The sequence below is a fragment of the Marmota monax genome, unplaced genomic scaffold (genome assembly GCF_021218885.2).
Source record: "Marmota monax isolate L192 unplaced genomic scaffold, Marmota_monax_Labrador192_F-V1.1 WCK01_AAM20220418_F8-fsc00112, whole genome shotgun sequence".
NCBI classification, from domain to species: Eukaryota; Metazoa; Chordata; class Mammalia; order Rodentia; family Sciuridae; genus Marmota; species Marmota monax.
The window spans coordinates 1,070,940-1,189,319 of NW_026692073.1; the positions used below are offsets into that span (position 1 = coordinate 1,070,940).

The 118,380-nt window shown below is 35.1% G+C and overlaps 4 protein-coding genes and 1 non-coding gene across 6 annotated transcripts; 2 read left to right on the forward strand and 3 right to left on the reverse strand.

The window, feature by feature from the left end:
- Positions 1-2,202: 2,202 nt before the first annotated feature.
- On the reverse strand, positions 2,203-18,801 carry Rchy1 (ring finger and CHY zinc finger domain containing 1). The gene is made up of 9 exons (XM_046458663.2): positions 18,362-18,801; positions 13,363-13,482; positions 12,517-12,632; positions 7,902-7,980; positions 5,766-5,810; positions 5,601-5,659; positions 5,485-5,511; positions 4,436-4,556; positions 2,203-2,845 (listed from the first exon to the last, which is right to left on the reverse strand). The coding sequence occupies exons 1-9, from the start codon at positions 18,449-18,451 to the stop codon at positions 2,717-2,719; spliced, it is 786 nt and encodes a 261-aa protein (XP_046314619.1). The 5' UTR covers positions 18,452-18,801; the 3' UTR covers positions 2,203-2,716.
- Positions 18,571-34,260, forward strand: Thap6 (THAP domain containing 6). Its single transcript, XM_046458673.2, has 5 exons — positions 18,571-18,683; positions 19,584-19,686; positions 21,027-21,234; positions 24,784-24,909; positions 31,042-34,260. Exons 2-5 carry the CDS (start codon positions 19,607-19,609, stop codon positions 31,279-31,281), a joined length of 654 nt encoding a protein of 217 aa, XP_046314629.1. The 5' UTR covers positions 18,571-18,683; positions 19,584-19,606; the 3' UTR covers positions 31,282-34,260.
- Positions 34,261-48,823: 14,563 nt separating this feature from the next.
- On the forward strand, positions 48,824-57,255 carry Odaph (odontogenesis associated phosphoprotein). The gene is made up of 3 exons (XM_046458421.2): positions 48,824-48,890; positions 55,840-55,972; positions 56,114-57,255. Exons 1-3 carry the CDS (start codon positions 48,824-48,826, stop codon positions 56,193-56,195), a joined length of 282 nt encoding a protein of 93 aa, XP_046314377.1. The 3' UTR covers positions 56,196-57,255.
- Positions 57,256-71,664: 14,409 nt separating this feature from the next.
- Positions 71,665-108,899, reverse strand: Cdkl2 (cyclin dependent kinase like 2). Of its 2 annotated transcripts, none has more exons than XM_046458700.2 (14): positions 108,281-108,899; positions 105,483-105,681; positions 94,022-94,216; positions 89,378-89,556; positions 88,068-88,180; positions 86,650-86,789; positions 84,701-84,789; positions 82,522-82,657; positions 81,052-81,350; positions 80,387-80,477; positions 77,032-77,155; positions 76,690-76,751; positions 75,441-75,529; positions 71,665-73,682 (listed from the first exon to the last, which is right to left on the reverse strand). In XM_046458700.2, the coding sequence occupies exons 2-13, from the start codon at positions 105,648-105,650 to the stop codon at positions 75,464-75,466; spliced, it is 1,662 nt and encodes a 553-aa protein (XP_046314656.1). In that variant the 5' UTR covers positions 105,651-105,681; positions 108,281-108,899; the 3' UTR covers positions 71,665-73,682; positions 75,441-75,463. The 2 variants fall into 2 exon arrangements, with proteins under 2 accessions (XP_046314656.1, XP_046314641.1); XM_046458685.2 differs by having other exon boundaries at positions 76,690-76,796; positions 108,281-108,887.
- On the reverse strand, positions 78,664-78,765 carry LOC124102906 (small nucleolar RNA U13). The gene has a single exon (XR_006855030.1). It is a non-coding gene; the product is annotated as a small nucleolar RNA U13 (small nucleolar RNA).
- Positions 108,900-118,380: the final 9,481 nt, after the last annotated feature.

The window sequence follows — 118,380 nt, forward strand, 5'->3', positions numbered from 1 at the left end:
AATTAAAGAATATCATACAAAGCTCCATGTACTGGTTAAGAAGTAACCAGAAACTAAAAGATTAAAAATGAGTATCTTGATACATATTTCTTTAATGACAAAAGAAGTTGATAATTAGCTATGCACCAAGAAACTCATAAACATTGAGCTACTGATTCTTAAAATAAGTAAACCATAGCTAACAAATTATCTTATTTTAGGGACACACAATTCTACTAAACCTTATTTCACAAACTATTATTCTACTAAAGATCAAGCTAAGTGTTTAACATTCCTGTAAGTTTTTAAAGTCTTCATGTACAGTAAAAGAAGTTTCTGTTAAAATACTAAAAGTATTTATTCCTGAGAGTGTTTTACCTTTGCTTCTTTCCTACAGCAAAAATATTTTTTAAATTAAAAAAGTAAAAGAAAATTAAGTATTAGATTGCATATAATTATATATTATTATATGCTAAGGGACTGCTTTTATTCTGATTGTGAATGAGAATTGAAGCATTTTAAGCGCTGGGTTGACATATCATGGACATATCCTTGAAGGAACCCTGAGTACCACAGCCTGGACACTCTGAGGGCAATTGAAAACTGTTCCAAGTATATGATTGGATAGAATTAATAAGTGATTGCACATTATCTTGCATTATCTTTCACAAACTTGGATCCTGAATTGCAGATAAAATCAGATTTGAAATAAGACATTTCTAAAAACTATAGTCACTGAAAAATAGGTCAATCAAATAAATCATGACATGAGTTCTTCAAAAACAGATAATTAGCTATCAGGGGTATTTTAGCACAATGGAAGTTAGGGTCAAAGACAATGTGGTATAGTGAGTTTGAAGTCACAGACCTGGATCTGATTCCTAATTCGGACACTCAGAAACTGTTATTTACTCAAGTATGTTAAATTCTAAAATTAGTTTAGCAGGATGAGGTAACAGAAACAAAAAGCATTACATCTGGAAAACTAGTCTCTCCTTCTCTGTACACTGGCCAGTAATACCTGGCAACAGATCATACACCTTCTCCAAATCAAGACAGCACTGCTACCCTATTCAGGCCAAGGAAACACATAAAGGGAGAAAACACAAAGAGTATAACACAGAAGATATAAACATTGGTGCAACAGTTTGGATATGAAACAACAAAAGTCTGTTAAAAAGGGTTGCTCCCTAGCCTGTAGTGCTACTTAGAGATGGTGGAACCTTTAAACGGTGGGGCCTACTTGGAGGAAGTTAGGTCAATCGGGGCATGAACTTGAAGGAGGTATAAGAACACTGGCTCTTTCATCTCCCAACCATAATGTTCTGCATTACCATAAGCCCAAAAACAATTGAGCTAAGTGACCTTGGACTGATCTCTGGAACTGTGAGCTGAAATAAACCTTTTCTCTTAATAAGTTTATTATCTCATGTATTTTATCACAGCAATAGAAAGCTGGATAAAACAATGGATAACATAAAAATCTGAGCCCCAATATTGCTACCTTTATCCAGGTAAAGAGATTTTAACCAAAGAAAAAATAAATGTACCCAAACTGTTAGGATTTCTAGTTATTAGACTATCTTCTTATACACTGGAGATTCAACTGGTGCTTATTAAGTACTCATCAGTGAACATACATTTTACTTCCTAACCTAATGCTATCTACTGAATACTGACACTACTGCAAAAGTTGACTAGATTATCAAGAATGTTAACTTTGTTCTTGAATTAAGAAGTATATTTAATTCCATTACACAAGCCCCCCAAAAGTATTACAAAAACAGATCTTGCCAGGCATATCCAATACAAGCCTTTAGGGAAGAAATAAACCATTCATTAACAACAAGGACAAATAAGGAATGTGCTAATCAAATATGTGCAACACTAGAATGTACCGCTATGAGGGCAGGGACTTCTGTCTTTACTGTTCACTGCTGTCTGCAACATTTAGATCCATTTCTGGTACACAACAGTTATCCAATAAATACCTGCTGAAGGATGACTAATTCTTTGAAAAATAATTTTGGGCCACCTACATAAATTATTTTCAATATTGCTATTTAAGCAAGGCTCTGAGAAAGTCAGAGTATTTTACATAACATTTTTCTAACTGCTCTCATAGAAGAATACCTCAAAAGAAAGGAGGTTTTAGCTTATGAAACATCATATTGCCGTTATGAGTCAAAAATACACAATCTTGAGAAAAAACTTCTATAAAAATCTTTTGATATAATTTTATTAGCATTTATTACATCAAAATTCACTTAGAGGATCCTAAGGACTGTCTTAAAAAAATTGAAAGCATAGATAATTAGGTTTAAACAATTAGGTAGAACTTATTCTCATTATAGCACAGCCCTTAAAGTCAAGAACACTACTGAGAATTAAGTGCAGTTCTATCAATTCTGTGCACACAGTGTCACCTAGTTCCATGAAAATATAACATACTTCTATGAATATGTATATCAATGGCAAACATCATTGGCTTCCAAACAACTGACACTAAAGGAATTTCCAATCAAAACACAAGCACAGAGGCTTTCATCCAATAAAGAGCTATGATAATTCTATAAAGAGACCCTGAATCCATAAGTACTTGTAATATGATTTTATGCTGTGACACTAGTACAAAACACATCAACTCCAATGCACAGATTATGACACAGTATAACATCAGCCATTGAGCTTTTTTCTGTATCACAAAAGCTGAGTTTTCCAGTGAAGTATAGGCTGTTTATTGCTGATCTAGTGAAATTCTACGTCCTCCAGCTTGAGCAGTATTGTAGGATTCACAGATCTTACATTTCATGCCTAAAATATGGAACTGGACTGTAGATCGTCCATTGCAGTCATTGCAGAGAATCTGAAAAGTGAAGAGATGAATTCAAGGTAAGTACTTTAAATGTGATTGACATAAGTGGCATTGTCTGCTTATAACAATCTCTTGACAAGCATATTAAAGATGCAAAGATACACATACTTAAACATTTCCACAAGTAGAAATCTTTTTTTTCACTGAAAACTCTAAAAAAGTATTAAAAACTTCAAACTTAGAAAATGAAAATACAGTGCTGGGCATAGTGGCACAGGGCTATAACCCAGCTGCATTGGAGGATGAGGCAGAAGGATCACAAGTTTTAGGCCAATCTCAGCAACCTATCAAGACCCTATCTCAAAATAAAAAAATAAAATAAAAAATAAAAAATTTTTAAAAGGAGTCATTTCTAAAATTGAGCAGAGACAGGAGACTCTTGTCTCATCCCCAAAATGACAATAAAACACCCTTTAATAAAATTCATCTCTTTTGGTGCTAAGTGACCTCATGAAAAATTAGGCATTAACCTAAAAACATTAAAAGCACTCATTTCAGTCATACCATCATAAACAGAAAATTTCCAAATTTGCTTTAAATTATAATTTGGAAAACTATTCTTTTAAAAACACTGTCTAAATGTGGAAAGATTAGTGGTTTTCTAGGCCTGAGGAGCCCAGTGACTACTACTGGAAACAGGATTTCTTTGGGGGGTAATAAAAATGTTCTAAAATTATGGTGATCTTTGTACAATTCCATGAATATACTAACAAAGGAATGAGGATGTACATGAATTATAACCTAACAAAGCTATTATTTAAAAAAAATATATATCTACATGAAATAGCACACTTCAGCCTCTAGTAAAACATCACATGATTCTCACTAGTCTAAAAATGATCATCTTTCACTGTCTTAACAATTCAATTTCCCACATGAATTAAAAAACTTTCCAGAGTGAATAAAATTTTTAAAAATTGGTTTTATTCTTGTGTGAGGAAGTATTTTATATGTGCCAAAATTATTAAAGCATCAGAAAGCAATTTAGCTTTCTCATTCTGATCTTTAACTCAATACTATGCTAAGAACAGACTAGTAGAGCTGCACATCTCAATTAGTAGAATAAAGATGGTCATTTTCTGTAAAGCAAAAGGCATAGAAATACTTCTTATACTTTAGGTTATAAGCTAATTAGTTAAGACCAAATAAAATAAGACTAAGATAGAATAAAAAGGGTACTAAACATCAAAAAACAAAATTTAAACTTCAAAAATCAGAGAACATGTTCTCCTTCAATAAACATTTGAAATAAATACAAATAAAAATGAAAATAAAACATCAATGATCCACCTCTATCCAGTTTCATTATTGACTGGGGGGTAATGTGCAAATAATTCAGAATAAAGTTTTTGCCTGCCATCTAGTGTTGGGAAAAACCACACAAAGGTATTCTTAGGACTTTTTTCTTGGGTTTGAGCTCAACACAACTAAAATTTAAAAATCATTTTGTCCTTCCCATTAATCATCACAATGCAATTTATATCAAAGTAGTATTTTCCAGACAAATCTAAGTAAAAGGATAAAAATTTTTAAGAGTATCAATAAGAAACCTGAAAAGTTTTAAGAACTGATTCTACTCACATCCACAGTCATGTTCTGATATTCTGATGGCATAGGAGTCTGTGCTACCTCATCATCCAGCTGCCTCCAGTACCGAGTCATATCTAAAGCAGAGTGCATACATAAGGGACATCTGTAACCTCTGGAAGAGACAGAAAAGTTATTTTCTGAATATTTAATGGAGGGTATTTCAACTTGAACATATAAGAAGATGCAAGCTAACTGGCACATAAGCCATCCAAGATAAGGCATTATTCTATAAAATTTATTCTATTTCAAGAAAAATCTCTTTAGGAACCCTTACGTTATAAAAGCTTTAAATTAAATCCAGTATCTTACAGTATTTTTAAACGCTAAGCCTTTTTCCTCAGTTTGCTAAAATGGAGAGAAATCAGCTCACAGTCTTTGTAAAATATATTTCATATATTTAAAAACATCAGTCAAGCTATTCCTTAGTTAAGCAACCTCAGGTTCTTAATACAGTCATGCAAGGAAAAGACTGTATTCTCTAAAAGATATTCAGATCATATTATTTCCTTTCTAAAAATTTGAAAAAATGTTTCCTTCTGTTTGGCTATTAAATCACAATTTCTGATCATCAATTCATAGAACCAAAATACATTATACAGTCTCTTTTTTCCTAACTACTTCTCATATCATTTTAGTTCCAGTTTTAGATAATTTCTTTACCAATTTTCTTTGCAGTTTATTACTAGACCAATACAATAACCAAACAAAAATTTCAGCAACATTCCTCAGTGTCTTTCAAACACCATGAACAGACTGTGTTTCCTGATAAGTATACCTACATAACAAGAGATATTTATCTCAAGTTGTGGAAGAAGATAAAGCATAATAGAGACGATAGAGACATGGGGACAAATGTGTAGCTCTATATCCTCCAAGATGCCTTACCTGGTTTAACACTATTCACCTACTTACTCATGTCAATTTAAGTATATGCCATGCCTAATACAGTGTGAATAGCAGTCATGTTTGCCTACCTCCCTACCCCCAAAAGCACACACAAAAAAGACATCTCACAATTACTTAAAATCTCAAATACGCACTCTTTCAGCATTTCTTCATAGCATGTTCTGAAAGAAAAAGTAATATTGTTTCAGTAAAAACAAAAACTCTCTTCACTATTTTCAAATATCTTTGAGAGAAAAGAAAGTTATTTTACCTATGTAAAAGATGTCCGCATGGCAACACATGAGCAACAACACGGGATGTGTGAATGTCCTATAAAGAAAAAAAATGTTAGTGCTTGTTTGATGACAATATAAACATCAAAGTATTCTAAATTCAAGAAGGAAGATTTCCAAAGTGAAAAATATTTTAAGCTTACCTCCAAACATATTGGACAATTCTGCCGGGAAACATTTTCAATACACTGTTTTAAAAGAGAAACATTAACAAAAGCTTAAATAGATAAAAATGCCAGATATAATAGTAGTAGTAATAATAAAAATGATAGAATCAACTTGCTAAAAACAATAAGTAACCCTAATACACATTTCTTGTATGTCAGATAAAATTAATAATTCCTTGATTTTCACAACTATTTCAGGGCAGACACAATACCTAAAACAAGGAAAATGTTCAATAAATCTGCACTATTCAGAGTACCTTCATTAAAAAGATAAGGAAACTGAATCAGGGAATCAAGTATTACTTACGCCCAAGCTCCAAAGATAGTAATGTTTGGAAATTTTCTATTTTATATGTGTTTTACTACAAAGTAACTGCCCTAAATTGGTATGCTAAGCCAATAAATAAGAATATTTATAGTACAAATAATAGCTCATGCTGAGATTTACTATATGCTATTTGTTAAGTAAAGTACCGCATAAACTCAATTAACTCTCAACCCTAGATGATACAGGTAAAATTATAACTTCATTTTATAGATTAGAAAGGCCTAGAGAAGCTAAGTAACTGACAAAGTTGCACACTTAGGAGGCGGAATTAAATGTGAGTCCCAGGGAGACTGACTTCAGAGCTTGAGTTCTTAGTTTGGTAAGGCTTAATGTCTGATTACATGAAGAAAGAGAAGGGAAAGCATCACACCATCCCTTGCTTTTAATAGAAGCACCTGAAAAGAACTTACTAACATACAGGCAATACAAGATAACTTACCAAAAAAAGAACAAAAAAATCATAAAAGAAAATATGTATAGCTTTTTAAAGACAATGGAGTATAATGCAGAGTAAAGTCCTCAAAATAATAAATTTTAAATCAGGAGACTGTAATCTCTGCTCTAACATTTATGAGCCCCTAAAATTTTAGACAAGCCACCACTTCTTTAGTCTTATTTTCCTTATATATATAAAATAACACTAATAGATATTTCATTTTGTTCTAAAGTGTACTTCACAGACATTTTAAGATCTCTGCAATCATAATGTATCTGACAGCTTTGAGTTGATGAAATGTAAAAGATGCTGTAAGCATGCAATGAATCGGTTGTGTGCACTTACACAAACTCTACACAGGCTTTGGAGCACAGAACAGTACCACAAGAACACAATCTATAAGAGGCTATCAACTTCAAATTCTCTCCATTACCTTATCTAGCTCTCACTCTAAAATTAAGTTTATAAAGCCAAGTTCAATCTTTAACAAATTCACTATCTACTAATCATGTACCTTAAACCAGGACTGAAAATCTTGGAATTCTTCTTTAAAAGCCCCAGTTCTTTTCCCCCAATTCCCTGTTACCATCTCCTACATGTTCATTACTCATCTTTATTATTGAGGCCAGGTACTATCTAAGATTATATTTCTACAAGAACTTCTTTTCCTTGTCTTCTACTGAACCTAGTTGAGTGCTAAGCGAATTACTTCAAATACTTTCTTTCCAATCTCTAACACACGCACACAATGTTGATACTCACTGTTCTCCCTTATCTGGAATTTCCTATACCTGTAAAATATCATTTATACTTCACTCCACACCAATTCCCCATTCTCCAAATTCATTTAGTAGGTAGAATCAGTACTATAAATTTAAGCCTTTATTAGATAGTTTTTAAATAATAAGGGAGAGCCTGGGATTATAATAAAATACCTGTATCCAGATTTAAAATATTTGTCTTAATTATGGAAATATAAAAAACTTTCTAAATTTTCATAGAATGTTCAGTGAATAGGTTACACTACTCAGTATTTTTCCTGTAAATCACAAAAGCAGCACCAATGATCAGAATCTATAAACCAACTTAGAATTTATCAACATTATGCTAATAACTGGCCTCAGCAGTTATTATTATTATTTCTTACACTACAGAAAAGAAATTGTACAACATCATATGTTCAGGTGTATATTTTAGAATACCTACTTAATACTGCTTTTTTAAAACGTAACATATAGAGTTGTACTTGCTAATATCTGAAAATTATACTTCCAAAATATATTAGAATTTAAGCTGATTTTTAAAAACATTGCAATATTTTAAAAATTATGCAAATTGAATTATATACCTTATGTTTTCCTTGAAGATTCATAGCTAGGCATAAGTTACATTTCAAACAGTGGAAAAAATCTTCCTTTGGACCAATCCTAACAAAACATATGAAAGCCAAAAGATTAGATTACTTTTTACTACAGTGACAACCTGAGGAATACAGGGTAAACCCCCATCTTGCCAATGTCCCTCTCCAAAATTTAGCACTGTAAACAGAATGGTATCTACCCTTCAAGGCTTTCTCTTTTCCCCATAAAATGAACTTATAGGGAGAAAAAGAGGTGTGAAAGATACACACAATTTGCATTACACTCCTTACATAAGTAGATTCTTTCCATATATGCTGTTCTACAACTTTTTTACTTAACAATTTATCCTGAGGATTATTTTACTGTCTGTATAAAACTACTTCATTCTTAATAGCTACAAAGTATTAACATGGTATGGATATATGCTAAATTTTAAGAATGTTCTCTTATTCATATAATTCACAATCTTTCGCTACAGTGATACCATAAACACTCTTGTCCAGATAACACTTAGCCTACATTTTGATTATTTTTTACAAGATTCCTAAAAATGAAACTATTGATTCAGAGGGTATTAGATCATTAATTGTGATGCAGTCAAACTGCTCCAAAACGGCAGTACTAATTTACATTTCCACCAACTGTGCATGATAGCATCCTTGGATCCCATAAACTCACCAGAACTAGTTACATATATAACAGCCTTTATAAAATATGCAATTTTAATTTATGAGAAAGAATACACTTTAATGTTTATGAACCATTGGATTTTTTCTATAGATTATCTGTTGATACACTCTGCCTATTTTTTTTTATTTTACTGGAGTATTTGTCTTTTACCAATTCAAAGAAGGTCTTTACACAGCCCAGATATTAATCTTTTTCATTTGCATTCGTTATGTTTACTTTTCTGGTCTCATCTCTTTGTCATACAGCCGTTTCTCCCACCAAACCCCAGACAGGGTCTCACTATGTTGCCCAAGCTAGCCTCAAATTCTTGATCCTCCTGCCTTTTTCAGAAAACTCACTTCAATTGCCTTAGCCTCCCAGCTAGCTGGGACTACAGGTGTGTGTCACCATGACCAACTACAGTCAGTTTTAATTCCCACGTACTAAAAATGGCATCAAAAGTTTCCCTTTTACATCTTGTGCTTTCTGCCTATTATTTAGGAAAGACTTCTGTAAACTACAAATTATAAACACATCCTCCTTTGCCTACTAATACCTACAGCTTTTCATTCATTTATTTTTCCTCAGTCCATTTGAGATTTGTTACATATGGTCCAGATGACATTGCTAGTTGTTCCTACATTTCTATTCTCTGCTCTTTCATGATAATAGAACATTTAGCTAGGCACTGAGCTTTTCGGAGTCATCCTAAATAAAGGCTATTTTCTAACCTTTCTGGAGGTTGCAAACAGAAGAGAAAAACAAAATTTTGTGTGGTACCCTTAAGAAGAAAGGGTTTGCCTTCCCCTCACCTACCCACTTTCCACTGGTCAGAATATAAACCATTAGACTATACAGGCAAGAAAATGTCCTAGGGACACAAGAACAAGAACATGTTAAAAAAAAAAAAAAAAATACTGGGCTCCTGTTAACTACATAATTTAGACATTTCCATGAGAAATAAACCTTGCTTAAGCCACTACTGTATGTTTCTTTCACAAGATGCTAAAACTACAATCTAATGAAAATACAGACTTTTAAGAGTCAATTTTTTGTTTCCAAGAGCGGTGAAGAGTTTTGCCGAATGATATTTCAACCACAAACAAAGCAGAGTGTTCTCCTTGAGAACACAGTGAATTCATGCAGGTTGAAGCTGCTAGCACAAACTGCTTCTGTTAGGCATTTGCAAGCTCTTCTGGGCCAGCTCATTCAAAGCCCAGTTCAGCCCTTTCACAACACAGTGCAGGCACAATATTTAACGTGAATTAGCAAGAGAACCTTTGTTAGTAGGTCACCAAATTTGGGGGGGAACAAGGAAATGTTAAGGGGATTCCTTCAACAAAGTTTTATTGAAATCCTTTTGTTAAACTTTTTCAGAAAATTAACTTCAATTGCATTTGCCCACTCCCAAAGAACAGGCAATTAGCAATGGCACAGATAATCAATTATCCTAATACTCTTTCCTCTGATTTAAAATGTCAGTTATTCATAAGCATAAATGTGTATCAGATCTTTAAATAAAAACGTAAGAATTCATACACTAATGAGATTATTTTTTTAAGTTATGAGAGGGTTTCCAACAATGCTGCAATTGCACAAGTATCTTTTACTTGTCTTTTAATCGTTTTTATTTAAAAAACAATAGTAATATTTTGATGGTCTCCTCACTTCTGAAAAAAAGAGTATTTAACAGTCAATTTTATTTAATTTTGCTCAGAGTATCTTTTAGCAAATTTTTAAAAAATCAAAACAAGAATTCTACAGCTCTTGGTGAATTTTCATTGTGCGATCAGCACTCACAAAAAACAACTGCAGAATAGACATTTCAAAGATTTTTGAACGATGACAACAGATATAATACCACCTAAAATACCCACTTGAAGTGACTAAAACTTGAGTCACACAATTTTATAATAGTATAAAATATGAAACATTTTTATTTGAAAATTTCTTAGGTACTCTACACTTTAACTAGACATTACTAATTATGTTCCAGTGAATGTAAAAAGGACTTTATAACCAACTATTAAAACCCTAAAAACTCTTTGAGAAAGGATGTAAATTAAATTCAGCCTTTATCAAATCTTTATAATTGCAAAAGCTTTTATCATACAACATCCAGTTTATTGTCATACCACCCCAAATGTGCCCAATCTCATCAACTATACAACATCCATTCTGTACTCTGGGACAGTTGTTTTTATAATCAATTCTATTTTAAAGATTAATAATTTATGACATTATTGAGATCTTCTGAAGAACAAGGAGAAAATGTACTTTCTTGAATAAGCTAAATTCATTCCATTTTGCAACTACCATATAGGTTGCTGAACCCTTTTATAAATTTGATTTACGGGATCTTAATGATCTTATTTTTCCTATACCTTGAAACATTCTGATATTTCAGTATCCAAGTAATTTTTTCACACTACTTATCAACTTTTCTCACTATCCCAACCAAAAGACTAAACTGGGAAGTATGGTTGGAACATCCAAAAGAATGATATACTATTAAATTAATCACTACTGCAAGATCAGTTTGTTTTTGTTTTTTTCATGCTGTGCTGTATCACTATCAAGAAGGTATTAAGAGTCTGGACACAGTTGAAAGATCAGAATTTTTCCTTTTTCACCCATAACGGCAAGTAGAAAAAAAACCAACAGAAGAAATTTTAGACACAGAAAATAAATGCAAAGAGGCAGATACCAACATTCTAATCTGGGGTTTCTCTCCACTGCTAATATTTTGGGCCTGATAATTTTCTTAGTTGGGGGTGGGGGGGCAGGGGGATAGTCTAACTTGCCAAGGTTGGCCTCAAACTTGCAATCTTTCTGATTCATCTCCCAAGTCACTGGGATTATAGGACTGTACCACCATGCCTGGCTAGAACAGAAAAATGTTGTGGTAGGAAACTGTCTCATCTTTAGCAGCATCTTTGGCCTCTATTCAATAAATGCCATGGTATCGCCCCATTCCTAGATGTGACAACCAAACAATGTCTCCAAACATTGCCAAATATCCTCTGAGGGAAAAATCATTCCCAGTTGCAACCATTGCTCAGGACTCTAATAATGATGATAAAACTGATGCTCTAATCAATAAATCAGATTATGGTTTTCAGATGATGATATCCTAGATGAATAGTCTCAGGAAAGGAGAGGGGCTAGAGATACAGCTCAGTGAGAGAGCACTTGTGTTCCATGTGCAAGGCTCTGGGTTTAATCCCCAGCACTCTCCCTCGCCCCCTAAAAAAAAAGAAATAGAAAAAGAAAAGAGAAAGAAAAGAAATGAACCACGTATTTCTAAGAACAAAAGAATATATTATGGCATCCTCATCTAGTCACATTATTTATTAGGAAGGACTTCAAATCACAATTTAATAGGAAGAAATTCAAATCACAAATATTTTGAGCCAATAATACCATTTCATTTTGCTAAAACTACATGATAGTATTTTCCTATCTTTTATGTTTTTACCCAAAATTTACTTAATATGGTTTATAAGTGGTCGAACGCTGAAGACAGATATGTATGCAAAAGTATTTAGAAGGAAACAAATAATGTTAAAATGAAAAAAATTCATAAAAAAATTTCTGCAATTAGGGAATAAAGAACACATTTTATGTCTCAATGTTAACTATATTTAATATTCCAAAGTTAAAATTTAATATAGCTACACAGTAGTTGATGGGAAAATTAAATGATCATTACAAGAAGAGGCATGATAAAACTTTTTAGAATAATGTAACAGATATATAAATATAGGTAAATACAGAGATAGATATCAACAGAAAAAGATATCAAAACTCACTGGACACTTCAAATAAATGAATTTTATCAGATGTAAATGATATCACAGCAATGTTGATTCTAAAACATCCATTGCCCAGGTATATTAGAAGTATTAGAAAATAATATTTTACACACAGTACCTACAAATTCCACAGTTTTCACAATGATACTGCTTCTTATCTTTGTCAAACAGATGGCAAATACTGCAATAATATTCTCCAAACAATGTGCTACACTCTTCACAAGTCTGTTGGGCCTAAAAAAGACATAAGTAATTTAAAATTAGAGTAAATTTCAGAAAGTCAAGGGTCATGTTTTCTCTCATGTGTGAAAACTAGAGAGGAAAAAGGAAAGAAAAAAAAAGTAGGGGCAGGGGATCTCATGAAAATCAAAGGGAATGGAGGCAGGAACAATGGTGGAATGAGATGAAAATCGTTACCCTAGGTACATGTATGACTGCACTTGTGGTATGACTCTACATTGTGTACAACCAGAGAAATGAAAAGTTGTGCTCCATACATTCTGCTATCATGTATAGCTAATTAGAATAAATATTAAAAAAAATAGAGAAAATTCAAATTGCTGATGATCCGATCACCTGGAAAATCACTGTTAACTTTTCAATGTGTTTCTTTATCATACACTGCACAAAAAAAAAAAGAGAGACCAGTAGAATAGAAGAAAGGGATGGGGGGGGGGAATAATAGGGAATGATATATTGTTATACCATAAGCATTAACGAATATGTAACAATTTCACCAGTATGTATAATTATAATGGACAATAAAAAAATACAAAAAAAATTCACTAAAGTATTTTGAACTACTATTTGAATATCTAGAATTTGTTGAAGATTAGCTTCTTTTAAATTTTTAAATATATAACATATTGCTTACTCCAAGAATTATGTCTAAAGTCTTATTTGCAATTTTAGTAATATTTTTCAAATCTTTAAAAAAAAACAGAAATATGACATAAAATCTTACATGTTGAATTTTTTCACAGTTTATACACTGCACTTCCTTTACTTTAAAGCGGTCTAGCTGATGATCTTCATTGTTATCATGACACAAGCGGCAAGTATAAAGCTTGTCACAGCAAGGCGCCTAATACCCAGGGGAGAGAAAGAGACATAAAAAGCAAGAGAAGACATGTTTACTATGAAAAATAGAAAATTTCTTCCTCCTCCTGGAACAATGTCAAAGAGTACAATCAATGGATCAGTTGCTTGGTTTCATTGTTTCTTGGACTATTTTATTTTAATGATTCCCTTCAATATCTGTATGTTTGTATAAAGTTAAAAACACTCTTACAACACAAGAATTAAGAAGGATGAAAATACCTAGATTGACAATCTACTAAAAACAGTAGTCAGGCTACCCATCTTGGACATGCATTTACATACTTCAACCCCTACACATAGAATATTATACTTTTGTTTCACTAATATTCATTAATCATCAACTATCTACCTAATACTGCAGATGCAACAAATAAAAGAGCTCTTATTTTCAAGAGTGGCAAAGACTGCCAGTTGTCCACAAAAAGCTACTCTTTCCATCCGGGACACATGAAAACCCAGCTAGACTACAGCTGGATCACGCAGACATAATACACCCTAAAACATGGAATGGTGACATTCAACAAAGCTTCATCACTAATTGGGACCACTCATCTTGAAATTGCTAAGCAGAAATAAACAAACTTTTTTTATTCTTTAAACATTATTGTTGGGTTTTTTCATTAACTTCACCCTAACTAGTATATAAAGAGATTTTCAGGGGCTGGAGTTGTGGCTCAGTGATATTGCACTTGCCTGTCATGTGTGAGGCACTAGTTCGATTCTCAGCACCACATATACATAAATAAAATAAGGTCTGTTGACAACTAAAAAATATTTTAAAAGAGAGAGAGAGAGAGAGAGAGAAATTTCCAGATCAAAACTATATGTAATCTTGCTGGCTAACCAGTACAGGCTAACCCGGTACTATACTATAATCTTGCAGATCCTCTCACTTCTGAAGACTTCCTATGCCATGATATAACCACAACATAATTCATTCTTTAAAGATTTTAATACTTGACTTCCTTTTTTTTCCAACACTGTTCTTGTCCTCAATCTTAGTGATCTACATCCTTGCAAAGAGAATCATTCCAATAGCCTGAACTCTCAATTCTTTGCCTTCCTTACTTTCAATGGCCTAGTCCTCCAACCCTCCTCACAGAGAGTTATACCTCAGAACATTGTTCTACAGGGTCTCAGGATGCCTTTATCCTCTTAAAAATTATTAAGGATCCTAACATGCTTTTCATGTTAGGATTATGTCTTTGATATATTCAATCGACAGGCTTTAAATTTTTTTTTTTTTTTTTTTTTTTGGTACCAGGGATTGAACTCAGGGCACTCAACCACTGAGCCACACATCCCCAACCCTATTTTACATTTTATTTAGAGAGAGGGTCTTACTGAGTTGCTTAGTGCCTCACTTTTGCTGAGGCTGGCTTTGAACTCAAGATCCTTCTGTTTCAGCCTCCCAAGCCACTGGGATTACAGGCATGAGCCACCACACCCGACTAAAATATTATTTTTGAAAAAAATAAAAGTAACAAGTCCATTACATGTGAGACAAATAACAGGCTATAATGAAAAATAACTATTCTTTCCCCCTAAATAGCTGGATTCACATATCTGTTTCTGCATTCAATCAGCTATAGTTGAAGCACATGAAGAAATTCTGGTCTCATACAAATATGTAAGTTGAAAAGTTTTTTAATAGCCTTTTCAGAGAACTGTGGATATTCTGATACTACACCAAAACTTAATAGCTCTTAAAGGTTGGCAGTAACATAGAATCTGAAATAATACCAATAAAATTTTCCTTCTTTTCATTAAAATTCATTATCTATCTTGCACTTGGAATTAATATTTTACCCATGCACTGGTCATCTGGAACACACCAGTTCACTTAGTTATGTAGATCTTCCAAATTTCACATTTCACATGCAATCAAAAAGTTACATTTATGCTGGCAATATGGCTCAGTTGTACAGAGCTTGCCTAAGATGTATGAGCCTCCAGGTTCAATCCCCAATATTGCAACAACAACAACACACAAAAAAAAATCATTAAAAATCTTTAGGTATTGGGAAGCTTTCAAGCTCACAAAAGCTAATAAGAGTTTTCTAAAATTCTAGTTTTTGCAAAAAGCTTAAATTTTATCACTGGCAACAAATATTGTCAATTGTTTTTCTTGTATTGAGTCTTGACTCTTTTGAGACTGTCTACCAAATGCCAAAGTCTAAATAATCAGGTTTTTTTTTTCCAAGTTTAAAAACAAAAAAGTTGTTTCATGAAAAAAGCAACTAGCTCACTTCACAATCCAATTGCACAAGAGCTTCTTCCTCAAGACAACCAAAGCACTTGATAAAAACCTTCCTTTTTGTCAAAAGGGCATTTTTTTAAAATGTGTAGTATTAGTTCAGTACCAGTCTGATTGATGCACAGGTGCTAACAATTTTAATCACTGCCTTTCCACCATAAGTGCAAATGTCAACACACTGAAATGAACAATATTCTAGTGTTCCTTAGAAAGTAGTTTTGTCCTCACAGTCTCAAGGTGGTCCATTCCGTCCATTCATTACACTCTGAAAACCACTGCTTCAGAACAAGGACTATATCTTCTTTACATTCAATTTCAAGCATGAAAATCTCTAACCACTACCTTCTCTTTCAAAGTAACTCCAAGTCTCCCCTTTTGTATTCCCTAGCTCTTTCCTCGCTCTTCCTCTACATGTCTGCCAAAATCAACCCGAGTTAAATTCAACTCTTTCCTACTCAACCTATATCAGAAGCAGCTGACCATGGTTAGAGAAAAACCACCAACCACCACACTGTCTGGTCTCCCTTTTAAGTCAAAACCACTCAAAAAGTAGAATCTTACTACCAGTTCCTTAGTTAATCCCCTCATTCTTCTAGAGTCAAAGATCTAGGATCTAGATGATCATTTCATATCTTCTCTCTCTTTAAAACTCTAACACCTCTTCCTCCCTCTTAACCCTCTGATGATGACCTTGTTCCTTCACTATTAAACAGAAGTAATCAAAGGAAAACATCCTTCCAGAACTCTTATCAACCAACTTAATATACTTCATCCTCAGCCTTCCCTTCCTTTACAAAGAATCTTTAGTCAATTCATTCTTCAATCTAAAGTCAACCTCTCCACTTATGCAATTTGGCTACTCAAAGACTTATGGTTTTCCCTCTTCCTCCTGGATTATATTGTTCTCTACTAAATTATTTTAAAGAATATACAACATGCTGTATCATCTCCTATCTTGAAGTGGAAAAAACTCTGATCCCTCAGCTTTCTTCAATATAGAAAAATTTGAAGAATGGTCTGTGTTATTTTCAGTTTCACTTCCATTCTCTCTTATACCCACTCCAGTCAGGCTTTATCCTGATCTCTCCATTACAATTCTCTTGGCAAGATCACCAGTGCTGACCTCTTTGCCAAATTCAAACATTAATTCTCAGTTCTTATCTTACTCAAACAGCTCCACTTAATCGAGTTGATCATTTCCTCCTTGAAACTCTTCATTTGGCCTCTGCTATTTAAGGAAGAGGAGGGGGAGAAACAACAAAGTTCATGACACTTGCTCAGAGCCAAGAATTTTAGTGATTCAGTTATGTTGTTTCTTTGGAAAGGTTCAGGGCAAGATATTAAACATTAGGTTTTAAACAACAAGTATGAAAGAAGACTAGAACATCTTAATAAAAATGTAATCAGAAGGATAGCATTCAATTTCCTTACACATCTGATGAATGACCAACTTTGAAAAAGCTTCAACCAGTGCAGTACAACAATGATCACCAAAGTATAGCCTACATGGGTTTAGGCTGTCCTCACAAGCCTGAGATTGCCACTTGCTTCTAATTACTGTGATCGGTGATAAGCAGAGTTGATTGGTAAAGTGAGAATGATGTGGATATTCATGATGGTGGTAATTAACACGTACTACTCACTCCAGGAAGGCACCTACTATACACTACACACACACACACTTTAATAGGTAATACTCATACTTTTTCTAAGATCCCTACTTTACATGCTAACTAGCTCAAACATCACAGAAATATTAAGGGGCAGAGATAAGACTTGGGGATAAGGCTGCAGGACTCAAGCTTGCTTTCTTTTGGAGGATGGGGTTGCTGGGAGCTGAGCCCAGGGCCTCCTTGGCCTCACGCATGCTAAGCACATGCTCTAGTAATAAGCTACACTACCAGCCCAAAAGCTCAGGCTTTCTTGGTAAAATCTTTATACTGCTTCTTCCAAGAAAAATCATGAAACTTTAGTTGGATGGGTGCCAATTTAAAAAGCTCTAGATTGACTAAGACGTCTTCTCAAAGTAAATAGCAAAAATAACAATACATTCTAGGCACTTTTCTATACCGAATTTCCAATTTAATGGTAACCACATGATTTGTCTTCCATCTCACACATACTGTTTCTCATTGACAGGTTTGGGCATAGGCACTGACTCTAAAATGAAGCTGGCAGGCTGTAAAGTTTTTTTACTCCAGGAATTTAAATTGTATTCCGATTCTCCACTTGCTTATCCTCATTTCATCATACACTTGAAGGGTGGTTCTGGAGACAAGCCTGGTTCAGGCCTGACGCTGCCTCAGTCTACTTCCAACAGCAAGACTCACAAACCCATTGGTAAAGTAATTTCGTGTAAGCCCAAGGGCTTGCCAAACAATAATGGCTTTGCTTGCAAAGTACAAAAATAGAAAAGAACAGTGGGGCTTATGGTCGCCCTGACAAAAACGTTCTCTACTAGTGGAACCTAGTTCCAGATGAAGGCGCAGGTATCCTGACAAACAGCTCAACCTCAAACAAATCTTAAGCCTAACTGCTTTGCCCATCGCTTCCCCAGCCTGACCCAGCGGAAGCTCGTCGGAGAAAAGCCCACTGAAGTCGTCACCTTCAGGAGACATCCTCTGTCATAGTGCTCGCAGCCCCGCTGCCCTCGCTCTTGGCTGCGGACGCCATCTTCCTGCGCAGTTGCCGCCATCTCCTCCACCTCCCCTCACACTCCGCAGACCCTTCCCCCGGGTAGAAAACCACGCCCAGAGAAGAAGCGTCGCTAGGATCCCCCTCCCAGCCGCAGCTGACACCAGAATAGATATGGCGGTCGATCACGTGACCAGGGGCAGCCGGATTTCCGGTTCCCGGGGCTATGGGGCGGAAGCGAAGGGAGACGCAATCTCCGTCTTCTACATTAGTCGTCGTCTTCGCTGCTAACGGTAATAACTCTTAGATTAGCTCTTTTCCCTTGGCATCGCCGCCCGCCCAGATCCCGGGGCGTAGTTCGGAGCGAGGAGGACCGCAGCGGCGCAGAGACGCCTGGTGGCCCCTGAGGAAGGGACGGTCTCCGGCCGCATCGGCACCTGTGACTTGATGGCCCCTCCCTCTCACCCTCGGGCGGCGGAGCGCCTCGAGAAAGGGGCGGAGCTCGGCCCGTGGCGGGGCCCAGAGCTCGCTGCTGATGAACTAGAGCTGCTGCTGCCCCACGTTCCAGTCCCGTTTTCTTGCTGTTTCATTCTTTCAAAATATGCATTAGCATTTATCATGTGCAGGTCATCAGCCAAGACGTGAGGACAAAAAGTGAAAAACAATAGGCATGCCTGCTGTTCCTTGATGGAACTGACAGCGAGTGGGGTTAAAAGACAATCAGAAAATCCCTGCAGTAATGTAAGATTTTTTATTTGGAGAAGTAATGTAAGGAAAAGTGTGTATTCTGAGAGATCTGATGTTAGAGGGGATCTGCCTTAATCCAAGTGTCAGGGAAGATTTCCCTGGTGAGGCAGACAGGAGCTGAAAGATGAGTAGCAGATAGTATGCCAGGAGTTAGCAAAGGCTTAGGGCAGACAGACTCTGGGGCCTGTAAGGAGATAGAAGGAAAATGTATATGTCTACAAAGATGAAATCATACTCTCAGGGGATACAGATAAATATGTTCTATTAATAAAATGCCAAGCCCTTAGAAAATTTTATGAGCAAAGTTGCAGGCAGGTGTTGGATAAAAATACTTGCCTTTGGCTTTCTTATATGATTTCTTGTTTCCTGGAATGTATTGGGAAAGGTAAATATGTTCCCCTTTATCTTTAAAGTTACTAACTCTTACTATTTTAATTTTCTTTCAGTTCTGTTATGAGTTGCTAAAATCATGGTGAAATGTTGCTCAGCCATTGGATGTGCTTCTCGCTGTTTGCCAAATTCCAAGTTAAAAGGACTGACATTTCATGTGTAAGACTGCTGTAGTTAAGCCAAGTTCTTTTGACTGTATTAAAATAGACTGTTCTACTTAAGGCTTCAGTTTAGAACTTTAGTTCCCAAGTTCTTTTCTTTTTCTTTTTTTTTTTAATATTTCTTTAGTTGTTGATAGACCTTTATTTATTTATACTTGGTGCTGAGAATCCAGTGCCTCACACATGCCAGGCAAGTGCTCTACGGCTGAGCCACAGCCACAGCCCCCAAGTTCTTTTTAAATAACCTTCTAGTTAAATTTGACACCTGTACACTTAAAAGTGTAAATTATAAGTAATTTAGTGTAAAAGTTTTAAGATAACCACCAAGGTATCAGAGACTTCAATATCATCAAACTCATTTTTACTAATGTAATTATTCTGTTTAACATTGTATTTTCTTTAAAGAAGTTTGATGTTTACATGTAGTTTACAATCTGAATGAAGAATCTTAGCTTAAATATATTCTTTTCTATTTAGAAATAGATCAGGCATAGGTTGTAAAATATAAATATGAGTTCAGAGTGAGTGTTCTTAAATGCATTCCAGAATAAACCAAGATGAGCCATATTTAGTATTTTAGCCATTCCTCTGACAGCCATAGGAGAGAAATATAGAATTTAATAATTGTTCAGTTCCTAAAGGTTTATTTTGCTGCTTTTGTGCCAAGCACCATACTGTTTTTCTAGAGAAAGAACTGCTAGCTACTTTGTTAGGTATATAGAAATAATAAATAAGTATGTATACCCTGCTTTATTCCAAAAAGATTTCAACCAGCTTAGAAAATTGGGAAAGACAAAATTATTGGCCTCCAATTCTCTCAAAATATTTCTGATCTACAGAACTTAGTCCTGCAGCTAGCTGTTCTCTGGATGCATTCGCTAAGCATTTATGGACCTGCTCTATATTAAATTCTATACTAAGCAATTTTCTAATGCTGACAGAAGAGTGAATGTAAAAGGGCCCTATTCATGGGAAATAAATTCTGGATATTACTTCAGATAGGAAAAGACCCAAGTGATATTCCTTATCATCTATAGATGAAGAAAATTCTTCAGTTGCAGATCTTACTATAAGGTGCTAAATATCCATTGGAACTTTTCTTCCATATAATCTCAGAAAAATTAAAATGAAGTCCATTTGGCTACAGAATGGTTGGCAGAAAAATCTGGATATTAAAACTTAAGTTACGCAGCACGAATCATAGTTTCCTGAATATTGCAATTCTCAAGAGTAATAACAACCTAAGGAATCAGTTTAGCCACATACATAGAAGACAGATTTAATTCGGGCACATATCAATAGTGTTTGTTTTTAAAATATTTTTGTATTTTTTCCTAGATTCCCCACAGATGAAAATGTCAAAAGAAAATGGGTTTTAGCAATGAAAAGACTTGATGTGAATGCTGCAGGCATTTGGGAGCCTAAAAAAGGAGATGTATTATGTTCAAGACACTTTAAGAAGACAGATTTTGACAGAAGTGCTCCAAATATTAAACTAAAACCTGGAGTCATCCCTTCTATCTTTGATTCCCCATATCACTTACAGGTTTGTTTACAAGATGCTGCTTGTCATCAGTACTCACTTTCCATGGTACCTTGAAGAATTTGCACCACTCTTTGCCTACGTTTTTATTGTTTGCTTATTCATTTGAAGCACATTTTGGGGGGTTTTTAAATTTACAGAGAGCAGCTTTAGCTTTCACGATATATGGTAAGAATATTTTATCAGTAGCCACTCATAAATATTGGTTCATTCCTATAATGTGGTAAAGTGAACTAACTTTAGCAATTGGCATAACTCTTTGTGTCTAAAAAGCAGGGGGTTAACTTAAGAAGGTTGAACAGAAATTCCAAATTAGCAGTCCTCAAGAAATCAAGAGCTAAATTACTTACAGGTCCAAAGTATACTTCCATGAGCAGCCACTACACAGAAATTTAAAGCCTGGATAGGACAAAAGAAAGAAAAAACAGGAGAGAAGGATAAGAACAGAGAAATAAAGGAGAAAAGAGGTCAAGAAAAGAAAGTAGAAGAACATTTTTGTCTCCGTGATTGTGCCATGGGTTAGCTGCCTCCTCCCCTCAGTATCTCTCTTTACATAGATACCTGAGAATGTACTTACTTCCAAAAAGTATGGACTGACTGATGGATTCAAATATGGAAAACTCAAAGAAGTATGAAAGGTATTTCCTTCCTGACAGCTAAAAATATTATCCAGACATGCACCTGCTCCCATGCAGTCTTGGTCACTCTCTAAAGCTGGTTACATTCATCCTGAGTGATTAAGTACAGACTGCCTCACTTTCTTCCATGTTAGTAAATGTACAAAATCTTATGCAATTTGCTTTAAAGATTTTTCCTACCAGCAAAGTGTCAGCTAGCTATTAAGTAAGATAATAAATAAGCCATAAGATGCTAACTTTCAAAGATTATTTCTTATAATAGATTTTTCATAATAGGAATTTACATAAAGAAGCAAAAGGTTAAATAAAAAGAATAATCAGATAGTTCAGAAATAATAATGTAAACATTTGGATGTGTAGCTTTCCAGTCATTTGGATGTATGTTTTGTATAAACTCATCTATATTTATTTAGATAATGTTATAGAATTTCAGTGTCCTTTATTTGCTTATTTTATTTTGTGTTTTTTACATTTATATAGTGTTTGCTGTTTCAGGGCACCATTCTAACCATTTTACATATATATTAACTCAGTTAGTCCTCAACAGCCACATGAGGTAAGTGCTGTTGTTATTCTCATTTTATCACTTTAGGAACCTAAGACCCAGAGAGCTGGAATGCCTCCTGTAGAGTTACACAGCTATAAAACAGCAGAGACTAGATTTGAAAATATACATTTGAGTTCTGGAATTCATTCTTTAACTACTGTTCTCCATGATATTAAATACTTTCCCAAACAATGGCTTTCAAACTTTAGTCTACATAAGAGTAATCCAAGGAATTTTTTTAAAATACAGACTCCTATGGCCCACTCCCAGAGAACTTAATTCAGTTTCTTTGGGTTGAAGTCCAGGCAACTGTACTTTTTAACAAGCATCCCACGTGATTGTACTGCAGATTATGATCCCATTTTAAGAGAAATCTATGTAGAATATCATTCTTTTTAATTTAAGTTACATATGTGTATGTGTATGTGTATGTGTATGGAAAAATGAACACACTCTAAATGTGTAAATCACCAAGTTTTCACAGAGTAAATATACTCATCAAGCTCCCCTCAGACAAAATACAACACAGAAGCTTCCCTTATGGTCTTCCTGAATCACTATCCTCTCAGAGGTAACTACTATCCTGACTTCTATCATTATTGGTTATATAAATGGAGTCCTACCTACAGGTTGTACTCTGGCTTCTTGAGCTCAATCTTTTATGTGATTCATCTATGTTGCATGTGATATTTGTCCGTTAATTTTTGTTGTTATATAGTATTCCATTATATTAATAAACAAATTTCTCCATTCTGTTGGTAAACATTTGAATTCTTTTTTTCATTTTGATGCTATTGTAAATGCAACCGTGAACATTTTTGTTCAGGTCTTTTGGTGGATTTATGTACACATTTTTTATAGAATACATGTGTAGATACGTCTGTTAAAAATGAGACTTGCTGTATCCTGGGATGTGTATGTTTAATTTAAATAGATATTGCCATAGTTTTCCAAAGTAGTTTCACAAATTTACAGTATCATCATATAAAAGTTCCTTGGATTCCTCTTGCCAATATTTGGTAGTGTCAGCTTTATAGCTCATATTTAATGACCATAGAGCAGTTAATCCTGCATATAGGCACAATAGTTTATATAATCAAGCCTCACTATTGCATATAGGCTATCATGTAACAGCAGGGAAATGAATATTATTGAAGTGAAATTTTTATTCTTATCCTTATTTTATTGAACTAAATTCCTGGAAATGAAGTTAAGTCAGGATTACGTAGGTTTTTAAAGCTTTGCTCTTGATACATATCTACAAAGACTCACTATAAAACTTACACCAGCCTACTGGCTATGCCAGTGTGTCTACCCCCCTCAATTCTTAGTATAACTTATTTTATTAACCTTTGTGAAAATTTGATAGGGAAAAAAATGAAATCTTAATGTTTTAATTTATCTTTGAATGTTGGTGATTTCTACATTTTTTTTCATGTGTTTATTAGACATTTATATTTCTTATATGAGTTACTTATCCAGGTCCCCTTGTATCTTTATCTTTTTCTAAGCTATTCTTTGAAAACATTGAGAATATTAATCCTTTAGCTGATATCTATGTTGCAGCTACCTTTGTTTATCATTAGTTCTGATTATGGCATGTGTTTATTTTGTTTTGATTTTTCAATTCAAACTTTTTTATATAGTCAGTTGAATATAATTTCTTGTGTTTTATGATTTTAGCCTCTATCTTAAGATGATATAAATATTCCCTACATTTTGCGGGGGGCACCATATTGTTTAACCTTCAAACAACGTAAGAGGTGACAATTTCTGATACCAAACCATGCAAGTAAGAAGAACATATTCCCTACATTTTTATAGTTCCTCATGGTTTTCCTTTTTACATAAATTTTCAGTACATAGAATTTCATTGTGGTTTGTTGTATATAAAAGATATAACTGCTTTTCTTCAGTCTAACACTCTCCCAACTAAGTGATTTCAGCACCCTTTTTGCTTTTCTTAACTGCTTGATTTTTACAATGTGATTTATAACCTTTTTGTACTTATTTAGAATGCCACTTTCATCCTAAAGGCATTTATGAACTTGATCTACTTCTAGATTTTTCTGTCTAGTTCTAAGAAAGCACACTATTTTAGCTATTATCACTGTGTATTGTGTTTTTATTGGCTGGTAGAGCTCATTCCTTCTCATCACTCTTCATTTTTTACAACAGTTCGTTTCAAGATGAACTATCGCATTGTTTTCAGGAAGTCCTTTTAAAGTAATCTGAGTGGAATTTATTGACTTCTAAAAGCAATTTTCCATGAAAATAAATGTATTTTTTTCACTACACAAAGTTAAGAAATAAGAAATTGAGAAAACATAGACTGTCTCAGTGATTGTTACTAACTATTCTTAACAGGAGAAAAGAGAAAAGATTCATTGTAGAAAAAACTTCACCCTCAAAACCCTTCCAGTCACAAACCACAGTCACCAGCTTGTTGGTGCTTCCTCATGTATTGAAGAATTCCAATCCCAGTTCATTTTTGTAAGTAAAATTGCTTACTGAACTAATGTTAATACTTTCAAGATGAACGTGTCCTATCCATTAAAATCAGACTTTTTCAGAATCTTGGCAAAAACTGGGGATTTAAGTGTTTCCGTATTTTTTAAATACGTAATATCTCCAAATAATATTGCTTCCCAGGGCCATTGTAATTTATATGTAGACAGAGCAATGTAGAAGTAGTTAATCCTTTGGTTACATAAATATGTAACCAATTCAAAGAATGCTCTCACAGGGATATTTCTACCAAGAAAATAATTCTTAAATATATGTTTTCTGTACGAAAATATCTAATAAAAATAGCTATGTCATTAGATTTCCTTGGCGGGGGGGCGGGGGGGGGGGAAGCCATACACATATAAAGATTCAATCTTACATTGATTTATTTGTTGCCTTTTTATGTTACAGTCAGATCTAGAATATAAATTTGTCTTACTATATAGCTTTATAGTAATTCTTAAAACCAGGCAGTATTAGTTTTTACACTTTATTCTTTTTCAAAAGTTATTGTAGCTATCATGTATTCTTTTTAGGCATTTTTATGTGAGTTATAGAATTACTTTGTAAATTTCTACAAAAAAAAAACTGCTAGAATTTTTACTAGTTTTGTGTTGATTTTATAGATCCATTTGGGAAGAATTGATAATAATAGTCTTTCAACACGTGATCTCAGAATATCTCCATTTATTTAGGTCTCTCAGAGTTGTATTATATTTTTCAGTACATAGGTATTCCACTTTGTCAGATGTATCCCTTAGTATTTCTTTTGGATGCTGTTATAAGTGGCATTTTGTTTTTTGCTGCTGGAATGTGGAAATATAATTGATTTTCCTGTATTGATCTTGTATCTAGCAAACTTGCTGAACTCATTAATTATAACAGGTTTTTTGTAAAAGTTATCAGATTTTATAGAGATTAACACAGATCATCATATCTTCTGTGATTAAAGAGCATTGTAATTCTTCCTTTCTAGGATGCCTTTAATTTCTTTTTCTTGCTTTATTGTACCACCTCGAACCTCTTGGGCTATGATGGATATAATTATTAAGACCTGATCTCAATGCCTTGTTCTTGATTTTAGGAAGAAGGCACTTATTAGTCTTTCACTGTTAAATGTGATCTAGCTATGTTTTTTATAAATGCTTTTTATTGGGTCCAGTGCCCTTTCGTTCCTAGTTTGCTAAGCAGTTTTATCAGAAATGGTTTTCAAATGTGAAACCAACCTTTTATTCATGGAATAAACCAAGTGGTGATGCATTATCCCTTTTATATATTGTTCAAGTTCAACTCAATATGTTAAATTTTTAATTTTTTTTTTTTTTTTTTTTGGTACATACAGGAGAGAGATATAACCTGTAGTCTTTTTTTTTTCTTCTTCTTGTAATATATTTGTCTGGTTTCAATATTAGAATATACCTCAAAAAATGAGTTGGAAATATTGCCAACTTTTTCAATTTGCTGGAAAATTTTGTGTACAGTGATACTATTTCTTCTGGAAATATTTGATATACTCTTCCATTGAATCTGTCTAGACTAGTGGTTATTCTTTATAAGGAAAGAAAACTTCTTTAGTAGCTGTGATTTCCAATGAATTTATCTATTCATCACAGTTATTCATAACATTTACTTATTACTCCTTTTAATACCTATAAAATCTTTAGTGATGTCATATCTCTCATTTCTGATCACTTTTGGTAATTTATTTCTGTTCTTTTGTGTTATTGATCAGTCTGCCTAGAGATGTAACAATTTCATTGACCTTGTCAAAGAACTAGCTTTCATTTTCTTTCTTCCTCACTGATTTCTATTCATCTCTGTTACTTCCTTTTTTGTACTTATTTTAGTAAAATTCACATCTTTCTAGTTGAAGTAGAAGCCAAGTTCATTGTTGAGTCTTTTTTTCTTTCTAGCGTAGGTATTTCATATGATAATTTCCTGCAGTATTGCTTTAGTGGTATTGATTACTCCAAAGCTATGGTGTTCCACAAATTTCTTTGTTTTTCATTGTCATTTTCAAATTATATTTTAACTTGTTATTTGAACCATGGGTTATTTAGAAATGTATTATGTAGTTTTCATTATTGAGAAATTTACCAGATATCATTAATTTCTAATTTAATTCTATTATGGTCAGAAGATGTACATTGTATAGGTTGAACATTTCTAAACTTATTGAGATGTATTTTATAGCCCAGAATATGGTCTGGCTTGATAAATGTTCTGTGTCCATTTGCAATGGATGCTCATTCTGCTGGTGTTACCTGGAATGTGCTATAAGTTTCAATTAGGTCAAGGTGATGGATGGTGTTGTTCAAATCTTCCTAATTCTTACTGAATTTCTGTCTGTTTTATCTGTTTTTGAGATAGGGATGTTAAAATCTTCTCAGATAATTGTGGATTTGTGTAATTTTCCTTAGAAGTTGTCAGTGGTTTTGTATGTTATACTTTGCAGTACTGTTATCAGGTATATAAACATTTAAGATTGCTATGTTTTGATAAAATAAGCCCTTTATATTTAAGAAATGACTTTCATTATATCTGGTAGAAGACCAGGTCTGAAATTTACCTAGATAATTTAATACCCACTGTAGCTTGCCTTATTATTGTTGTTCTTGTTATTTTTGAAGTGCAATATTTTTAGGCAGGATACACTTTTGAATCTTGCTCTTTTTATAAAATCCAATCTGATCTTCTCTGCCTTTTTATTTGGGTTATTTAGACTATTTTTACTAAATGTGATGGTTGATATAGTAAAGATTAAATCTGTCGTTTTCTTATTTCCCATTTGTTCCTATTCCTTTTTTCTCCCGTTTTCTTCTTTTCTATCCTCTTTTGGATTAATTCAGTAATTCTTATGGTTTTATTTCATCTTCTTTTTTCACTCACAATCTGTAATTCTTTGTTTTATTTTAGTAGTTGTTTGTAGGTTTGTAACAATACATCTTTACCTTATCACAGGCTACATTCAAGTAATAGTGCATTTACATGTAAATATACATATGTGTGGATATGTATATGCATATATATATGAATATTATTATAGTATACTTGCAGTTCTCTCACAGTCCTTTTGCTGTTGTTGTTTTTACCTATGCTATAAACTATGCACTGTATTGTTACTATTTTTGTTTGAACAATAAGATATTTTTTAAAGATATTTTTTAAAAAATAAGAAAAAAATCTTATATGTTCATGTAGTTCCCATTTTCACTGCTTTTCAATCCATTATATAAGTCCATATTTCCATCTGGTATCATTTTGCCTGAGGGACTTATTTTAACATTATTTATGATACATGTATGCTGGTAACATTACCTCAGCATTTCTGTGTCTGAAAACATCATTTTTAATCTTCATTCTTGAAAATTACTTTCACTATATATTTAATTCTGGGTTGATAGTTTGGGGTTTTTTGTTTTTAGAGCTTTTAAAAATGTTATTGCATTGTATCCTCATGTGCATTTTTTCTTTTTTAATTTTTTTTAAGTTTTTGCTGAACCTTTACTTTTTAATTATTTATATGCAGTTCTGAGAATCAAATTCAGTGCCACACACATGCTAGGCAAGTGCTGTACCACTGAGCCCCAACCCCAGCTCCTCACATGCATTATTTCTAATAAAAAAAAAAAGCTCCTATTATATTTTTTCCTTCCTTTTTTTTTTTCTTCCTCCTTTTTGCCTTTTTGCTCTTCTTGGTTTAGCTTTGTCTTGGTTTGTTTCTTGCGCTTGGGTTTGTACTTATTTCTTGAGTTGTTGAAGGGTTTTTGTTTTTATTTTTAATCTGAGCTCATATTTTCTATCAAATAGGAAAAATTTTGGCCACAAATATTTCTTCTTATCCCAACTTTCCTTCTCCTTTGGGGGAAATATATATATATATATTTGTTTTTATATATTTATGTATTTATATATTTATTTATTTGTATATATTTTTATTTATTTATTTATTTATTGGGCTATCTGGAATTGTACTACTAGCTGTTCTTTTTTGTTTTGTTTTTTTACTATTACCTCTTTCTCTCTCTCATCCATTCTCAGTAGTTCCTTTTGTTGGATCTTCACATTCACTAATCTTTTCTTCTGAAATATCTAATCTGTCACTTTCTCCAATGTATTTTTCACCCCATACATTGTAACCTTTAACCAAGGATGTTCTATTTGAATCTTTTATACATCTTTCACATCTTTACTTTTTTAATATATGTAATACAGTTTTTAAAATAACCTTAATTCCCTCCTGTGCTAATAATTAACATTTATATCAATTCTGAGGTTGATTTTCATCAATCAGTTTATCTATTAATGTGGCTAATTTTTTTTTTTTTTTGCTTGTTTATATACTTGGTAAATTTTGTGTGCTGCGTGGTGTGGATTTTAATTTTCTGAATGCCAGATATTTTTGTATTCTCTCTTCTTGAGCATTATTTTTGAATACAGTTATTTAGAAACAGTTTGGTCCTTTCAGATTTTTTTTCTTGGCAGGATTAGAACAGTGTTAGTCTAGGACTATTCATTATCCATTACAGAGGCAAGATCCTTTCATGTACATTACTCAGTGTTCCGTAAATCTTACAGTTTCGCATCTGGCTGCTGGTGAATAGTATCCATACCCTATGAGCTCCTTGCACTGTAATATTTTCTGATTGTTCGTTCCTCACCCTTGAGTAGTGTTCTCACATGCATGTACTTATCTTACTCAGCACAGTATTCATGGTGAAGCCTCTGAAGATCTCCAGAGTTTTCTCTCTGGGAAGCGTTCTCCTTTCTAGTACTTTCTTCTTAAATTTTAACCACCTTGGTATCCCTGGATATTTGACACTCTCTCCTCAACTCTGTCTGCCAATCTCTGCATGGGTTTCCCCTCCTTATACCGAGACCTACAAACTCAAAAAGCAATAAGCTGGAGCAATCATGAGACTCACCTCTTTGTTTTTCTTCTGTCCACGATAGTAGGATAACTTCCTTGCCCAACATCAATTAATCTTCAGAACTGTCTTTCAAGTCTTTTGGCTATGCATTGTTGTTTTGGGGTAGGAATCAATCAACTCTTTTACTTCATCTCGGCTAGAAGCAAAGAACTGTTCACTAATTTTAATATTAAACATCACCTTTTCAAAATTATAGTAACTGTATAAAATATGTGTTTTTCTCCCATTTTCAAATGAAAATGGGAAAAAAATGTATACCCAGCACACTTAAGCATAACCATAATAAATATTGAAAGGAGTTAAATTATCTCTTTAAAATACTAAGACCAGAGTCCTTTCTAAATACCTAACACACAACTTTAGGACCTGCTCCAGTACTCTTTTCATCTTTTATAAAGTGAAAATTCATCAAAAGTAACTCAGGGCTGGGATAGCTCAGTGGTAGAGCACCTGCCTAGCGTGTGTGAGGCACTTGATTCAATCCTCAGCACCACATAAAAATAAGATATTGTGTCCATCTATAACTAAAAAAAATTTTTTTAAGAAAAATAAAGAGGATTAAATTATTTTAAAATAGTAACTCAGTTAAAATTTAACAATTTAAATGCATATGATAGATAAAAATTAAGCTTATCATTGCCAAACTTAATGAATGAAAGCTATATAGTTGTAGTGTCATGAAGTTCATAGCAGATATGAACCCCCAGATAAGAAATGCTTCCCATCCAAATGTTCTGTACTCATGTATATCTAACCTTAGGAAAAAAAGAAATCTAGGCACTCTGATTTTTGTTACTACCCCCATCCTCTTCCTGTATTCTTTAAGCCTTCAAGTATCACCAACTTAAAGACCTCTACACTTCATAAATGAAGAAACAACTGAAGCCTAGTAATAAGCTTTTTTTTGGGGGGGTGGGAGGGTACTGATGATTGAACGCAGGGGTGTTCAACCACTGAGCCACATCCCCAGCCATTTTTTTATGTTTTATTTAGAGACAGGGTCTTGTTGAGTTGCTAAGTGCCTCACTAAGTTGCTGAGGCTGGTTTTGAACTTGCAGTCCTCCTGCCTCAGCCTCCCAAGCCACTGAGATTACAGGCATGTGCCACCATGCCCAGCACGTTAGTAATAAGCTTTTATCTTACTACTTGTGTGTATGACTTAATAACTTGGTGTTTATGTTTTTAGGAACATAGCTACAGTGTAATGGACAGTCCAAAGAAACTTAAGCATAAATTAGATCATGTGATCAGCGAGCTTGAGGATACCAAGGAAAGTCTACGGAATGTTTTAGACCGAGAAAAACATTTTCAAAAATCATTGAGGAAGACAATCAGGGAATTACAGGATGAATGTCTGATCAGCCAAGAAACAGCAAATAGACTGAATGCTTTCTGTTGGGAGTGTTGTCAGGAGAGCATAGAATGAGACTATATTTCATGAAATAATTTCATATTCTACCTAAAATTGACCTTGATACAACTTTTTAGAAAACAGTTCTCATGTACTATCACTAAACAATGTCTATCATTGACAGTACTTTGGATTCTCTGGAGCATTATGCATTATAGTTGTTTTCCAAAGACTTTTTTGAAGATGTGCAGAAATATTATAGTTAACATGTTTTTGTGTGACTTCTGACAATTATGTTTTTACAAACTTAAACTAGTGCCAAGTCAGTATTGTAAGATGTTAAAATCTGAAGAAAATTCTACAGAAAAAGAAAATGACATCAAATTAGCTATATTAAGATAAAATAACAGGAATTAGACACTTATTCAGTGGCATCAGATTTTTAGCTTCAGACAAATAGCATGAATAGGTTTTATGATAAGTACATTGAAATTTTAGAAGTATTTTACTAAAAAGCAGAATTCATTTATAACACACATCCATCTTGGATCTTTTTATAAGTCTCATTTTACTGCCTATACCACTGACCCTGAGAATAGCACCTGGTAAAGATTTGCTGTATTTTAAAATTATTAAGAGCCAATTTAAGAAGACCGTTCATGAGATCTGTTTTTCGATACCTATCATTCCTCCTCGTGAGAGATACTTTGATGTAAACCAGAATAGTTTGAAAACCAAAACAAAAGGGTCATAAATTTGATCTTTAGATGGTTAGTTGCTTTAACAGCTCTCAAATTTTGCTTCATGACTTATTTCATAAAGGTATATCTTCAAAATCTCAATGCCAGAATTAACTGAATACTTATAATAGTACCTTCTATAAAATACAAAGTACTATTGCTGAAATTTTAAAATATAGAATAAATCATTAAAAATAATAAATGGGTCTTCCAATGGAAATAGGAACTAGAGGAGTGGATTTTTTGTTCAAAGGCTTTTATTAACAAAAACAGGTATGTAAAATAGTTTTAGAATAGCTTCTTACCAAATACACAAAAGAATAACTCTTAGCTATTTTCTGAATGATCCAAGTGTCAGGAATTTATCTTCTTTCCTAATTTCTTACTAAAACAACTGGAATTAAGAGCTGTAAGTACAGTGAATTAGGATAAAAATATTGGCCAAAAGTCACACTGTACTTTGAGGCACATATAAGTGAGCCTTAAGTTCATGCTATAATAGTGAGCATTTGAGTATCAGTTGTTTGTTGTGTTAATAAGAAATTAACTGCATTTTGTGCTAATTTGTTCATGGTAATTTTATTTGTGTTACATTAATATCAATAAGGATATGGTCACTTGAGGTTTTTTTGTATTTAAGAATTTCTGTTTTAATGCATGTTATATTTTTATATAGGAGTCCAAAATTTTCCTCTAAATCAGATTTTACCCACATTTGAAAGATAAGCATAATGCTAAGAGGAAATCACTTAGATTTCCTCTTTTTACTACCTAAAATCTTTCATTACTTCATTTATTTTAATTTAATGAGTACTCTAATGAAATGTTTGGGTAAAATCGTAGGTTTTATGGAAATACTTTGATAGAAATTGAGACTTTTTCTTTACCCTATTCCTAAACATATGAATTAAAGCAAGTGAGTGGATAATGACAAAAAGTAAAAATCGAAACACAGTATCTCCAAAGTCCATCATTTTACTGGCTACTTAGAGTAAGGAAGCCTGGAAGACATTTTCCCTACTTTTTAGTCAGGGCCCTTACCACCTGCCACTCAAAACAAATACGTAAACAGTATGTACCTCAGTTCTCTGTCCCACAGATTCTAGTCCAGTTCTTCTGGGAAGAACTGTCTTGTATGTTGTGAAACCACATCATCCCCCATCCAACCAAGGCTGCCCCAAGGGTTCCCATTACTTTTTAAAGCTTCTAGTGGCCACTAAATCCCAGAGCACACCAATACCACCAGTTCAACTTCAGTACCAAATCAGAGTGAAGGACTTGATGTGGTATTTTTTATCATATCAGGTTAAATTTCTGAAAATAGACTTTGGTTGCTATTTCTGAAATTTCTGAAAATAGACTTATGGTTACACCATAGTCTTCATTTTGAGAAAATGAAATGTACTAAATATATATTTCATATTAATAAAAAGAAAATTCTTATAGAAATAATTGAGTGAAAAATCTATTATTTATTTGAAAAATAAAATATTTTCTGTAGTAATGTGTCGTGACTTTTTTCACATCTTTCCCTCCATCAGTAACTCTTAAGATGGGTATTCCCAGTTGGATAACCCAAGTGACAGTCTTGGATCAGACCACAATAAGAACTGGCCATACAACCCCCCCTGTTTTAGACCTCACTCAAAACTTAGACTTTCATGTCATCCAGTATATAGGCAAAAGCAGTAATATTCCTAGGTGTGAAATAGACTACCTTCAAAATCCAAAGACATCTATCAGGCATTTGTGCCTCCTTCAGAGTTGGGCATACAAATTATAGTAATTTGTCTTCACTTTAGAGAAGATGTCCCAGAGTGTACCAGATCACTGGACATACCTCCCCCAAATTTTTACTGATATGTAGGCCTCTTAAAATTTTTATAGATTTTTATTTCACTCTCTAGAGTATGGATGCTTTATCTAGGCCTCCATTTTATTAGTCACTTCTTGCTCATCTCATTGGAGTAACATAATCCATCCTTGTGGTAATCTAATTTTCTTTAGAATGTGTATCTGGTCTAGGTTTCTTAATAACAAGCAATAGCATTAACGTCTTGGGGCAAGACTGCATACTGTTGTCCATTCCATGTGAATATGAACTGTTTCTGATCCTTTTATAGGGATCAGTCTAAATTTTGCAGAGGCCAGAGTGGTGAATCAAATGGAGATATGATGAAGGCTACCACTCCAGCATCTTGTAGCCCCATAGCAAATCCACAGAAAACTGAAATAGGGGAATAGTATGCAAAAAAGTGTTAACAGTAGAAGGCCAGACACTAGTCTTAGGAAGGCCTATGGGATTGCAAGGTTGGGGAGGAGGGACTTGAATTTGGGGAGGAATCCCATCATTCCCTAACTGATAAGAGTGCCTCACTCAATCTTAACTAAAAAACAAAGTGGTTTGTAATTGACATCCGCTTGCTTTCCGGAATCTGGAATTTTGGAATGTGTTATGCAAAGTGTGCCTCTATGACCAGCCCCCAGGAAAACCTTGGACATTGAATCTTTCACACACTTCCATGGTGTATACCATGGAAGTGTGTGAAAAGAATATTTCATATTCTATAAGAATTAAGTGTGTACTGTGTGACAACATTGAGAAGGGACTCTTGGAAGCTTAACATCTGATTTCCCCTAGACTGCACCATGTGTTTTCCCTTTGCTGATTTTGTTTTTTGTATTTTTACCCCCTGCAATCCTAGCCATATATACAACTATATGCTAAATTCTGTGAGCCTTCCCAGGAATCATCAAACCTGGGGGTGCTTGGAGACCTCAACACAGGTGTCCTTCTGGAATTGCTTGTCATAGTCTGCTTAGTTTTGCAATCTACAAAACTATCCAAAAACCTAAAATAATGCCTTCCTGTAGTCCTGGCACCCTGGCACTATTTTTATTGGGCTATTCTTACATAATGTCTTTTATCCTAAACTGTCTTTAAAGTACCCTCCTCTCTTTTTCTCCCTGAAATGTGTGTGTATGTAATCCTCCAAACATTGAAATCCATCCAGGTACCTCCAGTATGACACAAATCCATCCAAACTCCATTCCAATTGGTGGGATTTCACCTAGAGTTCTCAAAAGAGCAATGTCCCTGCCTTGAGATGGCTCAAACAAACCCATAATTCATTCACAGCCCCCAACAAATGTCCTGGAGAAACAACTGTCCATCCCCTGCTCCCATATCACTCACCTTCCCCCAGCTGTGCCTCTGATCATAGAATTGTGCCTGATGCACAACAGGAGTTGGTGGAAATGGACATGGAAGAAGAAAATGTTGAATCAGAGCCAGGAAACTCAGGAGCAGAAGTGGCAATTTGTAATCTAGGAGCCACATGGAAATTGATGGTGAACATTAATAACAGCAGATGAAGAGGAGACACTATGGACCTAGTACATTCAACAGTTCAATTCTCAGTCTTCAAGTATAAGAACTACATTACCAGAGAATGTACTAGACATTTGGAGAAACAACAAAGAAAGACCCAGTTGCTGTCCTCAAGGAGGATACAGACTGGTAAAAGAGTTCTAAAAGCCATAATCCAGGAATGCCAAGAATTATTATCTCAGGAGGATAACTTCTTAAATTCTGCATTTGTCTTCACTGTGCCCTGCTTTGATGGACAACACCCATACTCGATAGATTTATACCATTACATGTTGAAGTGTTTGTTCATTTATTTTTAAAACTTACCTTGTCAGGCACATGAAGAATTATCTACTAAAATATTCCATGTAATAATCTATGGCATTGACTGGTTTCAAAGCCCCATGCACTATCATGAAGGATACAGAGATGGATAAGATGAAGGCATTCACAGCCTTTCTTTCACGTCCTGCCTGGGCAAGGGAATGGGTACCCATCTGATGGATGGGCTGGCTGCAAAATAAAAGCTATGAAACTAGCACCACAAAATAAACACAAAAGACCAGAAACATATTTTAAAGAGTGAAGGCAGTGACATATTAAGTCAACCAGAGGGGTGCGGCTTTAACAAAGAAGGCACCTGGGCTTGCTTTATTTAGGGCAGTACAGATCAAAAGGGATCTGTAGGGTTAAGCTTTCAGTGTGGGAGGAGTCCTGTCTCAGGGCTTGCTTCTTCATGGAAAACAGGATATGGGTGAGGATAAGGAGGCTGTTTGACTCTTAATGGGTCACTCTCATCTCGGGGGCTGTGCTGGAACGTGAGTGGTGAACTAGAACAGGGCGCCAAAGTGGACTGGACATTCTGGAACCGGTGGATTCTGCCTGGGAGTTCCCAAGACCTGCCTTCTGGGCCCAGTGGCTGGAATGTTGCGCAGTTCACCCACAGCTCATGGATGACTTCTGCAGCAACCCACAGGGACACGCAGATATATCTCATTCAGATATTGTGGCAACTAAAGGTATTGAGAATGAAACTGGCAGAGCTCAAAACTCCACACTGAAGCGTGAGTGTGTCAGCATGCACACCTACTAAATCATGTCTCAGAACAGGATTCTGTTAGCACCTTCATTGGATGTGAAAATAGATACCGGGAGTTGACCTGAGTTCAAATCCCAGGCAGGTCTGTTCTTTTTTTTTTGGTGGGGGTGGGGGAGTCTGGATGTAGAGGTTCGGACCATGGAAATGTACAAGGCAGCGTTCCTTTAGTGAGCAAACTCGGGGAGGTGGGACCTGCTTCCCACGTTTGGTATATTTTGCAGTCTTTCCCAGGCACTCTTGAGATAACCAATGCATGCTTGGCCGGAGTACATGTCTAATCATAAGCAAAACATCTTACATTGTGACCAAATGTAACCCATTGATATAAAGTCAGACACTCAGATGAGCAGCCATTTTGCCACTTAGCCATTGCTGCCTCTGTATCTTACTTCTGTCTCCTTTTGTTTTCTTTGCTGGGGGGTACTGGGGAACTCAGAGGCACTCAACCACTGAGCCACAACCCCAGCTCTATTTTTTGTATTTTAGAGACAGAGTCTCACTGAGTTTCTTAGCACCTTGCCAGTTGCTGAGGCTGGCTTTGAACTCCCAATCATCCTGTCTCAGTCTCTGAGTCTATGGGATTACAGAAGTGTGCCACCACTTATTACTCATGGGATCTAATAAAATAACTGAAATTCTCTGACCATTTTACAAAGTAGATGATAATATCTTTGTTACTCAGTTGTGGAGAAAAAAATTATTACATATGAAACATCACATATAAAACACAGACCATACAATGAGCCTTCCATGTATTGTTGTCTTTCTTCCTTAAATCCTATCCCAGAAACATGGGGAAAAGAATAAGAACAGGAAGAAGGGCAAAAAGCAAGAGAAGAAAACACATTTAACAGGAAATGATAGTGGTATAGTCAACAGGGACCAGATAGGCTATTTGTGCCTTAAATACCCTTCCCTTCTTGTGGCAGTTCAAAAACAGGCAAGGAACGTTGTCCTATTTAAAAAGAAATTTTTATTTAATCACCACTCTTACCAGGTATGCTGGTGCACACCTGTAGTCTCAGCAATTTGGGAGGCTGAGGCAGGAGTACTGTAATTTCGAGGTCAGCCTCAACAACTTCTCAAAAAATAAAAAGGGCTGAGGATGTATCTCAGGAGTAAAATGGCTCTAGGTTTAATCCCCAATAACAAAAAATAAATTAAAAAATTACCATCCTCCTCTCCATCCTCCCACCCCAACTCTGACAAGCTATGTAATCCATCTTAGACATGTTTAATTCATTCACCCATTCATCCAACTTTATAAAACACCTTAAATAGCGCTACCCAAAATGTGGCTCACAGACCAGCATAAGAGTTAAGGAACTTGCACCAGAATGCAGATCAACTACATCGTGAAGCACACTATTTAATTCAGTCAACATTTTTTTTTTATTTCTGTAAGTGAAACATTATGCTGCTTGACATTCAGCAACAAATGTTTATCATTCTTGGACCAGTCAGAAAAAGTTCACAGATTGGCTACTTTGAGGAGCGCTGTCTCAGAGTGGCAAGTCACTAAACAGGCAGTATTTGAACCCACCTAAACTATGGTTTGTGGTCAGTTGACAGCAGAGGAATTCCCGACGGATTTGTGTTGGATAATAAATTCCCAGATCTTGTGGCAGAGCTTAAGCATTTGAAAGGTAACATCACATCTGACTCAGCAGATCTGAGCATCATGATTCTCAAAACAGAAGTAGTTTTATTAAATAAAGAGTGAGCTGTACAGACTGTGCAGGATGCTAACCATAAATACTAGTGATGAGTACCTTGTGAAGAAGGCATTCTTCTTGCCTTCTTCTTGCAGTAAATGTACTCTACATTCAATTTCAGTAAAACTGAAGGGTACTGGTATTTATTTAAAAGGTAGATTTCATAAAGGTACAAAATGTTGACAAGCTACATAGACGAAAGAATTTACCTCTGAATTTCTGGGGATTTTTCAAATTTTTTTGGTTGCCACTCTTACTTTGACACCTGTAAATGGATCTGAAAAGTGGGGAGTATCTTGATTTTTGAGATACACATTTCACCTTTTGGTAGGCATCACATTATCTGGCCATATTTCCTTGCAAAGATAGGAAATGGTTTTAACTAGAAACAAAATGTGACTATCCAAAGGATCAAACTCAGCAAGGCACCATAGAGACTGATAAATTTAAGAGTGAAATGCAAATGTATTCTATAAGTTAGAACTAAAAACCATTTTAGCCAGTTATTTTTAAATGTACCTGATGGCAAAAGGACTCTGCTTGTGCCCAAAATGGGCTGTGTGAGGATTATTTGTAAGAAAATGGAAGGAAACCCAAATGTCCATCAAATGATAGCTGAGTACATAAAACTATGGTGAGTCCATAGAATCAAATAGTAAACAAGCAACAATTCCAAAGGAAGATTAATTTATATTTATCAACATGAAGAGAAATTTAAATGGGGGGGAAAAGCACAGTTTATGGACAACTCAAAATAGTACCTCATTATATAACATTGCTTAAAACTCAGTTACAAAACAATTTCTATATCTGTGTATAGATATAAATATCTACAAAATATAGATACATATATATGTACAATATATGTAAGTGTATAGAAGAGGAAATCGAAGGATATATGCCAAATTATTAAAAGTGATTACTTTTCCAGGGGGGTGCATATACTTCCTGTGAGACAGAGAGAGAAAGATGGATGTGGTAGAGGGAAAAAAGAAAAATGGTAGGCAGAGAGAGAGGGAAATTTTTCTTTTTTAAAATTACAACAATTTGTTATCATTTGAATACAATTTATCCCTACCAAAACTCACATTGAAAGCTTGTCCCCCAATACAGCAGTGTTGGAAGTGGGGCCTAGTGGAAGGTGTATGGGTCATGGGGGGAGCCCTGAAGGGATTAATGTAGTTCCCTTGAGAGGGGGTTCATTATCAAAAGAACTGACTATTTTAAAGCATCCAGTCCCTTTTGTCCCCTCCCCTCTTCCATTCTTGCCATCATGTTATGATGTAGCATGAGGCTCTCACCAGATGGGACCACTAGATCTTGGAACTTTCCAGCCTCCAGAACTGTGAGCTAAATAAACCTCTTTTCCTCAGAAATTCTACAGTCATAGGTGTTCTGTTATAGCAATAGGAAAGAGACTAAAATAAGCATTCTACAAATTTAAACAAAACCATTTCAACTCTAAAAAACTAAGGGCTGCTTATTATTACTTTCATCATTTCCCTGGGACATAGGCTGAAGTTAGTTCCAAGTCTTGAATTACTACCATGTCCTGTGACACCTGGGTATTTTAAAGAAATCTCCCAAACCCCTGCCAGCTTAACTATTGAGATTTTTACAAACCACTGTCTGGGGAGGTGTGATTACAAGGTTTTACTTAAGTTAGCTATGACAGGTGACCTAAAAGAACCTGAAAAATAACTCCAACCCCTGTAAAGAACATTCAGATAGTTTAGCAACTTACTTATTACCTCAGAAAACTAAAAACATGCCTTCTAAATCCTGCTGAAAAGTGTTAACACACATAGAGCTAATCAGAATTTTCATAAATCCTCATATTTCTTCCCTTCCTTTGTTTTGCTTCAGATGTCTATGTTCAAGAAGAAACATTTGTTTGAAGAAGAAAAATATTATTTTTGGTAACACTGACAGCTAACCTATACAAGGTGCCAATCAAAGTGTTTACGGTTTTATTAACTCATTTAACACACAACAACCTGTAAGGTAGGTAACTGTTATCATTGTTTTACAGACAAGGACTTAACTTGTCCAAGGTCTCACAGCTGGTTGAATGATAAGGATTATGAGAAGAATTCCATTATTGTCCACTCAGATTTGCAATGCCAGGCCCAGAAATTTCAATTCACTAAAGGTTGAATTGTTGTGGAATCTTCACAAGGTGTTGAAGGCCAGACTCCAGTCATTCCATTCAGAAGCTCCAGCAGGGGCATGTGGAGGCCAAAGGATGAAATGTGAACTCATCCTGCGCCTGAAGCTGAGGGGAACCCAGAGTTACTCATCACCACAATCTGAATTTGTCTGATGCTGCTGATAGGCACAAACAGAGCGGTTGAGCACTCAGAGTGAAGTCACCTTACCACACCCACAGTCAAGACACTCAAGTATCCGTGGGTACAGGAATCTGTCTAGTAACCTGGTTTCTCCCAGCCCGCAGAAAGGATTCATGGAATGAGAAAAAAAAAAAAATGATCTTGATCTTTGCTAATGCTTCACTCAATCTAAAACAATGTTCCACTCCATGACTACATCAATAGTCTATGATCAAATACAAGAGTATAAAAGTTAATAATTCTTTTTTCCACTTTTTAATACTTGGCTTAATATAGAATTTTCATTCTACCCAAATGGTTATGTTTCAGAATTCGTTTTAGCAAACCATCTGCAATATAGAGCTGGCATATGAGTTCAAATGGTGTTGTCAGAATCTGGTATCTCTCCACTTTGTTAATCACGAAGAAATCACAAAGCCTCTCAGGTAGGTATGTCTCCTGACACCTTCAAGTCCAAATGCAAAACGTGTGCTGTCTTTCTAGTCACTCATACAAATGTCCCAGGCCTACTCTTGACTTGGCCTAATTGACTTGGCTTGTGTTAAATGCCTAAATCGTGCTGTGGCCACAGAAATGCTATGTTATGACTGGTAGGCATAGGTTACCCCCCAATTCTGGAATAAGGAAAGTAGGAAATGAAGATTTTGTAGGGGAAACTTAGGTAATTAGAATTGGAATGGGTGTTGGACTGGCAGGCACAAACATTGACAGTGGAAATGAGAGAAGAGAATGGTCTCTGAGAGGGATGGTGGAGGGGCATGGCTGCAGAATGAAGTTTTTTTTTTAGCAAATCTCTTCATTGACATTTGTCCACAGGAATAAGGGGAACAGTAAAGAAGTATTTCATCCTCGTTATGACCATCATGGTAGAGAAAGCTGCCTTTAAATATACAATTGGGTCTACCAGGAAATATACAGAATTATTTTATCACTATATTTGGGTTAGAAACTAAATTCTATTCCTAATCTTTTGACAGAATGGTTCTCCAATTCACTAAAAACCAAATTCATTCACAGTGTTCATTCATATGCTTATGTACTCACACAGTCCAGATCAATCTACTAAGTATCTGCCACATGTAAAGCACTGTGGGTCACCCCCAAATAAATATACCTTTGGGAAGTGAATCTTAAGCAGGTAATCTTTTACCACCCACTCACACTCTCCCTGTGGGCTGTTGCTCTGTAAGGGAGGTAACTGTTGTCTTTGTTTTACAGTCAAGGACTTAACAGAGAAAAGTAACTTGCCCACACTAGCCCAGTGAGATAGGGCTATGGAGCTTTTGATGTTTTTCAGAGAAAATAAAAACTTTTGCAGGGCAATTTTTAAAAACTTTTTTATAATATTGTAGTTTCAAACAAAAAAGTGTATTTAACCCTATTGGCAAAGCCATATATCACTATCAGACCTAAAAATATTTCACAATAATCCCTTAATATCATCAAATACCCAGTCAGGGTTTGTTTCCCCTGTTGTCTTAATTTTTAACTAGAATTTGTTTATTTGAAAATATAAGGATTATAATTGGTCATTACCTCTCTTATCTCTCTCTCTCTCTCTCTCTCTTTTTTTTTTTTTGTAGTTGTAGATAGCACGTCTTTATTTTATTTATTTTTGTATGCAGTGCTAAGGATCGAACCCAGTGCCTCATACATGCTAGGCAAGTGCTCTGCCACTGAGCCACAGCACCAGCCCTCTTATATCTCTTTTAATCTACATCTCCCTATCTGTCAGGAGCCGTGATTTGAATTATGGTATCTGATTGTCTGGCCACAAAAGTGTTCCTCTGCTGGGAACTCTTGGTGCAAAGACAGGAGTGAGACTGCCCAGTTGCCATGGTGACGCCCTGTTCAAAAGAGGTTCATGTTTGCCACAAGACTATCAGTCTTGACCCTGAGTTCAGATACCAGCTGCCAGTGGTAAAGAATCATGAGCATAAGTGGATGATTTTAATTGGGCCACTAGTCTTCAACCTTGGTCCTGCTTGCTTTGAAGAAGCTTTCTCACAGAAAACCCTTTTGATGTTAAAAACCTATAAAATAAACATGCTGAACTAGCTCTGGGTCATTACATCTCCCTCAGGGTGTAATGAACCACCTGGTCTCAGCTTTCTCTCTCTGTGTGTCTATCTTTTCTAATCCCCCATCACCCCTCGTAGGGTTTCTAAATTAAGGGTGGTGCAGGTGGAAGCACCTATTTCCCTCTTTTTATTTATATATTTTACCTAAGAATATTTTCCTTTTCTCTTCTTTTTTTAACCTTGATGTTGGGAACCAAAGCCAGGTGCTCACACACGCTAGTCAAGTGCTCTACCACAGCAAACTGAATCTTTTGTGCTATAGTACATGAGCAAATTTTAAGGATACTCTCATGGAATGTTTGCTGAAATAAGTTGACAGCAAAGGGAACAAAACACACCCGACACAATGATTAAGGGCAAGAATTCTGAAGCTAAATTGCCTGGGCTTACAGCATGGCTCTGCCACTTGTTAGTCACTTGACTTAACTCTCTGTGCCTCAGTTTTCTCATTTTGAAATAAATGAGGATGACAATAGTACCTCACTGAGTCAATGTCATTTGATTTTGTTTTGGTTTTTCGCAGTAATTGGGATCAAACTCAGGGCCTCGCACATGCTATGCTCTACCACTAAGCCACACTCCCAGTGCTCATTGGGTTGTTTTAATGAATGGGTGATTTAATTATGTCCAATGTTTAGAATGTAGTAAATTAAATATAGATGAGAAAATTAAGAGGTAATAAGGCTGACTGGTCCAAGGTCTCGTAATTAATTGGTAGGACAGCAGGGACTAACATATTGACTTATCCCACTAATTTAATTTGGGGTTTCACACTATTGATAAATGAGGGCTCTGACCCTGACCAGGATGTTACTGCTCTTTTGTTGTTAAATCACTGGGATGATTTTAGGATCCTTCTCCAGGTCTCAATCTCCCAATCTGCAAAATGAGGGAGTTGGAAGTGTGGCTAAGGTACGTGAAACTCCTTTTAGGAGAAATCCCAGCAGACGATTCCCCAGCAAGACTTGCACAGAAATTATCCAGGCCACTTCAGAGCTGCACCTTCATCTGAGCGCCAGCCACAGAACATTTATATCCCCCCAAAAGAGCATGTATCCTGGCCAGCCTAAGGCTTCCCTCAGTGTAGCTCAACTCCCCCAAACACACACACACACACACACACACACACACACATACAGAATCCTGACTCACAGTGGGCCTAAGGGCTGCTCCTCGGATTACTTGATTACCCATTGGAGCCCCTTGAGTGTGGGACGTTTCTTTGAGGCCACTGCAGCATTTCAGTTACAAAAGGGAGAGTAGCTAATGCTGTTTAGGGCAGTTCACCTTTGCTTCTCCAACTCCTAGCAGCAGAACAGGCCTTTCCCACAACCAAGCAGTGGATATAAGACTGGCAGGTAAAGCAGACTCACCCTCAGGCAGAAATCCTATTAGTCCTTAAGGGCCTGAAAGCCAAAGATGCAAGCTAGCCTGAAGCAATGGAGTCTGCCAACCTCTGGAGTCAGACTAATCTTCTGAAACCATGAGCCCAGAATAAACTGTTCCTCCTCTACGTTGTTCTTGTTCTTGTTAGGTATTTTTGTCAACATGATGAAAAGCTGACAAACAGGGAATTACAGGTGATAAAATGGGGAAACCAGAGAAGCCAGAGCCCACATGTGTCAGCAGAAACTGCCTCACTCCCTGACTCAGCTGCTCAACCCCCTGCTTTCTGTCCCCCACCCCGAGCAAAACTGCTCTGGACATAAGAATCTCCTGGCACACCATCAAGCAGGCTGAAAGGCAAATCCTTCTTAGAATCCAGATATGAAAACCTCACTTCTTTAGTGCTACAGTTTCATGGAACTCACCCCTTAGACATCCCTCCACAAACTCTTCAAAATGATCTTGGGTTATACAGTTTCCTAGTATTTACCTAGTATTTCTGCATCCTCCAGAAAAGACTTTTTTTTTTTTTTTTTTTTTTTGGTACTGGGGATTGAACTCAGGGGTACTCAACCACTGAGCCACATTCCCAGTCTTATTTTGTATTTTATTTAGAGAAAGGTTCTGAGTTGCTTAGTGCCTCACAGTTGCTGAGGCTGGCTTTGAACTTGTGATTCTCCTGACTCAGCCTCCCAAGCCACTGGGATTACAGGAGCGTACCACCGTGGGTGTGCTATCGCACCTGGCAAGAGATTTTTATTCTTCCAATAAAATGTATATATATAATCACAAAATTTTTAATTTGACCATATCATATTTTCATCATCTGAACATACCCAACCCCAGTGGTCAAATGCTCAGACCAAAAATTATAATGTTATTTATGATTCACACTACTTCCAATTCACCAGGAAATCTTGTCCAATTCAAACTCTAAAGCATGCCTGAAATGTCTCATACTTCTATTGCTACCAACCCAATCTGAGTCACTATAATCTCCCTCAAGACTACTGCAGCCCATCTACTATAACTGGGCTTTCTTGCCTCCAACAATCTGTTCACAAGGAACAGAGCTGTCATTTTAAAATATAAGTCAGATCATATCACACCCTTTTTAATTAAAACCCTCCAGTGGCACCCTGTGTCACTCATTAGAATAGTGATCCAGCCTCATGTTACTCTTTACCCTCTTCTGCCTTTCCTTGACCCAGCTAAAAAGCTCTCTGTGCTATTGTATTTTACATGCCAGTCCTACTTCTACCTCAGGATCTTTCCACAGTCTGTTATCTTTTGTCTGATTCATTCTTCCCCTAGAAACCCACATGGATAATTTCCCCACCTCCCTCAACTCCTTATTCAAGTATATTCAAATTAAAATTCCAACCTCCCCACATTTCTTCCCTGATCATCCTCTATTTTTCTGTAGCACATATTACAGAATGTTCTAACATATTCTAGCATGCTAATAATTTATTCCTGTGTTATATTTATTATTTATTCTTTGTGACCACCATACTAGACTGCTAACTCCATTGAAGCAAGTATTTTTGTCTAGACCCCAAGTGCCTGGAATATCATGAGCACCCAGGAAGTAACTTGAATGAATGAAGTGATGAGAGTTAAGTTCGAATACCCAAGAACAAACCTCCTCAGTGCCAGGTGCTCTACTTCTCTAGTTGGGAACCTGGGACAAGTTTCCTAAAAAGTTCAACAGCACATTTTTAGATTAGTATTCCTTCTGTTATAGTATGTACCACCCCAGTGTATTGAAAATATTTGGCCAAGGTGATATAGATACAGACACTAGACAGACTGAAACCAATGAATAATCCCATCTTGATTGATATTTGTTTAGAGCAAGTTATCCTGCCAAATCTGTCTAAATCAGAAGACCCTTCAGTCACCAACAACTATTTCCTGGTATCCTCCCTCATAAAATAGCATCATAGGTATTGCTATGTTTATTGCAACCCCAAGCAGCAAATAATAAAAAGTGCTCTTTTTTATTTTTCACAGCAACATGGATTGTTTTATTCCTGTTGAAAGGCGTTCTGGGTAACAAACACATACTGCAGATTGATTATTTGTGCGGGGAGGTCACATGACAGCATAGGTATACTACACACAAACTAACAGAACCCGTGACAGAGTCACTGCTACCATTTCCCAATCCTCCTTGCAATAACTCATCCCTCCCCCATCTCCAACCACATGACCCAGCTTGGCCAACCAGAGTTCTTCCCAAGGACTTTCTAAATTGTACTGACAAAAAAGAGCTGTTCCTCACAGGTTAAGCCAGAGGACATAAAACAAATGAGTTATTTAAATAAGAAAATAAATGCACTAATGAATTTTGTGCCTTAAAGATTTTGTTCCTTTGTTTTATAAATTTCAGAATAATAGTTGGAAATAGAAAATATATTACTTTGCTTTTGTTAGAGAGAAAAAAAGAAACAAACAAACTAGGAGTGGTGGCACACACCCAGGGACTCAGGAGACTGATAGGAGGATAAAAGTTGGAGGCCAGCCTCAGCAACTTAGCAAGACTGTCTCAAAACAAAAAATAAATAAATAAATAAAGGTCTGGGGATGTAGCTCAGTGGTAGAGCATCCCTAGGTTTAATCTCCAGTAACACAAAAAAGAAAAAGAAAAGAAAAAACTTCAAAAGAAATAATGCAAATGTCTGTCAAGTAAAAGGTTGGCTAAATAAATTACCACAGACCTATAAAACGAAACACTGTGCAGTAGGTAAGTAATTAGGCCAGATTTAGTTTTACTGGCATAGCAATATGTCTCCAGCACAGGGGACCAGACAGACCATATAATACACTCACAGTTATAAAATTACAGATGATGTTTCTGTGCTTCATGCTCCTGTAGTTGGCATACTTCTTCTCTCATAACACTCAAAACTCTTCATGTTTCTCCTGGGTTAATATGTAATGTCCCTGCCAGACTGGAAGGAACACTAATGTAAGCCCCCACCCCTTGACCCGTGTCTGGCCTTTGAATAAATAGAGTCAATAAAGAGTCCTGAAGTGGGTTGATCTAATGAACCGAGCCTGTCCTGGATGTTTTGTGATTCCATTTCTATCTGCTGACAAGTTATCACTTAATTATCTGTTCTAACCAGGTGTGGCACCACAGGCCAATCATCCCAGCAACTTGGGAGGCTAAGGAGGAAGGATCACTTGATCCCAGGAGTTAGAGATCACCCAGGATAGCATATAGAGGGAAAAAAAAGATAAAACTCAAAATAATAATAATAATAACAACAAAAAAATTATCCATTCTAGAACTTTGCATAGGACTAACATCAAGCCTGTGGAATTCATCACTTCCTTATTGGTGAGTGTTTGCCTTCTAATTTATCCTGATTGAATGACAGAATGATTGGTACCTCATTAGATTATCCTTGCAGATTTCTTACACTGCCCTTCAAAGCTGGGAAGTATATTTAATTTTGCTTTTTCTACAATGTGCCAGGACATGTTCTGCTCAAAGTGGGGGTCGTTTGAGTGACTGGATGATTTGGCAAGTATAACCTCCTAAAAATTAATTATAAATTAGGGTTATTATAATTTGATAACCACCATAAACACTCCCTTTCACAGGCCTGCCTCTGTGGTTGAAGCTTTATGTCAATTATCCCCTTTATTCACACTTCTCTAAGGGAAGCACTTGCCATAGTTTGAATCCTGAATGTCTCCCAAAGGCCCATGTGTTAAAGATTTGGTCACCAGACTATGGCACTCTTGGAAGGTGGTAGAACTTTGGGGGAAGATAGTAATAGAAGAATGATCACTGAGGGATGCAAGTGATATGCTAGAACCCCGGCCCTCTTTCTCTCCCTCTTTGCTTCCCCTATATCTTGTGGTGACCAGTTTTGCTCCATCACACACTTCCTGCCTCACCCCAGGCCCAAAGCAATGGAGCCAACTAACTTGGACCTGAACTTCCAAAACTGTGAACCAAAATAAACTTCTGCTTCTTGTAAGTTGATTCTCAGGTATTTTGTTACAGCAACGAAAACTGACAGAATTGCAAACCTCACTTTACAGATCAGGCACTTAAGGCCTCAGGGACTCACCGCTGCAACTCCACTAGTAAGAAAAGGAGTCAAGATTGGAGTTTTTCTAACTCTGAAGTCCAGATTCTTAATCAGTTGTGAGCACCACCTCCCATTCCCCCATCAGCTGACAGTCTTCTCAGGAAATCAACCAGGTATAGATATACCATGTCCATCTTGTAGGCATTTTGGTGAATTAGAGGGAAACCTGAAAGGACAGCTTACTAAGTTATGCTCCCAGGTTTCCATGTTATTTAAACAGAGACTGTGATGGAGACAAAGGAAGATAGATAATTTTCTGACTATGCTTCCCTTGCATCCTGGACAAAAGCAGAGAAGGATCATAAACTCTGGTCAGAAACAAGAAGAGCTTCTTAACACCCCCATCCCACTGGGTCAGGAAGCCCCAGGACAGTGCCCTCCGCCCTCAGTCAGCTCCAGAGTGGGAAGCAGTGCTGAGCATTGCCTAGACAGCTCCCTTCTCCTGCAGAGGAAGACTCACACACACGGATAAAGAGAAGGCACCACCATGGGAGTAGATTTGAGGGATTAAAAGGATAGCAAGGATGTGGTTGTCCAAAATCAAGGCATGATGAATGATGCTTGGCTGTCATAACAAGACACTTCTAGTTGATACATACTGTCTGGTATGTCCTTACGGATTTGTTGCCCTCACACCACAGGCCCAGATAGCTGTGGTCTACTAAGCAAATGCAAATTACCTGAATCAGGCTGCTGGTGACTCACCAACTCCCATTTAAAGCAACATTGGGGTTGGAGGCAGTGAGAGCTCAAGGTAGAAACCATGGCTCACAGACCCTGCTTCTCCTCCTGGTCATTGGTCTGCTGGTTGGTAGTAGCTGTGGCAGAAGGTAAGGGTTTGGGTTTTATTCTCCTGTGGGCCCATTAATTAATAAGCCATCTGAAAAGATAAAACTGGCTCTGTGATTACACATTCCCATAAGCTGAAAATGTTTATATCTGCTTCCATCAGCCTGTGTGCTTAAAGAGAATGATATATTTTATCATCTGAAGACTTGGATCCTAATCTCAGCTCTAGCTCTGTGACTTTGATACTCGAAATCTCTCTGAGCATCAGACTCCTTCTATGTGAATTGACTGTCTTAATAACATGCATTGCTATGGGGGTTGAAAGGACCAGGTGAGCTTGTATGTGAAAAGCTCTTCACACTAAAAACTGCACAAGCACTCATTATTGTCATGAAGCTAACAATTTCTACCTTGAATTGCAGTGCTGTCCTCTTCTCTCCATCTCTAGCTGTGCAGTAATTTGTACAAGGCTGGTGTTCAGTCTCTGTTAATTGCTTTAATTAATCATATCTAGTGATCTGTGTCTTGGTGCTCTTGAGGTGAATACAAGTTTTAGGATCATTTGAGATTAATTTCTCCACTGTTTCAATTCTCTCTCTACACACCAATTCTAAGGCTCAGGTCACCCACTACCAAATCTCCAGGTGACCTGAGCCTTAGAATTGGTGTGTACACACACCCGTAGGGAAGGAGAGAGAAGAAAGAAAAAGGGGAAAGGAAGGAGGAAGAGATCCTGGAGGCCCTAAATTTAGCATTTTTTTCCCCACATACAGTTCATCGTAGTTGCTGTTCAGGGAGGAGAAAATGGAGTCAAGCAGAGCGCTTCACCCCCTCCTGTGCCCTAGTCTGGGGATCTCTGCTGGGGCTCAGCCAAACCCTACTCATCCCTCAACAACATCCTTGCTCATGACAAATTAGACATGGGTATAGCCCTCAGAGCTGGTTGTAGGACACCCAGAGATTCCCTTACCAATCTCTGCACAAACTCAGCCCATCAGAAGACATAGATTATAAATATCACTTGCTCCCAATCCCCAAGGCAAAGTCCCAGTTATTACTTACTAAAAGTAATATGTAAAAGAGGCATTAAAAAACAGATTTAGCTGAGACAGGAGGATCACAAGTTCAAAGCCAGCCTCAGCAAAAGCAAGGTGCTAAGCAATTCAGTGACAGCCTATCTCTAAATAAAATAGAAAATAGGGCTGGGGATGTGACTCAGTGGTCAAGGAACCCTGCGTTGAGTTCAATCCCTGGTACTACCTTCCTGAAAACAAAAAAAAAAAAGAAAAAAAACAGAAGTAGCCATTTACCACCTTCTTTCCAGTTCATGGGTAATTTGTAATCATTGAGACAATTTTGTCACCTTCTCCACTTTTCAGGAGGCTTTGTAAATATGTAAACAACTTATAATGACATTAGAGCTTTTTTTTAGTCATATATAAAAGACAGCCAGGCACAATGGCCCAGGCCTATAATCCAAATGATTTGGGAGGCTGAGGCAGAGGACAGCAAGTATAAAGCCAGCCTCAGCAATTTAGTGTTTCCAAATAGAATTCAAAAAGGTCTGGGTATGTAGCTAAGTTGCTAGAGTGCTTAGAGAGCATGTGCGAAGCCCTGGGTTCAATCCCCAGTAACACAAAAATAAATAACTAAGTAATAAAATAAAAGATATCAATTGAAACGGGAGATTTGGTTTCTGAATTGGGAAGACCTTCCCATCTAACTTCACTCTATCCCAGCACTGGCTCCTGTTTGTCATTCACTTATACGTATTCAGTGTCTACCAGACAGGGTCACGTGTGGCTCTTCAAACTTATCCTCTTCTCTCTCTCCTCCATGGCAGTGGCTGTGGCTGCTCCCTCTTCCTGATTTCACACCTGTTTATTGAAATTCTGCTTCAAGTCTCAACATTTAAATGCCACCCTAATTTCACCTTCACAAAATCTTTCTTGAGACACATAATTTTAAAATTGCAATCTCTGGGGCTGAGGCCATATAGTTCAGTGGCAGAGCACTTGCCTAGCATGTGTGAGGCACTGGATTCAATCCTCAGGATCACATTAAAAAATACATAAAATAAAGGCATGCTATCCATCTATAACTACAAAAAAACTTTTTTTAAAAAATTGCAATCTCTTTCTCTCTTTCATACTCACACACACATATACCTTTGAATTCTTTTTTTTTCCTTTGAATTCTTAAAGCAATCTGTACATCACTCACATACATTCAGCTTTCCACTCTGCAGAGCAGATCTAGATATCTGCAGCATCACTGCATTTCTTTGGTGCAGGGCTGCGTCCTTACCGTCTCTGTATGTGCACAGCAACTCTCACGGTAACCTGAACACTGTTGAAATGACTTGACTTACAGCACAGAATTGAAAGAGGCCTGTGGAACACCCTTGGGGCTCCAAATTCTATATCTTTAAAATTACAGATTTGACCACAATAGCCAGTCATTTTGTGAATCCACAAAATGAATGGAGCTGCAGTTATCGTGAGAAAATTAAATAAACACAGAACTTATATTTCTTTTAGGTTCAACTCTGAAAGCATATGAGAATTCTTCTAAGAATCCAAGTGCACTGTAATGGAATACTGTATACTTAAACTCCAAGTACAAAGCTTACTTCTCTAAGAACCAGTATAGTTCACTACAAACCAGCTATTGTCTGCCCAAATAACCACAGAGTAGAGGTAATTATAACAAAGATCTTCTCCTCATTACCCTTTTTGAAAAGTGCTGGTTGTTGGTATGCTATGAATTTCATGTCTAGACAATAATAAACCCATTTAAAAGTGATATCCAAATTCCAAGAAATATTTTGATTTTCAAATTATGCTAAAATTTAAATATATCAAATGTTCTGAGACTTGATTTAAACACTGAGTGCCACAAAAATATCAGAGGAAAATTCAGTGTCTGCTCGACAATTCATTGAACTCATCAAGTGTTTTATTGAACACACCTGTAAACCAGGAACTATTCTAGGTGCTAAGGACATTGGCAGTGACTGTGAGTCAACAATTATTTCTTGACTTGGAAGTCCTTTATTTATTTATTTATTGGTACTGGGAATTGAACCCAGAGCACTTATCACTGAACTTACCTCCAACCCTTTTTATTTTGAAACGGGGTGTCACTAAGTTGCTTAAGATCTTGCTAAGTTGCTGAGACTGGACTTGAACTTGCAATCCTCCTGCTTCCACCTCCAGAGTTACTGGAACTACAGATGTGTGCCACCATGCCCAGTGAAGGCCTGTTCTTATTAATCTGTATTCTTTTGTCCTGTCCTTAATGCAGAGATTATCTATGAGATATAACCAGATGGGCCTAAGAAAATGGAGCTCATGCTAATAGAATCTTTTCATAATCTTCAGGATTAATAATAATAGCTAACACTAAATGTATACCATGTGTCAGGCAATACTCTGAACACTTTATACATCTTAGATAAATTCACAAGTTATGAGACAGTAATATTATTTTCTCCATTTTACAAATAAGGAAAAAAACTCATAGAGGTTAAGGAATATGTCTATAGTCACACTGTTACAAAACTCAGGGAGCCCAAGCTTTTCAACACTATGTTCTCTGCCTCCTGACATGTTTGTAATGTACATCAAATGTCTGACCTACTCTGGTCTCATTACGCTTGGAAAACTCTCATCTTTGTCATTCAGTACTTTGATGGCATGTCATCAAATGCTTATTAATCATCATGCTGTCCCTGAGAGGTAGGAACATGGTAACTTTTCCAATTGTAGAAATAGATTTCTTTTGCTCAGTTCAGTTCTACTGCAGGCATGGGGCTAGGGTTGAGACTGCCGTCTACAAGATATTCACGTAGATATTTCATTGGAACAGGATTACCATTACCACTGAATGGTAATCACACGATTGATGTGTATTATGGGAGTGGATTCACTGGATGCTATGCAAGTAGGTTGCCAGGGACATTCAGCAGCTCCAAGTAGGGAAGTCTTCCCTGATGAGACCAAACTTGGAATTCTAACAAGAACTCCAGGAAAGTAGGGCAGAAAATAGTTCTTTAGGCACCTGAAACCAACTTTTTAGAAGCCCAGGACTATTGATGACTTTTTCCAAAGTAGCTTTGGTGGAGTGGAAGATTCAGAGTCAGATTCCAAAGGATTAAATAGTTATGTAGCATATAGATTTTTCTTTAAAGAGAAGATTTAGGAACCAAAGTTCATGGCAGAGCACCTCAGTTTTCTGTCTGCAATATGAAGCTAAATTATCTACTTAGAAAGGTACAGAGACGACTGGGATTATAGCTCAGTGATAGAGCACTTGCCTAGCATGTGTGAGGCACTGGGTTCAATTCTCAGCACCGCCTATAAAGGAGTAAAAGAAAGGTCCATCAACAACTAAAAAAAAAAAATGTGTAAATAAAAAAAAATTTTAAAGATAAAGGTACAGATAATTCTTCAAATATGAAAATTTTGAAGGAGATTTGAGGAGATAGCAAAGATTATGAAGACAGTAGGAACAGTGCAGAACAAGGATAAAGAAAAGAATAATGAACAGAGCTAACTCAGCCAAAGGTAGAATCATGAAAAATATCACTCAGATGTGTGGCCTTCCTTTACTTTGTAAGATGTAATGGGGTCCCAAATCAGTCCCTGTGGTCCCACATTTTAGAATACATGTGCTACCAAGCAGATAATGACTCTGTGTGTAATTTGCTAGAAGAATGCATTTTACATGGTCTTGCCCACATTCTTGGGTGCGTAGTTGGGGCAAGCTTGTTCCTTGATTTTGAATCCTTGGGAATTCCCAGAAGAGAACACTAGATACTACTGGACATCCCACAGCCTATTCAGGTTTCAAGAAATGAGATGGACCCAAGGGGCAGGTATGTTGATTGTTTTACAGCTGGAGTGGTTAATAAATAGCAGAGTTCAAGGCCTAGTTAAGCTTCATTTTATAGCACAATGTCAAAATAGGGATTAATAATGAGGCTGGCATCTCCCCTGCTGACTAGATTCTGGGTAGAAAGTTTTCATGTCACAAAGATTCAAAACTTATCACAAAGAGTAATATGGGGTTTAATCATCTTATGAAGCTCAAAGTGAGTTTGTTAGTCTAATTTCATCACAGGATTACAATTCAATATACTGACTAGGTATGGGGAAAGGGTTGGCATTTTATTCAAGGAATGGATACCCATTCAAGCTAGTTTTAAAAAGAGTAGAGCAAGAGTTCAGTAGTAGAGCATGAGCACATGCAAGACCCTGGTTCACTCCCCAGTACCAAAAAATAAATAAAACAGAGAGAATAGAGTTGGAGGTGGAGTGATCATTATAAGGATATCTTCAAGAACCTAAGTATAGTCAGCTGAGCCTCAGAGGGACCAACCCTGGAAAGTCAAGAACCAAGGCTAGTCCCATCAGCAAGCACTGTTACCATATAGTCTCTTCTCTCTCTCTCTCTCTCTCTCTCTCTCTCTCTCTCTCTCTCTCTCTCTCTCTCTCTCTCCTTCCCCAGTTCACTACTTCTGTATCCATCCTGGCATCTATGCTTTTCATCATTCATCTGGCCAAAGCCTGACACTCCAGCCCCTGCCTTCCAGTAACAGCTTTCACTATGTCTTTTTTGCTATAATTAATTCTCAAGGGAGGATCCAATTCATCATTGACTAGCCAATAAATTAGTTTAGGGTCTATCCACAATCCAATCAGCCATAGTCAGAAGGTGTGAAAGATGGACCTTTCCAGAGGTTGTAGATAAGACAGTATTTGGAAGGAACTATGGGCACAGGAACTATGTAAGCATATCCACTACAGCCCAGAAACGAGGGAATCTAGTTCTTAAATGCTTCTGCACTCTCAGCTTCCTGTGGTGGTTCATGTTTCCATCACCCATGCCTGGCATTCCTTCCCAGGCCTGTGTGGGTGAGCCTCTGCAGAAGTGAAGAAACTATTCACTACAGGAAAACTTCCTTTTCACTGCCAACTTTGATAGGTGATTTAGTCAAGGGAAGACCTTGAAGCTGGAACTTAACCCAAATTTCTTCTTAAAAATGAATTGCGTCCTGGTCCTCAGCACTCTTTCTTCTGATGCTTATAGATGCCCCTCCCTTCCTAAGGAATGACTTTACTGACTGAGCAGGGAAAAGGAAATTTCAATGTTATTTTTATATTCTTAACATTAAAAAAGTTTTTTTCCTCATGAATTTTCTTTTTTTGTTATAATTTACACATAATAAATTCCACAAATCTTAAAGTTATACTTATTATATTTTATATATACATACATATATGTGTATGTGTGCAAACATACATCATGTATAGAGATTTATATGTGTGTATGTGAATACTTACACATCTATATGTATGTGTGTATATGTGTGAGACGTAGATAGCTCCATTTAGAAAACCACCCAGATTGAGATACAGAATATTTTGAGAGTTTGCTGGTTACTCTTTCCACTAAACAATTCCTACTCTAACCCTGAGCTCAATATTATTTGACTCTTTTACCACAGTTTCACTTGCTGTATTCTTTTGCAATATGTATCCTCTTTTGTGTCCAACTTCTTTTGCTTAACATAATGTTCATGAGATTCATCTATATTACTGTGCACATTAGTAGATTTTCCTTTTCCACAATGAGTACTTTTCATTGTATGAATATACACAGTTTATTTGACCTTTCTATTTATGGACACCTGGATTGTTTCCAAGTTTAGGCTATAATGAAAAAGTTTGCTATGAACATCCTTGAACTAGTTTTTTTCTCTGTTTGTTTTTGCAAACTTTTGCAAATAAAAACTTGGGTCAATTCCATAGAGTGGAAATGCTGGATTATAAGGTGTACCCACATTTCATTTTATTGACCTTGTTTCCAACATGCTCCAAGACATCTCTATTTCTTGTTTCTCCCCTGCACCCACATTCAAGGATCTATCTTGCTTCTGCTTCTGTTACCAGGCCTGTTTTCTGACTCCTATTTTCCTCCCTACAGGACAAGAAGAGGTTGTCACCCCACCAGGAGGCTCACAACATATAAACCCTACAGACTGCCAGATCTTCACACTCACCCCTCCACCCACCACGAGGAATCCGACAACAAGGGTCCAGCCCATTACTAGGACACCCAAATATCCCTTCAGTCGTATTACACAAAGAAGGCCTAGAATCTATCCTGGGTTTCAAAACAGACATTTTCTCCCTCCAAGGTGCAACCACCGTTTCCACTTCCAGCCATTTCCCTGGCCACACGGTCGTCTTAATTCTCGTAGATATTTCCTTGGAAGAAATCTCCAGAGTGAAAGTTCATCTGAAGAAAGCAGAGAGAAAAGAGAAGCCAAAATATACTGAAGCAAAAAGAGCCAATGCCTCCAAAAACATGAAAATATTTTTGCTATCTCTTTCAAAACCAAAATTATTGGATTAGAAGATAAAGTAAACTAAATAATATTGACTAGAAATTGTCATCAATGAAGATATTGGATTTGAGTTGTTTTTGTTTGCAAAATAGGACAGTAACTACATCATTATTAACCTACAGGAAATTAATGAAAACAAAATCTTCAAATGGGCTGTTCCAATAATTCCTATTCATACCAAGATTCCAACTGAACTAGACTCCTCTTCTAAATTAGAGTGAAGAGTATTTAAAAAGGGATAATTATGAACCAAATGAAGACATTAAGATCCTCTTTTTTATGTTCATTAGGTGAAGTTTGCAAGGTGCAACAATTGAACTTTAAAAGAAATTATAAAGATTAAAGCAAAAAAAAAGGTTTGGGGAATCGGACTATAGATAATACTTTATAATCATAAACTGAATTATCTAGCTCAAATAATTATTTTTAACTGAAGTTTCCAAATTTATCTTAATGTTAACTTTTAAGCAAATGATGTGATTCATTTTATAAGTATCTTACTGTTTCTTTTGTTGTCATAATATAAACACTAGTTGAAAAATTTTTCCTCAAACTTTCAACACAGACCCATGCTCAATGCCTTGATTAAAGGAACTCTGCAGACAAAGTTCACTCAGTGATGGAAATTTGTGTTCTCAGGTGCAATTTGAGAAATGAATCAGATTGCATTCATTGGCTGGTTTTTTTTTTAACTGAAAAATATCACCTCTTGTTTGTGCCACTCATCTTGCCTGTAGGAACTTGTGCTTTGCATATATGGCCAATGACTTACTTGTTCCTCTCAAGAACTGCTGCTACTATTGCTACAAAGTAAAAAAGAAATAACACAAGACAATAGAATTCTGGGAATGGATGCCTAGGAAAAGGAGAGAGAGATTTAAAAAAAAAATCATACTGTGTTTCCTCGCTATATTGAATGATAAAAGAAGAAAGATATTTCTTTCACTCACTTCATGGCAAATATTATTTATAAGAAGAGATATTTACTTGAAATTTACAGGTTTAAATAAAAACAAATTTAAACACTCTAATCCAGAAACTGTATTTTGAAATAAACCTCACCTGCCTTCTTTTTTGGTTAGTGGGGACATACCAGAAAAGGGCTATCTTTGGGCAAACTCAAAGACAGATGAAGTTAGTGTTTGAATCCCTTTTCCCTTTCTGACCCTTCTTCTTTATTTTGCCACGTTCACAGTGAACAGTGTACTCGGTGCCCTCACAAATTCCCAACTGCCCAAAAACAACCTAGCTTTGATTGCAATTAAAAACTTAAGCAGTTCTTAAATCTAGCCTCTTGGGAGGCCTTGCTATGTGATATATAAGCCTCAGGTAAAATGAGACACACTAATAATGGATTAACAAGTTTAATGCATCAATCACTGAGTCTGTTGTAAAAAGCAGGTTATTGTTATAGTGTTTTATAGTAAATCCTTTCTCAAAATAACTTTAAGTAAAAATTCCATCATCTATCATCTTGAAACATGCATAGAGTTGTCTATATAAGAAGCAGACTACACTTGCAATTAAAAGTATATGCTTAGCCTGGGATGTAGCTCAGTGGTTGAGCACATGCCTAGCACATGCAAAACTTTGGATTCAATTTCCAGAAACACAAACACACACACATACACACAGAGTATTTGCTTTTGTGACTGAAGAAAAATGTTTGTTTTGTATTGTAACTTTAGATAAGAAATTTTGCTTTTAAAATACAGTGATCCCTGGCAGGTTTTTGAGTCAGGAGTGTTTTCAGTCATGCCTCAAAATGATTTCAGTTCTCAAATGAGCTCATTCTAACATAAAACTGTTTATGAAACAATGGCGGTTGGGTAGAAGGGTGTGGTAGACCATGTAAATCTAAAGTTATAATTATACTCCAACACATAATCTAAATACAATCATCAAACTTAAATTGATGGACATTTTCAAAACTGGCATTTTCAAAAATGTAGATGTTATGAAAGACAAAGGTTAAAGGAGATTAAAGTAACTTGACAACTAAAACAATCCATGAATCTTGATTATCAGATCTTAGAGGTGGGATGGAGAGGGAGAGATTGCCATAAAAGGTATTACTTGAAAAACTGGCAATTTTTTAATATGCTTAGATATCAGAAAATAGTATTATATCAATGTTAAAATTCTGAATTTGATAATTCTATTGGAGAACGTCTGTTCTTTGGAAATAGATGTTGAAGTATTTGAGGTAAATGAGTACATTCTGCAATTAAATCTCAGATTATTCAGAAACAATATATATGATGTTAAATGATAAGCAGGTATGTGTGTATGTAGGTAGATAGGTAGGTAAGTAGAGCGAGACACCAATAGTTGCGGCAAAACGTTTTTACAGTTAATGTAACTGAGTAAAGTGTATATGAGAGTTTTTGTACTACACATACAACTTTTCTATAGTTTGACATTATTTCAAAATGACAGTATAAAAGGCATTATTAAAAACACCATTATCCAGGCACAGTAGCCTATAATCCCAGTCGCTTAGGAGACTGAGGCAGAAGGATCACAAGTTCAAAGTCATCCTCAATAACATAGCAAGGCGCTAAGCAACTCAGTGAAACTCTGTCTCAAAAGAAAAATAAATAAATAAAATAAAATAAATGGGCTGGGGATTTGGCTCAGTGTTAAGCCCCGCTGGGTTCAATCACTGGTACCCCCCAAAAAACCAAAAACAACAACAACAACAAAAAAAACACCATCAAAATATCACTTTAAATTTATCTATGCCCTGAATTAAGTTAAAAATAAAATCCTATTCCCCCATGCCCCGTTATCAACCTTTCCTTTTAACAACTCACATTGGTTTTAAGAGCTATGAATTATCTAGACTGGCTAAACTGGGATTCAAATATCATTGATTTTAGTGGAAGGTAGCTTTTAATTAAAGGACAAGTTTGACTGGAGTTAATGTCTCAGAGAAATAGATGGCATGAGGTATCATATACTTCCCACCACCACTAACAACAACTAGCCCCTTCTGTTTTCATAAACCCCCTCCCTTTTTTATTCCTTATTTCTTTCTAGCTTACAAATATGAGAGAAAATATTGGACTCTTGAATTTCTGAGTCGTGCTTTTTTGACTTAGCATGATGTTCTCCAGTTGCATAATTTCATTCTTTGTGACTAAGCAGAATACTGTTTTGTATATATACCACATCCATTCATCTATTGATGGACACCTTGGCCAGTTCCATAGTTTGGCTATTGTGAATTGTTCTTCTATAAACAGGGGTAAGTCACTATAGTAAGTTAGCAAAGATTTTCTCCCATTCTTTAAGTTCTCTGTTTATATCCCTAATTGTTTCCTTTGCTCTGCAGAAGTTTTAAATTTTATTTCATCACATTTATTAATTCTTGGTATTATTTTCTGAGCTTATTGAGACAGTTTTGCCTGTGCCTAGGTGCTGGACTATTGATCCTGCATTTTCTTCTATGAGTTTCACTGTAGTATGATGCTTGAATTCTTTAGTATAAATACCAAGGAGTGGTATGGCTGGGTTATATGGTGGTTCTGATTTCTCTAGTGGTTATACTAATTTACAGTTAGTAAATTAATTTCTGTCTTTGACTCATTTTCAGTTGATTTTTGTGCAGGATGAAAGATAGTATCTAATTTCATTCATATGGATAACCAGTTGTCTCAGCACCATTTGTTAAAAAGGCTATCTGTTCTCCAATGTATGTTTTTGGCAACTTTGTCCAGTATCAGATGGAATTCAAGTGTGTGGGTTTATCTCTGTCTCTTCTATTCTGTAAGACTGGTCTATGTGTCTGGTTTTATGCCAGTACCATGCAGTTGTTGTTATGATAGCTGTTACAATTTAGATATGAGGTGTCCCCCAAAAGCCCAAGTGAGAGACAATGAAAAAAAATTTAGAAGTGAAAAGAAGTTTAGAGCTGAAACGATCAGATTATGAGAACCTTAATCTAATCAATTTGTTAATCCCCCTAATAGGGATTAACTGGGTAGTAACTGTAGGCAGATAGGATGTGGCCCTGGGCACATGCCTTTGTTTTATATATATTGTCCTTGTTGAACAGCTCGTTCCCCCACCCCACCCCTCTCCCCTGCTCCCTCCCTCCTCACCCCCTTCCTGGTGCCATGTTCCCAGCTATTTTACCCCACCTTAGCTTTCCAGCATGATGTTCTGCCTCAATAGAGCCCAGAGCAATGACGCTAGCTATCTATGGACTGAGACTTCTTTTTATATGTTGATTTTGTAAACTGCTATCTTGCTGAATTGTTTATTAGCTCTAGAAGTCTTTGGGTGACATTTTTTAGATCTTATAGGTATAGAATCATATCATCAAACAGTGATAATTTGACTTCTTCCTTTCTTATTTTTATCCTTTTAATTTCCTTCTCTTGCATAATTGCTCTGACTAGAATTTCTAGCACTATATTAAAAAGGAGTGGTGACAGTGGACATCCTTGTCCTGTTCCAGATTTTAAAGAAAATGCTTTCAGTTTTTCTCCATTTACTATGAGGTTGGTTTTTCATATGTAACCTTTATGGTGTTAGGTAGGCTCCTTCTATCTCTAGTTTCCTCAATGTTTTTATAATGAATGAGTGCTGAATTTTGTCAAAGATCTTCTCTGCATCTATTGAAATGATTAAGTGACTTTTGTCCTTAAGTCTATATGTGTGAAAAGTTATATTTATTGATTTGCATATTAAACCAGCCTTGCAACTTTAGGATAAAACCAACTTGGTTAGGTTACAATCTCAATATGTTGTTGAACACAATTTGCTAATATTTTGTTAAGTACTTTTGCAACTAAATTCATTAGGGATGTTCATCTGTAGTTTTCTTTCCTTGATGTGTCTATATCTGATTTTAGTGTGAGTGTGATACTGGCTTCATAGAATGAATTTGGAAGTGTTCCATCCCTTTTTATTTTGTTAGAAAGTTTTTTTTATTACTTCAATCTCATTAGTTTTTAATAATACTTTATATTGTCATTTTGAAAGTTATTGGTCTATTTAGATTTTCTGTGTCCTCTTGATTCAGTTTTAGCAGATTTTCTTTGTCTAAAAGTGTACCCACTTCTTCTAGATTTTCCAATTTATTGAAATAGTTTTCAAAATAGTCTCTAATGATCTGCTGGATTGCTGTGATGTCTGTGGTGATTTTTCCTTTTTCATCTTTAATTTTATTAATTTTGGTTTTCTTTTTCTTTTGGTTTAGGGATTATCAATCTTGTTTATCTTTTCAAAGAAACAATTATTTGTTTCATCAATCTTTATGTGTGTGTGTGTGTGTGTGTGTTGTTTTGTTTTGTTTTGTTTTCAAGGGCCTCAAGATGCATCATTAGGTTGTTTATTTAGGAGCATTCTGATTTTCTTATGTAGGTACTCATACCTACAAATTTCCTTGGAACTGCCTTCATAGTGTCCCAGAGGTTCTGGCATATTGTATCACTATTCTCATTTGAGTCTAAGAATTTTTAAATTTCTCACTTGATTTCTTCTATCACTCATGCGTAATTCAAAAGTATATTGTTCAATCTCCATGTGTTTATATAGTTTCTGTAGAGTTTTGCATATTAATTTCTGATTTCATCTATTATGATCTGATAAGATGCAAGGAATTATATGGATTTTTTTTCTTTTTTGTAAAAAACGTTGCTTTGTGGCCTAAAATATACTGTATTTTGGAGAAGTTTCCATGAGTCACTGAGAAAAAAAAGTGTATTTAGCTGTTGTTGGATTGAATATTCTCTAGAACTCTGTTAAGTCCATTTGATTTATAATATTTTTCAGGTCCAAAAAATATTTGCCATAGTTTATGACCTATCTAAAGAGGTGTGTTGAAATCATCTAATATTATTGTACTGGGGTCTATCTGAGGCTTCAATTTGAGTAGTGTCTCCTTTATGTAATTAGTTGCACCCACTTTGGGGGCATACATATTTATTATTGTAATATCTTCTTGTTAAATTGTTCCCTTTACTAGTATGGAGAGACCTTGTCTCTTCTTTTTAATTTTGAAGTCTGCTTTGTCAGATATAAGAGTAGATACTCCTGCTTGTTTTGGGGCTCTATTCACATGATATATCAATTTCTATACTTTCACTTTCAGCCTATGGCTCTCTTTGCCTATAAGGTGCATCTCTTGCAAACAACATGTAGTTGGGTTTTGTTTTTTAATTCATTCTGCTAGACTGTGTCTTTCAATTGGACAATGGATACTATTTACATTCAATGTTATCATAGAAAGATGTTTATTAATTCTTGCCTTTTTGATTTATTTATCATGTTTAATTTGGTCCTGTTTCTCATTTGCTTAGCTACTCTTCAAATGAGATTTGTTCATTTGTGAGCTCTAGGGTTTGTTTTTCATTTCTTCTGTGTGAAGTATTTCTTTAAGTTATGAAGTGCTGGTTTAGTAGTCATGAATTCTTTCAGTTTGTTCTTATCTTGGAAAGTTTTTATTTCTTCTTTGAATTTGAAAGATAGCTTTGCTGGATGTAGCAGTCTTGATTGACAGTTATTTTCTTTCAGGACTTGGAATACATCATTCCAAGCTGTCCTGGCTTTTAGAATTTGGCTGAGAAATCAGAAGAGATTCTGATTGACTTGCCTCTGAATGTGGCTTGACATTTTTCTCTTGAGGCTTTTAAAATTCTATCTTTTTTTTTTGTCTTGTCTATTTGGGGTTCTGAATGCATCCTGTATCTGGATTTGAAGATCTACCTCTTATGAAGGTTTGAAACATTTTATTATTATTTCCCTGAAGAAGTTGTCTTTTCCATTAACCTGCATCTCACAACCCTCCTCAATTCCAGAGATTCTTAAATTTTGTCTTTTAATGTTGTGACAGAGTTCTTGTATATTCTGATAGTGGATACTTATTTTCTTTTCTTTAATGTTATCTGAATGTTTAAGGTTGGCCACTTTGTCTTCCAGCTCTGACATTCTGTCTTCAGAATGGTTTACTCTATTAGACTTTCAATTGAACATTTTATTTGATTTATTCTTTCATTTCCAATATTTCTATTTGGTTCTCTTTCAATATTTTTTAGTTGTAGTTGGAAACGATAGCTTTATTTTATTTATTCATTTTTATGTGGTGCTGAGGATCAAACCCAGGGTTTCGCAAATGCTAGGCAAGCACTCTACCACTGAGCCATAACCTCAGCACCAACTTTTTCAATATTTCTATCGCCATATTAAATTTCTCATTCATACCTTATACTGACTTCCTTAATTCACCTAATTGTTTTTCTGTGCTGGATTCTTTTGAGTTCTTTATCTGATATTTCATCTATCTCAATAGCTTTGGGGTCAGTTGCTAGTTATAAACTTTAGAAGGTGTTGTGTCACTTTGTTTTTTCATATTTCTTGTATTCCTGTACTGGGTTTTATGGATCTATTAGGATAAATTGCTCTTCTACTCTTATGTGTGGGTGTTTAGTAGGGCTCTTTTTCACTTGCCAAAGTGTCCCAGAGTGATCTAGATTGAGATAGGTGTGGTATCCACAGCCTTTATATTAATTCTGTTTTTGATGTAGCAGTAGATATCCATAGGTGGGATCTGAGGGCCAACCCCTAGCTATTTCTACTTGGGACCTGATGTGAGTTTGGGTTTTTGTCTCTTCTACTCTTTGTATTGAAGTATAGCTAAAGATTGAGTGTCATCAATTTGTGTGTACAGCACAGTACATTGTCTTTTGGTTAAGTTTAGTTCAGTACAGAGACTACCCTGTGAACTTGTAGGTTCCCACACCTTACAATAGGGGGAAAACAATAGCAATAACCAATGCAAAAATAATATATATATATATGTGTATATATATATATATATATATATATATATATATATATATATATATAAAGAGAGAGAGAGAGAGAGAGAGAGAGAGAGAGAGAGAATTAAAATAAATATTTATTTCCTACTTATGGCTTTTACAATGTTAATCACCACACACACACACACACACACAAAAAAAAAAAAACAGAAATAGTGGGATCAGCAATTGCCAACAGCAAAAACAATTAGTAAGCATAAATTAGATCTGGCATTAAAGGAAATAACAACTATCAACTATGTCATTCACAGCAGTGATAACTGCAATAGCTTTGCTGAGGCAGGGGATATATAAACCAATTAGTTCTGAAAGATGGTAAAAATACAGTTAAGAGAAAATAAATTATGACAGGAATATATAAAAGAGTTTACAATTTCAAAAAGTGAACAGAGAATGTAAAAAAGTGTAGCAGGTGGTGGTTATAAGGAAGAAGAAGGAAAAATAGGAGAAACAAAGGGAAAAGAGAAAGAAAGAACAACAAAAATTGGCAGTTAGCAGGAGAAGGAAAGAGAAAGAGAACCCAGAAACAATGAAAACAATATAAAACTAAAATATGCAAACAAAAAAACTCTAACCCTCAAAAGACAAGGCAAGGAAAAATAAATACATTTTTAAATGCTAAAAATAAGAAAAAAGAAACAAATATGTATATTTGAGCTTCTGGATCAGCAAAGTTCAGGCTTCCTTTTTGATCTTGGATTTTTCCATACCAAATCTGTCCATTGTGTTTTTCTCTGTGTTTTCCCTCCATGTACTCTTCTTTGCTTAACATACCCAGATTTTCTGAGTCTCTAAGATACTCTGACTGTTCAATATTGAATTTTAGTGAAATCCCTCTTTTCACCCCCCTCCCTAAGAATCAGTACTCCCAATGCTTAAAACCTGAGCCGTATTGAGATAGAAAAGGCTAAGCAGTGGAGAGTAGGGAAGGGACAGTAAAGGTTAATAAGAGGGCAACCATGAGGACAGCCATTTTAACATGCCCAGAAATGTTATAAGACAGTTCCTATTTCTCAGTGTATATGTCTCTATCTTGCCAAAAGTGACTGCATATAATCCATAATCTAGCCCCTGCCCATCTGGGACAATTGAAACATCAAAACCCAGTCAAGAGGAGCTTATCGACTTCTCCTTATGTACCTTTAAAAGAAGGAGCACCATACAACTTAAATGGCACTCTTGCCCCTCCCAGGTGCGCTGATCATGACTCTTGCTGGTTGTAAGATGTAGAAAATGACAAACCCCAAAATAACGTGGCCTGAGAAGAGGGAGTGAGGAAGAAGGCAACACATTGGTAACATTGACCCTTTCCAATACATCCTTTCCCAGTGACAGGACAATCCCTGGGAAGGAAGCAAACATCATCCAGTGACAAAACAATCCCTGGGAAGGAGATATCCATCAAGCCTAGAATGGCAGTCTCTGGGAGGAAGCCAAAGCATTCATTGATCCTCCCCCAAATAAATCCTTTCCCAGTGACAGTAAAATGAGACGCTGAAGGGAAAAAGATAAGCACTGAACACTGACCCCAGACCTTCCATTCTTCCCAAGTAAAAACATGGCCCAGTAAAAACAAATATCAAATTCTCACAAACCTGTTTCCTGTGTGCCCAAATTGATATACTCTGTCAATAATTAAGTCACCTCTCAGTGTAACATATATAAACACAGATTCCTCCTTTGGCCAATGGCTCATTTTCCATCAGGCAAGTGGGTCCACCCAATGCATGTGCACAACCGAATAAAGGCTGTGCTGATCTGTGAATTTTACATCCAGCTCCGTCATTTTGTGCCAGCACTGGTAACAGAACAACTAGGAATGCAACCTTTCTTTAATCCTCCATCTTGAATTGATGAACTAGAAATTTTTTAAGTTTTAAATTTAACCCTATTCTCTTGTTGGCTATCAGAGAACCGCAAAAACAGAAAAACACACATTCTAAACAGAAAATATCTTTTCTCAATTTCAACATTAGACATTTAGGGTAAGCATGGATTAGGCGGCAACTGTTACTATAAATGATTAATATACAAGGGACCATCTCAAACAATTACATCCAGAAGTTTTTGACACAGATGTGGGTGGCCTGCACAACCCCACTTCACACTTTCTTCCCATTCTCACCTCTTTCCTCTCCAACCTCATCTCCTGTCATTCTCTTCCTCTCTCTCATTCCACTTCAGATACACCATCCTCCTTGGTGTTCCTCCAACAAACCAAGCACACTTCTTCCTCAGGGCCTATGCCTTTGCAGATATACACATGATTCCCTCCCTCACTTCCTTCAGGGTGTTCATAATATGCCACCTCTTGGTGTCCTGAACACCCAATGGAGATGTGCAGACACAGGCTCCCTTCCGTTCCCTGTTCCTGGTTTTATTTTTATCCTAGCATGATTGACATTCAAATATCTAAACATATTCTTAGTTACCTTGTTTATTTGCAGTGGTTTTTGTCTATTTTGTTTACTCCTTTATACCCAGAACTTAGAACAATGTCTGCACATAGTAGGGATGCAAAAAGTATTTGTTAAATAAATAAACTTCTAAACCTCCCTGATATTAAACTCTATTTCCTTCCAAATCAATTCACACATATCAGGGGAAGTCTCAAGATTTGAAAGACTTCTCCCAGAAAAAAAAAGAATTTCTGTTGAGAGAAAAATAAGTACACACATCCCTCCCAAATAAAAGAGTTACTGGCCACTGGTAGGTACATTCTTTCAACCTCCTTTCAAGAATTCCAAAACAAAAAGTTCTGTTTTACTTAAGATACAATTTCCTTTAGCAGTTTGTTGGAAGATAGATTTTAATGGTAAACAGAGAATCCTTTATTTAATTGCCACTTAATTTTGTAATTTTCAGACTTTCATTATCAGTTTCATAACTTGTTTGTTTTTTAAAATATGCATCCAATTATCTTTGTAAAATCTCTCCTTAAAGGCCAATTCAAGTCCAGTTTTGGCTGGGGACTTAATTCAGTGGTAAAGTGCTTGCCTAGCATGCATGAGGTCTTATTTAATTCCCAGCATTGGCGGGAGGGCCACAGTTTTCTGGGAAAACTAATTATGTAAGATGGCGCTTTTATTCTTCAAATATCAATTCACCAGGCACAAAAAAAAAAAAAAAAAACGTACTCTGCCAACAAAATTTGTCTTCTTCCTGGCTTATGTTCTAAATGGTAGGTTTATTACATGTTCTGCACATAATAAATCATTTCTTTGGAAATATCTTTCACAATTTCCTTCACTCAGAATTAGATCACTTAGGATAGAGGTAGATTTCATACAGTCTTAACAATGAAAGTTTGTTCAGAATATTTTTAAAGTTCTTCTATAACCATATTGGCAAAACATTTCTTCTTTTCTATAGGACCTCTTCAGTTTTCTTATTTTTGTTTTTCAAATTAGTATATTAACAGCTACATTGAGGGCTTAAATTTTGACACAAAGTAGATGGATTAATTTAATTAAATTTCCCTTAAAAATAGGGAAATTTTCAAATTGAGAATTTCAGGGGATTGATGGCTGAGTTAGGTGTATTAGCCAAGTGCTACCAAGGTTGGAAATGTATCTCAGGCTGCACCATGCAAACTAACAAAATCAACAAAGCAAGCTAATGCCCGTGTGGACTAATTTTCAAAGTTCCATTCATTGTGAGGATTGATGTACATTTTGCCATTTACTTAGATATCACACTTGAAAACCATGTTTCCAGTTAATTCCAAAGATGTTCAAAGCTCTTATAAGACCAGTATTCTTAAAAGTGGACTGATCGGCCTTCTTGCCACTCTGTCCTTAATCATCTTTCCAGTTTCATTTTGTGAGGCAAATTTACTTTTATAATTCTTCATCCTCTTTGTCTTTTACTCGGGATTCTCAGTGAAGCCTGCAGCTCCTTCCTAGCACTCCCAGGCTCCTACCAGCCACTGACTCTGTGTTGCTGAGTTGTGTCACTGGCTACCTGCTGAATTAGGAGAGTCGTGACATATGCATAGAAGCTCTTGAGGAGGTCAAGTGCACTGAGCTTCTTCTGCTCCTTAAATGCTTTGTAAATCCCTATGAGCCTGGGCTACCAGAAGGATTAACAATGTCCACTAGGGAGCACCACTCCTCTGGTAATTACCACCAAATGGCCTATCTACTACAGTTTTCCCTGACCACTCCTAATGGTTCAAACCATTAATCACCCCTTAATTACTGCACCCTTAATAATGGAGAAGGAAAACTATTGTTGACACATGGACAAAAAGGAACAGATAACCCTTAGGTAAAATTCATTCCATGATTTATCATTTTTCCCTTGGGATGGATGTGTTTTACAGTGACTGGGTCTTTACTGCCCCCTCCTGGATTATGGCATGGCAGCACTGGGCAGTCCCAGGCAGAGCCCAAAGAGTAGTGGAATATATGGAAGACCAATTGCAGCAACTCCAGAGCTCAGTTCTTTGATAACTTTCCCTAAATAATTATTGTCTGTTCAAGCAGAACTGGCTCCTCCTTCATCCCTCTACACTAGGAAAAGTGCTTATTTCTCATTGGCCTATTTCCTCCCAAGACCCAACAGAACAAGTGGGACCTGACCACCTTCCTTAAGACAAGTATAATTAAAAATAGATTCTTCAGGCTGTAGACGTGCAAAAATAAATTCTTCACACATTTACTAATATAAAATAAGTTTTTATCCACAAATATTTGTAATACAATCATATTACATATATGAAAATAAATATTCATATGCAACATATATGAATAGTATTATTTGAACCTGGCACTTGCCCTTAGGGGTAGGTTTTCAGGGATAGGAAAAACATGCACAGAGCAAAATCTCCAAAACATAAGCAAAAATCTACTTTGCTTTTTTCAAAGATCTTTCCTATCTTTTATTCATAGAAGAAGGAATTCAAATAACCAATAAATACATAAAAAGAAAAAATATTTTTAACCTCAATAGAATTCAAGAAAGTGTAAAAAGCAAGATCATGAATTTTCACCCATCAAACAGGCCAAAATGAAAATTATAAATAAGAGCTAATGTAACAAAATGATTTTCTTAGATACTATTGGTGAGAATATAAATTGGTACAGCCTTTTAAGGGGGAAATTTGGCAGAATCAATCAAAATATAAAATGAATCATACCTTCTGCAGCTTTAAAAAGTCCATCTCTGGTGAGCACTGTGATGATTTCTCCAGCGTCCATTCTGTGCCCCTATTGCTCTACAAGTCATGTGGGTCCATGGATAGGCTGCCAGCCAATCAGCATAATCCCTTTTCCTTTCACTCCCCTTAATTCAGGCAAGGGTACTTAACAGGAGCCCCTTAGTGCATACCATCTTCACTGAACCCCCACCCCAACCCATACAGAGATTTGCTTCAGGCTCCAATCTATGAGTGAAGTTTTATTTGATGGGTTAAGAAACTCTTCGTCTCCTTTAGAATCAGTGAGGAAGCATGGAGCTCCAGTAATCTAAGCTCCTAATGTTTATATTATCTAAATAAATGTTTCATTTTTAAAATTAATTCCAGATCCAAGTAATCATGACTATATATTTATGCCAACAAACTCTCATGGCTTTTTTATTTGTCAAATGACATTAAATTCTTTAAACCTTCAAAGTCAAATGCCTATAAAATCTGAACAATATTCCTACTTTTATAGGTATTAGTACCATTATCACATAGAAATCACTGTACTAGATTATGTGGAATAGAAATAGGTAAATAATTTGTTGTTCCTAATCTTTACAGACATTGAAAACTTAGTGAGGGAGAGACATTAGGTATTGTTCTTGCTACCACCCTAGTCTAAGGACAAGAAAACATGCTGAATTGAGATGTCACTTTAATTTCCCTGATTCTTTCTTATATTAATTCATGTTACCTGACAAAATATTTTCCAAAATTTTATTGTTGAACCTTCCTTGCTTCTACAGGAAATGATCCTGCAGGCTAAAGTAAAGAATGAAATAATTGAATAAGGTTATATAGTGGGGAAAATTAATTTTCACTGAAAACAAAATAAAATGATATTTTCTTGATAGTTTTGTTTTTGTTTTTGTTTCCAGGAATTGAACCCAGGGGCACTTAAAGCCATATCCCCAGCTCTTTGTATTTTTTGAGACAGTCTCGCTAAGTTGCTTAAGACATTGCTAAATTGCTGAGGCTGGTTTTGAACTTTCAATTCTCCTGTTGCAGCTTCCTGAGCAGAGTTTTTATTTTAAAGAAAATTTCTCTGCCAGTGCAGTGGTGCACACCTGTAATCCCAGTGACTCAGGAGGCTGAGGCAGGAGGATTGCAAGTTCAAAGCCAATAAAATAAAAAAATAAAAAGGGCTTGGGATGTGGCTCAGTGGTTAAGCACCCCTGGGTTCAATCCCTGGTACAAAAAAAAAAAAAAAAGAGGGAAAAGAAAATTTCTCAGTGTATAATATATTCACTGTCAGCCATCCACAAACATCAATAAACGCATAGCTCTAAATCACAAGTTATACACATGTGATGAGGTCAATATTTGTGGCAAAGTACCTCTCAGAAGTGCATGTTAAGAAGCAGATAAACTGTCTGTTAATTGCATTTTCAAGTTATTTCATGTTTTGATGCCATCAAGAGAAAACAATAGGTCCCTTTAGAAAGCAATATAATAAGATAATTTTTATAAAAATAGGAGAGTGTTAAGGGCTCCTTCCTAATGTAAACATACTTAACACAAAACAATAAAGAAAAATTCTTTTAGTCCAGTTCACCAAGACTAGCCTACAAGGTTAGAAGCGGTCCTCTGGTGGTTCTCTAATTCCCTGCCAGTGGTTTGCTTATACACAGGGTGATTAAAAAACAAGTCAACCACAATTTTCAGTCTAGTCTGACTCACAGCTGAGTATACATGCAGCCTTATATTATAGCACAACTAAGATAAGTGAACCAAAAAATAAGAAAAAAAAAAACATCTTCCATATCCCCATTTATTTTTATTTTTTTTATGGGTACATAAAAGGTGCTTTATTCACATGCTTAGTAGGTAAGAATGAACTAAATTTATCCTATGTATCAGTATAAACAGATCTCAAAAATAATGTAGAATTTAAAAGCAAATTCCAAAATAATACATGTAGTATGATATCACTTATATAATACTTTTTTTAAGTTAAAATTCTTAATGAGAAAGAAGGATTTGTTTCTGTCAAGGTGGTCAAAACTGTTGGCAAGGATGGATTTTTATTCTTTATATTTATTTTTGGGCTCATTACCATATCCCCATTTAAACAGGAAGTCAGGCATCCCAAACAATCAGGGAATTTTTGATCAGAAGAACTGGGTTCTTAACCTGGGTCTGTCATAACTTTTGCCAGGTAGTCTTTATTTATTATTTTATCACTGTGCTATTTATATCACCAGCTATACAGTTAATTAACTGGTTGCCCCTATATTCAAATTTTCAACAACAAAAAAACAAATTAACATTATTTCAAACTAATTTATTAAATACCATACAGTGGGGTCTGGGTGTGTGTGTGTATATATAATTTTTAGTATCTTAATTAAATAAATATAAATTAAAACCACCTATGGAGCTTAGTTAGATAATATTTATTTATTTTAAAACATACACATACACTGCAAACCCATTGTCCCCCACTAGTACATATACATAGTTCATATTAGTGTGTAACTAAATCATATCCTTGTAAAGGGAGAGTAAATAACCACAAACTGAAAACAAAGATTATTTTGGTTTAGTATCTACAGCCCTAGTTTGAAAAATCTTTTTTAATAGTTCTGCCAAGGTTTTAATCATATATGATCCTCAAGTTTCAACAAAGACTTGAGTATAAATGATTCTCAGTTTTTTCACAGATATTTAAATAGGCAAAAGATACCTAAGGAGAGTACAGAATTAGAAGGTAAATGACTTAGACCCTCAGAAATTGAGCTAATATTTTCACACTTCTCTTTACATAAACATAGCATTGAAATAAGCTGTTGTTGAGGACTGACTTTAAGTATTGTCTTCTTTCTAGATTGTAGAGTCTGTTGGCAATATTTTTCAAAGTAAAAATAAAATAATATATTAGTATGAAGATCATTAATGCTGATATTCTAATTTTTTTTCAGCATTTTAGCCATACTAATCTAGTCAAATACCAGGTAAAAGGTTAAAAATAAAGCTTTTAAATCAAAACCAAATATCAATTTAATCATCACCTATAGACTTATATGTTGGAACCATTGATTTTGCTTCCTCTTGAATGTCCTAGTCTTTTGAGGCCCAAGTATCTAAGGCCAGAAGTTCAATGTTAAGTTCCTTGGAGTAATAAAGAAAAATTTAGTTAAATTCTTGGATTAATTCTAGTCAAAGGCTTTTAGGAAAAAACAACACACTTTTAATTGGCTAAGGCAAAAATTCTATTCAAATCCTGGTCTCCTTAACAACTGTTCTTTAAAAATGATAAATGCAGAGCATGACTGGAATCCTAGAAACAAGAATCTGGAGCTCAATTGGTCTAACTCTCCCACCTAAAATGTTGCACACCTGTGCAAAATGTGTGGTAAATGATGATGTACCTTGGAGAAAAGCTTTGGGAAGGCCTAAGCATTTGAGGCACAGAAACTTCTCTGGGTTCTAATATCACCCTCAAAATATCAGTGGACAAGAGTGGAGTCCGTAATAACAGACATTCCCTCCCTACAGTCTCAACAGCAATTGGCCTAGACAAAAGTGATCAGCCTGATTAATAGGTAACCCTGCTTCCCATCACCTATTTCGTATGTGTAACTCTTTCCAGTGAGAAGTGCAGTATTCAACTTTAAGGTTCAGTACTCTATTCTCCTTTTCCTCTTGTTCCAATCATGTTCCTTCACACAGGAACATTAGCACCAAAATTTTACAACGCAGAGGACTACCAATGCCACAGCTGTACTGAGTCATTAGAAATAAAAAGTTTCTCTGTCAGATTTATATTAACGTAGTTCTTAGATCAGCAGAAAGGCCAGATTCCCACAATACACTGAATATTAACAACAATCACAGAAACCAATGATATATATCACTCCTGGACAGCAGTTACATATCACCTTAATGCCTAGAAACAAGATTTTCAAGTGTTTTTATAGGTAAAGTAAACAAAACATTTTTTTTTACTGATCCTAGAGTTGTTTTCATTTTCTTCAACTGTAAACATTTATACAGATCACACAAGGTTAAATGCATGAATAACATGACCTTTTATAATGTGTCTCTTGCCTCCATTTTTAATCACTTTTAATCTTAGTAATTTAAATACACAATCTACTAATAGCAAATTCACATTCATGTAACAAGAACCATATTACTATTCTTTCATTGTCTATATCTTAAAATAGCAAGCATCAACAGACTGAAAAAGTAACAGGATAACAGTTGGGAAGGTGAACTTGTTCAATCTTCCTTTGAAACATTTGAAGGATGTCTTTGTCTTTCCTTCCTCTGCAAAGCAACTTTCTTAGAAAATGCAGGAAGTTCAGAAGGAAACAATGAATACCACGAATCTCTCCTCTTAGGATATTAGCACTCTAGTTGCAAGGAGATGTCATCTCAAGTGCTATAGCAGCATCTAAAAGCACAGAATATTCCACCAAATATTTTATATTAAATATTTCTAGAAATTAATTTGTCTCACTCGCTTTCTCAAAATGTATACATTGATAACATTGGTGGGTACTATGTAGTCTAAGAAAACCTAGATTATATGTATTAAAAAGAAGATTTTAAAAACATTCTTTAGAATAACTATCAATCTAAACTATCTTGTATAGCACATTATCTTCTTTTATGCAAACAATGACTGATTTTGACAAAAGAGATGTAAGGTTTGTAGAGCCTGAAGTTTATACAGTTTACATGAATTAGTTGTTCACAGTTCACATGAACCAACTCAAATAAATGCATTGCTATTGTAGGGACAGACAAGGCAAGGCACCAAAGTTAGCAGGAAACAGTTTTATTTGGCTGCAGCCAGGTTCAGAGGGGACAGCTTTTACTATAAGCAATCAATCCCCTGAACCCCGAGTTCAGGTAGTTTCAGAGTTTTATAACCAGCATGTAAGGGGAGGAACTCAGAAGTTCAGGCTGCAGAAGTTCACATAAAAGCAGCTTTTTCTTTCACTGTTCTGGGCAAGTTAACCCTTCAAGGACAAAACCTGAGAAGGGGAGAACTTCTTCTCCCCTCTCTTTCCTCCCTCTGCCAACTTTTACCATGGAGCCCAATTGGTAACTTCTCTTATATTAGAAATGTAGACATCTCTGTGAAGCTCCAGCTCAAGGCCAGAGGCCTTGTTTACACATTTCTACAAACTACTATACTGGATACATTTGTGAAAAACTAGTAAGGGGGTGTCTAGCATCTGGAATGCTGATTTCTTCCAGGCTAGCGGCCAAGTAAAATAGGGCAACATGAAAATAGGAAATTTATCTACATTGAACTCTTTCGTAGAGACTCATTTGCTGACAGTCTTAAAATCAGCCATAGTGAAGATTTCTGGAGAAGCCGAGTTAAATTTTTTTTTTTGTGGAGAATGGGGGTGCCACTACATTGCAAAGCCCTTTCCCTGGGTCTAGGAAGGGCTTGTGCAAATGAAGAATTAAAATTTAAGCTTTTTTCACTTCACAGGAAAGTGATCTTTGATATCACAGATATTCAAAATGCTTTGTGGAGATTAACAGATGAATTCCAATAATAAAATTTAAAGGAACCTGGCATTTTATTACAATATCGTATTTTACAGAGTTAATGAGATATTAAACATTGAATGACTTGCTTAAAGTAATCTAGCAAATTATCATTCCAACAGGTTTAAAATTTTTTTAGTACAAAAACACTTAAAAGTAATCATTTGGTATACTGCTGATCCCTCTTTATTGGGAAAGAGAATACCAAGTCATTGTTTAATTTATCTTGCTTGACAAGCCCACAGAACAAAATACTGAAAAGTAAGATAAGTATATAACCTTCTTCAGTACTTGTCACCCTGAATTCACATTATTATAGCTAATAAAATTCAGATTAGTTCAAGATCAAGAGATATAAGATCTATTAAAAAAAATTTTACTTTATAGACAAATGCTTTTGATTTTCTAAGTGGCACAACTTCCCTGGCAGGAGTTCTTATGAAATCAATAACCAGAGAATGTTTTGGCTGAAAATTTTCTTCAGAAAACCACAAAATATTTCTCATTAAAGGTGACACAGGGACTGGCTCAGTGGTAGAGTGCTTGCCTCGCACGTGTGAAGTATTAGGTTCGATCCCCAGCACCACAGGTACTTTTTTTTTTTTAAAGTGACACAGCTTTAAGTATGAGAAATCAGACTTACCCCCTTCTGAACTAAAATAATTCTCAATGCTGGCGTTCCATCCGAGGCAAGTCGGCCTCTGAATCATCTGACAGGGGAGATCCTGATACCTATAAAATAATCAATCTTTATAGTTTCTCAGTAATTGTAAATGTCTCACTCCTCCAAAATTCCAATTCTGGCTGTTTAAATATCAGATGCTTAGAATTAACTATTCATAGCTCAAGTTGCTTGCATGGGAAAGAATGAAGTCAGAGGACATTTTGGCCTTTAGTTTATACATACATTAAAAGATACTTCTAATCTGTCATTGTGTGCTATTTATTACAAAACTTATTATAAAACAAAAATAAAAACCATTTGAAATCATCATATTAAGACTTCAAAGCAACCATTATAACTGTGTTATATGAAGTAAAGGAAAATATACTTGAAATGAATGAAGGGTCAGGAATTCTTAGCACAGAAATAAAAGCTATTAAAAATAATCAAGTGGTTATTTTAGGATTAAAATATATACTATCTGAAATTTTTAAAATCTAACTGAATGGACTTAATAGTGGGACAGAGATAACAAAGTAAAATGTCACAGAACACGAAGAGAGGTAAAAAAAAACTGTACAATCTGTAGAAAGAAAAAAGATTAGGGAAAAGTTAACAGAGTCTCAGGAACCTGTGAGAAAACATCAAAAGGTCTAACCTATGTTTTGTCATTAGACTCTCAGAAGGAAAGGAGCAGAAACATACATATTCTAAGGAACTAAAAGAAATTCTAGAAGTGGAAGATTATATGGAATAGAAAACGTTTAAATTAGGTAAAAGGATGGTCTTAGGAAAAAAAAATGTCAGGTAGACAATTCATTTTGAGAGATTAAGAAATGATTCCAGAGTTTTACTCTTTCAAAATGAGGTTTTAACTTTAGGGTTAATGCAGTAAAATACTACAAACTCCCACAAAGCCTATTGTTATACAAAGAACATACCTAGGCTATACACACACACACACACACACACACACACACACACTCTCTCTCACTCACAGACACACATTTTTAACCTAAAAAAATGATTACTACCAGTTAGGAAATTTATATATAAATATTTATGCAATAAGATACTAACTGCAATGACATATAAAATGAGCTTTAGCAAGCAAAATCTTATAGATCAACAGAAAACCTGCCCAATTCTTAAGACCAAATTTTCCTTAAAATATAGTAAATATGTAAGAGACCCAAGTTTCTCTAATTTACAAAGAATATTTCAATACCTGATGTAAAGCAACACTGGGAGTATGCAGGTCAATAGCAGCCAGAGAAGGAATCCGAGATTCTGAAAGAATTTTGTTCTCTTTCTTTATTAGTCTAGAATTTAGAGCTAGATAAAAACAACCATAAACACAATGAAAAAAATATACATTTTTTTAGTTTTTCATATTCTACATCTGTCCCTCAATATGTATTTATTACACATAAATGAGTATATGTGTTTAATTACTTAAAATATGTAAGGTTACCATAAATTTTTTCTTAAATATTCTGTTAGTTTATTTACTACACATTTTACAATGTACACAAAAGGGCTGAAAAGATTAAAAGCATCATAAACATACCTATTCCTTCCAAGGCTCTTAGTTCAGGGAGATGATTATAGTTCAGTTCAGGCAAACGGACATCTGTCTTAGAATATTCCCTTCTTTTCTTATTTGCCTGAAGGAGGCTTTTTTCACTAGAGACCTAATTTGGTCAGAATTATTAACAGAAATAAATTAGCTTCAGGGTAAACTAGACTTTCTTTCTTTTGTAACGACTTTATTTGTATCCTAATGTTTATAGATTTAAAGAGCCAGAATAAAAAACTTTAAGGATATTAATAACATAGGAAACCATTTTACTCAATTATTCTAAACCTCCTCTTTACCAAATTTATTAAAATTGTTAACAAGTGGATAACCTGATTGTTCTACATTTCTCCTTTTCCCCGTGCCAACCTTCGGTATAAGTCCTGCCAAGAGTAAAAGGATAGAAGATGAAAATCAATACTCTGGTCTTTCAGGCTACCAAGGTCAGACCTAATAACACTTGGGCTTTTCAGCAAATAGTTGCCATTACATGTATTATAATAGAGCTCCCTTGAAATTAAAAGCTCTAAATTATTTTCATTTCCTGATTTTAAAAAAGTTTTTTTTTCCATCTTAACTTCCTCATGATAAAAATGGAAACTGAAAAACTAGTCCCTAGATTAAGTGGGTGCCAAGGACACTGGAATTTTGACATAATTCTCTAGCAAGCACAGCATAGCTAAATCCATATAGGTGTATTTCCTGCCTTTTATCTTACTATACCCACTTTTTCTCTCATAAAAGTTGTTTGCATCCCTGAGCACTCTCAAGTTGGAGATTGAGACAGAAAAGTCTCCTCTAACTTCCTCAGGAATGGCTTTGAATAAATCTGTTTTCTTCCACCAATTTGTGATTCCTGAATTTTGGTTGAGTGGTGAGCAGAACCTTCAATTCCAGTAGCATAATCACATCTCCTCCAAGATTGATTCTTTCTTTCTCAATATAATCTTGTTACTTGTTTTCTGTATTTGGTCTTGTCTTGCTCCTTAGGGTTAGCATGATACTATCTTCCCAGGAAATATAGTTTATTTAGTAAAAAACTGTAACCTCAGTTATTTTCCTTGTCTTTTTTATTTTTATTACTTCATAGTTGATAAAGTCAGAAAACATCCAAAGTGAGGAATAGTAGTGTCACTTCAATTCTTCAATTTTATAAATTTGATATTTTTATAAACTTTTTCATTTAAGAATTGCAGAAACTACATTCTTTTCAACATCTTCAAAATAAATGGCACATAGAAATTATGTGACTTGACAAAAAACATATATGACTAAATCACATATATGTATGTGTGTATTTATATAAACATATATATGATGAAATACACACACAACAAACATACACATAATGACATTAAGCCATAAAGATTCCTTGAGTACAAAAAATAAAATCAAAAAGTGAGTTCAAACTACCAGATTTACACATTCAAAGCATGACGAAAAAAAAACACATAATAATAAATGTTTGTATATTTATTCACATCCCAGAATTAGGGCATAAAGAGTGGGGAAAGTACAGATCTTTAATGCAGAAGCTGAAGAAAGTCTAGATTTAGTTCTGTCTGCATTAATTTTCATTAAGGAAAGACTCCAGTGAGTCTTTTCTCCACCATTTTTTTTCCACGTCAGATGGGTAATGTGCTGATGTCATAACAAGGTTTAGAGGGAGGCACATCTCAGACAAGAGCAGGACCCCCCAATCATCACACGTACGAACCGAAGGATCTTTTCTCCACCAATCTTTACCCCCTTTCTCGATTATCTTTTCCAAAGAAGAATAAATAAAAATAGGATCTAAAATTATTAGCCAGCATTGAATATGCAATGCCTGAAAGCAGTTGATATCAATTCTTAAAAAACAGTATTGAGCTAGCTACTTTTAAAAAGGTTTGCTGATTGAAATAATCTTCCAGAACAGACCAGGATTAAAAAATAAAAGAAATCAGTAGGGTATTATCAAAAAATAAAATGTCATGAGCACAGAAGTAATATACTAAGAATAATTAAAAGAAAAACAGCAATGTCCAAATCATGAGAGAGATGAAAAGACTGTATTTTTCATCTCTGAGGATAATGAGTAGAGAAATTAGTGGAAAAAATACTGTTTGGGAAATATATCCATACCTCTTCTTTCTATGTAAAAAGAATTTACTTATTCTCCACATTTCTTAAGTCCCACCCCTCTCTTTTTCTGGGGTTCTAACAAGGCCTTATGCATGCTAAGCACAAACTCTACCACTGAGCTATACTCCTAGCCCCTCTTAAGCAGCCTTACTGGGCTAAACATTATTCTCAGGAATGGAGTATAGAAGTGAAGAAAACATCACAAATTACTGACATGGAAGCTTACACATTGTATTTTTGAGGAGACAGACTATACATAAAAATGAGCATATAGAGGATGCAGATATAGGTAATGAAAAAAAAAAACTAAGGAAGGAGAAGAGATAGAGGGTAATGAGAAAAAATGAGTCACAATATTAAAGAAGAACTCACGATAAGGTTTTATGTGTACTAAAGAGGAGAAAAAGTACACATAGTGGGTTATCTGGAGGAACAGAGCTCTAAATGTTAAGTGTAAAAGCCCAGAAGAACGCATGGCCATATTTCAGGAATAACAAGGAAATCAGCATGGTCAGAACAGATTGATAAAAAGAAAGGAAACAGAGGTAGGATTAAAAGGGCAGGGGGCTTTCATCATGCAGGAACTTGATGGCCCCTTAAGGACTTTGGCATTTACTCAGAAAAGAGAAGTCAATGAAAGATTTTGAACAGAAGAATGATGATGACTTGACATCGTTTATAAAAGCAGCATTCTGGAGGTTATGTTGAGAATAATAATGCTCCTTCCTGTGCCATCTCTGAACCTTAGTCATGCTTTGAATACTAAAATCTGATAGCATGTTTTTAGTTTGCTGATTTTTTAGACCAAAAGTTCCATGGAGAGAGACTGACTTAATTCTGGTGTCTTATATAAAATAGATGATCAAGAAATATTTGTTAAATGAATAAAAAAATACTTTCACCAGAAATCTGGTGTGGGTAAGATAATGAGATAATTTCTCTTTTCATTTATTCTAAAAAAAAAGAACTGACTGATTGGCAAGCATTAAGAAAATTTACTATGCTTCCATAAACAAGCAAATGGCATTATAACAACATCCTTCAGGCTTATTTAAATTTTAGGATTCTACATCATGACTATGACAGGACGATTTTTGCATAATTAAGGTTTCACTTTATGACTCTAAATACAATTCTCAGTTCTTAACTGTCATACTGAATATTATACAAGTCTAGAACTGACTAGTGCTTGCTCTTCTTCAACTGGGAACAGTTTACTTACTGATGTCACATTAATATTATAAATTCCTGATGGAGAATGTTTATTTGGTTTAACAAATGGAATACAATACTTCTTAGTTTTCTCATCCACTCTGCAAAAAAAATTAAAATCAATAATTATTATTTTCAAGCACAAAACCAAATGACACAGCACCAAGTGTTACGCAGTTTAATCAGAATTTGATGCCTATCTTCAAATATATATTACATATAAATCTAGTGAAGCATTCTATAATTTATCACTTGACTCATGCCTTCCTCACAGCCTCAACTCCTACCTTTTAGCAAAATTTACTTTTCTTTTAGCAAAATTCCCAAAAGGTGCTTCCTTTTACCACCAAGTGCCAATAGACAAACTATGCAGCAGCAGACCACCAAAACAAATTTCTTATTACAATAACATTCTTTCATATTATAGTCTAAATAGTTGTAAATTCTCTTCACCTTAAATCATACAATTCTACTTCCTTAGGACTCAGGTGAATTTTGGGTACAGATCCTAATAATTTTCATCATACAAGTCAAAAAGTTTTGCAACAACAACCTAACAAGTATAAATAGCATCTATAATTCTACCAGTAAAACAATGTGAACGAATCAATAAACATTATCATTTGCAAATAGATCTCTTAGCAATTTTTTTAGTCTTACTTTCCTAATTCATACCTGTAACTCTGTACACCTGAGATAGTTCCCATTCCAGAATTAACACCAGGAGCAACTGCTGAAAGATTGTGTATAAGTGGGGGGATTGCTGTGCTTGGATTCCTTGTGTGGTTCACGCTGACATTGCTGCAGTCTCTGAGGCTTGTGGAAGGCACTGTTTTGATGTGGCTTATCCTATTTCCATGGAGATACCTGGCATTTGAACCTCTATTGCCTTTTTCAACTTTCTCTCCATCGATTTTTGATCCTCTTATTTTAAATACCTTAGAATTCTTAACTTTGGGATCAGCATTGGTATCCTAAGCATGAATAAAAATATTAAGGTTAGTGATCTGAAAAGAAAGAAAATTACCTCTTCTTATGTAGTACTTACTTGTTGCCTCAAGCAGAATTTCACAGGTATCACCTTTTTGTGACCATTATCTTTAATCTACCTATAGAATTAAAAATGAAACCCACATTCTTATTCACATATTTATTGTGAAAATACAAAAAGAACCAAAATGTAACACTAATTGATAATATATTTGGATATGTGTGCATATGGTATCTGTATATGGTGTATATGAATTTCAGTGGGGAAAAAAAAGTGAAAGAGGAATTAAGAAAGCTACTTTTCTCACCTCTAGGCTCCCTGACTCTGAGGGTAGTGAATTCAAATTACCTCATTAAGAACAGATCCTGAGTACCTTAGCCAGAAAAGCAAATTTAAATATTCAAATTTCAATTTTATAATGCTCCAATTTATATAAAATTCTAAAACAATATTTTTTTCCTCACATCATTTAAGGAGAAAGAGTGGTGTGTGTGTGTGTGTGTGTGTGTGTGTGTTTGCTCCCTATATGTATGTATGTTTGCTCTCCCTGTGTGGGTGGACACATACAAGCATGTGTCTAGGTGTTCTTAGATGAGCATATGAAACTGAATTTCTCGGAAGAAGCCACATCTATATTAAAGATCCTGCAGACTATTTGAATTTGGATGACTACAACATTATGATTATGGAGAGATGGAATGTAGGTCATGAGCCAAAATTATCTTGAGCTGTCTTTTGAGCCATTTACTTTCAACCTCTGTATCTGACCTAACATCCTCATGACTCTTAGGTAAAACTCTTGGAATGTATTACTAGGCTTAGCAGACCTCTAGCCTCCAAGAACCCCAGAGTTAAAAATGCTATAATATCTGAAACCTATAAAAGAGATTTCTCCTTCTGCTGTAGCTCATCTACCTAGACTCCACCAACATAATTTTATGTTAACAACTTTAATTTCCTGACAAGCATTATTATAGTTTCCTGGTATACACTGGCATTAAAAACATACTAAGTTTGTTTTAAACTGGCAATATCTGTAGGGAAGATACATTTTTAACAAATAGGCTAACAGTTAAGAACTTGTTCACCACTCAGAAAACTTCTAAAAGCTTCATTTCCTCCCACAAAAATTAATTTAAAACATAGACATTTACCTGTACCACCAGCATTTTTCTTTCTTCACCTAAGGAATCATCTTTTTCCTTTTCCTTCTTTCTGTTTTGGGATTTTTTAGATAAAGAAATATTCCTGGCATCTTTCTGTATTTTTAATTGTAGTTCCTGAGAAAACCTATACAGAAAAATACATTCTTCAATAAAATGAAATTGTATGAAACAGAGAAACCTAGAAAAACAATTGATTTTCAAGATAATTGTTGAAAATCTCACCCTTCAATCAAGGGTGAGACTAGAATATTTTATTTAAAATAAGAAAAATGATGGCCTAGATCAACAGTTAAGGAAGGGTAGTCTATAGATCTGTAGGGATCCCTGAGTATCATTCAGGAGGTTCACAAAGTCCAAGATATTCTGTTTTGTTTTATTTATTTATTTAGATATTGGGATTGAACCCAGGGGGCACTCAGCCACTGAGCCACATTCCCAGCCTTTTTATTCTTTATTTTGAGACCCTGTAAGTTGCTTAGGGCCTTGCTAAATTGCTTAGGCTGGCTTTGAACTTGTGATCCTCCTGCCTCAGCCTCCTGAGTTGCTGGGATTACAGGTGAGTATCACCATGCCTAATACAAGCTATTCTTATCTTAATATGAAGATATTGTCTGTATGCTATAAAAACAATGGGGGGAAAACCTGCCAGCACCTTGCCAAGAATTAGAACACTGGCACCAAACTATACCAGAAGTCATTTTCTTCATTGTCATGCATTTTCAGTTAAAAAAAAAAAAAAAAGCAGTAAAACAGTTTTACTTAAGAATGACCCTGATAAGGCAGTGAAAAGTATTAATTTTATAAAAGCTAAACCCTGTTTTCATATTCTATGTGACAAAATGGTAATATGCATAAAGCATCTATTATGAACCAAAGTGCAATGATCATTTTAAGAAAAGCACTTGTATATTGTTTGAGATACATACTACAAACTTTTTCATAGAACAATATTTTTACTTGAAAGAAAGAATGACAGAAAACTGATGGTTAGTTAAATTTGGGGGAGGTGGCAGACATTTCTTTTAGAAAATAAAAAAATGGTGAATAATATATTTCAATAATAAAACTCAAGCTTTCACGTTAAAATTAGAATTCTGTTGAACTTTTGATCTTAAAAGCTTCCCAATGATTCAAAACAGTTTTATGATGAGATGGAATATGACATTTTTTATATTGTACAATGAAATTTATCAATATTTTCCAAATGATTAATGCATGGTGTTATAAAAGCAAGGATGATTAAAAAGACCCACTTAAAAAAATAAGAAAGATAAATAGATTTTAATGCAACAGAGGAAAAACAAGTTCATTGATACAGTTTCGGATTTCAGAGTGACCAACCTTTAAGAAACTACCACTGCCAAGTTTGAGTATATCAGAATTTGATATAAAATTTAAAAACACCCACAACTACCCAAAAAGGCTGTTAAAATTTTCTTCCATTTTTCCAATCACATGTTTGTGTAAGGCCAGAGTTTCTTCATATATTTCAACCAAAAAATATAGCACAATTAATTGAATATAAAAGCAAGCAAACGTAAGAATCTGGTTATCTTCTACTAAGCTAAATATTAAAAAGATTTGCAAAAATATAAGGTGATATAACTGCCACTCATCTGATTATTTTTTTTGTTCTGTCAGCTGCACTGATGCCAGCACCTGGAGCAGCACGGTAGCTCTAGAGACTATGCCAGTAGCTACGACACCCACAGATTTGACCTTACGATCTCCAGCACATCAGCAGTGTCAGCAATATCATAGCACCTGTTGTGGCTTTGAGTTTACCAGCAACAGGAGATGGCACCTTTGTAACTACATCAGCACAGAAGATAATGGCATCACATAGCTGGTAGCAACATAGGAATCAGTGACCTGAATGGCAGATGTCACCACAGGGAAAATGGGGGCGGGGGGCATGAAATAATGCTTCTTGAAAACTAGAAGCACCAGTTTAGTAAGCATAGGAGACTATCCCTAAGAACTGCATTATTACTAAGGGTGAACAACTGCATTATTACTAAGGGTGAACTCGGGTAGGATGGTAGATTCTTTAGTCCTGCAAAAACAGGTGACAACAGAAATAAGGAAAATGCTGTCTGTGACTATGCAGAAGCCTTACTTAAATCCTAGATTATTAAGGCCTGGAAAACATGGGTTAGTACTATACCTCTCCGCAAATCTATCCATTTGAAAGAAATCATGGTGTAGCAGCTCAGCACAGAAAGGCCTTTTGTCTGGGTCAACATGTAAGCATTTCTAAAAAATTAAGAACACAAATAATTCTTATCCAAGGAAAACTTCCTACATTTAAATTTCCAAACACACACACAAAAAAAAAAAAGAAAAAAGAAAAATCCTACTCATAGCCAATGAATTTTAAACATCTCTAACTAAGGATGAAGAAAAAAGCACAAATCCATAAAATGATCATCAATGGTTGCTAATATCACTCACATACACACACACCATACACACACACATACACACACAGCACCATATATTCAGTAGCATTAGATGAAAATATACAAACTCCTAGGATGTAGTCTTGTCAAAAAAATAACCTGATTCTGATCAAGCTATAGCTTTACTATAGTTTATAAGAAATAAAGGACACAGGAACATGCTGAACCATATCATGGGGAAAGTTAATGGGACACACAACCTAGTTGCTTCAACAAATTGCAGGATTTAAACAAAAAAGAAAGAATAAAACAAGCTTATAAATTGTCTTAAAAGACTTATCAACCAATCTATTGCAATCTATAACCTTCATTTGGATTCTAATTTAAACTATAAAAAATTATATAACAGTTAAAACTTTGGACAATGATTATATATTTTGTGATACTAAGGAATTATTGTGAATTTTTAAAAATTAGATCTACTGAGATTGGAGGGGGAAAAGACCTACTCTGTACTTCTTATTGTACTAGGTGCTTTACATAAATCATTTTATTTTAATGCAAGTTTCACTGTGATACATTGAAACCCCTCAATGTCAATAAAAATAAAAGGGTCTTAGTAAGTAGCTTTAAGTAAATAAGTTCTACAAATAATTATAAGCTTAATATATAACTGAAATAATATAATGTTGGGTATTTGTTTCAAAATACTCCAAGGAGGGAAAAAACGTTGAAGTTGAGTATGGATGGGTTAGCCATATAAAAAGGTTGGTAATTGCTGAAACTAGATGAAAAGAATGTCTGTGTTTATTCTATGACTATTTTTTCTTTTCTATTTTTAAAATTTTCTATAATAAAACCTTTCAAAATTATATGATTCTACTTAAGGGATTTATGTTGGACAGTATTTTAACTTTTATTCCCTTTTAAATCTCTTTACAGACAGGTGATGAAGCTGGTCTCAATGACAAATGCTTAATCTATTAGATAGGTAAAAAGTACAAACATACTATTCTAAAAACTTATTATCATTAGTTATAAGCTTACTAAACTTTTTTTTTAATGAGTTAAAGGAAGCAAAAAGACATCTTGGGGAAATGTTCTAGGATCCTGGCACTTGGAGATAATTATTTTAACAATATTCTGAATGAGTCTAAGTAATGAGAACTATTTGAGCTAATAATTGTATACGGTCAACTTTTAGAAATAATTTGATACAGTGAAAATCTCCCTAATCTCTTCATCAATTAGATACAAGCAACAATAGTGGTTAGTTTCAGTAAATCCAGAATCTAAACAGAATAGGTCATGATCCTATGCCCTACACACTTTATTTTTTTCCTAATTTTCTAACTTTATTTTTATTTTCTTATTCTACTTTTCTTCTAATTTCCACTTAAAATATAAAATTTTTATGTTTTTTTGATGAGAATGTTAACATTGCTATGAGAATGTCTGAAGACTTAAAAAAAAAAAACATGCTATATAACACTAATTGTTATCTTAGTGAGTTTAAAACAGGTAACATTTTCAGGTTTTTATCTGAAGTTTCTACACTAATACACACCAAAGTATTTAAATTCTTCCTTAATGTACAAAAACAAAAGATCATGAGCAAATTGTTGACCAAAAGATCAACTAGACAAAAGAGAGAACCAACTCTACGTAATACATACATTTCCTGTCAGAGAGTGAAAAGAAAAAATACGACTACCTTTGCTAAATCTATCACAACGTCAGAGAGCTTAGGATAGCGTCTTTCAAGAGGTTCTGTTTCCTTGATTTCAGGCAATCTTACTCCAGCAAACACAGGATTTTTATAAAACAACTCCTGATGTCTTGGAATTAAATTACCTAGAAGTGAAAACAGCACACGTCTCTGTCATTATACATGAAATGGTGAAGGGACAACTTATGTGGAGGAGAGGAAATCATGGAACACAGCTTCAGGAGTTTGGGACTCTCTCAGCATGCAAAATCAACCAAAAATAGAGCTGTTATTGTAATGACACATGGCAGTCTTTATAGTGGCTTTGACATAGTCAACTCAAGGAAGTAACATCATTATCTCAACTCATCATTTAGAAAAATTCACAAGCTGCTATAAATAGAACTGAAATGTGAGAACACAGGTAAAGAATATTGTATAGCTTCCCAGATATAAGTACCAGTATTTTATTTCTAACAACAGAACATAATGGGTTGACCAAAACAACTAAAATATAGTCATGTAGACAGAATCTAATCTAAATAAATCAATTCCTCCCTTTATGAATTTAATTTTTAGTAAACTGATTTTACACCTGAATCTAAGGTCATATTTAAGCATTTCACTTTTCTCACAACTTTAATATGTAAACATATATATTTATGTTTCCATAAGAAATTATTTATTGCTTATTGAATTTCTCATCTGGAAACGTAAAATCAAATAGTTACCAAGTGTTTCCCATTATTTTCATCTTCCAAGCTCTATCTCTGAACATTTATTGATACTTCAGCAAATGAAAGACTCTGATTGTCTAGCTCTGAAACTTTATCCAAAGTGCTAACAGCAAAAGTCAAAGATGGGACTGAGGTTATGGCTCAGCGGTAGAGCACTCGCCTCACACATATGAGACACTGGGTTCAATCCTCAGCACCACATAAAAATAAATAAGTGAAATAAAGATATTGTGTCTAACTACAACTAAAAAATAAATATTTTTAAAAGGTCAAAGATGAAGCAAGATTACCTTCAAAGTCTCTGTGTCTCTCATTTTGAGAATGAGGATATTGACTGTATTTCACCAAATGTTTACTGACCAGGGATGATAATTATTTGTATTCTCTCTACATGTGATTAACTGAATGTACAAGTACAGAAAATGGACAACCTCTGCTCTTTTTCTTCTCTGTTGACAGGAGGGGGAGGTGAGCCTGATTAAGAGCATGTGTCAGATAAACCAAAACCATACTGGGTCAGGGAGACTCACACACACACCTGCATATATGATATATGTTTTCCTATTTATGCCCTACCTTCACTTAGAATAGATACCCTCTTTAATATACAAACAACTTTAAAAACCAATACAAACACACAGGAAAAAAAAAACTTCTAGAATTTAAAATGCAAATGCATAATCTTACCTAAACACATCATAATATGATATAGCTGATCAATATCAGAATCTCCAGGAAATAGTGGTTCTCCCATGAACATTTCAGTTACTAGACAACCAATGGCCCACACATCAACAGCCCTGAAAGAAATGCAATGTGGTGTAAAATTTGGCATCCTATTATGTTTATTATATCTGAATCTATTCTGCATATTAATACTTTATATTTTGGATATTGAGAATAATAGTATTAAGCCTTAAACTATCCATAAAAAGACATTCATCTAAAGTTAAGACCTCTCTCAATTTTAATAAGTGAGATTTCCAGAAGCTTTGATCATGTGGCCTAAGAGGGAAAAAGCCTCTGAAAAGAGAAAACACTATTACCTGTACTTTGTTCTAATAAGGCTCTCAGGCTTCCATTCAGTCAATTCATTATTTGTTTACATGCAACTCTAACAAGGTCATTTCATTCTTTGTTTCATAGAAAAAAGAAAAACACAGCAGAAAAAGATGATTGCTAAAGACAAATGCAATAACAGCAGGTCCTGAAGGCTAATGGGGAGACATTTTTTTTTTAATCTTAAAAATTAGTCATAAAAACTTAAATAATATGTTAGTTTCATTTAACATAGGAACAACTATCTTGATGTTTCTTAAGGTCATTGCTGAATTAGAAAATGTTACAAAAAAAATGCAGCATGGCTATAAAATGTGAACTTAGAGCAATTAAGAAAATATTAAGGACATTTAATAAACTCTGAAAACAGAGAATAGTAGAAAATATTTTAGAAAGATTTCTATCAAAGCAGTAAAACTTATAATTCTCCCTTCTTTGAAGATTTGAAGACACTTGTGTTTTAAGAACATTTTGTTCAATTTATTTTTACTCCCACCCTTGTCTCATTGAGACACTACCTTGTCTCTTTTCAACAGTGTCAGACTTACCCAATTAATATTGGTCTCTTTACAAGTGATAAATATACATATTTCTGACCTATTACCAAAAGCAGACCATTTATTTACAACTTAATTTCCCCACCTTTAAAATGAATAAACCCACTCCAATTTCACAGGAATTTTGCTTGTTTGCAGTGCTGGGGGTTGAACCCAGGGCTTAGGGCATGCTGCAGAAGGGCTCTTCCACTGAGCCACACCCCAGCCCTCATGAGAATTTTTAAAGGAAATGTATCAAATGATTACAAATCATTTTATTAACTTCCCTCAACTCAAGCCTTCCTTTCAGTGTTAGAAGAATCATTTATTATATTGTAAAGATACTTTGTTTTATCAAGAAAAAAAAATTAAAATCACTCCCTCTCAGTACTGATGTCTTACTTGCCGTACTTGACATCACCAACCAAGAGTTCTGGAGCTCTGTACCAGCGAGTTGCCACATAATCAGTATAAACCTCTCCTGGAGCAGCCAAAGTCCGTGCAAATCCAAAGTCACATAACTTGACGACACCAGACTGGGAGACTAAAATATTCTCTGGCTTTATGTCTCTGTGTATGATCTAAAACAAAAAGAAGAGGACAAAATATGGTAAACAAAAATTAATTATTTACAAGAGCACCTACCATGAGTGGGAAACTGATTTTTATCCCTATAAAGAATAGAAAATAATGCATACAAATTGTTACTGACTTTTAAGAAACTGAGACCTAGCTGGGCAAGAAAAAACATTCATGCTTGAGTATTTAAATAAAATACTCAAACACAAAAAAATACTTACATTATTAATCAACAAACCAACTGGCTAATAACTAATCTCAAAACTAAAAAAACTCTCATTGAAGACTAGGGGTGGTAAGAAAAAATTTTATGAAAGGGGCAGGTTCTATAACAGGCCTTTAATACTGAGTATGATCTGGATAAATGTAGGAAAAAAAGAGCAATCCAAGTGAATGTAACAACGAAAGCAATAAATAATAAGCCTTAAATTACCATAAAAGGACATTCCTCCAAAGTTAAGAGCTTTAACTCTCAGTTTAATAAGTGAGATTTTAATAAGTGAAATACAGAAACTGTGGTAAAATGTTTTGTTTTTTTCCCCCCAACTAAGCACAGGCCAGCCTGGGAAGTTCGAGTTTGTGTCAATATCCTGGGGACCCATGGAAGTGAGGTGACCAATATATTGTTTAAAGGTGATGCCTGTGATAAACAAGCTAAATCAGAGAGAACCACTAGAAGGAGAGAGAAGAGAAAAGGGACAAATATGAGGTGATAAAGGCCTAAATGAGGCTGGTGCTCAGAAGAATACAAAGGAGAATATATAATTTAGAAATACCTTAAAATCAAGAATCAATAGAATTTAGGAGTAATCTCAGATGTTTTATTTAAATCTGAGAATCTGCAATGGTAGTCCCATTACCGAAAGTAGAAATATCTATAAATTTTAATGGAATGATTAGCTTACTTTTAGCCACATGAGCTTTGGATGGAATGCTGAGCACCCAAATAGAGACATTCATTTGACAATTAGAAATAGAAAGAGGGTAAAACAAGATCAATGATTAAGATTTCCTGGGAGGAAAAACAGGAAAGTAGGATAGAGAATATTAATTCAACAGCTAAGCAAAACAAAGTAGTAGGCTTAATCCTCTTAATGTAAGTAAACTATATTTTGGAATTTAAAAAATGTGTGTGTGTGTGTGTGTGTGTGTGTATTTGTTTTAGACCCCTTCAAAAGATCAGGATCCAAAATGGCAATATGTCATTGTTAAACATTTTGCATAAGCTAGAAACTTTTATTACCCTAGGTATCAGTGTAAGGACACAGGACCAGTTCCAAATCAACTGTACTACAGCACAAAAAGCTGAACTAGGAGTTGGGAGACTTCGGCACTAGTCTCAGGTTTTCATTAAAGTCATAGACAACTCAATCTTTCTGAGTTCCCCTCCTCATACTCCAAATGAGAGGGCCAAAGTGCATGATTATTATGTTCCCACCCAATTCTCATAATCTATGACTTATGGTAACAATAATAGAACCCAAGCATAACCAAGATAATAGGAGTAGAATTTTTACTAAAAGCTATCATTGCAACCTTAATATCATGTATGATGTAAATAAATTAATAAATTTCAGCAAAAACTTTGTTTAGGGGTCTATAAACACTTCATAATGCCTTATGCTATATGGGTCCAACTTAACATCAAGGTTGATAGCAATGTTAAGTTTGTTGTTAAATACATTTACTCAGCCTGGCTTACAAAGTATTAAAATGATATTTTTAATTTTTTAAATTCAACTGTTCACATATATGGATGTAGACTCATATGAATACCATATTTAAGAATAAATGTCTTTAAGGACTAGGGCTGTAGCTCAGTGGCAGAGTGCTTGCCTAGCATGTGTAAGGCACTAGGTTCTATCCTCAGCACCACATAAAAATAAACAAATAAAATAAAGGCATTCTGTCCATCTACAACTACAAAAAAAAAAAATTAATGTTTAAAAAAAGCTGAAAAAAAAAGAAGAAATGCCTTTAGAAAAAGGTACTAATGATATGCTAATGAGAAAATAACATTACCTATCTGCTTTAAATATGCTATTTGGAAATATAAAGGGGCAAACGCATAGAGAGTGCATGGATTTATAGATACTACTTGAACCATAAAATAAAACTTACGGATCTTGTGTATTACATGGGGAAGGGATCAAGTGCTTGATACATATTCCTTCCTTGATCCTCTTGTTAAAACACTGACTGATTTTTTGAAAAATTAGGCTTTATTCTAAGTTGCCTTTCTTTTAACTGGGTAATAAAATTTGATTTTTTTCCATTAAAAAATGGACAAATGTTTTCATCCTTGAGTGAACATGTATGTACATGTTTCTTTATCCCCTTCTCCCTTCTCCCATCATAATTATTTGTCTCCTTTAACAGCAAAGGCGGCAACTCCCCAGAAAACAAGATCGAATGAGAGCTAACACTTGATCATTTATGTGTCAGAAACTATTCTTAGTATTTTACATATTGTAACTTATTTTATTCACTCGACAATCCTGAGAGTGGTGCTATTATTATTATTATTATTATTATTATTATTATTATTATTATTTTAGTTGTAGATGGACACAATACCTTTATTTTATTTGCTTGTTTGTGTTTTTTTTTTTTTTAGTTTTATGTGGTGCAGGGGATCGATCCCAGTGCCTCACACATTCTAGGCAAGCGCTCTACCCCTGAGCCACAACCCCAGTCCCAGTGCTATTATTATTATTTCCACTTAACAGGGGGATAGGAATGAGGATTGTGAAAGAGGTCCAGGAGGTTTGAGAGGAAAAATGATATGAAATTATAATTTGAGAAGAGTTTGAGAGTAAATGAACTAGGAAAAAAAAAAGTCTGACTACCAGGCAATACTAAATATCCCTTGATGTTAACTAGTCATAAATTAGAGATATGACTAGATAAATTAAGAGTCATAAAAGATATATGGATGCTCTGAAGTTTATGCATGGGACCATATGGATAGTAAAACCTCCTGCCTTAAAGACAGAATGGCTCTCAAGCCAGCAACACTTTACTATACACTCCCTGAATGTGAATCTAAAGGTAGGCAATGTTACTAAACATGGGTTGATTAGTCATGAAAATATAAAAAAATGAAGGCACACAGAGGCAAACTTAGGCAGAACATTCAAACACGCTTCAAAAGAGAGAAAGCCAATGATAGTTTTGTGTATGGTTCCTCTGACAAATCCACCCTCAGTGTAAGGAATACAACTAGCTTCCTTTAAGTATTTAGGCACATTGGGAAGATACTATTCTTTTTATGAGAAGGATTAATCAGTGTCTTTTAACTTGATGCCATGAATTACTTGATTCATTGATTCCTAATATTGGTCCAAATGCCTGTACACTGATGATTATTATTATTATTATTATTATTATTATTAAAATTCATATGTTCTATTCTTGAAACAATTATTTCTCTAACTTAACTAAACTGACACTCAGTCTCCTGAGCTTGGTTGATATAAGTCTAGTCTAAGAGACAGAAATAGTCTCTAAATTTGGTTACTCTCAAAGTCAGTTTTCTGAGACTGAATCATTCCAAAGTTGCCAAGAGCAGGCTTCCTAAGAAAAGCTAGACAATGTGTTGCCTGGTAGAAATTATATCTCTACCTTTACTGAGGATAATAATAAGAAAACTAAAAAATTCATCAAATGCTGAAGTGATAGTACATAATTTTTTCTTCTATTAATGATTATCTTTAAATTTTCAAATTTCCTACCATTAGCATTCATTACTTTTATAATCACACATAAATTTCATTTAAAGTACTTTATAAAACTGGCATACTATGTGTATAGTTATTCATTTTATACCCTGTGTCAATTTTCCTGGAGGTTATTTTATTTGGCACTCAAAAGGACAAAAGATTATTGCAATAAGGTAAGAATAGAGATATTTATACTTTCATATTTCATAACTAGTCAAGAGAACCTGAATTAACAAATACATAGAGCCTTAGTGTATGCATGTGTCAAAACTCCTTATAGAAATTAGTGAATTTCACTCAGTAAATCTTGCCCTAAAAAAAGAGCAAATATTTAAATCTAGTTAATGATATATAAAGTACTTAGTGTTGAAGAAGTATACTAATTCTGCAACTTACTTTCAAACGTATAAAAAATACAGCTTAATGTATTAATGAATGAATAAATATGTGAAAAAGTAAATACTGCAAAATGTTAATAAATGCAGAGTCTAGATAGTGGAAACATGGGTGTTCATCCTACAGCCTTTCAACTTCCCAGTGTGACCTAAGTTTTTTTCAATAAAAAGTTGGAAGAAAAGAATATGTTATGGACACATGAAAATTGACAATATCAAAGTAATATAGATCCTTTCAATTATTTTACTGGTTCAAACTTTAGTTTAAACAAATGCCTCACTAAATTAAGCGACTAGTATCTGGATAGTCAAGGATCTGCAAAATAAAATTACTTAATCATAATACTTACATTGTGACTGTGACAAAATCCAATTCCATTAATAATCTGAAACAAATATTTTTGAACTACTTGGTAGTCTAATCCTTTTGGAAAGAGTTCCAAGTCATCAAGAATTGTGTGGTCAACAAATTCAAAGACGAGGTACCATCTTTTTTTTTTCTTACACACTTCCAACAGATTCACCAAATTTTCATGCCTCAATTGCTATTATTAAAAAAACGCAAAATAGTTTTTATAAGTTTAAATTATTAGCAATTAGCCACAATCTAAAACAGATCTCAGCATATGAATAGCACGCATAAAATACATAAACAATGCATATTATAAAAGTATATTCTAGTTTTAAAGTTACAGCTCCTTTCTTCTCTCAGAGAACACAATAAAACCAATAAAAAGAAGAAATGTAACTCCATCTTTTTGAAAGTAAGATGGATCTATGACCCCCGCCCCCATCTACAATGAATGAGGTTTGATTACCACAAGTACTCAAGGTCAAACAGGAGTATCAGGATACACCAAAGGATTATCTGCAGCTACAAGGCTAACAAAGCCAGAGTTTTCCAAAGTTAGAACATACCTTCAGGAGAAAAGGACCAAAACTGAAAATATCCTTCTTTGGTATAATGTTGATAAGTTTTGTGGGTATCACTGAAAGCATCACTAAAACTGAATAGCACCAGTGAATACCACCAATGAATGGAAGGGGAAGGAGGGTTGAATAATTTAATCACACAAAAATGTATTTGCTGGAAATAAATGGTTAGACTAGAAAGCAAAATAATTCATTATGAATAAAACTAAAATTACAAATTTCAGAGAAATTAGGGCTAACAGCATTGAATTCCACACCAGGCCTATGTCTTAAGGAACATCATTGTAAACCATGACATATTCTACTAGCCTAGAACAAAATCATGTCCAAGAAACAAAGAAGAACCAATTCAAGATCTATTCAAAGATACTGTAAGAGAGAGAAACACTAATTACAGATTAAGTGGCTATTCTTAAAATTATTAGGATATAGCTTTCAAAATCCTCAAGGAAAGAAAGTGTAATCCAGGACCGTAATACCCAAACAACGTGTCATTTAAGTAACAAACAATGGAGAAAATTTTTGAACATGAGCAATGATTGCATTTAGTGCAGGACAAAATATTATGCAAATTTGAGCATCATAGTTATAAAATAGAAAGCACTTTAAACTCAACAATATACAATATTACTAATAATAATAGTAAAGGGAAAAAATAAAAACAAGATGTATGTGCATTGATTTTTCTTGTCAACTGGTCAAATGATAACTTTTGACCTGAAAATTTCAATTATAATTATAGCCACAGATTTAGTGATAAACATCAAGATAAATAAGGTATCTTCTAATATAAGTGGTAGATGTGTGGGAGAGACAAGGAAACAGAAACATAACAATTACTTTACAATGGAGTATGTGTATTATAGAATACTATAATTATAAAGGTAATCAATTGTACAAAACTAAAACCCTTCCCAATTACCAAAGAAAACAGCCAATGTAAATAAGGAATTCAGAGACCATATAGAAAAGTACTTGTAAGGAATAATAAAATAGTGTGACATTATAAATAATCACTAATACTTACATAGTGCTTACTATGTTCTAGGCACTATTCTGAGCCCAAAAACTCTATGAAATAGGTACAATTATCTTGTTTTATAGATGAAGAAGCTAAAGCAGAGAAATTTAAGGAAGCTCCAAGGTCACACAGCAATAACTGGCAGAGGCAGGATTGGAACCCAGGAATTGTGACTTCTGTCGTCTCTTGAAAACATTTCATTTTTGGTCATTTCCTCCTCTGTGTTCAGAACATTCGCACTATAAACTCACTTGGGCCCACAGTTGGTTTGTATGCCATAAATTTAGATTTCTTATTCTTAACCACTAAGCTATTACAATTCTATAGGGGGGAAATGGAAACAAAACCAAATATATCTGTTATATTAGAATATATTTTATTTTAATAGGTGAAATTAGTCTAACTGGGTCACAAAGCACATTCCAGATTACTGGTTAAATGAATTAAGGTATATCTATATGATGAAATAAAACACATCAATTAAAAAGAATGAGGCAGTTTTATGTCTACTGATGTGCAATATACTAAGCAGAAGAAGGTAAGATGCAGGTCAGTGGGCAAAGTCTGCTCCCATTTGATATATGCACATATACTGCCCCATACAAATCCACATGGTTGTATGGGAACAGAATCCCTCTGATCACTGTATAACATAGCACTGGTTTGCTATGGAAAGTACAACTAAATGACTGGTACACATGGGTGGCAGGGTAATCATTTAAATTTTATAGCATATGCAAGTATTATATAACAAAAATTTAAATCAGAAAAAATATGTATCAGTGAAAGTGCATACACATATACTCTAGTAAACTTAAATTTTAAAAGATATATGCTATAAAAATTAACTTGGAGACTAGAAAAAGAAGCTTGACATCCATCAAGCTAGTTAGGAGGAACCATGTTGGTCAAGGTCACATCTACTTAGAAAGCTTGAACTACCTCCACCAATGTATTATTGCCATCAATTCTCAACACAATGACCGTCCTGTATAATATCTAAACTCTGTTTCTAAAAATTGCTTCTCTGTGTTATGCCCTCTGGATTCAAAGTCCCTGGCAGAATATTCCACTGGTCAGCTTAGATCACAGGCTACAAGAAGATGGGATAAGGGGGAGATCTCTGCATTTAGGCTGTGTCATGGGAAGCAAGACACTGCACCTTACCACGACTACACACAATGAGAAACTGCATTCATAGGGTAGGAAATGGGAATGTTTTGCTTTTTCTATACAGATGAAAAAAGTGACAAGTGTTCATTTCATATTACAACTGAAAATGCAGTAATTTTGTCATTCATTAGGGTTGTTACACTCTTCCCAGATCTTTACATGTCTGACTCCTTGCTGCTATCTAGGTCCCAGCTTCATGTCACCTCCTCAGTCACTCTTGAGCACCTTACTCCGTCTTATATCATCATAGCACTATATACTATAATATTATCCCCATCTGATAGCTCACTATAGTAAAACCCTATCTGGTATTTTCCTTTATTATTATTATTTTGTAGCAGGGATTGAGCCCAGGGACACTTAATCCCCAGCACTTTTTATGTTTTGAGACAGGGTAATCAATGAAGATGCTTTTCAAAGAGTTAAAGAAGCATGTTTCAGCTAGGATAGATGAAGTTTCAATTTGATTATTATCACAAAACTATTTTCTATTATTGATGATATTAACTCATTCCCATTGAAAATAAGAAAAAGCTAAATAAGTTTTAATTATAATCAATAAGCAATCATGGCATTTCATTTTCCATAGCGTTTTCTCATAAACAGAAAGTGCACTGAGATGGTCTCAAAATGCATATCTAAAGACAAATCTATTTAAAACTCAGCAGGCTGGGTGTGGTGGCACACACCTGTGATCCCTGGGAGGCTGAGGCAGGAGGACTACAAGTTCAAGGCCAGCCTCAGCAACTTATTGAGGCCCTAAGCAACTAAACAAGACCCTGTCTCAAAGTTTTTTTAAAAGGGGCGGGAGGGGAAGGCTGGGGATGTAGATTAGTGGTAAAGAGCCCCTGGGTTCAATACCCAGTACAAAAAAAAATCTCCTAGCAGATTAGAGGCTTTAAGTAAGGTTTTAGAATTGACTTATTTTTAGAGATAATAAGTAATGCATCTTATTTTTTCTCTAAGAAATAATTAAAGTAGTTGTCCACTCCATGAGTTAAGAGTGTAAAATTTTAAACATCTTTATTAAAAAAGCTTACCATGAAATGTGAAACTATAGAGAAAGCTACTCATAATAAGCCATACAGTTCATTAATAAAACAAAACACCTTTATTTCACAAATCTTATATTCAAATAGAACTAAAATTTCTAATAAATTCTGTTTAAAAAATTAAATAATAAAATAAAGCTGTTCAATCAAGATTGCACTGGCATATTTCTAGTAGAATAATACATTATACTTAAATATTCTACTTTTTATCAAAAATTCAGACTACATAAGATAATCTCTCTTTCCCTATTAAATGTAAAGTCCTTCCTGCCAAGATTGCCATAGCAGCCCCAAACCTGCAATCATTATTAAAACACAAACTATAGTCCACAGGTTATCTTTATGTTAATATTTTAAAAATAAAATGACCAGCCGAGGATGTGACTCAGTGATAGAGGTCTTGCCTAATGTGTAGGGCTCTGGGTTAGATACCTCATGTCACAAAAAAGTAAAATAAAATAATAAACAAACAAATAAAAGCAGACCACGACCTCTTTTGGTAGTGGCAGACTAAGTAACTCAGACCAATACTCTAAATGAGAATTCTTAAAAATTTGGGTCAAATTTTTCTAATTTTCTGAAACATAAAAGGCTAAGAAGATAGTTAGGATTATTGGGCCAAAATCAGGAACAGAAAAGTGCAGAACTCAAAGCTGATTTTGCCAGGAAGTAACAGATATGGAACTGAATTTTTATTTTTGTGCCCTATACAATTAATAAGCAAGAGTTAAAGCCCAAAAGCTGTAAAGGCAGGACCCCAGAAAAACTACCTCCAATTTAAGCTGGTCTCCTAAAACTTACACCCTCCAAAGTAAACATAGGTAGAAACCAATCAGGCATCACTAGACTTCACATCACCTATAATGGTTCAAGGAACCTCAAACCTTGAATTTGGGGTCTGGGGATGTGGCTCAGTGGTAGAGCACTTGCCTAGCGCGTGGGAGGTACTGGGTTTGATCCTCAGCACCACATAAAAATTAATAAATAAAATAAAGGTATTGTGTCCATCTACAACAATTATTTAATTAAAATAATTAAAACAACAACAACAACAAAAAAAAAAAAAAAAAAAACTTGAATTTGGATTATTTTGTACTGGACTGGGAGCCCCCGCTGTGCACTTAACAGAAATCACTATCAGATAAATAAAAATAATCTCTGGAGGCAGATAATTTTACCTTAGCCTCAAAATATTTCTATAAATATCATTTCAAAAATGAGATTCAAAGCAAAAAGATAATGAGAAGCACAAGAAAGCAAGAAACAATTAACGAGAACTTTGAACTTGTTGAGTAGATCCTGGACCGGTAATTGTTGGTATTATATAGAAACCAGAAGGGTGAAAATTTTTTTTTAATTTTTTTTTTTTAGTTGTAGTTGTACACAATACCTTTATTTTATTTATTTATTTTATGTGGTGCTGAGGATTGAACCCAGCGCCTCCCACATGTTAGGTGAGTGCTCTATTGCTGAGCCACAACCCCAGCCCCAGAAGGGTGAAAATTTTTATATAAATAATAATGTTAACTAGTGAATGTAGTTGATTACTAAAAGGGATAAAAGAGGATTCTAAGGAATATTTTTAAATAGCAAATACAGAGAAGCTACTACTTTTAGGGCAGAGGGAAAGTTCCCAAGAATTTTAGAAGCACTTCAACCACCATCAAGGGTACAGTCTTCATTGGAAAGGTCCTGGCTACCACAGAAATGTGTGGTTGTCAGTGGTGAAGAAATCTGCCAGAGGATACAGGCCAGAGATGGCTTGTAACCTCTCTATAATTGATAGAGAAACTTACCAGAAAGTGCAGGTGGGCCACAGCCAGTCCATGAAAAATGCTAAGGTGAACTATCAGAACCTCTTGATATGGTGCTCTGCTCACAATTGTACCCGCCCCCAAAAAAGCATACCAGAGTCTGGAGGAAAAGCCTCTGCCTCTTGCTAAGGATCTACAGTGTCCTTCCATGTCCTTTTTCTATTAACAAAACCTAAAATCAAACCAGCTAGCAAAGGAGAAATGTATACAGAGTTTAATTCCTATATCACAAGACAGGTCCAAGAAGCAGTGATTTAGAACTGAGACAATGAATTAATTATTGTCACAGTGCCCATGAACATGGAAGAAGAAAAGAAAAATCATATCTGGAGGAAATATCTTCAATTTATTCCTAAAAATAATCTTTCAAATATAATGTCCAGCAAAAAATCAAAGAAAAGCAGGCAAACAAAGAAAAAAGATACTATATGTAAAAAATATTAGAAAATAGAGACAATCAAAACCAATGAAGAATGACTTCATGTATTGAAATTAATCAGGTACAGAATAATAACTATAACTTTAAAAAAAGAAGTAACTCAAAAATTGGGGGAACTTTAAACCATAAAAACTGGCATAGCATATTTGGACCCAAATAAAAATCCCAGAAAAGAGAAGTATAATAACTTCTGTTTGTACCAACAGAGACTAGGTAATTAGTAACAATTTCTCCCACTGAGTACAAGCAGAAAAGCTGGACAATACATATACAACAACTACTTGAAGGAACCAGAGAGATAAGATAGTAAAGTATATCTGGCCTAGGATCTGGAAGGAGACAGAAACCCTGGGAGGTGAGCCAAGCAATTAGCGCCATCTTTTTTTTTTTCAATCCAGGAAACATACCAATTCGGAGAGAAGAGGCTCAGTGAAACTTCTGACAGTATTGTGGGACTAAGGTAGCAGTGACCGGTGTCCAGATGGGAAGAAAAAGTACAGCACTGGTGACATCCTCCTATTTTAGGTTGGCCTAAAAGGTCCTCAAACTATGAATAAGTGTGAACCGTCAGTAGCCTGCCTCAGAAGCTACAACTCAACTTCAAATCATGTAAATCCCTTAAATGGGATTAAGATGATATTAGAATGCTAGCATCACCAGGCTTACTGGAGTACCAGTGCCCTCAAGAGCCTCAGAGAGACAAACATAATAAAGAATACAAAACTACAGCTACATATAAGAACATTCTCTAAAAGAAGCATTCAGAACAGTGGAGAAAATATAATATTTTTCAATAAATATTTCTTGGACAACTGAACATCTATAAAAAAACCAAAACATAAAATTTGTGCCATAAAACATAATTAAGATCAATCCCGGGTGTACTGAAATGTAAACATGAAAAACAAACCTATTAAGTTTCTAGACGATCATATTGAAGAATATCCTAACTAAACTCTAGGTAGGAAAAGAACTTCTTAAACAGGACATAAATGGCACCAATCTAAAAGATTAAAAATTTAATACATTGGAATTAGCAACTTCTGTTTAAAAAAAGGCATCATTAAGAAAGGGAAGAGAAAGCTCACAGAGGACAAAAGAAATTTACAACACATATAATTAGTATATGATTTATAGTCAAAGTATAACTGAGATAAAGGTTTGAGGGGTTTCTGAGGTAATAATAAATTCTATTCTTGACCTGGATAGTAGATACACAGGTATATTCACTTTCTGATAATTCACTGAGTTGTATACTTAGGATTTGTTCCCTTTTCTTCTGTGTATTTAAAAATAATTTTTAAAAATTACTGGGCACAGTGGCACTCGCCTGTAGTCCTAGTGTCTTGGTAGGCTGATGCAGAAGGATTGAAAGTTCAATGTCAGCCTCAGCACTTTAGGGAAGGCCTAAGCAACTTAGTAAGACTTTTGTCTCAAAATAAATAAATAAATAAATAAATAAAAAGGGTTGGAAACTCAGTGGTTAAGCCCCCTGGGTTCAATCCCTAGTACCCAAACTAACAAACAAACAAATAAAACTACATTGATTAAGAGTGCATGTTAGTAAATGTGAAAAAAAAAAAATCAAGGCAGTGATTAATATCCAATCAGGATAATGTTTATCAATAAAGGGACAGAGGGTTGAATGACTGGCATAGTATATAAAAACGTCCTTAGCAATGTTTTATTTCCTGGAGAGTGATTCCATAAATGTTTGCTTTGCAATAATTAATTGAGCAATAATTATTGTTTTGTGCACTGTCTACATGTGGTCTATATTTTATAAAATTTTTAAAGTACAAAAATATAATATTCCAGGGCTGGGGTTGTGGCTCAGCAGTAGAACGCTCACCTAGCATGTGCGAGGCCCTGGATTCGATCCTCAGCACCACATAAAAATAAATAAATAAAATAAAGGTATTGTGTCCAACTACAACTAAAATATATATATAAATAATACCCCAAATGAACAACTTAATGATGGAGATTAATGACATACTGAGGAGGGGATTAGTAAACTAAATAAACTGTGCTGAAGAATACAAAAACAATAGATGGAAAGGAAAACAGATAAGAAAAGCAGATGATTCCATATGAAAATTTAATATATATTAACTGGAGTTCCAAAAATGGAATAGAAAGGTCTGGATAATACTTGAAGAAATAACTGATAATTTTCCAAAATTAATTTTAAAAATCATAGATTCAGTGAATTCTAAGTAGAATAAAATATATCCACACTAGAAACATCATAATGAACCTACAGAAGAAGAAATTTAAAGGGAAAATAATATAAGTAGCCAGAACAAAAAGAAAACTTTAACGATTTTCTAAGGGGAAGAGGATCCAGGGATCCAGGGGCTCATGGAGTGATTGTAATGTTTTGTGTCTTGACTTAGATGCTAGTTACATGAGCTCATTCCGTTTTTAAAAATTCATAGAGATGTATTTTTATGATGCATACACTTTTCTGCATATATATTATATGTAAACAAAAAGTTGAAAGAAAAAATATCCAGACATTAAAGAACAGATTTACTAAAGAATAGAAATTAGACTGACAGCTGACCTCTCAAGAAGCAAAGTGGAAGCCAAGGGACAGAACAATGTTACCCTAATTTTGTGGACAGAAAATAACTGCCATAACTGGTAAACTAAAATTCCATACCCAACAAAAATATCTTTCAGGAATAACAGCAAAATAAAAGACATTTTCACCAAACTAAAGTGGAAATATCATGCCTGCAGTAGATTCTCACAAATGGAAATCCTGAATAATGTACTTCAAGAAGAATGAAAGAGATCCCAGATGAATGGTCTGAAATATAACAAAGAAGGACAACCAAATAAAGTGATCAATGTATAGAAAGCTAAATGAATCTGGATATAGTGGTGCACATGTGTAATCCCAGCTTCTATTGAGGCTGAGGCAGGAGGATCACAAGTTCAAGGCCAGGATGGGCAATTTAGTAAGATCTTATCTTGATATAAAAATTAAAAGGCCTAGGATGTAGCTCAGTGGTAGAGTGCTTACCTAGCATACATGAGACCTGGTTTGTTTGATCCTCAGCATTTCTCTCTCTCTCTCTCTCTCTCTCTCTCTCTCTCTCTCTCTCTCTCTCTCTCTCTCTCACACACACACACACACACACACACACACCATACACACCATACACACAAATCACTGAATAATTATATCTTAAAATATATTAGGGTAATGTTGAAGTGTAATGATATTAGCATATAAAATGGAAGGGAATAACCAAAGAAAAAGTTTTGCAAAATGTTTCCATATGTCTCAGAAAAGAATAAAATTACTGGATAATGTTACTCTTTTTGACAAATTTCTAGGAGAAACACTAAGAAAACAATGTGCCCCATGGTTCCTGGTTGTACTAGGGGCTCCAGAGACCTTATCCCAAAATAAAAAATAAAAGGAGCTGGGGGTGGGGAGCTGCAGCTCAGTGATGAAGTATCCCTGGTGGTTCAATCCCTGGTACAATAAATAAATAAATATAAATAAACAAAAAAACTAAAAGAAACAATGTTTAATTTCTAAATTATTAGGAAAGAAAAAGAAATAAATGTAATCAATATAGAATAAGAAGAGAAAGACAAGTATTGAATAGGTATGACAAATAATATTTCAGATATTACATTACATGTAAATGGATAAATGCTCCAATTAAAAGGCAAATGTTATCAAACAGAATAAAAAGCAAAATGTACCTATATGCAGACACATATCTAAACAAGTCAGAAAAACTGAAAGTAAAAATATAGACAAAGATATACTATGGAAACACTAACTAAAATTAAACTACATAATCTGAGTTCAGACAAAACAGACATTAAGACAAACTATTACTATAATAAACAGGATTATGTTTCATGATGATAGAATATTTGATTCAGCAGGAAGACAGATAATTCTAAATTTGACACACTGATAATATAGCATTTTTGTTTATAAACATTAACTGAACTACAATGAAAAGTAGAAAAATCAATAATCACAAAAGATTTTAACATATCTCTTCTCAGTTTTAGGTAGAACAAACATGAAAAAAATAAGAATTAGAAGGTTTGAACAATATACTTAACAAACATGATCTAACGGCTATAATAGAATACTTTTTAATCACAAGTAATTTTTTAAGTGACTATATTACAAACCAAATTGCAAAAAAAAAAATTCAAAGGAATTATTTTTATATAGCATATGCTCAGATCACAGAGTAGCTGTGCCATAAATAACAGAGGAAGAAAACCCAAAAATTTTCCACATATTTCAAAAATTTAAATATACTTTTAAATAACTCAGAGATCAAGGAAAGTATAATGGAAATGAGAAAATATTTTCAACTAATAATCAAAATTTCTGGGATGCATACTACCATGTCCATAGAGAAGATATACAGCTTTAAATCCATGTATGAGGTGGGGAATAAAATGTTGGAAATTAAAGAAGTAAGCATTTATCTCAACAAGTTAGGGAAAAGAAGTGCAAAACAAACTCATCCAAAATAATAAGAAGGAATGAAATAATAAAATTTTAAAAAGTCAAACATTGATTCCTTCTAAAGATAAGTAGAATTGATAGAGAAAGAGACAAAGGACTTTGCATAATAGGGCTAGACTGCTATCCTTAGAAAGGACTGCCTTGTGGGCCTTGGTGACTGCCTGGTAATGTAGATTTCAGGAAGGTTCTCTTCATTTCCAGAACTAATATGGGTGGTTCATTGTGCAAAAAAATTTGTTTTGTGCTGAATAAATGCTTTTCTTCTGGGAAGTTGGAATTTTGGTGAGTGCCAAGAAGAGTGCCTATGTGACCAATCCCCAGTAAAACCCCAGTGAATGCTTGCGTTTCTAATGAATTTCCTTGGTAGACCATATTTCACATGTATTGTCACTACTCATTCCTGGGGGAAATAAGCATGTGTGTAACTCTACTGGGAAAGAAGCTTGTCCTAGGTTTCCTCTGGAATTTATCCCATATGCCTTGTCCCTTTGTGGATTTGGCTTTATATTCTTTATATCCTTTCACTATAATAAGTCATACCCATAAATGCAACTATGTGCTGAGGACTGTGAGTTATAGAAGATGGGGGTGATCTTTGGACTCCCCAATACAGATGGCAAACAGATGATTGATTGATAGATGGGAGATACAGAGAGAAGAAACAAATATTTTAAAAATCATCTTTACATTCACAAGGTAAATTTGCATACATAATCATTTTATTTCTTCTTATTGACAAAAGAAATTTATACTTTAGTTTGTTATAAAAACAAATATAAAAAAGTAATATTTTTCTATACTATAATTTTGAAAAAGAAACAATTCATTTTATAAATTCAGTATATACATTTACTCACCTTTAGTAACTTGATTTCTCGCATAGCAATTTTTTTAACCATTTTGTCATCATCACTTTCTAAGAACTTCTTGATGGCCACAATTCTTCCACTATCTTTATTCCTACATTTCATCACCATTCCATAACTCCCTTCTCCAACCAACCCTAGGTTCTCATATTTTTCCATTTTAATTTAGAACCAGTAGGAATTTTTCTTGCTATGAAAAACAAGACATAGAATTAATAGTTTTGATTATGTTAATTGCCTCCATCCTCCCAGCAATTAGTTCTTTCCTGCTCATTTTCCATATTACAGCAGTCATATTACTGTCTTTGGATATTTGTACTAATACAATTTCTTAGTGTTTTCATATCTAAGCTCTGTTTTAAAAAAATTCATACACATTTCCTAATAGACAAAGCAAAGGAATTAAAGTGGTTAACTTTAAATTTAATTTGCTGTCATTTTAATGAAATTCAATATATTTTAATTTAGATCAAAATATCATATAAACATTTTAGAAAAAGCACAATTCCTTTTCACTCAAAGGTGAAAAAGGCACAACTAAAAGAAAATTAAGTTTTTTTTTTTAAATCAAAGTTGGAAATCTTTATGTACTTTCTACTCAATTGGAAAAAAATTGATCACAAAATAATCACTTACCAAACTAACACTGAATCTTTGATTAATTTTCCTTTACTTTGCTTGTGGGGTGGAGGGTACTGAAGATTTAACCCAGGAGTGCTTTATCATTGAGTTACATCCCCACCCCTATTTATTTATTTATTGGTTGGTTGGTTGGTTGGTTTTGAGGCAGGGTTTCACTGAGTTGCTAAGGCTTGTCTTGAACTTGTGCTCCTCCTTACTCTCCTGAAGCACTGGTATTACAGGTACGTGCCAAAGCACCCAGCTTAAATTGCTATATTGAACTTACAAAATAAGATCAATACCGTCACAGTATATTAGCAGATTTTTTAAAAGAAATTAAATATTAGTATCACGAAATACAGTATTTTTAAAATCCGATTCGTGATTACCCACTGCACAATCATTTGAATTTTATGGTTTGAATTCTTATACAAATCACTATATGACATTTTCTGAATAAAGTTAACCACAAGAGAATCTTACTTGTTTTATCAATGATTAATGGAGGTGCTACAATCATTTCACTACATGTTTCACACAGAAAAAAAAAATTATTTTAGGGTTGGGGGTATAGTTCTGTGGTAGAACACAAGCCTAGAATATTTGAGGGTCCAGGTTCAATCTCCAGCAACACACACACACACACACACACACATGCACACACAACACACACACAATTATTACAGTAAAAATAGATTTTTTCATAAGGTTTGCTTGCTGTGATATATGAAAGCTATTAAATTATTACAACTTCAGAGTTAAATTGAGGTTTTTAAATTTAGTTTTGTCATCTGATTATAAAGTTAAATTTCAGAAGATTAAAAAGTACTGCTCCAAATTCCAATGAAGTTTCAATAGTTTGGAGAGAAAAAGCAGTCTTTCAGTAACTTCATATTCAAGTGATGATTCATAGGTGAATTATTAAAGCCTTGATAAAAAAACAGGCATTCATAAGCTTTGAAAGGAAAAAAATGCTTGCCTGTTATATTGTGTACTTAGGGCAATCTAAAATAAATTTTCCCAAATTGTTGTGGTAATGTTTTACTGACTTCTTTACAGATGGCAAAGACAAAACATATATTCTCTTTGCTTTGGAAAACCTTGATAATCCAATGTAAATAATAAATTTTCAGCACTTGACATTTAAGTTTGAGGTTAGATTATATACATTGTGTGTATGTGTGTGTGCACGCATGTGTGTGTATGTGTACGTATGTGTGTGCACGTACTGCTGGGAATAGAACCCAGGGCCTCCAGCTTGCTAAGTGATACTTTACCTCTGAGCTTACAATCCCTAGCTCCCATTAGATACATATTTTTAATGTAAACATAAATGGAGAACCAGAAGATTGGCCTTTGAGGGGTAAAAATGAAAACAATCCCAATCGACTCCAACTCAAATGCTGTCATTAATTTTACTACCAGTTTTGATAGTAGATTCTACTACAAACTACAGAGCAGGGTCCCAGACACTGACTTTCCATAAGCTTGACATTTTAACTTCTGTTAACTATTTTTTAATAAAATGTGTATATTTAAAAAAATTCAATATAATCCAATAGCTCCTCTCCTAATTTTTTTTTTGTCTTTCCATTAAGAAAGTATGTTTTATTAAAGACCAGAATAGGGTTTACCACTTCAATGATAAAAATAGCTGGAATCTATACAGGATCATTTAAAAAACATTTTGTAATTGGCATCAATGTTTTAAAGTGCAAAATAAACAAAATAAAATTTACCTTAAGCATATCTAAGGTGTTCTGAAGCATATCAAAACTAATTTTATCCATGTTGACTACTCCAAGTTTATTTTCCCAACCAACTTCACATGTGGACACACCACTTTGAACACACCTGCTTTTTCAAGTGACACTGCCTACAAATACCTTAAAAATATCACGGTCCACAAAACCCTGTTTCCTGAAATAGTTACTCATAAACTCTCTCTTTTCATGCCTTCTGTTGTTGAATCTAAGGGTAATAAAACTAAAGAAGCCTGGCAAGTTGGCACTGTTAAGTATTTCTGAACATGTGCCATGTAAGCATATGGTTCTAATACTAATAATTTATATAATGCTAATTTTTTATTTTGTTAAAGACAGAAATCTTTTTTTTTTCTTTTTGTAAAAGAACAAGAAAATAGAAGCTCTTTAAAGTCATATACTTACTGTTTTTTCAAATCCTTTCACATGGAAAGATCCAAAGGTTTTCAACTTGGAAACAAATTTGAGGTGAAATGCATCTCGCTAGCAGGACTAAAAGATGCTGACTAGCAAACTAGCAATTCCAGTGTTATGATTTCTTCTGCGGGCACAGTGACGGGTCCTGGGTGAAGCAGGCTGGGAGGCAGATGGGCCTCAGCCCGCCGCAAGCTCATACTTAGGAGGACCGCTGGCCGCATGCTGTCGTCGTCAAGGCAACGACCTCACTCTGTCTCCAGCCATAGGCACAGTCTCTAGAGAGAGTCTGTGCACGAGTCAGAATGCGACTACCGCAGGCACCAATACCTGTCAAGGCCAAGGCCTGTAGAAAAATTAGCAGTGGTAAGAGGGCACCGCCCCACAGCTCCGAAGGCGCTCAGTCCCTCCAGTCCGTGAAGCAGCCGGGCTCCAACTAGCCCTCAGCGAAGGCGTTGGCCACCGAGCTGCAAGGAGGCGGGTTCTCAGCCTTCCAGGTCCGCCCCGCGAGTGCCCGACCTCCCTTACTCTGATTGGTCCAGCCCTGTCGTTAGGCGCTATGATTGGCTTAGCGCCAATATCCCCGCCCCTTCACCTGGGGCTCGACTCAAGTTCTGTTCACTGATGCGCAGTTGCCTGAGTCTCCACATACCAACGTTCTGTAGTTGGGAGGCGCCTCTTCGCCTGCGGCAGACCTCTGCTCGCAAATGAGCCAAGCGGCGTAGCGAAGGGTAAGGTGGCGGTTAAGTAGGACTGAAAGCATGGAAAGAAGAGTGTTTTTCACAGCTTCTCCGCTTTAAGCAGGAAGCAGGCCCTGGGCGCCCCCACCAGGGGAGGTTCAACCCAATCCCGATTTGGTAGTCCTTTCCGTTCTGGGCGTGGGGATAATCTGTCTGGTCAGGCAGAGGTGAAGATCACAGTGAGGAGGCGATTTAGTAGGTTTGAGAGAAGGTAGGCATTTACAGACCTGATTAAGCCTGGGCAGTGAAACACTGGGAAGAAAGATCAAGGAAGGGAAGAGAGGGCATGAATGAAAAAAAAAAAAGGAAGGTGCTGGGATGGGTGCTCAGTACCTTTATACAGCAGCCAAATGGGGTGAAGTTGGGGCTTATGATATTTAAAAGGTCTAACGTCTGCAGATCAGAACAACTCGCTACTTGAAAAGACTGGTAGATCAATCAATATCTTGTGTGTTCAAGTCACACACATAAGAAACAGGATTTTCCTAATTTTCAAGAAACTTGAGACCCTAAGGTTTTCACTCTCATTCCACGCTTTATAATATTTGGTTTCCCCTGATTTGGGGAAGTGTCCTGGATAGCAAACATTTATAGTCAGTATTAATTCCTTCTTTATACTAAGAAATAAACTATATCTTTAGTAAGTTTGATTAGCAAGTATTAATCGTCCCGTGCTTAGTTATCTTGTCCAAGCTGCTTAAAACCTAGTTCCTGACCCTATGTTGAGGAATGGACCTGGAACCTAGGTAGGGAAATACTCTTTTTGGTCAACCCAAGATGTTAAGTATTCTTGTAGCAATTATCTCTGTCCTTTGCTGTGAGTTGGAGACATGCCCCATTTTGTTACCTCTATAGGCTGTAACAGAATCTGATAAACTTCTTTTATGTGAGGGACAGATCCAGGTTTGATTAAGACTGAAACTCAAGAAGAAGAGTTCAAAAAATTTCTTTTGCAACTTCATGAAAAATTTTAACCAAATAAACATTTTGAGGTCCCTGCAAGCAAGAGGCTCTGAAGCTTAAATAACCTGTTTATAGCCCACAGGGAACCAAAAGGATAAACTTTAGATTTGGTGAACAGGTGATGCATGAGAAAACAAATTAAAAAAGAATTAAGTTTGAAAACCAGAGGAGAGAATTACACTTCCTTGAAAAAGCAATCTACAGGGTTGCTAAAGAGTATGTAGCATTATATAGAAATAGGATTGTGTTATTCTTTTAAAACAGGGAAATATTTGTAGGGAAAGGGAGGGTTTTTTATTGTATATGGACAGCATGCCTTTGTTTGTTTTATTTTTTATGTGATGCTAAGGATCAAACCCAGGGCTTCACACATGCTAGGCAAGCACTCTGCCACTGAGCTACAGCCCCAACTCCAAGAGAGACTCTTAAGATGCAGCAAAAGGAATAATTGATGAAAACCCATGGAGAGGTAGGGAGGAGAAAGTTCTGAAGTATGAGGAGGGCTTAGACTTAGAGATTTAGGGAAAACATAAAAGTATAGGATAGACACATTAGCTGGCCTAGATCTCCTCAGTAAAAATTTCATTTTTGCATGAAAAGGTGTACTGGGAGATTGAGGGTCAAGAATTTATTAACAGAAATTCCTCCAAATAGGTAGTTATGACAGGAAGTCATTTTGATATAAAAGGATATAAAATAGGATAATGTACCTACTTGAGCTTGTATACCATGAATTTATAGTGACACCAGCTGACACTGTTTCATAGGACTTAGCAACTTGGAGGGACAAGAATAGAGAAAACAGATGGTATATAAGCTACCTCTATTAGAGAACTGGTAGGGCAAGAGATTTTAAAAAGGAATTAAGGAATCAAGGATGCTGGAGAATGTACCATTGAAATACCTTGCCATGGGTTCCAGCTAGATAAGAAGATTAAATTATAACAGCAATTAGCTAACAAACTGAAAATAGAAAGGCAGTGAGAGACTGGAGATCATCATAGGCATGAAGATTATGTTTAATAAAGGAGCAAAATAGGAAATTATTACAGAGAAAGCAGTTTATTAATTCAGTCTTGTAAATGGTACAAGATGAGGATCAGTTCTAAAGGGTTGGGACTGGGGATAGAACTCTGGCAAAGTATTTGGCTAACATGCACAGGCTCTGGGTTTGATCCTGGAACCAAAAAAAAAAAAAAAAAAACACCACCAACAACAAAATAAAGGATGAAATGTGTTTGGCCCTTTCTTCGGGTAACAAGAAGTTGAGCAGGAACTTGGTTAAAGTATGAAAAGACATTAACATAAACTACCCAACTGTCACTCTAGCAGAAGAGGTTAGGAGGGGCAGTTTAATCACCAAAGGAAGGAAAAATGTTCTAAAAATCCAAAGAGAACTTTGGGAGTATGAGATGGACATTGAGAGAAGTGCTTCAGAGATCGCCATGAAAACAAGGTGAAAACAGAACACTGGACGTAAAATCTAGCAATTCCACTTCTGGGTATATACCTAAGAGAAATGAAAATATATAATTTTAAAAATTATACATAAATATTCATAGTTATATTATTCATTACAACCCCAAAGTAAAAATGACTCAGATTAGCAGAGGAATAAATAAAATCTGATAGGGCTGTGGGTATATGAGCTCAGCTCATTTACATGAACACATGTTTAGCATGTACAAAGCCTAAAATTCAATCCTCAACCCGAATCTTGATATAGCCATTCAATGGAATACTATTCAACTAGTAAAAGAAACACGGATACGTGCTACAACACATACGATATGCTAAGTGAAAGAAGCTACACCCAAAATGCCACTTATTATACAATTCCATTTATATAAAGTGTCCACCATAGGCAAATCCACAGTAGCAGATTAGTAGTTACCACTGGGTGGGAATAGATGGGAATGGGGAATGACTACTAATGGGTGTAGGTGATGAATTTGGGTGATGAAAACTTTCTAAGCATTCATGGTGATGGTTATACAACTTTGTGAAATATACTAAAATCACTGAATTATATATACACTTATAAAAGGTGAACATTATGTAAATTGTAACTCACTAAAAAAATCAAGATAAGGGATCTAAGAAATACATACCATCCCTAGAAATACCTTTTTATATATTCTAGCTTACAGCAGAGTCACTCTTCCTATTAGCAGTTATTTCTATCATATAACTTCACAATAATCATTCCCTACAAATCTTTGCATTCAAAAACAATGTGCTTGGGTCTTTTTTTTTTTGGCCTCACTATTCCCACCTTACCAAAAAAAGAAAAAGATTCTGTGATTAGTTTCTATCCTGATTTATTATGAGCTTTGGATATCACCTTGAGTCATCAAGTGAGTTAAAGGGTCATAACATCTTCAGACTATAAGTAAGGTTCTTCATAATCAATACATTATAAAGGATGCAACTATGATGTATTCTGCCATTCTATTAAGAAAATGGGGGCTACGGGTGTAGCTGAGTAGGACATATATTTAGCATGCCCAAGTTTCTGAGTTCAGTCCTCAGCATGAAAGAAAGAAGACTAAGATTGAAGTTTTAAGGTTCTCTGATAGAAAGACACATGCCATAGAAGAGTTAAAACTGTTCCTAACCTAGTAATTTAGTTACCTCAGTGGGCTGGGGTTGTGGCTCAGCCTAGCATGTGTGAGACACTAGGTTAAATTCTCAGCACCACATATAAATAAATAAAATAAAGGTCTATTGACAAAAGTATTTTTTAAAAAGTGATTTAAGAAAAAACTAGATTTGGAAACTTAAAGTATATCACTTATTGTTACAAAGTTCAATATAAATATCTCGATCTGTCAGTCACCAACATATCTATGTGAAAATGGGAATCAATTTCTCAAAATTATAATATTATGCATTGTTTGTATTGGTAATATACCTCTTATAACCCTCCCTTAACTTTTAAGTTTCCTCTGGCCTCTAAGCCATTCTGTAGTAAAACTACAGAAAAGATCTGCATTCATTTGTTTCATTTCTTACCCTCCGGTCTTCTCTTGGCCTTCATTACTAAGATAGTTCTTAAAAGTTCTTGCCAAATCATCTGTGGCAGCAGCAATTATTTGCTACTCACAATAAGTTGGTTCTTTTTCCCTGTATGTATGGTTTATTACTGCCTCCAAGGAAGCAATAGCTATGTGACTGAATTCCAGTCATTGGAATATGAGATGTTTACCATTCCCAGTTCTGGTTCATAATAATCTCCCAATTAAGACCCTCTGTGTTCTTTTTCCCTGTTATCTGGCTTTAATGGCGATAACTCCAATGTGATCTCGAAGCCACCCTGTATTGGAGCCTTCATTTACTTGTGTTCTTAAATGACTAAGTGAGATACAGCCGGGCACATTGGCCTCTTCACCACCATTCTCCTAATACTTTATATATGAGAAGAGAAAAAGTATGCTATCTGAACCCTTTGACAATTTAGGATTTATTTGTAATAGCAGCCCACTATAATTCATTTGCTACTTTGACCTCTAGCAGCATTTAGCACAACTCCTTCTTTCCTTCTTACAAACTCAAGTGAAATTTAAGCTTTCCAATACTTGCCATATTTTGTCTCCCTGTATCCTTTGCACATTTCTCCTATATCATAATCTTGCGCTTCTGGGAGTATTTGAGAACTGTTTTCAGCCTCTTACCTTCTGTACACTCTCCTAGGTGATCTTATCTAACTCAAAAGCTGCAAAAATCTATAATCAAAGGCTGCCATTGACAGCACAGAGCTTTCCTAAGAACTCCAGAATTACACATTTAATCATATAACACCACTTCTTGGATATGCAACATGACTAGAACAAAACTGATTTTCTTTCACAATCCACTTCTGCTTCTTCCCCATCTCGGCATACCAAACACCATCTTCCATCCAAGTTCCATCATTATCCCAGGAGTCTTCAAGTCTTCCCTCTCCCACATATTCAACTTCCAATCCATAAGCAACCCTTGTAGGTTATATCTCCAAATTCTATTATATTAGCTGACAGCTTATCACTGTCCTCATTCCTACACTATTCAAGTCACTGTCATCTTCACCTCTTCCTAATTCAGATCAACATCAATTCCCTGTTCAGAACTTTATGATCCCATCATGAGTTAAATCCAAACAAGGCCACCCTTGGTTTAGGTCTACCTCCTCTTGATATTTGTATTAATCATAGGGCTAGAATGGCCTTATTGTCCTGGAATACATCAACCTCCTTCCAAACACAGGGCCTCTACTATTTGTTCTCCCACTTGGAATGTTTTCTCCAAATTTCATCAAAGTTGCCTTCTCTTCAGGTTGCAAATATACCTTTTTTTATTACCATCCTGGGTAGAACAGGCCCAACTTGAGTCACTCTCATAGGCTCAAGTAGTACCATGCAGTAGCCATGTAGTCTGGTGTAAGTTGCTAACCCAACTGTTGTACCTGAGTTAACCTTTTCCTCATAGGATTACGGTTAGAATTAGATGAGTTATATTCTGCCCAGGACTAATCAGGACTGAAATTACTTAAAAACTTGTTACCTCTCCCTAAAAAAGTTTCCTAAGGGTACATTGTACCTGCTGTATTGCCAACCAGCACCAAGGAAGGCAGTTTCTGGCACATATTAGATGCTAATATTCATTGACTGCTATATAAGGTCTTCTCTGTTTACATGTAATTTGTGCCTGTTTTGAAACACCACTGTCACCTTTCAATGAAATGTCTTTCATATTTGTTTTCTCAAAAGCTACAATCCTCATCCTCATCACTATTTTAGGCAAATTTTGTTCTGAACCTCTCCAAGCTTTAGCTCACTTCTTAAAAAACAATAGGGTTATGAGATTATATGTACAATGACAGGCCCTTAAAAATATTTTTTACCAGCTCGACTCATAGTATGACTACCTCATTACTTAATGCTTTTCTTAAAAAATGTAGTTTCTGATTAAAGGACCCACAATTTTAGGCCTGCTAGTGTTAGAGGCTATGATTTTACACACATTTTCTAAAACAAAGCCAGGATAAAATACATTACATGCAAAATTTAAATTTCTGGTGTTTAAAACACATTTTTAAAAAAATTAAACCATCTTGAGGAGGATTTTACATTCTTTAAAGCTGATCAACACCTGGCTAATCCATTACTTTAAATTGTTTCACTCTTTAGTAGTTAGCCTTAAAATACAGATGCTGCAGGCTGGGGTTGTGGCTCAGTGGTAAAGCACTTGCCTAGCATGTGTGAGGCACAGAGTTCAATTCTCAGTACCACATATAAATAAATAAAATAAAGGCCCATTGACAACTATGAAGTATTTTTTAAAAAATACAGATACTACTTTTTCTGTTCCTCAAGATTTAACAGTCCTAGACTACAATAGCTCATTCATTCTTTCATTTTTGTACTCTTACAACCTGTTCACCATACACCATTTCATCACTCCCATGCTCAATTCTCTTTAGTGGCTTCCTATGGCAATTAGAAAAAAAAAAAAATCCAAATATACCCCTCTCTTACAGTTTTACATGATCTAGTTCCTTTCTCTTCTAACTCACCTTTTACCACTTTTGCCACTTCTTGAGTTCACTCTATCAAGCCTCTTCTAATTTCCCTCCAAGTTTTTTTTTAATAGGCACTTTAAAAAACTGGTCTCTGGTTGGAAAAGTTGTGCATTAGATTTAACTCTAAAATGGGTGACTCAGAATACCTTCCTAAAGTGGTCACTTTATATTTCTTTTTTTTTTTTAATTTACATTTTTTTAATATTTTCTTTTTAGTTTTAAGTGGATACAATATCTTTATTTTACATTTATGTGGTGCTGAGGATCAAACTCAGTGCCTCAAGCATGCTAGGTGAGCACTCTATAACTGAGCTACAACCCCAGCCCCTACATTTCCTTCTTTTAATACGAGGCATAGCATTTACAACTACTTCTCCATTATCAAGTAAATGAGCTCAATGAGACCAAGGGGCCTTGTCCATTGATTCATGTATCCAATACAGCATGACATACAGGGCTGTTCAACAAACTCTTGGTAAACACTGTTCATGGTTTGTCTTCATTAGAGCAGTGAATAACATGAAAAAGAAATAACAGTGGAGTAGCATGTATGATCATGCTGAAATGAACCCCAATATTATGTATAACTGTAATGCACTAATAAAAATTTTTTAAAAATCTAAAAGAAAACAACATATGCCAAAATATTTATAGGACCATCTGTGTGCTGCATCCTTTTGATGTACTTCCTGTAACATGCATATTGTATGCATGTATGTATTTGTGTCCGTCCTTCTGTCCATCCTTCTCAAATGTCTTTGTCTCCCCTTGTGTTCTTATCACATATCATTTTACTGCATCGACCTGCAAGGGAAAAACTTCAGATTCTTCTTTAACACCACCTATCCCCTTACCAAGACCTAGCCATTTTACCTTCAAATCTTTCAAAGCTGTCAAGTTCTTTGGATTTTTAACACCACCACTCTAGGCTGTCACAGCTCTTGACTAAAATATTGTGACATTCTTCCATCTGGTTTACTCCAGTTCATTAATGAACTCCTTCAACTTCTTTACTCTGTAGCTGAAGTCATTTCAAAATATAAATTTTGTCATTCTTTACCTCTTCTTCTCACCTACATGATGGCAAAAACTTTGAACAACTTTCCATTGCTCCTGGAATAATGACCAAAGGCCTTGAACCCAACAAGACCCTCTATTGTCTGTCCCCTGGCTATCTTCTTAGATATGCAGCCATCCATTGTTACCACAAGGCTTACCACAAGGCTTCCATCCTTTTTAATATGTTTAGGAGCACAGAACCTTGCATAACTTACCATTTATTAATAATACTTATAACAGTACCCAGAATTTTGAAGCTTGTTAATGAATGAATTGAATGAGCCACTATAAGTTAATCAGAGTAACATCAGCAAGTCTCCTTGCAAAGTGTAATACACACAACGAAGAAAACACTGAATGGAACTCATGAGACTTCAAACATTTCTAGGCTAATTAAAATAGATCAGAAAAACAGAGATGTTCATTATTAAAGAGGCAGATAGACATAGCTAATTTTCTTAGAAAAAATAACATTTTTTTTGAGTTCCTAATTTTAAATTACCTAGTGCCTTCCAAGATGATGCAATCAAAAAGATATTTAAAGACATGTTTGTAACAGGGTAGAAAGCAGAAATACATTTGAGTCAACAACATTAACTAACACTTAATAGGGGCCTATTAACGTTGTTTTAGATACTTTATTTTCACTGAATCTTACAATCACCTACCTCACTTTACAAAAGAGGAAACAGGCACAGGAAAATAGGCACCACTGAAATGATAAGAGATGTCATTGGCTGTGTCTTCAAAACCCTGCTCTTGGCCTGAGGGCATAATTCAACAGTAGAGTGCCTGCCTAGCATGAACATGGTCCCGGGTTCAATCCCCAGCACTGCAAACAACAACAAAAACACTGCTCTTGACTATCATATACAACAAGGAATAATTCATTGAATGAATTATATATTGAAGCCAAGGTAGTACCTGGCCTAAACAAAACCATCAAGAAAAGGGGAAAGAATAGACTATGGAAAGAAGGAATGAGGTTATGGTGTAAAAAAAGAAAATAGCTAAAAATCACATATTCAAGGAAGACAACAGCTTTATCAAAATTCTAGAAACGAAGAAAAAAGCCATCAGTTAATGAGACAATTCACAGACTAGTAATCTTTCCATGAATGTCTAATTCTGAATCTGTATTTACAGTATTTTTCCCCAAGTATGTGGTAATAATGCAAAATGGACTTTACTTACTGCAGTTCTGAAATACATTACACATTATAATGTATACATGTGCTACATAAATGGATTTGAAGATTTTAGCCCCTATTTTTCAAAAATAGCCAGTAATTTCATTTAGGAATTGACTCAAAAAAATTTTTTTTTATATTTTTGTTTTAGTTATAGTTGGACACAATACCTTTATTTATTTATTTATATGTGGTGCTGAGGATTGAACTCAGGGCTTGCATGTGCTATGCAAGTGCTCTACCGCTAAGCTACAACCCCAGCCCCAACTCAAAATTTACAATCATTTTTAACAATTACTTTTTTTTTTTGGGGGGGGTGGTGGTCAAGGATTGAACTCAGGGGCACTCGACCACTGAACCACATATCTGCAGCCCTATTTTGTATTTTATTTGAGACAGGGTATCACTGATTTGCTAAGTGCCTCACTTTTGCTGAAGCTGGCTTTGAACTCAAGTTCCTTCTGCCTCAGCCTTCCCAGCTGCTGGGATTACAGGCATGCACCACAGTGCCCAGCAAACAATTACTTTTTAATGTTACTACTTTCTTCGTGAAACTACTGAAACCTACCACAAAGTCTT

Bases quoted from the DNA above. Each gene is read 5' to 3' on its own strand.
- Thap6 (XM_046458673.2), top strand. From the start codon at position 19,607: ATGGTGAAATGTTGCTCAGCCATTGGATGTGCTTCTCGCTGTTTGCCA. The intron at 19,687-21,026 runs GTAAGACTGCTG...ATTTTTTCCTAG, and splicing joins AAAGGACTGACATTTCATGT to ATTCCCCACAGATGAAAATG. The intron at 21,235-24,783 runs GTTTGTTTACAA...TATTCTTAACAG, and splicing joins ATTCCCCATATCACTTACAG to GAGAAAAGAGAAAAGATTCA.
- Rchy1 (XM_046458663.2), bottom strand. From the start codon at position 18,451: ATGGCGGCAACTGCGCAGGAAGATGGCGTCCGCAGCCAAGAGCGAGGG. The intron at 5,660-5,765 runs GTAAGCTTAAAA...TTTTCTTTATAG, and splicing joins ATTGTCCAATATGTTTGGAG to GACATTCACACATCCCGTGT. The intron at 5,512-5,600 runs GTAAAATAACTT...TTTTTCTTTCAG, and splicing joins TGCGGACATCTTTTACATAG to AACATGCTATGAAGAAATGC.
- Cdkl2 (XM_046458685.2), bottom strand. From the start codon at position 105,650: ATGGAAAAATATGAGAACCTAGGGTTGGTTGGAGAAGGGAGTTATGGA. The intron at 81,351-82,521 runs GTAAATGTCTAT...ATTCATGCTTAG, and splicing joins GAAAAATGCTGGTGGTACAG to GATACCAATGCTGATCCCAA. The intron at 80,478-81,051 runs GTATGAATTAGG...TTTTTTTTGCAG, and splicing joins TCAGGTGTACAGAGTTACAG to AGTGGATGAGAAAACTAAGA.
- Odaph (XM_046458421.2), top strand. From the start codon at position 48,824: ATGGCTCACAGACCCTGCTTCTCCTCCTGGTCATTGGTCTGCTGGTTG. The intron at 48,891-55,839 runs GTAAGGGTTTGG...TCCTCCCTACAG, and splicing joins GGTAGTAGCTGTGGCAGAAG to GACAAGAAGAGGTTGTCACC. The intron at 55,973-56,113 runs CAAATATCCCTT...TCTTAATTCTCG, and splicing joins CAGCCCATTACTAGGACACC to TAGATATTTCCTTGGAAGAA.